Source organism: Podarcis raffonei, chromosome 3 (genome assembly GCF_027172205.1).
Source record: "Podarcis raffonei isolate rPodRaf1 chromosome 3, rPodRaf1.pri, whole genome shotgun sequence".
NCBI lineage: Eukaryota > Metazoa > Chordata > Lepidosauria > Squamata > Lacertidae > Podarcis > Podarcis raffonei.
Window position 1 is genome coordinate 84,795,086 of NC_070604.1, and position 126,980 is coordinate 84,922,065.

A 126,980-nucleotide genomic window follows, 5' to 3' on the forward strand; every position below is an offset into this window, starting at 1 on the left:
ACACCTTGAACTCATACGCCTTTTAGTGAGAAAAACTCATGCAAGCACCTACAACTCGTGATGTCGCTATGGAGGAAGCCTCGCTTGCAGGGCTTCCTATACAATAAGCGGGTTTAGGGCTCTGGTCGAGTTGCCGCGCCAAAATCCCTCGCGCGCGTCTACACGCAGCTTGGGAGTCGCCCCGCGCAACCGACACGTGCCAGCTGGAGCCGCACAGGGCTCCGCGTTCCTTTCCACGTGCGGCGTGCGCGCGCAACCTCTCCCTCCCACCCATATCTCCCAGCCCGGGAAGAGGTTTTCCGCCAGCACCTGACGCCGAACGGCGTCGTTGCGCATGCGTTTCTGCCCTCTCTCCCACCGACCGCCCCGCCCACCTCTCCCAGGTTGCTTCGCGCGACTGGCATGGCGGCTCCCTAAGGCCGCTTAGTGCACATGGGTTAGACTGGCCACGCGTCAAAAAAAAAAAAAAAAAAAAAAAAAAAGGCAAGGCAAGGAAGCGGCTTCTCCTCCGTCTCGTCTGTAGAGCAGGAGCGCGCTGAGAAAATGCGGGCGTTGGAGCGTGTGTTGCTGAGGGGCTTCCCCAGCGCAGCGGAGTCGCCGCGGTGGAAGCAGAACGAGGCGGCTTCGGCTGAAGGTAAGGCGTCGGCGAGCCAGAGGCAGCCTTCGTCGCTCATCCTCAGGCGCGCCTTGCCTCTCGCCCTGGCAGCCGGGTGGGAGCCCTGTCAAAGCGGCGCTTCAATTGCCGGCAGGGCTCCCTTTCCTTCATCCTGCCTCCCCTTGCCCTGGTACCTCCTTGAGTGGGAAGTGGGAACAGCGGGCGGCGTGTCCGCGTGTGTCTCCCAAAGGGAGTAGTCGCTGGAGTTATTTCTTCGCGGGGCTGCTGCAACCCTGGCAGTCGTTGGAGGTGCGAAGGGTATAGTGCTGGGTGAGAGCCGGCTGAACCTAAGACATCAAGCTTAACCCATCTAAGAGGCAATTGTCAGTGCTGCCTGCTTGTGTTCCGGGATGGATAGGAGACAAGGAGTCATGGGGGCGTGGAGAGGCAGTGAGTCTGACCCCCAACAATCAGTAGATCTCATTGTCACTTTTTCCCCTCTCCCCCGAAAAATAAAATGGAGGTTTCACGTATTTGAGCTTCAGTAGTGGGTACCAATGTCGCTCGTTATGATATAGACTGCCCCTGGGATGCTGGGGCACTGCGTTGCTTTGCAAATGATTGATCTGCCAAGTTTTTGCTAACCTTTATTATAACTTAAGTATGTCATGCTATTTCATGCTTACTGTCTGACTGTTACAGATAGGCTCCGTGAAGCCTCAAAAGCCTTTAGTGATCCTCCTCTCCATACCGTTGTTGCCACAGAGACTATTTCCAGTTCAGAATTTTCCTGAACATGGAATGCAATAGCCACATATTAACAGTGCAATATTTTGTAAACCTCCTCATGAGATGCGCTTGCATGACAAGTTGCTTTTAACTGGTGTTTTGAGCAGTGCTGGCGAACTCTGCATAGGAGCCAACTCCTAAGGGCCAAGGTCCCTTTGCCCCCCCCCAAAATAAAATATTTGAGGGGGCCAGGGGCCCCCAAAGTTGATGAACATTGCCATCCAAATGTTGTGAGTGCACAGTATATTGTGATCAATTATGTGAGTAGGGCTTACCTACCCCCCCTACCAAATATTCTATTAAAGTTGGCATCCTGGGCCTAAGTATGTGAAGGAGTGCCTTTGAGCACGATGCACCCCCCCCTTGGGCTATGGTACTCCCTCTTAACTAAGATTCATTTGTCACCCATATAGTTAGATGCCAACATAAAACATATTTATTTTTCCAGGATTTTGGTAGCTAGCTGCATGTTTTAACAGAGAGGGGTTTTTTGCCCACCACTTTGTGTCTTAAAGGTTGTTCCTAATCAGTCAATGTTTTAAATGACTGTTCTGTGATGCTGTGTGTGTGTGTGTGTTGTCAACCACCCCGGGGTCTTCAGGGAAGGACAGCATATAGTAACGATATTTAGATATAATACACATTGCTGTCTGAAAGAGGGCCTTGTAGGACCATCAAGTCCAGAATCTAAAATTACCTAGCCGCACCACTGCTTGCAAAGAATGTGTGAGGGTTAGGAGCAAATGATTAGAAGCCTAATGTCTGGACAGCTGGTTCTTGTTTACAAATTTCAGTCTCTTTAAAATCTTTGTTGTAAGCACACCATAAGAGTTCAGCATGAATGCTGTTTTAATTTAGTAAATGCCAATGGGTATTTTTCTAAAGCATCCCAACTTCTTTTCCTCTGATATGAGATGTCTTAGAATGCAACACTATAATTGTATAGGATTAATTCTCTTTGAAGTTACGCTTGCATCGAGTATACATTAAACAAGATAGGATTCCTAAGACTTTCATTGTGTTTTATTTTAGAGAGTGGGTCCTTGTTGCAGTTGTTGTTGGAAGGGAATTATGAGGCCGTTTTACTAAGTAAAGCAGTTCAGGATATTTTCACAACACCTGAAGTAACAGAAGAGGATACCATTGCCAGCTACTTAGAAAAGCAGATTCAAGATTATCTGGACTGTTCTTCTGCAGATACGGATCCTATGGAAAGGTAAAAATAATTATTTGAAGAAGAAATTTATTTTTCATACTTGATGGTATAAAAATAACAATCTCAAAATAAAACAGCTATTCTGAACACATCCTAGTGTACTATCTCAGAAATTATGGGTTGTTAAGTCTTTTGAATATTTAGTGTTCAGATTTTTCAGTTTCTCAGGCATACCAGTGAGGCAGAACTGACCCCCAAACCTGTAAGAACAAAAAGCATTGTCCCCCCCCACTAAATTAATGGGGAGGGGTTAACACATCACAAGGCAATGTACAATTATTGTTGAGGCCTGCCTTGAACATGGAATTATGGAGTTAATTATAAAACAAAAGTTTTATTATTCTTTTCAGAGCTGTCATGCTTTAACCTCTCATGTTTCACCTTACCTGTAGACAGAGGGTTAAAAAGAAAAAGCAACATGAATTATGAAAATAATTTGTAGGATCAATGCAAATCTGCAAATCCTGCAACATGTTTTCAGTAACCCTAGTAACTGTAGACATCTGTCGTAAGAAAACTGCAAGGATTTACTATGACTACGAGACTTACATATGAGGCACTTTGTACCATTTTCCTATGTGTGCCTCTTGAGCCTTTTGTGTTTATATCATGGTTTTTTGGCCATATATTGGGGCTGATTTTTTCTGATTTCCTAGTTCTTGGTGGGCAACCACATGGGAGAACACATTGAAATATTCTGAATCAAAACTGTACAGCTCTATTTGTCCTCCGTGACAACAGTCTAACAAGTATGTGTGCACATAGTTGGGTTTATTAAAAAGTTCTACTGCAATCAGTTGTATTCATGAAAAACCAAGCTGCTGCTTAATTCAAATCTTAAGTATGCTTCTTGCGTTGTTGCTGCTGTTTGCATTGCAATTGCTAAGAACTTTAATGTTGAGATTTCAAAGTGGGTTGTTTTTTTAAGGCTTCCCTGGTATTTAAGGGAGACATAAACAAAGGCAGAGAACAGAAGCAGAAAAACAGAAATGAAGAGCTGTGAAGATAAATAAGAGACAGATGGAAGCATAATGAGTGAGATCCAATGTATTCTGAGTGGACATCCACTTGCACAACTTGGCTTCTCCTTCCTCTTCTCCCCACTCGCAGCTCCCCAAGCACCCCCAGAATCTGCACAGGAGGGTTGGGGACCCCACAGAGCAGATTTTAAAGCTGTGCATGCGGGAGGAGAGAAACTACAAGTTCTATTGCACAAGCAGATTTCCATTGTGTAAGCAGGCTGCCACAGTTGGGTCTCACCCAGGTGGAGTCATGTGCACTAGCCCCATCTGAGGAATAAATATGCGACTGGTTATTGGGATCAAACTCATTATTTTTACGCCTTGGTCTTGATTGTTATAATTGGCAACTGTTGTGATTCACAGATTGCTTTTCCATGGCATATCTAAACTGACAACCTGTGCAGATGGGGCAGGACTGTGCTTCTCATTGATGGCATTCCTATTTTAAGAGGTTAGGTGCATAATAAGATTTGTTTGGTGCATTGGGTGAATGAACATAGCTGACTCTGTGCTGCCCTACATGTTTTAGAATGTGTACAGGCAATTTCGGCCTTTTATGTTCCATCGCCTTATGCCATGCAACAACCTCTGATAAATCCAGAGATAATTTTATTTTCTCAATTTGAGGGAGATTTCCTGCCCTCCTTCTGGTTTGGGAGAAGGGTAGAGGATTCCTCCATTACTTATGCTAAGTTTGGAAACCATTTTTATCTGTCAGCAAAAAAATATAATTGATAAGTCAGTTCAGTTCTCGAAGCACGTCAGGAAAATAAAATCTTACAGCCTTCCTTGAACAATTGAGTTAAATGTTCTTCAGATGGATATTTTTTCATGCAGATTTGTAACTGTTCCATTTTTTTTGGTGCATCTTCCATCTTTTAAACTAAAGACTTGCATAGAAGGAACAGGACAATTTCTACCTACTATTTATTTATTTATTTATTTATTTATGTATGACCGTATCAATAAAAATGGAATTGTTTATTGTCTTGCAGGCAAAGTGTGGTGTTTCTACTTGGTGTGGGGAGCCTGCAGTTGTTTGTACAGAGCAACTGGACTGGGCCTCCTGTTGAATTGCAACCTCAGGACTTTTTGCAAACTGTATTACTAGAACAATACAACGAGGTACTGTTCTCTTCTCTCTCCACCACCACCACCCCACTCCCCAGGACAATAGTATAGTCACTGTCTTTTAGTGGAAAAATATTGATATGTACATCATGCTGATCTTATCTTGCTGGGTGTAAAAATTAAAATTGGAGAGAATTGTTGCAGGTGATCTTTTATTTTCCTCATGCTGAAACTGCTCCTCAGAAATGGTTCAGCATCGTCACAGAAGTTAAAGATGCATAGAGATGGTGCTCAGCTTAGGTGTACATTAGAGAGAAACCTTAAACCTGCAGTGGAAGAAACCATTTTGCTTTGATTTTAATGGGCAATTTGCATACAGCATGCCATGTATAAGTTCAGGAATTATTGACAATGAGAGGTGAGAGGAAGGATTCATGGTTTCAAAGCACCATTTGCAATGTGAACTTTCACCTTTGTTTGAATTTCTGTATTGTATAAAAACATTTCGAGGTGAATGGGCTAAAGTAAATTGGTGTGTGCGGCACGCAAATTTTGCTTCCTCTTGAAGAGTAATTTGAAGTTGCTTAAAGTGAGTTTCTTGTTTTCTCCTTCCAGCCCAGTACATTGTCTACAGCTGTGCTGAGTCTGCTGGTTCTAGATGGTGAATCAATCTATAGCCTGACTTCCCATTGTGTCTTGCTGATGCTAGCTAGAGCAGTGCTTGTGAATTCAAAGCATAAACTAGAAGCCATACAGGTAAGGGGGGAAAAACACGAAGAAATACTTATGCTTGTTTCCAGCTATCAGTGGGCTTATATTATTCATATTGTTCCTTGTACCATATGCGTTTCTTGAGTAACTGGGGGAGACAGGACTAAGGCTTGGAGGTTCAAAGCCACAGCGTAGTGAAAAGGTATGGCATGCAGGGTCAAATTAGTGAGAAGGTACTGAGTTGTAACCTGGGAGCAAGTTGGGAGAAAGCAGAAAGGCAAGCAAATCCTCAGTACAGTGGTACCTCTGGTTACATACTTAATTCGTTCCAGAGGTCTGTTCTTAACTGAAACTGTTCTTAACCTGAAGCACCACTTTAGCTAATGGGGCCTCCTGCTGCCACTGCGCCGCTGCCGCGCGATTTCTGTTCTCATCCTGAAGCGAAGTTCTTAACCCGAGGTACTATTTCTGGGTTAGCGGAGTCTGTAATCTGAAGCGTATGTAACCCGAAGTACCACTGTAGTAGCTTCTGTGGTAGCTGCAGGAACAAGGCTTCCTTGCTTGTTGTTCCTGAGGCAGCCACTCATATTTACTGTCTGGCTCTCTCACCCCACTTGGTGTGCTTTCTCAGAGTGACTCTAAACCTCATTAGTTTGTACCTGGCTTCTTCCCCCAAGTTTGGCTACACAGTGGTTGATGATTATTTACATGATGCTGTTCCTGGTGTCCGGTCACAGGCTCTGAACCCTATTTTATTCATTTAAAAGTTTTTCTAATCTGCTTAATGTTTTTTTTTTTAATTCTGTAATTTTTAATACAGTACTACTTTTTAAATATATACTAAAAATGTATAATTTTGTACAACTTGTAAAAAGAAAAAGAAAACCAGTTAACAAAAATGCAACCTAAAACTAATAAAGCAGTATAATGTCCCAGGGAGCTTTGGCATTTTGAGTAGGCAGTAGGCATTTTGAGTAGGCCATTCTGCAGTACTTTTACCTTGTGAACAATCAACCTGGAGATGGTTGGATCTGTGCTCCTTAGTGCCTGAAGGAGGCTCTGTCTTACATTCCTGTGCTGGGCTAGTTCTGTGGGCTGTGACAGAGCACTTGTGAGTTGTGGCAAAGTACTGTGAAGGATCCCTGATGCACAATATTAAAACCTATTTTTCCCCCTTCACTGGTAACACATTGCTGTTCCACTCATTGTGCATTTATGAACATTCATTTCTTGCCTTGGGCCTCTAAACAGTCACACCAAATAGTATAAAGGAAATAAATGCCTCCATGGAATAGGTGAAATGTTTTAAATGCAATTCTATTACTGTATTTCTTTCAACCAAGTCATAACAAAACTTTCCAGTCTGTGCTCAGAAAAGGGAAATACTTCTGCAAATACAGTAGCAAACCAATATCACCCTTATGGTAATTGCAGGACATTATGTCTTTAGACAAAATCAGCCATTCAGCTGTGAATATTCTTTGCCTTTTCAGTGTATTGTTTGATTCTGTTTAAGCATAATTTTTACAGTAGTCAGTGCATTTTTTCTGTGCTGTACTTTAATGATATATATTCCTGCTCTAAGACCATTTGGTGAAGTGCAGATTATAAATTATGTGACAAATTTCTTCTGATTGGACAGCATGGAGCATATCTTTTCAGTCTGTAAATCCCAGCAGCCTGCAATAGAGTCCTGACTGAAAATAATCTCTAGGGGGGTTTACATGGTAGGAAGTATAAGATGGAGTTCATTATGTCCTCAACTGCAGTTTGGCAGCATATGCACAGTCATTGTTTGTTCTTACGGTGGTATATCTGTTGTTTCAGTTTCTTATGCACAACTTCAATGTCTTATGCTCAACTTCAATTTCTTATGCACAACTTAAAAAAAAAATCAGTCTCAAGTGGATCCTAATATTGTATTTTATATTCAGTGACAAAGGGCACTTTCTGAAAGCATGATCTCGTGAATGATTCCCACAGAGAAGGAAGTGGAAGCCCCTGGAAATATTTTTGCTACTTATCAGCAGTCAGGACTCTGACACAGAGGATCATGAAGACCAGCAGGGCAAACAGCAAAGGTGCTGAACCCAGGCTCTAGCACTAACATGGGCAGAGCCAGACGCATACCCACACCCCATGAGATGGCATCAGCTGTGTCATATTCCACTGAGGAACTGATCCCTGTTACACCAAGGGGCTTGCATTTTCTGCCTGATCACCGACACAGGCATCACAGAAGGCAGGAGCTGAACTAGACATATTCAAGGAGATGACTGTCAATGGCTGCTAGCCAAAATGGCTGCCTACATGATTGGAGGCAGTAACGCTTGCAAATGCGAGTTGCTGGAGACCACAGGAGTGGAGAGTGCTGTTGTACTTAGGTCCTCCTTTCAAATTTCCCACAGGCATCTGGTTAGCTACTGTGAGAGCAGGATGCTGGACTAGGTGGACCGGGAAGGCTCTTATTACATTCTTAAGTTCAGGATTCCCACCCCCCTTTTCCTAACAGCCACTTCTTTTTACTTGCCTTGCCAACCAAAGCCAGAGTAAATCTACAGCCTTAATACAGACGATGCTAAAACATGGTGTAGTGTTATGAGGAAGAGCAGGAATGAGTTTGTACACTCCTCTGCAGATGAGAAAAGGAAGTTTAAACCTTCCATTTGTGGTTTCCTATTTTTCAAACTGTGGTTTGAATAATTCAGTCCAAGTGAATTGAACCACCAAACCTTGTTGTACATTGTGTGGTTTGAAGAAACCAGAATGGCCAAATGGTCAGGGATGATGGGAGTTCTAATCCAATGACTCCTGGCACCACATTGCTTTAAGGCCTGTCCATAATAAACTGGTTTTGTGACCTTGTTGTTCTGGGTGTTGGGAGTTGTTTAACTATCAGTCACAATCTTAAAAAAATTCCATATCGGGCAGCAATACATAGTCGTTTGTTTTTATTGTGTTCACATAGTTGATGCTTGATAAATGAAAAGCCGAAATATTAGTGAACATCCAAAAGAGGCCAAAAGGTACTTTTAAAAAACAAGTGTTTTTTATCTGGGTTGTGTGTACAATTTTCCTCAAGGCATATTTTTTGTATTGCAAGCTTTGGCTAACAAAATACTACTTTTTGAATCCCTGTGGAAAACTGTCTGTAGCATTAACTGCAGGCTGGCAAACAGCATTTACAGTCTAACAAACTGCCTTGTAGGTTCCTGAACAAAGTGTCAAAATGTAAGAGCTGACCTCTCTAACAGTGTCTCCTGAATAAGTACCTTATTTTATTCAGCTTGATAGCATAAGTCATATTTCATTGTGTCCTGTGTGAGACAATACAATATCCATCCTGACAGGCGTTTCTAGAACAGTTTTAATAAACAGCATGTGACTGTTCCTTGAGATATTTTTGCCCTCATATCATGCAGTCCTTATGATGTCGATTGCAGACGTGTTATATCATAATTGCTTTGCACTGAGCAGAAGTGGCAAAATCAAGACTTGATGGCTGACTAAATTTCCCATTAGATGCTCTAAAAATGGTATTCTGTTACTCCATAAGAACCTCTGTTGTCTTATTTCAGTGACATTAACAGTTTTCTGAATATTCCAAGGTTTGCAATTTTTCAGTCGTTCCTCTGGGCCTCCGTTTTCCTATACTAGCTATATTGTTGTTTCTTTCTCTACAGTTTCCATTCTTGAACTAGATTCTCATAGGAAACCGCCTTAGATCGATTCAGATTATTAGTTTTTCTACGTCTGTGCTGACTGGCATTGGCTTCCTGAGGTTTCAGACAGGAATCATTCATAGCTTTCCTTAGGTCCTTTTGTATATCATCTACCACTGAATTGCACCCTTTCCTTCCCATCCCACTGTACAAGTTCCCTTTCTAGGAATATGAACCCCGTGATCTTTGTAGAATATATTTTTCCAGGTCAGATGATCTCACTGTTACGATGAATTGGCTGTGTGATAAGGTACAATTGACATGTGAATGCGCTCTTAATAAAATAGAAACGTGGGGATTTGAAACCAAGTGGATTTAATGTTTACAATATTCTTCGTTGCCGTTTTTAGACATTGCCTTGGTGGACTCTACGGTGTGTGAATATCCATCAGCAGTTGTTAGAAGAAAGATCACCTGAACTCTTTGATATTGCCCAGGCCTGTATACAACAAGGTATACTTAAAATTGGCATTGGATATTAGTGGGAGAATCACACGTTGCATTCTATTTGGATGACCATTCTTTTCTTATATTTGGGATTATTTGTGTGTGTGTTTGTTTGATTGCTTAGTCCAGAAAGCCAATCATAAAAAGTTTCATGTGAACTATTTTTTAGAACTTCTCTCATAACCTGAGAGAACTATGAAAACAAATGAATTTCAATGCACCCTGCTATTGATTTGTAAGACATTTGCTCACTGGCTGTAGTTTGATGTCACACTATACTTTAGGATTATATTCAACACTGCATGTGGAAAGATCTGCCAAGGGGAATTCCCCTCCTCCTCCTCCTCCTCCTCCTCCTCCTCCTCCTTCCCTCCCCATGCATAATCTCCTCTGGAGGATCTGACGATCCCTGCTCTAAACACATGTAAAAATGGCATTAAAAAAAAAAGTCAGGTTGAGCGTTACTAGGATCTATGCACCTTCTGTAGTCAATTAAATTTGCATTTGAAATGGCGTGATTTTAATGGATGCAATTAATCCCCTAAACATCAGTGTATAACTAATTGGAAAGTTGTTTTCAGTGAGCAATATAAAGCAATGTTCTCCTTCATCCTGAAGCAGCCTGACAAGGAAGGCTATTATTAACATAGTACCAGTAATTGTAGGAATAGAAAGAAGATTCTTTAAAGAAAAGATTAATTACATGTTCATCCAATGGCATTTAACCTCACTGCAGGCAGTGCTGCACAGTGGTTACCACACAGTTTTTATGGATATTGGTCCATTTCGATTTGTAAGTAAGTCACACCTTGTTCAAGTATATGTATATGTAAGTATATGCAGGATGAAGAAATAAAAACAAAATGATCTCTAGCAACCTTAACTGTTTTCAAAAAAGGGGGGATGGTAGTGTTATTGATTAATTAGAATAAAATCCCATTGAACACAAGAACCCTGCTTGATGAAACCAAAGATTTGTATATTTCAGCATACTATTTCCCACAGTAACCAGCTGGAACAGAGGCATATCTAGGCTCCCTTGCGTCCTTGGCAAGGAGCCATATTGGTGCCTAAACCCATCCTTTGCGCTCTTGGCAAGGAGATGTTGGCCGCCCAGAGCAGTAAAGGATGTTGGCCGCCCTGGGAGCAGGTGTGCAGGTTCCTAGCCATTCCAAGCCAAGAGTAGAGATGCTGTAATGATTGTAATGATGTAGATGATTCTGTCATCCCAAGCCAGTAAGTGTTGCAGTCTTTGTGACCTCCTTGTGTGGTTGGGTATATTTTATCCTTCTGTTCTTCCTGGACGGATGTTTTGTAACCCTTGAAAGCTTGAAATACTTTTCAAATACAAGCTCAAATTCCCCATAAATGTGCTGAGTTACCTATTCTTCTTAAAAAGGTTGTCTTTAAATAGCAGCCAGCTTACAGCAATATTAGGAATTAATTTAAAAGATGTGTACAGTCTTGTAATCTGACAGGTACTTATTCAATCAGCTGTAAATGATTTCTAGAAATGTTCTTAGCTTTGTAAGTTTCTTTATCATTTGTGTAGGAAGCAAGATAAAACTTGACTGGAGCAGATTATGGGGGCATGCAGGGAGATGCAATGGGAGGAGAGCATGGGAAAGTCCCATTGTGAGAGTGCAGGTCTGTTCTGCTGGCAGATAGATAAACTTGGGTGTTTTCTCTTTCTGTTTAATGTACCCGTCTCAGCTTTGTGGATAACAGCAAAGTATTATGATCTCAGTTGCTGATATCAGTGGGGCAGATAAAGATACGGCTTCATGTTTTTCGGCTTTAACAACAACCTCTGTTTGAAATAGGATGTGGTTAGTGATGACTGTGAAGATTAATTGGAAGATAAAACAAATTAGCTTTATATGACAACATATTCTGGTTTGATACCAAGATTTTTCATACTTGAAAGCAGTATGTTGAAATAAATTATACTTGGCAGGTACGCTAAGCATCTTTTTATAAAAAATTACATCATTCAGCTATTACTAATATCTTGTAACTTTTTCTTTTAAAAAAATGTACCATGGAGCTCAGCCAGTTTCTTAAATAGAAAATCTTTACTAGAGCTATCATTCAATTCATAAGTGCAGAGCAGTAATTTTTTACTTAAACACACACACACACACACACACACACACACACACCCCAGTCCAGCTTCTTGATGCCAAATCTATAAATATCCAGGATATAAAGGCAAAGCATTATTGCATACTTACTATTCTGTTACTGTGGTAGGATTATATTACTGCTCTGTCTGGTCTACAACCTTGACCAGCTTCTAAGACTGTAAACCTTTATAAAGTGCTTTCATTATGGGAAAATGGGGCTGTTTGGGATGTATATATGCATGAGATCGATCCATTCTTGTAAATAGTTTGGCAGCTTATTTAATAAACTGCACTAGAAAAATCCAGTATTTTCAGAAATTGATATTTGGATGAAATGCTTGGTACCATTTAAGGACGGAAGGAATAAAAGCAATTTACTCACAACAAAGTGCTAAATTAATTATTAACAATAACTTAACAGAACCCTTTGAAATTTCGAAGGGTACAAGACAAGGGTGCCCTCTGTCACCTCTTCTGTTTATTATGATGTTAGAAATAATCACAAATAAGATAAGGAAAACTTCAGAGATACGCGGAATAAAAATTGGAGTGAAAGAATATAAATTGAAAGCATATGCCGACGATCTTATGTTGTCATTGGAGGATCCAAAAGAGAGTGTCGGTAAGGTGTTGGATTTGCTAGAAGAATTTGGAAAACTATCCGGCTTTAAATTAAATAGAACAAAAACTAAAATGATGACTAAAAATGTGAAAGAAGAGGTAAAAAACCATCTTGAATCTCAGACTGGAATTAAAGTAACTAAAAAAGTAAAATACCTTGGAATCTGGTTAACGATGAAGAATATAAATCTGATGGAAGATAATTACACAACCACATGGAAAGAAATAAGGAAGGACCTGGATACTTGGAACAGAATAAAACTTTCTTGGTCGGGAAGAATGGCGGCAATTAAGATGAGTTTACTACCGAAATTGCTATTCTTATTCCAAAATATACTGATAATCAGGGGAACCTCAATATTCAAAGATTGGCAGAAAGTACTCTCTAAATTTATTTGGCAAGGAAAAAGGCCAAGAATTAGATTCAAATTACTTACAGGTCAAAGAGATAGGGGAGGATTTGCGGTTCCAAATTTAAAGTTGTATTATGAAGCCTCGTGCCTTTGTTGGGTTAAGGATTGGATTGTTATTAAAAATAAAGACCTGTTAGATCTAGAAGGATTTAATATAAGATTTGGTTGGCACGCTTACCTATGGCATAATAAGGGAAAGGTCCACAAAGGATTTTCTAACCACATTTTTAGAGGGCCACTACTAGAAGTGTGGGAAAGAAACAAAAAATTACTGGAACAAAATACCCCTAGGTGGTTATCACCAATTGATATTTTAACAATAAAAAAAACAAACATCGAAGGAGAAAGATGGACCTACGAAGACTTGCTAGTAAAAACAGAGATCGGTTGGAGGATTAGGCCATATGAGGAAATAAAGAACAAATTGACAGGTTGGATCCAATTTCACCAAATTAATTCTATTTGGACTGAAGATAAAAAGAATGGGATGAGTGAGAAAAAATCTAGATTCCAGATTGAAATATTAGAAAGTAAAACAAAACTCCTATCGAAAATGTACAGCCAGTTGCTTGAATGGGACAACAAAGATGAAGAAGTAAAGGAGGTAATGGTGAGATGGGCAATGGACTTTGGATATAACATAGAGTTTGATAAATGGAAGGCATTATGGAATAAAGGTATGAGATTCTCGGCATGTACAACACTCAGGGAGAATATGTATAAAATGATGTACAGGTGGTACATCACGCCTGTAAAATTGGAAAAAATATACAAAACTGGTGATAAATTATGCTGGAAATGTAAGATCAAGGAGGGCGATTTTTATCATATGTGGTGGTCGTGTGAGGTAATTAGGAAATTCTGGGAATCTATTTACAATGAACTAAAAAAAAATTTTCAAATATACCTTCACAAAAGAACCAGAGGCCTTCCTTCTGGGGATAATTGGTGAGGAAATCAAAAAGGAAGATCAAACACTTTTTCAATACGCAACAGTGGCTGCCAGAACTCTAATAGCGCAAAATTGGAAGACATCAAAAATCCCAACTATAAACGAGTGGCAATCCAAACTATTTGACTATTTAGAATTGGCAAAAATGACACAGAAAATAAGAAACCAAAAAGGCATAAAGTTTAATAACGAATGGAATAAATTTATGGCATACATTGAAACAGAGGTAAAAAATCTAAAAATCACAGTAGGCGCGATATAACGCTTGTGACGCAAAGAGTTTTTCGAGGAAATGAAACTGCAGATAGAAAAATTTTATAACACATTCTGAAACCGAGCTGAAGGGAAGTAAATTATTGTTGTGTGATTCAGTTATTTAGTTAATGTAAGTTAATTTGTTGATGTCTTATGTTAGGTAATGCTTTTTTTCTTTTTTCTTTTTTGTCTTATATATCATTATTTTCCTTTTTTATGTATTTTTCTTTTGAGTGTGTTTTGTATGTTTCTTTTGTTTGTTTTAATGTATGATGTGGTATAAGGAATCAAAATCAATAAAAAATAATTTAAAAAAGGACTATAACCTTGCATGTGGTCCCTGACTTCTAATAATCCTAGACTTGTTTTTCAAGGCTGGCACTGTTTTCCCCATTGCAGGCATGATTCCCAGTCATTTTGATCATGGTTGAGATGGGAATGGCCCATGAACTCAGGTTTACCTTTGCCCTCCCTTTCTTTCTTGCATATCCCCCACCCCTGCTTTTCTAAATTTTATTACGGTGGAGTACTATTACTGCTGCAACTTATTATATTGCTATCCAAAGTTTGTGAAAACCCAGAGGACAAAGGAGCCACTTTAAATTTAAACAACTGATGTTGGTGTTGTCTTGTATTGAGTGGCAAGTCCAAGGTGTTTTTCCTCTGCTTCTCATTTTTTGTTTCCTTCCCAGTCCCATTTCCTAGTCGCCTCAACACCCTTTTTTTGTTTTGCAGTGTCTGAAATTGAAACTTTATTTACTGATGACGAATGCTGGCATCTTGCTGTTCAGTTCCACCTGGAGTGCGCTTACACGTTTTTGCATTACTATGAGTATAAAAAAGCCAAAGAACACTTTATTGCAGCCAAAGACATAACCAAGCTACAGATTAATTTAACAGGTATGTTTCTTTTCCTACTTCTTGAACATTAATATTTAACACTAACTAGGTTTTCTGTTACTTGAAAGTTGGAAAAGGAAGATAATAGAGAAAGTGTTCAAGAGTGCTAACCTGTTTCTGTGGTGCTTTATTTGGGAATTACCTTCGATGAAATCATAGAACCACAGAATAAAATTACAGAATAGTAGAGTTGCAAGAGACCCCGAGGATCATCTAATCCGACCTTCCTTCAATGCAGGAATCTCAACTAAAATTTTTGGTTTCGTTCTACAAGTATAATTTCTAACATAAGAAGTATGTTTAGGGAAGCTTTTAATGTTTGATGCATTACGGTATTTTAATATTTTGTTGGAAGCCGCCCAGAGTGGCTGGGGAAGCCCAGCCAGATGGGTGGGGGTATAAATAATAAATTGTTGTTGTTGTTGTTGTTGTTGTTGTTGTTATAATACCTGCTGGATCAGGCCAGTGGCCCATCTAGTCTAACACATTGGCCTATTCTCACAATGGCTAACCAGATGTCTGTGGGAAACCTACAAGGCAGTATGCAGGATCAGGGCTCAAGAACACTCCCTCTTCCTGTGATTTCTGGCAACTGGAATACAGGTGCATACTGCCTCTAACAGCTGAGGTGGTCATTGTGGCTAGTAGCCACTGGTAGCCATATCCTCCATGAATTTGCCTAATCTTTTAAAACCTTCCAAGTTGGTGGTCATCACTGCCTCCCATGGAAGCAAGTTTCATAGTCTAAATGTGTCCTGTGTGGAAAGAAAGTATGTCCTTTCATCTACCCTATCATCTTCATTGATATCCCCAAGTTCTAGTGTTGTGAATGAGAGAGAGAAACTTTTTGTCTACTTTCTCGTGCCATGTGTGATTTTACAAACTTCCATCATATGACCTCTTCTTCACCTTTTCTCTCAAGTAACAGTCCCAAATGCTGCAACCTTACGTCATGGAGGAGTAGCTCCAACCCCTTGATCGTTTTGATTGCCCTTTTCTGAACTTTGTGCTTCTTTTACTTTTCTGCGTAGGATGCCTGTTCATTAGATTGCATATGTTTCCTTGAATACTGGTTGCTGGCACAGAGGGAAGTGGGAAATGGACAGAAATCCCCTCTTCAGTTCACAAATGTGGTCAGTCTTTAGGAACTTGGTGCATGAACTATCTCACCATTCATTGCCTCTAAAAATAAACCCGTGTCTCAGTTGGTAGAGCATCAGGCTCTTAATCTGAGGGTCGTGGATTTGAGACCCACATTGGGCAAAAGATTCCTGCATTGCAGGGGGTTGGACTAGATGACCTGTGGGGTCCCTTCCAATTCTACAATTCTAGGATTCTTCCATGATAATTGACTATTTGATGGTTCTCTGTCTTTCTCAGCTAATTGTTTTGGTGCTGGCTCTGCTCTGCCTTATTTCTCTCCCCACTGCCTTCTCTTGTTTTATCTTTTAACTGGCATGTTCTGTAAAAAGCTGTATGATCTGGAGGAATTGCCAATATTGTGGGATGGGTTTACGACTTGCAGCTGGTAAGCTTTGGGTGAAGAAGGAATACTGGAGTGGGAGCATTTAGAGTAAGTATTAGCACATCGAAATACAGCTGTGGTTCGTATAAACATGACTCAGTTGGGAGTCTGCTTGCTTTGATCTCTGCCTTGCTCTTTTAATGTCACTGAGCCTAAGTAAGTTGCGAAGTGTGAGGATGCCATGTACAATCCTTGAAGAGAACAGAGATCTTTGTTTGCAAGTGACAGGCACGCACTTTAATAATGGTGAATGAAATTACTCGTTTATCAGTTGCAAGGTACAGCAATACAATAAAAAAACATAAGGGTGCTTTTTGCAACAAGAAAGTGTTGGCTTCTCATTCCTTTAGGAGTGTAAGCTTGACCAAGAGGCAATGCTGAGTTACTGATTTTACCTGTTATACCTGTACAAAGCTAATAGTGATCTGCTGACCTGACACATCTTGTTGAGGAAGCACCTATCACACACAGCATCAGGAGCACCAGCATTATATACCATTGGGGAGAAGAGTCATAGCTCAGCAAGAGAGCACATATTTTTCCATTTAGGTTCAATTTCCAGCTTCTTCTATTAAGAAAATTTCAGAGGTAGGGCTGGGAAAGGACCTTGTGTGCAAGACTTTGGAGAACCATGTCAGTAAGGATAAACTGAACTGGCCTAGATGGACCAATTGCCTGACTTTGCTTAAGAGAGCTGTCACCTCTTTATATTCTCAGAAATGCATCAGAGAGCACCTACCAAGTATGTTATGACAGGAGTAGCTGTGATTCTAGGGGCATAAAATTCTCAAGATTAATTACAATAAATACTTAAATCAGGATTGAGACATAGTTGGTTCATGAGCCATTCTTCTGTTCTGTTTGTTGCGCCTAATCTTTGCTCTTATTTGGGCTAGTTCTGCCTATCTGCACACAACTCATGAATTTATTTGCATCTATGGATAAACTTGTAAGTATTCATGATTGTCTTAGGGAGCTAGAGTCCAGGTTCTGTTTGACTACATGCTCAGGTTAGCATAGGTTTTATGCTGCAAGATAATGCCTTAGAAGTAAATGCCTATTTTTCAGTTGAATTTAAAATAATCAAGGTTTCAAACTATACTTGGCCCTTATCCATGCCTTAATGAGGAGTCCAAGTGGAACTCGTAACAGGGTGAAAAAATCAACAAATAATCAACTCTGATTGATTTAAACTTGCCGAGTTTTCAACTACAAGGACATTTGTCTTAATATAATTGTCCTCACGGAAGTTTCCTGTGAATTCGTGCCAGAAAAGAGTGGAAGAAGAATTGTACAGTTTAATTTTAAAGAGCTTGTAGCACCTGCTGTACTTTAAATTATTTAGTGTGTTGATGTCAATTGGCAAGTTAAGCACAACTTCCCAAGGGTGCCATAAGCTAAGTTAACACGGTACAGCTCTTGCACAGTCCAAAGCTGATTTATTCTGTGTCAGTTTAGAGCCTAATAAACATACATTGAAAACCAACAGTTGTTATATTTTTGGATACTTCTAAAGTTTGGAACTGGTTCAGGTTGGTCAAGAGCCATTGAAAGTTGGGGCCAAACTGGATGTGGCACCAAATGCATCTTGGCATTTGAGGTATACATTTTTTTTGTAATGTAAATTAGTGACTGATGGTGTTAATGGGGAATTTTCTCCCAATGAAGGAGCAGCTTCAGAGGACCATTGGGGGGGGGGAGGTTAAATTGCCATTCCACACATGATCTCAATAATTAAGTCTTCCCAGATCATATTTACATTAACATGCTTGTTTTTTTTAAATGCAAATATGCATTTTATGTCACCTCTAGTTGGCCTTCCGTTGGATAATCATGAGTAACATTTCAGTAGTACTGCTCCTTTATGCACCGTGAAGGCAACATTGGGTGTTCTTGGCTAGAAAGAAGCCTGCTCAGTGGAAGCTCCTGTTAACACATTTTTTAGGACATTTCACATTGTTATTGTGGTCCAAAAATATATCATGACAGTCTGCCCTTAAATGCAATACACTCTGTTTAAATCAGTAGCATAAAAATTATTTATGCATTTATTTATGGTCAGAGTGAAGGAATAGGTTATTTGGGTGTCAGTACCCAGATTAGTGAGGTTAAGTGGGACTTGCCAGTGTCAAAGCGAAGATCTGTTGCTGTGGCCTCTGTGAGCTAATGAAGGTCTCTCGTAAGTGCTTTAGTGCTGAGGGTGAAGGGGAAAGGCTGTATTTTATCACAGTGGCGTCATGTCAGTAAAAAGCAAAACTAAGTCCAGGCAAGTCTGAATGGATTTCTTTCAGCTGAGTTTGGACCCATCCGTAGGGAGAGTGGTGGCATCCAAATTCGTAACAGTAGAATATGTTAATGCAATATGTTAAGAGCTGATAGATTTTGTTTTGACCCAGTTTACATGCTGATTTACTAGAGAGGTAAACAGCTGCTTTTGAGGCTTTGTGGTCTGACTTGCTGTGACTTGAATGAACACAAATTTAGTGTTTTTCAAAAGCATATTTTTCTGCCAATGGAAAGGAGAAAAAGTATTTTCTGTTTCCATTCTGTTTGGGTTTTAAATGAGCATTGTCAGACTGAATATTTTATGAGTTAGCTATAAATCTGTACTCAACGGGGCTCAAGCTGGAGTAGCGATGATCCATAATTTAGTGGTGCCACCGTGCTATAATTAGAGAAGCTTGCCTTATAAAGTGGCCAAAACTATAGCATCTCTTTGAAACTGCATGGTAAAAATAGCCCCCCAAGTGCTTTGCTTAGTTTCTCTAGTATGATTAAATATTATAAACGACTTATTAATTTTGTACTTAGCTATGTTTGTGAAATTGTAATTCCAGTTTGAATACATTTTGGTGGAATAATTATTCCTAATTGTTTTATTATAATTTAATTCTAATTACTATATATGTTACAGCTCCACATACATAATTCTGTATTTTATTTAAAATCTGAACTGTCAAGGCTCTGATTCTATCTGGCCACTATCAGAATCTCTGGAAACTGTTGCTGCAGTCAATATATTATCCAAGACTGCTGCTTATAAGTCCTTAAGGCAGTATAATTGAGGAGAGCACATTCCAGTTGCCTGACAATCTCTCCCAGTGGTTTCATGTAGTGCTAAATGGGGTAGAAGAGAAAATGATACCATATTGGACCCCATAAGGTAGGGATGGAACCTATGGCCTTGCAGATGTTGTAGGACTCCAAATCCCATCAACCCCAGCCAGCATGGCCAGTGGACAGGATCAATGGGAACACCTGGAAGGCTGCAGGTTTCCTGAGTACTGCTTCCTGGAACCTGCCTCTAGGAAGTCTGTAACTACCACAGATTAGTGCCTCCTCTTTCCCCAGATATCCTGAAAGATCATGCTAAACGAGAGACACCCTCAGTGTAGCAGTGTGTCCTTCTAATTGTAATCAGCTTTAATTGTGAAATATACTTATCAAGTGTGTTCAGTTATTTATTTAGCTAATTAACAGTACAGCTTATATTGGAAAAAAGCCACTCTTTATTAATACGTATTTGTGCTTTGTTGTAAATTTTATTTATCTACTATAACATTTATACCCGTCCTTTGCTCTGTAGGGAACTCAGGATGGCATACATGCTGTTTCTAGTCCATTTCCCTTCCAGACTTAGACCTGCATAATCTGTCGGCAAGGATATCATATCTTGTGCCTTGGGAACATATCCTCATACGCCGTGAAATATGTATATGTGTCTCTTAAAGTGTAACTTTGATCTATGTAACTAGAATTTCTGTTTCCTCTTGATGTCTAACTTTCTGCAGGTGCCCTGGGAAAAAGGACAAGATTTCAGGAAAAATATGTAGCACAGCTCATATTAGATGTTCAAAGGGAAGATGGCATCCTCCTTCCTCACCGTGAGCTTAGTCCAGCACCTTCCCCCCTTGAAGATTTAACAAAGGTATAGGAATTTTTCTTTTGAAATGTAATGTGTTGTTCAACATAAGTAGATTGCCATGCTTGCCTGTATATGTCTTATAAAAAAAAGAATAAGGGGGATTTTGAAGGCTGATAGAAATTAAGACTGCATAATGTGTATGAAAGGTACAGTTATAGTAGCATTTCTTTTATAATGTATAAATCTTATCTCAATGTGTGCTGTAAAATGGTAATGACAGATTTTCTATATACAGTATGTATGTATGTATGTATGTATGTATGTATGTACTTAGTGTGGTGGATAAATCCACAAAGCTGTGGCCATTTTAGCAAGAACTTTCCTGGAGCCTAATGATACACACACACAAAAATGCTTTCATCTTCTGTGTGGTTTCAAATATATATTTGGCGCAACATTCTTAGAAACTGGTGCCACCTTAAATCAGAGAGGAGTATGAGAGAGTGCCAACATGCATGTGTGCTCACTTGTTTGTTTACAGAGGCAGTTTCCTGTTCAAGAGGGTTGTGTTTGGGCTGGTGCACTACTGATAAGCATTGCCTGTATGGTTGTTTGCCTTTCACTAGCAGCGACTCAAACTAGATTCAGACTACTGAATCATTCAGATGTGGAAACAGTATCCTGTGTTACCATGGATTTGTTGTTCACAGCAGCAGTTTTCAATGAACAGCCGTTGCTATTCTAGGGCAGTATTCAATGAAATAGTTGCATGCATGTAAGCAGGGGGTGTTCTGGGGTGGGGGTGAGGCGGCCACCCCGGGTGCCATTCCAAAGGGGGAGTGACAAAATGCCGACCCCCAATCGGCGGCACCTCCTAGGGTGCTTGCTGTGCCCCCCCAACACACGCCATGCCCCCCACAGACGGCACACCATGCCTCCCGGGATGTGCGCCGCTCCCGGTGTCGAAGCAGGTTGCTCCGTCTCTGCATGCAAGCATTGCCACTAGTGCAGTGATATTCTTATGCTGTTGCACCATCCTCAACCTGCTTTGGAGGGTGCGGGGAAACCCAGAACAAATTTAGGGGTACATGCAGGAAGGAGAGGGAGAGAACATTTCATTGTACAGGAATAAATCATTGTGCTGGTAGAATGTTTGCCTTAGCGCTATCTCCAATAACTTCTGTGTAGGCCATACAGAGTACAGGGAAAGTTCACAGCAGCTTGTATTGCAACCTGGAGCAGCATGCTGAGGTAGACATGCAGCTCTCTGCTCTATGGTCCATGTGTTCCTCCACCCTTCCGCATGTCTTAGCATTAAGTCCGAACAAGGGATACTGGTTTGTTTTGCTCCAGATGTGATCTGTCTCTTAAGGTTTGTTCATAGTTTTCTGATTAGATGATAAACTGGGGGCTGTTGTTTCCTTCACATCCTTGCAAAGAGGAGCAAAGCAGCCCAGATTGCCACATTCACAGCAAGCCATTAACTAGGGTCCAGTGTGACATGTTTAAAAAATGCCACTTGGTGTACATGTACATTTAAAAGCAAAGTCATTAGATATCAATAATATTAATCAGTCTAGCACAGTGGTTTTCTAACTTTATATTTTCATGGATAATTTTCCACATCGGCTTTACTGAAAAACCCTTTAGCAACCATTGCAGAACCTGTGTGTGTTAATTCTGTTTTCCATTCATGGTTCTACAGCTCCGTCAGTTGTCCTGCATTATTAAAAAAAATCATCTTCAATACAGTTGTTTTTCTACTAAGAAAGAGAATACTTTTCTTTTTACTGATAAGTCAATATGAGAATTTATATTTTTGGCAGAGTTCAACACCAATGCTGCTGTTAAGGGTTTTTTTATTGTAACTTTCAAATAGCTGAGCAATTTTAATGTGAATGATCACTTGTGTGATTTTTTCCCCTCCCAACAGAATTATGATTTAAATGATGACACAGTGTTAAATGAAATAAAGTTTGCAGAATCTCATCAGAACCAGATGCCTGACTTATGTGCAGAAGAGCTTGCTGTTATCCTTGGAATTTGGTAAGATGATATCTGTTGGTTCCACTTCGTCACTCTCTCAAGTGTATGGCTGCAGGAAAATGATTATTCCATAAAAACTTGTTGGTGAAGTACTTTTGGGGATGAGGTTAGATCCACACATGCACTCCCCTGTAGGGCTGGTTGAAGGTTCCTTCTATTTGTACCTTCTTCACACAAAGCAGGAGACTAGGGGCCAGGTTAAACTCAGTTGTGGAGCTATTGGAAGTCAATGCAATGAGTCCCATAGTGCAATGGAACTTCTCCCCCAAATCTGCTTGGGAGAAGAGAAGGAAGATTATACCATCTAGAAAGCAGAAATGTTTGTGCTGATGAAATGTTCTGCTTAGAGTGACATTGAATTTCATGTGATTTGACTGCTCTTTCGCTTTAACAACTTGGTGTATTATAAAATATATCTGATCTGATAATCTGAAAGTTTTGTACGTGATATTTATAGCTGCCTCACAAGTTTTGAAAATGAATTTCAGAGTGTTTATATTTAACAGACAGTAAAATTTGACTGATTGGCAGGTGTTGGATTAATTTCATTAATCCCTCTTTGGAGGTTATTCTCTAGGCATCTCTCCTTTTTCTTCAGCTGGACATCTTAATTATATGTTAAATCCAGCTGAAAATGTTGTTGACTATTGTGTATTGTATTTTTAATATTGTATTGTAATTGTCAGACAACTTAATGTATTTAATTGATTAGCAATAATTTTATTTTAGCTGATTTGTACCCAAAATCCTCATCCAAAGTTGCCTGATGTGATTAACGATATAAAATGCAAAAACCAGTAAGGCTCAGAATGTGATTTTTCCCCCTTCTATGCAGCATAGACTTTCAGAAGAACAACCCGGTTCATAAGCTCACAGAAGAGGAGCTGCTTGCTTTTTCATCAGTAAGAAACTTACCTATCTCCACTTGCATTGTGTTTAAAGATTGTTTAATCGCTTCTCCCTCTGCACATAGTAGAAGGAGCAGCCAGATTGGGCCTTGGTGGTCCCGCCTCCGTCAGTCTCCTCTTGTTCATGGGATGGTCTGAAAATGCCTTCTGTGCCCATATTGTTGAACATACACAGGCCCTTGTGCACAGCTGGAAATCCTGGGTGATTAAGTTTCACAGTTGTGTGGAGGGATCTGTATAAATTATGCAAAAGTATTTCTTAAATCACTTTTCATTTGCATCGCAAACTGTTCATGGCCCTCTATCAGGTGTTGGGAACCTCAGTCCTGTGTGTGAAATTGTGGCGCTCCAAGCAAGCCCCTCTGTCTGGTTCTTTGAACTCTTCCCCAGGCAGCCCCTTCCCTGACCCTGCTTCGCACCTCAATGTTTTTGCCTGGCTGGAATGTGCCCTTGAGCACTGACAATGCCTCTTGCTTGTCGGGATGGAGGAGGACAATCATCATTTATTACTGATCCCCTGCCCATTTGGCCGGGCCTCCCCAGCCACTCTGGGCGGCTTCCAACAGAATATTAAAAACACAATAAAACATCAAACATTAAAAACTTTCCTAAACAGGGCTGCCTTCAGATGTTTTCTAAAAGTCAGATAGTTGTTTATTTCCTTGACATCTGATGGGAGGGCATTCCACATGGCGGGTGCCACTACTGAGAAGGCCCTCTGCCTGATTCCCTGTAACCTCACTTCTCGCAGGGAGAGAACCACCAGAAGGTGTCTGGGCAGAACGATGGGGGTAGAGACACTCTTGCAGGTATACTGGGCCGAGGCCGTTTAGGGCTTTAAAGGTCAGCAGCAGCACTGAGGGGTGTGCAAGTTTTTTAAAACTAGCCTGCTGTACAAAAGTAAAATGCACATATGTTGCTCCAACCATCGCTAGCAAGCGGCCAGAAGAGAATGTGGCCCTGAGGAGATACTACCTTAATGAGCACATTTATCAAAGAAGTATTCTCATCCATGCACTATGCTGTTTGTCTAAAGTGCCATCTTCAGTTTGTGTGTGGCATGTAGTCACATTCCTAACAGTTGTATGGGAAAGCAATCTATCTAGCAAGTTAAGTGTTACACTTGGAGTAATTGCCTGACAAAATTGTCTTGGACAAATTGCTTTACATGCTCAATCCCCACTGACCAGGAGTGGTGTTCGGCGACAGAGATTACTTGGTATTTTGACAAGTTCAAATACATGTCCAAAAGCTGTTCAGAGTTCAAAGTTGTTTCTGGGATCAGTTCGACAGGCTTTGGGGGCTGATGGTGGGTGACTTGGGGGAAGCTGGAAATGTGGCTAGCTTCCCAGCTTTTGATATGATACCACCTTAATGAGCACATTTATCAAAGAAGTATTCTTCTCATGATTGAAATAGAGAAAAATGTTACAGTATTTAGAAGCTTCTTTATATCCATAAGAATTCCCATCTATCTTTGTATTTTGCTTTGTGCACCATTTCATGACTGGAGAAAATACAGCAATTCTCCCCCAAGTGAACTGAATGAGTGCATTCTGGTTTCCTTGATTTCTATTCTAGCTGTTTTAAAATTATGAAACCAGAAAGCCTCAATTAAGAGGCTGGCTTTATGAATTACTTTGTTCCTACGCCTACTAAAGCTTTTACTGAATACTGCATTTGAGATAATACTGGGGAGGAAATGGACAATAATAGCCACTTGTAGCAGAAGTGTAGGCTTGTATATATGGTATTTTTCATACCCAGTTTTATTTGTGTGTCTTGAAGTAATGAAGCTCTTATTTTGGGCAAATTCTTCATGTAGGGAACATGTATACTGAAACAAGTCTAGAGAAGCTTATTCCAAAATACATTGTGTAGACTTTAAGGTGCCACTATACTCGTTTTGTCTGCAAATGGCTAGCATGGCTGCCCCTCTGAAAGTTACTACTACTGTGCCATCTAGTGGCTGATTATTTGAATACAAGTGCATCAGTGCACCTTCTGTCGCACAGTGAAGGAATTTTCAAGGAAACTTTTGCTGCCCTTGAGTGATGTATTGCCTGTCATCAGCCATTATACTTATTGCTAGTGTTAATACTGATCATATTATTTGTCAATTCGTTGATGCAGAAATTGGCCATGGGGGAAGAACCTTCTCAAAGCATCTTACTTTTTGTACTAAGTCTCTAACCTTCACTGTACTTCAGGAAGTTGTGGAAAAATAAAAGGCAAGTTTCTAGTCCTCAGGTGCTTTTGGTTAGAAGCCTCCAATTATATTTGCCAACACCGTAAGCATCTTCTTGGTTTATGCAAAAAAAAAAATTAATTACAGAAAGAGAGTTTTTCAGTAAAGCCAAGATTGATGTTTGATCCTAGCTCCTCTAACATCATATACACTGTTGTGTGTATGTGTGAGCAGGCATCTTCTCAGCCTACATGTGGATTCCTAAATCTGCAGGCTGGTTAGATGGTTGTCATACATTCATCTGATATCTACTTAAATATGAGACGTTTCAAGATACCTTGAAGCATCAGCATCCATACAGCTCTTTTTAAAGTGAGTCGTGAGTCACCACTTCATTGTGGGCATTGTAGCTCAGATTCCCAGTAACCATGTTGATTTGTCAGCACACAAAAATCCAGATCAAGGTTGGTGATGTTTTGATGAACCCAATGACTTTTTTTGTATGTATTGAACACCTGCATTTGAACAAAAGGCTAGGGGAAACAGTGAAGGATGGGTAATTATTATTATTATTGTTGTTGTTGCTGCTTCAAGAGAGGTCCAACTTAACTTTCAGCAGCCTACGTTCCTTCCATACCCCTAGTCTTTCTCAGGGTTTTTGAGTTGAGCTGGCTGTTATCACTAGAGGAAGTCCCAGTCTTTTCTCATCAGGAATCTTATATTGGTTGGCCACTTCATTCAATATACACTTGATTTCTCTTCTTCTCTCCCTCCTCGCACTCTATCAGAGCTGTGGCAATCCATAACTCACAGTCTCCTCCATTACTCAGAGTCTGGAATACTTATCTCTTTCATTTAGCTTTCCTTCCCCAATAATTGGTAACAGTTCCCAACTGTATGGCTGTTGCTTCGCCTTTTGCTGTTCACCTGAGTCTCCTGATAAGGGTTGGAGAGGCCTATATTTCCATCCCCATCCTTTCAGCCAACTTCCAGCCTGGCCATGTTTCTTCTTGCCCACAAGGCCCAAATGGGTTGAAGATGGGAGGCATTCACAGACAGTTCCTTAGAGGCAGCATATCTGGTACTTTATTTATTTCAAACATTTGTACCTCCTGTTCCAGGTGACTTCTAAGTACAAAAAGGTGAATAATATTGCAACATTCAGAAGCAAAGGTTTTTTTAAAAAAATAATGGAATAGAAGCATACATAATCATATTTTTTTTATCCATTATGTGGTTCTGTTGCATGTGAACTGCCTCACGGTCCCTGCTGAAAACAAAATATATAATTGCAGTTCTTGCTGTACATCAGTAGTGGAGAACTTCTCTAGTCCAGCAAACTAGACTGTGGTGACCTCAGGCCAGGTTTGAAAGGTGGGTGCTGCTGCCCACCTGTCAATCACTTGACACTGCAATAACATCAAGTGGCCTTTTCTTTTGCCATCGGGAGTCTTCCGAAGCCCTTTTCATAGCTCTTAGAAGAGGAACTTCTGAAGATCTGACAGAAGCCCTGCTCAAAGCGGAGGGCTAGATAGCACTTTTGAGTGGAGCTTCTGAAGAAGTCACCCATTGGCACTGCCTTCCAACACCCTTTCAGTCAAGTCTGGCTCTTATCATCCGTTTGCTGTGACATCAGGTGTAGGGCAGGTGGGTGTGGCTTTGTCCTCAGGGGCAAAGTGGGGAGACCTGTTGAAGCCTTCATGTCAGAAAATTTCCACTCCATACTCTAGAGACAGTATTGATAGGGACCCACACCTAGGTAAATAGATTTTTCATACTTCATCCACAATCCAATGAGCTGTTGTTGTACTGTAGGCAGGAGTTGCTTTGATCTACAGCAGAATCTCTGCCACAAATTGCTCTTGAAATTCCTTGAGCTTCAAAAGCAACTTTATCTGTGATGTGGAAGGGCTTGTATGGATTCTTGTTTCGCGGATAGTTGCTCATTACAGACTCCCCCCCGCCCCCGCCCCCGCCCCCCCCCCTTGGCTGCCACTCAGCGCTGCCTAAAAATCTGCTGTGAGGGATTGGAAAGACCTTTTCAAAACAGCATGCCGGGTTGTATGGGGTAAATTGGAACAAGCATTTTCCTTCACAGCACAAAGAGCTCTGCTGGTCCATAGGATCTTCCTCAAGTGTGTTTGTTTAATTATTTTTTGTTTAGAGTTCTTGTAAACCTCTCAACATTTAAAAATTCCAAAGTATTATCTAAAGGGTAAAATGTGCAATAGAAAATGGCATATAAAGGACACAGGATGCAGTTTAGTACTTTTCACAATGACCGATACAAACGTCTTTAGCATATGCTGAAAGCAGAACATTGTGAGGGCAATTGAGGAACAAAGCCAGAGTCAAAATTGGTTTTTAATGAAAAATCAAATTACATACAGTTTCTAAAACAGTCTGAAATTTTCCATATAATTGTGTTTTTAAAGATAAATCTGCCCTACTGAGCTTTTATCAATTCTTTTGAGATTGAAACTGGCGCCTTAATATGAATGGATTAATGCTCTTGGAAACCATTAAGAGCAGTTTTTAAGGAAATAATTTTTAATACAATTGAAGCATAAATACAATTGTAATGCTGATCTTGTATCTATTTTTATATTGTCAACTTAAATAGAAATAAACTTAAATCAGTTTGTCCTTCTCATTTTATTACATTTGGCCATGCTTGAGGACCCAGGGATGAAAACAATTGTGCTTTTGATAAACTCAATTTTAATATCTTAAAAGTATATAAAGCAAGTCACTGTTTTTCTTCATAGCATATAAATTTGGGCTAGAACACTAGCCCGTGTTCTTTGTTCAAATATTTCTAATTTATACGGGAGACTTTTAATAGTATATTACAGTTTAAACTTTTGTCTTTATGTTCTGTTTCTGCTGCTTGCCTCCACTTGCTTGGTGAAACATAGGAAAACATTTTAAAAATCAGATAACGGTATTAAAAGGGGTAAGATCAAGGGGACGAGAGAGCTGTCAAAACTGATAGACTATTGTCTGGTTCAAAGGTGAACCAGATGGTGAAAATAGCTCTGCATTCCACTTCGTTGATCCTTATTTTTCATAAGTGTTCAAATCCTGTTGACATATGGGAAGGAAAAAGATCCATACATACTTTTTCTCACCTCTGCACCTCCTCTAGTCTGGATACATTTCATAATTTCCCCAGAGACTCCATTTTTAAAGAAGCTCTCTTAGCAACTATTGTATTATATAGGGTGAATTAACAGGGGTGTGTTGTTAATTTTTTTAAAAAGTGGGTTGGCTCCAAAGAAACATGAAAAGAAGGAAAATATCAGCTAATAGTTCTTGCAAAACCTTTCCTAAGAGTTCACTTAGTTGTATATTATGTGGTCCCTGTAGTAGTTTCCATGCTTCTGTTTGGTGGGGAGGTTTTGCAAATAGAACATATTTTCTTACAAAAGGCTCTAGCATAAGATATGAAACAGCCTTTTAGTGAGTAAGACATCTTTTGTATATAGACAGGCACCTTTGTATCCTTTGTATAAATACAAAATGAATAAATTCAAATGCAGGTAAATCTAATTTCTATGGGCACAAAATCTCTTCTTTTTAAGTAACACTGTGCATACCGTCTTGGTTCCCATCCAGGAACACACTGATAATTTTTTGAACTTGCAGCACTGACAGGTGTAGAACAGAACTGTCATCTCTCATCAGTGCTATTTAAACAGAGGCCACTGAGTTGTATGCTTGGTTTTGCCCCTGATGTTGCTGGGATTCCACTTCCCTCTTCATGTGTGTTTAAGGTGAATGTTTACAGCAGAGACACCCTGATTTCCCAGGGGTTTCTAATTGTGGGGGTAGCATCCTCGGGTATCAAACACAAGAGGATCTGGGAAGAACTGGGTGATAATTTGGGCAGGCTAAATAAAAGCATAGCCTTGAAGCTCTGCTTGTAGCCATGGTGAGTAATGCCAGAATAGGGCTGTGGTGTTTGCCAATCGGCTGTAATGTAAGGCAGGAGGAAGGAAGCCCATCTTGTGTCCTAGCGGCACATCAGAACAAACAGCACAAGCCACATCTCTGGTTCTAATGGGAGTTTAGCAGAGAACTGCCTAGCTGAGCCCAGTGTCCTTTCTTGCTTCCTGCCTTACCTCTTCAGTGTTATGAATTGCTCCAGACTGAAGCCTTTCAAAGAGCTGATTTGCTCCTGTGAGGTGGAGTCCCAAACTCGCCAACCGCCAGTGGCTGTGACATGAGTACTACTGATTGCTGTTACTGAATGTGCCTTCCCCAATGCAGTTCACTTTTTGTACACCTGCTAAGAATAACCTATATGTTCAAACCCATTTGTCTTGACTAGAAGATTGTGAAAGCACCACTACAGAGGTTATAGGTTAGGCAACATTATTTGGAGAAGTGTTCTGTCCCCTCTCTACAGGTGTTATAATACAAATAATTCTAATGAAATGAGCTTGCTGAAGATCTCACATGAAAACATTGGCTGTCCTTTCTCCCTTCTGTTAAACTTTTTCTCTCTCCATTCTATCTTTGTGCTTTTATGTCACGCCAGTTAATTTGTGGCGGTCTTCTATTCCCGAAACCTTAGCAATGTAAAATGCTGGTACTGTGTGTGAAATTAGGCTTCCCCTGACAAAGCTCTCTTGTTTCTTCACGCTTTCTTTCCCTATGTCACTATTTTCTCTGGCAGCCTGGTAGACAACTGGCCTGGTGTGTACCTAAAGATCTTCTCCCTCTCGTTTGTCTTTGGCCAGCTGTATCTTCTGTGAGTCATTTGGTCAGGAAAGACTTTGACTTCTTTATAGCATGAAAACAGGATTACAACAGAGTGCTGTTTGATCTGGCATAGTGTTTTAGAATGCTGAAACAGTTCGTTCTTTAAAATGTCTCACTTTTCCAACCTTTCATCCTGGTTTACCCCAGTCTCTGGTGTAACCATAAGAGGTGCTTTTATGTTCTGTCTTAAAACTGAAGTTTCAAATGACATCTTAGGAATTTTTCTTAAGATAATTCTTTTTTCCACTTGATTATTGGTGGCTCATGTATACTGGAGAGGCCTGAGGAAACACTTTTAAAGAACTTTTACATATGTAGTCTATCAACTTCCCTTTTTATTAAGTTTTGTTGGGCAAATGATTTTGGTGTACTGGGAGAATGGATTTGTTCATACATGGGGGATCCACAGTTTTGCTCACCATGGTGAGTACCAAGAGAGCCTCTGGCCAGCATGATTCCTAGGCCGCCTCCTAACTCTGAAGTTGCAGGAACACCCCCAGGGCAAGTATTTGACACAAGTCTCAATTTGTGTTGGCTCTGACTTGTTTGGTGTTCTGGGTGCCTGGCAATGGCAGACCAGCTAGTGGGGAAGGGGGGTGGAGTAATTTTTTAAAATTTAAAAAGGAGAAATGGCTTGCACTGAAATATTGCAAGTACTGATTAAATCTGAAGCATGGCTGACCTTTTTGAAATAATACATGCTTTGTTCCAGTTCACTGTCTAAAACAAATAACATTAGAACAGTCTATTTAATATTAGAGAAATGTTAAAACTGTTTTTAAAAGGTGTAAGACAGAAATTAATTCACACATTTTCTTTCTAAATGACTCGCTCGAAGACCTCTTCATTTCCAACTCCGTATTCCCCAGAGATTAAGTACAATATTAGCATGCACTGCATTCATTTAGGAATTCCTGTTGTACTGTTAGCTATTGTCTATGAAAATCCTTGAACTCCGGCATTGAAAAGTTAAACCCTTTTCATAGAAATCCAAATTCCTGATTTATTGCTGTTGAGATTGGGCCTTTAGAAATACATACTGATGCACTATGATGTGGTATGGAAGGCTGCGCTTGCTTGGTTTCAGGAGCTGGTCCAATCTAAACATCTAGTTGGGGTGGGAAGACAGTGTTGCAGTCAAACATGGCAAAGTGGCTTTCAGCCTAACACAGAATAAATGATATGTTTGGAGTAAGGTACATGTTGGTAAAATGGCTCAGCTCCACTTGAAGTGCAAATGGAATCCACGCCTTGTGTAGCTTTAGCCTTCACTCATTATTGAAAACCAATTCTTTAAACAAAATAGTGAACGGACTCATTTTCCTCGCATGAAAAAAAGTCTCTTCTGATGAAAAACATATTCCAGAACTGAAATGTGTATTGAAACCCTGTCAAAAATGAATTAAGATTCCCAATAAGAGCTGTAGGAGTTTGAAGAAATTTCCCTGGTCTTGGCTGTAAAACTTTGGCACTGCTTTGCAGCAAATTAAAACCAAGAATAGTTGATGCCAGCTATACCACAATAGCTTGTTCATCTCCTAACGCTGCCCATGAACAGGATGTAAGTCTCTGTTATAAAAGGTATTGCAAGAAAAATCCTAGAGGCTATTGAAACTATCAAGAATAATCTGCACTAAAAGATGTAGGCAGAAGCAAAAACGTTGGCATTACTAAGTATGAATTTTATATATGAAATGAGGATAGCCAACAAGGTGCCCCCCCGGTGTAGTTAGGCTACATGTCCCATTATAGCTCACCATTCTGGAGGGCACCACAGTGGCTACCCTGATGTAGAATATTACACTCCAAGGCACTTGAATGTTTTAAAACACTTAGATGCCTTTCTTCTAAATGATTGGCCAATGAATCAGCTGAAATGCTATCTAAAGCTACCTGTTCTAAAGTAAATTATCAAATGCAGCTTTGGAAGCTAAGATACTGGGCACAGTTAAGTATGTCAGCTTGGATCAAAGCAGCTACATAAACCAATTTCTCGGATGTGTTTCTGAAACAGCAGTTTCCCATCACATGTGCAACCCATCTTTTAAAACTGAGGGCAGTTTCAAAACAAACGTGTGGCATGGTTTGTAAGACTGCCACTAGAATGTGAGGAAGTCGATAATCCCACTGGACACACACTGGCCACTCCTTTCTTGTTACTTGGCTTTTCCCACTGCATAAGCAGCAATGCATTGCAGAAACAGGATCCAACAGTTAACCATGGCTTCCCATTCTACAAATTCAAAAACTGGTTAATTGTTTCCAAACAAGCCAAGATAGGAAGCCATCAAACAATGGTTTCACATTTTGGCTTCTTTTGAATCCTAGCTTGTTTTGCCATTCACATGACACAAGGAGCAAAGTAGCCGGAAAGAGGCTGCCCATAGGTGCCAAATCAGTCAAAAGATGTCAGCTGTAGTGCATTGTGTATGTTGCTGCGACATCCATCTGGGTCCAGCATATGCATTTTGGTTGATTGCAAGGGGTTACCACGCAAGTGTCTGTCAGGCTTTGGACACTACATTACTCCTCAGTGGATTTTAATACAGTTTTGATAAGACATCGAGAACCATTTGGACAAATATGACTGGGACCCTGTATTATTGTTTTCCTGGACTACATTTTGTGATCCATTTTGCGATGCTTTGCCGGACTGATGGGATGTGAACAATCTGAATACAGCAATAATGGATTTGCATTTCATTATTTGGAGAAACATAGGCTGATCGCCTAAGAATTGATACTTTTGAATTATGGTGCTGGAGGAGACTCTTGAGAGTCCCATGGACTGCAAGAAGATCAAACCTCTCCATTCTGAAGGAAATCAGCCCTGAGTGCTCACTGGAAGGACAGATTGTGAAGCTGAGGCTCCAGTACTTTGGCCACCTCATGGGAAGAGAAGACTCCCTGGAGAAGACCCTGATGTTGGGAAAGATGGAGGGCACAAGGAGAAGGGGGCGACAGAGGACGAGATGGTTGGATAGTGTTTTCGAGGTTACCAGCATGAGTTTGACCAAACTGCGGGAGGCAGTGGAGGACAGAGGTGCCTGGCGTTCTCTGGTCCATGGGGTCACGAAGAGTCGGACACGACTAAACAACAACAACAAAGCAGTATCTATAAGTGATTCCTGTGTTGGGACGGAATGTACTTGGAAATGGGACAGGTGACCCTTTCTGCTTCTCAGTGTTTCCAGAAGCCCCACTTTATATGGGACTATAGGCAGTGCTTGAATTATGGTAGGGGAAAGGTAGCCCCATCCCCCAAACTACCCCAAACTAGCCAAATCATAGCTCGGCTGCAGCATTCTATAAAAGGGTACTAAGGTGGCTGTTGGAAAAGGGTAAGCAGGTAGGGCCCCTCTAATCTCTCCACTCATGCAATTTGACTTCCCCCCCATCTCTCTCCTTGTGTGTCCCTGCATTCTGCCAGATCTGCTTTGGGTTCTCTACAACCCTCCAGAGAAGATTGGGGAGGTGTGAGCAGTGCACAAGGGAACAGAGGGAGGGAAAGTTCCATTGTACTGTATACTTTAGAAATGTGTGTTTGTTTTTTTAAAAACCTAACAAAAAACAAAGAGTATTGTGTTTGGCTCTGGCTACCATATTCTAAAATTGTTGTCGGCAAAAGCTTAGATACTAAAAGTTTGAGAATGCAATAGAAAAGAGACTTACAGGACAAAACTAAGAACCAGAGTTGCCCAGTAGTTAAAAAGATTGCATTATAGACAGTAACTAAGATGTAATAGAAAGATATATAAAAAGAAAAATCTTTTAGGCTGTAAGAACAGTCGAGGAGCAGAGCGTGTTGATGATTGCAGAATGGTCTTCTCATGTTTGGTGGATTTAGCTTTGGGATTCTATCTACAATATAGGTGCTTGGTACTTGCTCATGGAGATGTCTTCTTCATCAAGTGCCATAATGACTCATAGCCCGTTCTTCAGGTTGTTTGGCTTTTAGTAGCTGTGCTTGTGCTCCTGCCATTTACACATTCACTCATGTTGTCATTCTATTACTAAAGTCAATCCATTTTGCTGCTATCCTCTTCCCTTCCTTCTGTGTCGTGTCTAGCAAAGATCATTAGATACAGTAACCAATTTCAAAGTCTGACCAGATATTCTCCCCCTTTGAAAAGTTTCCTGGTTGAAATAATTGTTCAAGGCCTTCCTATCCAGTACATCAAGATATTGGAGGCAAGGCAATAAAGCATCATGCTCCATAACTCTTAAAAACGCCTCTTAACTGTAAAATTAGCAGAATAAAACCAACAGTGTGTAAAAAATCTTGAGCTGCTTTAGGTAACTGCAGTCCATTAAATACTGGGTCTGGGACAATCATACAATAGTCATGCTAGTACTGCCGTGATTGCAAGGATTATTCAATAGCATTTCAAATTTTCATCGTCCGGCAACTCTCATTTATGATGGTCGCTTCACCACATTGTCAAGATAGCAGCCAGTGAAAGAAATGCTTCCACGTAACTGGGCCATTGAAACAATCTCTTATTAGCTTTTGAAGTCAAGAATTGTGTGGACACAGAAGTCTCGAATAATTGGCTTGGATCCTGAGACGTGCAAGCTGAACTGCAGTTCCACAGTAAAGTTTTCCTCCCTTTCCTCATCAGTGCAGCCCCTGAATACTGTAGGCCAGAGCTTTCCAAGCTTCATGTTGGTGACACGCTTTTTAGACATGCATCATTTCACAACACAGTAATTCAGTTTTACTAGCAAACCGGAGGTTAAACTAACCCCTTTCCAGTTCCGACAGGCGCACACGAGAGCCAGTGTGGTGTAGTGGTTAAGAGCGGTGGACTCGTAATCTGGTGAACCAGGTTCGCTTCCCTGCTCCTCCACTTGCAGCTGCTGGGTGACCTTGGGCTAGTCACACTTCTCTGAAGTCTCTCAGCACCACTCACCTCACAGAGTGTTTGTTGTGGGGGAGGAAGGGAAAGGAGAATGTGAGCCGCTTTGAGACTCCTTCGGGTAGTGATAAAGTGGGATATCAAATCCAAACTCTTCTTTCTTCTTCTTCACAGTGAGCGTTTGTGCAACACACCTATATACTGTAGCCAACACACTAACGTGTCACGACACACAGTTTGGAAAGCTCTGGTGTAGGGTATGGCAAGTGGGGAACCTCTGGAAGGGGGTACCTTATATGAGTGGAAGTACATTTATGCTTGCACATAGTGCTGTTAGATCCAAACCATTCAAATTTGATACAGCCTTTTGTTTAGCATTTGATGGTTTCCTTCAGTGGCAAATGGAAATGTTACCTCTTTTTTGCTATTTTTTTTCTACCTGCAATTTAAGCAATTAGCCTTACTCAGCTAAAATGGCAAATTATCTTCTACTAAGAAAGAGTACAGTCATTTAATGGTTCCTTTTGTGCCACATAAATGCATGAAATGCTATTTTGAAATGCATTGATACCAGCGACATAATACACAACAAATAATCTCCAGTATGTAGTTACAATGCTACAATAAATTAATGCTGACTTTGTTGTATTGGTACAGATCTTTGAATCACTAGTTAGATATCAAGAGTCATATTAATTGTCAGATATTGGTTATAGTTGACTACCTACTGTAACTCAAGTGTCCTGGGGTACCCCGCAGTAAGATTTCTCATCTTCCACTCAGTAAAAATAAATGCTTTGTCCTTTTTCTTTCCTTTTTCCCAGTATCTGCTTTCACAACCAAAATTCTGGGCAATTCAAACTTCTGCTCTGCTTCTCCGAACGAAGCTTGAGAGGGGAAGCATTCGTCGAGTAGAACGGGCTATGAAACAGACTCAGGTAAGAGGGTTTTTTGGTATATAGTTAAATCTCTCTTCCAATTTTCTACTCTTGCTATTTGAAGTGCTTTCTTCTTTTTTTAAATAAAGAAGCAATATAAATATTCAGGGCTTTTCATAACACTTGAATTACTTGCATACTTTAGTTATTTCTAAATGCAGCGAACAAACATTTTCTGTAGGCTATTTAGAGCTGCAGCTTTTTTGCAGTCTTGGTGAAGGATACCCAGGGATAGAAACCTGTTTCTGCTTGGATCACCATTATTAGATTGTGGCAGATGATGTTCTGCCTCTGTACAGTATTGGCCAAATAGCTACTGGTAGCAAGCACAAGGACAAAATGTTCAGGAAGATCAAAAGATATTAGAAGTGTAGAGAACAAACTGAAATGTCAAAAATATCTTTTGAAAGACTGCTGAAGTATTTTTACTGATTACAGCTGCAGGCCTATGGACATTTACTTAGGAAAAAAGTTCCATCAAGCTCTGTGGAATTTCTGGGTGAACATACAGGATTGAGCAATAGTTGATATCGCTAGTAAGGTTTCTGCAATGTTTAATGCAAAATCCAAAAAATGCTGACAGATTAATATTTTTATGAAAATATATTTCCTTTATTTTGGTGTACACATGCTATTTTCTTGAACCGGGCTAAGGATTTTAAGGCAAGTTTTGTTTTTTTTTAATATTGAAGTCTCATTCTAAGCCATGTTAAGGAATTTGTTGATTTGTTACTTTTCAGGCTGCCTAAAGTGATAAAGCTGTAGTTTTAGTTACCTGTCAGAAATCTGTCATTGCCTATCTTCGTGGGAATTACAAGCAGATACAAGTTTTGATCTGTATGATTATTACACAAGAATCTCATGCAGCCAACACTGTTCCCACCTAATCATATCTTTGCTTTTATAATGCAGTTATTGTGCCTGTTAGCATTCAATAGTTTCATATTTTCTTTGCTGCTGAATCATGGAAATTTTCCTATTTAGGATTTCTTGTATGTGTTTCATTCACAGCTAAACAATTTTCCTATTAAGGAGGCAAGTGGTGTGTCATACTAAAGGTGCCTTTAAAAATTGCTTAGCAAGCAAACTGGTATTCTAATGGGTAGGGCTGTCTTTAAGACTGAAAGGTCACCCAAGACTATTTCCCCCCCTTAATGAAACACAGATGTGGTTGTGGTAGCTTGTGTCATATGGCAACTCATTACTAAAAATGGTCTCTTTAAGTGTCATTTTCTACAATAATTATCACTTTTGTACAGGGGGCAAAAAGGGGAGCAACGATTTGCCGCTTATTTGGTTAAGAATAAGTGTGGCTGTCCAGTCACTATCGTAGTGAATCTGGACAAAATTCTTCCCGAGAAGCATTTCTTGAACATCTGATTCAATTGAATTAATTGGTTGTTAGTGATGTGTTTGTATCTTAATTTTAAGTGGAAATTGTTCGGTTTGGTTACGTAGTTTTTAATGTGTTTTATTTGTATGACTACTTTGCTATATTTGTAATTATGTAAAGCTTTTCATATTGTAAGCCGCCTTGAGCATTGTTTTAACTGTGGAAAGGTGGCATACAAATAAATGATGATGTTGATGGTGATGTTTGTAGCAGGATGCCTGCTGCTGGAGTGCTGTCTCCCACCCATTGCTGCTCTCTCAGGATCAGAAAGAAGACTTGCAGCCCTCTCGCCTGTCGCAAACCCCACCATTAGAAAAGCCATTCCTGAAAACTGGGGGTTCCTATTATTATTATTATTATTATTATTATTATTATTATTATTATCATTTGTACCCCGCTCATTTGGCTGGGTCTCCCCAGCCACTCTGGGCAGCTTCCAACAGAGATTTAAAATACATTAAAATGTCACACATTAAAAACTTCCCTAAACAGGGCTGCCTTCAGATGTCTTCTAAAAGTCTGGTAGTTGTTGTTCTCTTTGACATCTGGTGGGAGGGTGTTCCACAGGGCGGGTGCCACTACCGAGAAGGCCCTCTGCCTGGTTCCCTGTAACTTAGCCTCTCGCAGTGAGGGAACCACCAGAAGGTCCTCAGTGCTGGACCTCAGTGTCCGGGCAGAACGATGGGGGTGGAGACGCTCCTTCAGGTATACTGGGCCGAGGTCGTTTAGGGCTTTTTAAAGGTCAACACCAACACATTGAATTTTGCTCGTAAACGTACTGGGAGCCAATGTAGATCTTTCAAGACCAGTGTTATGTGGTCTCCAGCCCCCCCAAAGCATGCTTCCCTTGCATATCCTCAAATAAATGAAAACTAGAAATTCAGAAGTTCTTCCTTGACAGATAGTTTTGCTGTCTTCTGGCTCCTATAAAATTCTGGATAGTTCTAAGAGAATTCCAGTAGCTTAAGATTTTGCAACGTTAGACTAGCAAGTTTGGGGGTTTTTTTTAATCAGCTGCAGCTGTTACTTTTTTGTGGTTTCTTCAAAAGAGAAGCAATGTTGGCAATTAAAACAAGTTACGGTATAATTTATCATCACTGAATAGTTCAAAAGATTCATTGGAAGTGTGTGTTCAGCAGAATGAAACTTTGAGCTCTTTGTTTTTATGTTGACTGTATTCCTAATATAAAAAGTGGTCTTATTTCAGCAGAGGGGCCTAAAATCCTGTGAGTGTCATAAACCCTTTTCACTTTATGTGGTAATCACATCCTCATATGGGTAAACAAGAATGGAATGTTATATTTTAAAATACAGTGATCTTAATTTAAAACGCTTTTTTAGCAATCGCTAAATTGGTTCCCTCTGCATTCTATAGAGGTAACCAATAAATATTATTTTTGTACACAGAATCTTTTATCTCATAGTTTGCACTGGAAATTGATGAAAACAAGATAAAAGCACATGAATATTTTTTAGTGGAGGGCTTCGTAAATGTTTCTAGGCTTACAATATTCATAAAATCATAGAGTTGGAATCGTGAGTATCATTTCCTCCAACACCCTGCAAAGCAAGAGTCTTTCACCCAAGCCCATTTCTTTAACTCCTTCAGCAGACCCTAGGAATGGCAGGGGCTTCAAAATGTAAGCTGTTGGAAGTGTCCCCTAAAGCACGGGTGTTCAACAGGTTCACCACGATCTACTGGTAGATCCCCAGGAGGTTTTTGTAGATTGCGGTCGATCGCTGAGTCCCTTTCCATAGCGTTGGTAAAATCAAATCCGGCCCCACCTCCTCAGTGAGGCTGTTTGCTTTTCCCCAGCGATTTGTTGGTGAGTGGCTGTTCCTCTCCCCCCTCCCAACCCTTAAAAACGGGGCTTTCCTCCTCCCTAAAAAAAGGTCAACAACTGAACTCCCAAAAAAATGGGGGTAGATCACTGCCAGTTTTTAATTCTGTAAGTAGATCACAGTCTCTTGGGAGTTGGCCATCCCTGCCCTAAAGTACAGTGGTACCTCCGGTTAAGAACTTAATTCGTTCCGGAGGTCCATTCTTAACCTGAAACTGTTCTTAACCTGAAGCACCACTTTAGCTAATGGGGCCTCCCGCTGCCGCTGCGCTGCCAGAGCACAATTTCAGTTCTCATCGTGAAGCAAAGTTCTTAACCTGAGGTACTATTTCTGGGTTAGCCGAGTCTGTAAACTGAAGTGTCTGTAAACTGAAGCGTATGTAACCTGAGGTACCACTATATCTAAATGCAAGGATCACGGAGGGAGGGAAATCTGTGACTTCTGTGGTTAAGCACTCCAAAACATTCACAGTGCAATCCTATCCATTTAATAGAGCTTATTCCCAAGTAAATATAGATAAGATTGCAGCTGTCAAGGCCGGCATGTCCCCTTGAGCCTCTTGAGGTGAAACAGGAAGTGCCGCCCTGCTGCTGCCCTGCTGGTGGAGAAGCAATGCCAGCATCAACACTGATTTCTGGCAAGGTTGAGTGGGCAGGGTGCTCCCTGGGGTACAGCCACAAGGGCTTCTGCCAACCAAGGTGGTTGCTTTACCCCCCCTCATGGTGGGCCTGGCCTGGCAAGCCTTTGTCTTGTACTTTGCTAAACTGAGCTTCATTACAATTATCCTTGGAGCCCATATAAATGAACTTCTACTTTGTGTTATCTAATTAAAGGTAAAGGTACCCCTGCCCGTATGGGCCAGTCTTGCCAGACTCTAGGGTTGTGCGCTCATCTCACTCTATAGGCCGGGAGCCAGCGCTGTCCGCAGACACTTCCGGGTCACGTGGCCAGCGTGACAAGCTGCATCTGGCGAGCCAGCGCAGCACACGGAACGCCGTTTACCTTCCCGCTGGTAAGCGGTCCCTATTTATCTACTTGCACCCGGGGGTGCTTTCGAACTGCTAGGTTGGCAGGCGCTGGGACCAAACGACGGGAGCGCACCCCGCCGCGGGGATTCGAACCGCCGACCATACAATCGGCAAGTCCTAGGCGCTGAGGATTTACCCACAGCACCCCCCGCGTCCCCGTTATCTAATTAAGACATTGTTATTAATTTATTACATTTCTTAACTGCCCTTCACCTTAAGTTCCCAGAGTTACATCTTAAAAAAAAAGAAAAGACCATGACAGGACAATAAAAAACCATCTCAAAATACTACACCATGGAACTACTCTGTTACATTGGATAGTGGGGTCATGGGTTCAAGCCCCACATTGGGTAAAAGATTCCTGCATTGCAAGGATTGGACTAGATGACTCTTCCAACTCTACTGTTCTACGATTCTATGATTTAAGAAACACTGTCTTGCCCATTAACTATCAGTCATTGCTTCTGAAAAGGTCTGGACATTTGTTTACAGTCTGATCCTATGCATTTTTAATTGGAGGCAATCCCCATTTTGCTTAATAGGACTTGCATCCAAATAAGTGTTCACAGGATCCAGAAATCTGTCTCTGTTCTCTCAGAAGATAGAATTCTGCAGTGCTAATAAATGTTGATTGTATGGCCAGAGTTTTGTAATTTTGCTTTATATAAATTCCAGATAGTGGTAAACAATTACATTTCCCTGGTTAATAGCACCAAACAACATTCATGATATTGTTCTTTCAGGTAATATATGCATTTCAGAATTATTTAAATTGAGTTTCCCAATTGAAATCAGTTGCCTCAGTGATTTATACATTGCCATGATTTAAACCATTCCAGCCTGATCTTCTCTTGCACTCAGCAAATTGCAGTTCCTGACACCATAAAAAGGTTGAGTTTAGACTTCCAGTACATGTTGTTTTGCCTGTCTTGTTTAAAATAAACAGGTAGGCTTTTTGTTTTTGCTTAATTCTCTTTGTTTAAGCCAAAAGCTGCATACTGGTGCACATTTCCATTTTGTTTTCAAAAGTATTTTATCATTGGCCATGAGCATATTTTGCATGTCTCTCTGTTATTGAGTTCAAAGTTGGTTGAGGTTAATACACCTCCTTAGGAAAGCTCACCTAACCACTGCACCCAGACAGTCTCCCCACCCCCACAGCTTAACATGCAGTGTTTAAAATGTTTTCTGGCTTCATCTCATACCTATTACCATTTTCCTAGTAGGTGGTCCGTGCAATTCAGCTCTGTAGCTTAATGGATTTCAGCAATGCTCTTTTCATAAAACATCACTGTGAAAGCAGCAGATAGCATTAGCTCATCTGATTTATGGAATACCATGTGGTGACCTTTTGGAGGAAGGTCCCAGTTAAATTTAGTTTGCATACTAAATGCCACAGCTGTATGGAAGAATGAATGGTGAGGATGCAACCAGGTGACCTCCCCCCCCCCCCAAATTCAAAGATCAGGAAGCAAGTCAGTCATGCTCATAGGAAGAACAGAGGTGTTCCTTAATTAACTCCAATTGTAGTCTCTTATGCAGGCAGTATGCATAACCTTTGCTGGTTTGGAAAGCCTGTGTTTTGTTCACCTTGCCATACCTGCGGAATGTTAGGGTCTCTTAATGTTGGATGACATTGGCGTTGTGTGTGAGTCACCCTGTCTGTAATAATAGTTGTCAACAGCACACAGTGTCTTACATCCTCCCCTGTTAATTAGAGAAAGGTGGTTCTCCCTGCCTAACCCCAGATGTAGGAATACCAATTGTGCTTGAAGCTTTGTACTTGCTTTGTTGCAGAATTTTATCACTTAAGTATTAAAGCACTGCATTAAAATGCAGAGATTTAACTGGGAAAGGAAGGAGCAGATGGTGAGGTTTGGCTTTCTTTAAATGTTTGTAAGAAAATGATTAATTTTAATACTAATCAAAAGAAGTTATTTGGAGATTTTAGAGATTTTTCATTCTAATAGATGCATGCGCTGGTAAGAGAATGAGATACATTTTTTAACTTTCATAAAGCGATTGTGTGATCTATTCTATGCAGTTTTCATCATCTTTTCTATTGTATCCACATGTTATCAGCCAGGAATTAGATCCCACCCATTAACAAAATAGCACTGTGCGGTCGTATCCTCCCTCTTATCATATTGTTATTCCATTTCATTGGGGGAGAGCCAGAAAAATTCAATATTTTGGCCTCCAGTGAATTTTTAAGTCTGGTTATGTCTTTTCTTCCCCCTGACTGCCTTGATTAGAGGACCTCTGGGGTCGGCCAGTTATGCTAAATGTTTCCTTGTGACCTCAGGAATCCATTGCTTTTTTTTAAAGTGAAGAGCTTTAAGTAATGTTTCAAAATAGGAGCAGTGTAACATCAACAGACAAGATCCCAAATAATGTACCATATGCAACTTGCCTGTGATTTAATACAGAGGCATGCAGGAGAGGTTTGAATTGGAAAGCTGAATTATTATATTCTGTGCTCCATCAAGATTTCCTCAAAATGTCACTACAACTTCCTGTATGGGGATGTAAGTACTGATATGCACTCATATATTTCTTGATGCCTTATCTATATTTAGCAGGTCATTATTGGCCCAAATTTTTCACTCTGTGCATTGTTAGCTGGATCCAGTGTAGCCATTTCCACTACAGGCATGGCATGCTGTCACAACCCAGTTTGAGGTAGAACTGGAAAGTGAACTTGAAACAACCTTGCGCTCTCTCTCTCTCTCTCTCTCTCTCTCTGTGTGTGTGTGTGTGTGTGTGTGACAAGCTGATCAGGCTTGAGATGCACCCGGCCAGGTTTCTTTCTTTGCAAAGGGGACCACAAGGGCCGCTCACAGTGAGAAGTGAAACTACAGGGAACCAGACAGAAGACCTTTTCGGTAGTCGCCTCTACCCTGTGGACTGCCCACCTGGCAGATGTCAAAGAGTTAGACAGCTATATAGTTTTTCGTAGGCATCTGAAGGCACCCCTGTTTCAGGAAGCTTTCAGTGTTTGATGATGTTGCTGCTGCTGCTTGTTTTTCCTGTAATTTTGCTGGAAGCGGCCCAAAGTGGCCAGAGCAACCCAGTCAGATGGGCAGAGTATAATAAATTTATCATAATACTGCTGCTGCTACTAATAATAATAATACCAAGATAAACAAGCAAATCAGAAAAGTCAAAGCTTTATTTCCTAACCAAATGTGTGTTTTCTCTTGTGGAGAGGGAAAAGGGAGCCTAGAAGATGGAGTGAAGGAATTACCCTATCTAGCACACTAACCTTAATCCGTGTACATACCAAGGATTGGCGGGGTGTGTGTGAGATGCTCCCACAAATGAAAGACCTGGGCTAGGGAGCCATGTTAGAAGCAAAATAAAAGAATCCTGTGGGATTGTAAAAACAGAATTTTCTTTTGCCAATGTATTGTCTCAATACTTTCCCTTTGACAAGCACAGGAACATATGTTCTGAATGCCCAGAGTCTCCACACATTAAAATCCAGCTTGCCAGCTTGCTTGTTTGCTAGCCCAAACCTGTTGCTTCTCTTCCTAGCCCCACTGTAGTGTCCTGTGTTCAACACTACAAGTTGGTGGTTGGGGAGGCCAGTGTGGTGTAGTGGTTAAGAGCGGTAGTCTCATAATCTGGGGAACCGGGTTCGTGTCTCCGCTCCTCCACATGCAGCTGCTGGGTGACCTTGGGCCAGTCACACTTCTCTGAAGTCTCTCAGCCCCACTCACCTCACAGAGTGTTTGTTATGGGGGAGGAAGGGAAAGGAGAATGTTAGCCGCTTTGAGACTCCTGAAGGGGAGTGAAAGGCGGGATATCAAATCCAAACTCCTCTTCCTCCTCCTCTTCTTCTTCTTCTTCTTCTTCTTCTTCTTCCTCCTCCTCTCAAGCACTCCAGTTCATTTTGCATCTTTGAGAGCCTCTTCTTCTTTTAGTGACCACAGAGATTAAATTTGTGGCAGCTCAGAGATGTACCCACTGGAATAGAATTACGTACCTTATTAATGGTTATGGAAAGAAGATCGTTCTGCACCTACTTGTATGTAAAATTCTATACTGTTAAACTCTGTATGCCCTGGATAGTATTTGCACTAAATTCAAATCAGAAGCTTTGAAGCAATCAGTGAAATGAAGCTACATTTCTCTGGATGCATACAAAATTACAGTCTTTTTAAAATTCAGTTGCATTATTAGGAATTCATGGTCCAGCTATCTACAAGGGATTATTATTCTCAGCTTGCCGACATACTTATCTGTAAGAGATCTGTAGCTCCCACAACACCCTTGAAAGTACTTCATCTGTATGTTGCAGTGACACCTCTGGTCTGTTAAATTCATTTTTAGCAAGGGAGCCTTTAATCTCCATTTGCTTGCATGTGTCGCAATGTAGAAGAGGCAAAATACAGTTGCTACTTGGTTTTGCAAACAGCATTGTTAGTTTTTTAATAGTCCATCCATTTTTCCAGTGTTATTTTCCTAAAGCTGTTTTTAGTTACCCAGACCAAAATTTCATCTGAGGAGCCAGATGATGTGGCTTTTAAGCTGGCTAAATCTAAGTAAATTCCTTGTGTAGCTAAATAGCATCACAGTATTGAAACTTAATATAAATTGATTAGACAGCACATAATTCATGGCACTGTTTTCCCTAACTACTTGCTTTACAGTGTTAAAAGCAGAATCTGTTCCTTACCGTTTACATTTTTGTGACCACAGAGAGGTAGGAAAGAAACCAAATCTTATGCAAGATATAGGGTGCAAATATTGAATTTAACATATATCGTGCCTGGGTGAGGATTGAACAGGTTTATGCATTACAAGAAAACAGCCTAAAACTAATACTCAGTTTAAACCCAGGAAGGCTGAAGCAGGACTACTCCAAATGAGGAACCAGGACTTACCCAGTAGCCATTCCATGAGGTCATAGCACCCATTCTATCATACTTCCCTTATACATGTGATACCCCAGTTTGCCTTATTTTCATCCTGAAAGTTTATTCAGCACATGTTGTTGATACTTCCATATATTTTTCTGGTGCATAGGCTTGATGCTCTAGTTCTTGGCAACTTCACCAATTTCCTGCATCGTTTTGGTTTTGGATTGTGTTTTATATGCATGCTTCTTTCTGGCAACTTCTGCAGCCAAGCTGGCACAAAATGTATTGCTTTCCTTTCCATGGACCACATCAATGAGGCTGAGGGGGAGGTCTTTTCTGGGCAGCCCAGGACCTCGATACTCACTGCCCACACTTCCACCTCAGAGAGGTCACTTCAGTGCTGCAGAGATCCTTGGTTCCCAACAATGCAAGAGGGAGGAATTTTGTCATGAGGGAAGAATTGAAGCCAGCTTTCAGCACTTCTCTTGGGATTCCGTCCTGTCCTGGGGCTTTACCACATGCCTGAGAGTTGATGGCGTTCTTCAGCTTATCAAGGAGGGGGGGACATCCAGCTCTTCCAAGGCAGGCAGACTCTGGATTCTGTTGATTGCTGTGTCAAGGACCATGTTTCCCTGCAAGTACAGTTCTTGATAGTGCTCTGCACATTGCTTCATCTGCTTGCTGTGGTCTGTGATTATCCCTCCCAACAAGCTTTTCAGCAATGCAGTTTTCCTGACTGTTGATCCTTGGTCCATTTTGCGAGTGTTGCCAGTGTCAGCAGCAAGTTGAATGCTCTGACATAGCTTTAGCTAGTAGTCATGGACACATCAGTCTGGCAATCAGTGGGGTATCAGTCCTTACCTTTCTCAGTGTAGCAAGTGTCTTCTTGGGAGTCTAGAGTGTCAAGTGCTCAAAGTAGCCTTCCTTCACTCATGTCCTCCTCCATGGGGGTCCCTATTTTGAAATTGTAGGTGTTAGATATAAGCCAGCAACTGATGTTTGTGGAGTTTTCTGATGTACGTAAAGGGCCTACCTACTAAGTTACCTATTTCCGTGAGTGGCACTCTGATCCAAACAATTAAATCACTGTTTTCTCTATAAAAACAGTGAATCCTCAATTTCTGAAATATGGCAAAGAAGATCCTTTAAAGTATTGTTTAAAATGACCCTGTTATATAGGTGGATTGGTCTGTTTTGAGGCTGGGAATCAAAATAAGGCTTATCCACACTCTGCAGTTGAGCTGTAACCATAGATACGGTACAGTATACTGGTGTCGGATGAATGAATATAATCAATCTGCTGCTATAATTTATTAGCTATCTTCTCTGATCAGATAGCTGATTAATGACTAGCAAAAATGTGTGATTGCCTTCATGAGGTGGATGTTTGTTTATGGCAATGAAGATATTTAAAGTTACACAGCATGCACAAGAATGTTTCAGCTGAATCTGTTGAGGCTATATATATATATTGAGAATTGTGGTCCATGCATTCCTTTTAAAAGTGTTTAGGCCTGAATTATAATCTTGTAATAGTGTTGGTGATATCTGCTGTGTGTGTTTTTTTACTTCTGAAAGTCACCTTGCTATCTTTAGACATATATATTTGAAAGCCAGTTGATGGTGTACTCAAAATACATAACGCTGGTACAGCAAATCTTAGGCCAGGATCCATGCAACCATGATCTGTATTGGGACCTGTGCTTTTCGACTTGCTCATAAATTACGTAGAGCTAGAGGTGAGCAGTGAGGTGGTCAAGTTTGCTGATGACACCAAATTGTTTAGGGTGGTTAAAACAAAAATGCAATGCATAGCAGCTCCTAAAGGATCTCTCTAAACACTGCAAATGGGCATTAAAATGGCAGGTGCAAGTGAATGCAAACAAATGTAAATTAATGCACATTAGGGCAAAATGCTCATTTATACACATGGGGTTTGAACTGGTAGTGAATGGCTTGTATTCAAAGCAGCACTAAGGATTTCCACTTGGACAATGGAACTTTCCCCCCTCTCCTCCTCCCGTGGATGTGCCCCTAAATATGAGGGTCTGTAGGGAATGAGTTGCCTTTCACATATTTGGGGCCTAAGTTGTTTAGGGCTTTAAACACTAATGTAAGCACCTTGAATTGTGCCTGGAAACAAACTGGCAGCCACTGCAGCTGTTTTAACATGGTATTATATGATTTCTGAATAGAAGCCCAGCCAGTAATCTGGCTGTTGAATTTGGACAAGTTGAAGCATTGCAGTATTTTAATCTAGGTGCTAACAGAGTACAGTGGCCAAGTCTAAAAGTGGCCGGCCTGAATTGGAAATATGTGCTCCTGGCCACTAAGGCCACCTGATCCTTCAGTGACAACTCCCAAGGTACAGACCTGTTTTTTCCAGAAAAATGCAGCCCTGTGTGGAACAGGCTATCTTCCCACCTCCTGGAACTTGGAACTCATGACACCTCTTGCCTTTCTTCAATTCACCTTCGATTTACACACTTGAACACTAAGCAGCCCTATTCAGAAGTAAAGTTTGTGTGTTTCAATACATTATCAGGGAGTGGAGCAGAGCCTCACCAACTAGCCCGACTTTCAGTCATGTATGCTGCTTTGACCCACTCCTGGCACCAACATTAGTGGGTGATAATGCCTTTGTGTATACTTCTGAATAGGGCTTCACAGTGAGTGAAGTGAGAAATGCTGACAGAATCAAAAAGGCGTTTTCAGGTAATAAATGGGAACAATCTCCTTGTCCCCTCATGGATGAACATAGGCATCAAGTCTCAGCTTGAAGTTGGGATCTTGATCCTCAGCACCTCTATAAATACACTTCATGTATTCATGAAGCCTCCCTCGCTGCAAACGTTTATACCGAACACATAGGCATTCGACAGTGGGCAAGTCAGTGTGCGTAAAGTCAGAGGTGGGGCTCGTTGGCGCAGCCCCACTCACACCTTGAATCAGTGTATGAGAATTACTTCTGAATGGGACTAGTGTGTCCATAGCAAAAACCGCATTCTCTAAAACTGTAAAATCGAAACACTCCTGTCTTTATTAGCTAGTGCAGCAGCCAACTTTGAGTAGGAGCATGAGATAGCATCGCCAAGTAGAACTAGTATGATTATAAAGTTGAGGATATGTTTCGCCTCAAATGTGAAACATGGGGATCTAAAAAAATGAGAGAGGTGTGCTTTGTTAAGTGAAATTTTAATGTGGAGTCCATCAGTGGTTTATGTGATAGGCTGTGGTAGCTGTGTTGCTCTTCTGTTATCTCCTGTTGCTATTGCCTCCTTTGCTGACCACTGAGACTACAAGCTCTTCAGCTTTGGCTGTCTCCCTGTGTAAGAAGTGGTTTATTTCATAAATTTTATGGCATGTTGACATTTACAATACCATCCCATTCATTTTCCCAGTGTACTGTGTCCAATGGGACTTACTTCCTTGTTTGAGTGCTTAGAATAGCAGCCTTAAGAGCTGTGCTGTTGTAGTTTTGTTTCAGTCCTAGACAGAATCGTAAACACTGTTAAACTTCCATTTATATACATAGTGTTTTGTATTCTCAGGCTCTTGCAGACCAATTTGAAGACAAGAAAACATCAATTTGTGAACGTATGAAACTATTTTACAGTTGCCAAGTTCCTCCACATTGGGCTATCCAGGTACAGAATAACTGGTGCATAATGTTTTAGTTAGAATTCACATTACATTTGATTTTTAAGCATTTCATTTTTGAAATGTCCCAGCTGAGATATTGCACTGGGGAAATGATTGCTTGTTTTGTTAACATGAAGAATGTTACAGATTTCTCTCCGTTTTAAATATATTTCCCCCAGCTTTTGATTTCTCCTCCAGTATTAAATTGTTTGTTAACCGTCTCTTCTCCCTCCCCAAACAAACATAATGATTTAGCTTAAAGAATAATACTTTCACAAATGTTCAATAAGTCATGATCCAGGAAAGAAATTAAGCTGTGTCCCCACCCCACTTTTAAACTGTCTTAACATATTATCAGTGGGGACACACATAACCACAAATTTAGAGCTTTAAAATCCAGCTTAATAGTTAAGATACTGTGGTCAAGAGACTTCTTTCAACTTCTAACTTAGATTTGCAATCTGTTTGTATTTCTCTGACACAGCAGAAACCATTTTAACATTTTCCCCTAGGATTTTCCCCCTTTTAAATTTTTTTTAACCTTCCAGTTCACAAAAAACCCAGTGTGGTTTTAATTTCTAGCTTTTCTGGCCAAACCAATATTCCGAGTCCTACTGAGAGGTATATTGGTGATTTATTATTTACAGTGGTTGCAATATTTTCCTAAGTAGCACTGCCCATTTCATACATTTCTCCCATACTTAACCTAAGAACTATTGCATTTAAATCATACATATGTCAGGAATCGTAATTCCTCCAGCCTGGCCTTCTGTAGAATGCAAGGTCACCTGAGGCCACAAGCTGCTTTCCTCTCTTTCACTCCCAGAAACCCGTGTAAAAGGAAACGGGAAGAGACTTGTGATGCATTTGTCATCAGTTCACTCTTAGGGGCTCTTTGGCTGCATTCCAACATCTCACCCATTCTTTTGTTTGTTTCTATCTCCCTGAATCCTATCTTGTCAGCCTGCCTGTTTCCTATGCCTCCCATCATCCCTGACAGTTGGCCATGCTGGCTGCAGCAGATGGGAGTTGTAGCCCACATCTGGTAGCTCCATCATCCCTGACCACTGGTCCTGCTAGCTAGGGATGATGGGCGTTGTAGTCCAAAAACAGCTGGAGACCAAAGTTTGGGAAACCCAGGTCTAGAGAAATACTGTAGAGGGGAGGGAGTGCTGGCTGTGTTTATTTAGTTCTTAGTGAATTAAGATTGTAAAACCTATGCCTAATCTCTGCTTGTGTTGATTTTAAAAGATTATCAGTGCTAACTCAGTAGATTTTTAAGCTTGATTTCTTTAGCTATCATATATTAAAGACTTATTTTTTAGAATTCCCATGCCCTTCTAAGCTCAACTTGAAACACTTTAAATTGTTTTCCACCTTATATATATTCTGCTAAATGGTTTTCTAGGGGGAAATTCTGGATTTGAATTTTTCAATATCTTCCTTTGCAGCGGCAGCTTGCAAGCTTACTATTTGACCTTGGATGTACCAGTTCAGCTCTGCAGATCTTTGAAAAGCTTGAAATGTGGGAGGATGTAGTTATCTGCTATGAAAGAGCAGGACAGCATGGAAAGGTAGAGTACATCTACTTATTTTCACTGTGTTTATACATAATGTACCCCAGAGTTGCATACATGCACAAGTACATGTACACCAGCGCCCTGCAGGAAGCAACTTCCTTTCACTGGAACATATGGTAAGGGTCATTATGAGAAGGAAAACTGCTTCCCATAAATTTTTATAAAATTATTCAGAACAGTATTTATGTACTACTACAAAGACTAATGTGATGGACTTGCATGAAAGGTCTTCCCTAGAATCCCAGAATTGAAAAGTACCAGAAGATCATGGAGTGCAACTACTAAGTTGAGCCAAGATCTGTACCACAGTGTTCTTGTAAACAGAGAGCAGGAGTGAATGAGTGGGAGGCAGTTCCAGATAGCTGAAGCAAATGAGCCAGGTCGGATGATATTTGTCATTGCGAAAACTCATTGTAAAAACTCTACAAAATGACAGAGAGGCGAAGGACTTCCTTCTGGTCTCTCTGATTAGAGGTTTGGGGGCGCCTGACTTTCTTGCCTGTGACCTTCTTTCTCTCATGCTTTCCTCTCCTCTTCCTTCCTCCCATGGTCCCAGGGCTACCGTTAAGATCCTCCTTAGAAATTGAAAGAGTGCTTAGTACCAAAGAGTGCTTAGTACATCCATGTCTTCCCACTTCTGCAAGTATCCCCTTCCCACAGGGTCAGGTCTGGCATACAAAAGGAACTGGCTGAGGCGGCAAGGCTAATCTAACCTCCAACAACACAAGAATTGCCTATGAAAACAACAGAATGAGGTGGCAGAGAACTGAGGTGAAGAACTGAACAGGCTGTTCCATTTCAGACCACCACTGGTAGAGAGTAAAAAAAAAAAAAAAATCCATGCCAGTAATAAATTAGCACAAAGGGAGGGGGCTGTATTGCAATATGTCCCCTTCATGTATTTGTTGGCACCTTACATAGAAGAGCGTTTTTAAAAATGGCACCCCCAAGGGCTAGTTCATTCTTCCACCTCAGAATTCTGCAACCTCAATCTTGATGTCTACATCAGCCGTTTGTTCATAGAAAAAGACAAATGGGGAAATGCTGAAGGGAAAGAGAGGGGGGAAGATTGGCGATAAGAGTGGAAATGAAGTAGAGATCTTGCGCCTACAGGAATCTGCAGGGTTGGCGCAGGTTTGAAGCGTGCCTTGAAGCAGTCTCCTGGGCAGAAGGCTGAACGAAGTGGGAACTGAAAGGTGCCCTGTTATAGGAACGGGATTGCCTAATGGTTGTGACAGGACTGGGGTGCAAGGGTCATTGCATGGCAAAGAATACCAGTAGTATGATGTCATTAAACATCACAGTATGAATTCCCCACCAATTTGGGTCTGGGAGATCACAAAGGATCTCTGACCAATCAGAACTTGCAGCCAGATGAATGAGGTGTGGGGAAAGGAAAAGGCATTTCCCAGGCGATTTAGGAATGATCCACTTACCCCACTGGAAGATGCTTGCTAAAGGGATACCTTACCATCATTGCCTTAGTGCTTAATTAGTGCTAAATAAGGGCATCTGTCTGCACTAGATATGACAGAGGGACTAATTAAGCTTGGACATATCGTCATTATGCACAGGTGTTATGGTGCGGAAATTTTCCTGCACATCAACTACTATGGAGAGGTTATTTGGTAGGAATCACTAGAACTTCTCCTGATAGAAATATACTTAGCTTGAACGGCCACAGCTTCCTCTAATTGATTTGCAGTGGTGTTTCACTTGTTGTTCGCAACAGAGCCAAAACAGACAAATAATTCTGGGATGCATGCAGAGTTCCGATTGAACCAAGCTTTCCTGTAACAAAGTTGTCTCTAATGCAGGAATTCCACAAACCTTGAGTATGCACAGTGGCCCGCTAGCTTCTTAAGCACAATGTTTCTCTCACTGCCACTTTCCAACCAGCTAGTCTATACTGTGTTGAGTGGCACTTAGGGAATCTTGGAAACCCACTATGTTGCATTCTTAGTCTCTGGATTTTCTGTATGGGGGCAAAGAAGTCTGGGGAAACATAACCTTAAAATTTATAGTTACAGGTAGGTAGCTGTGTTGGTCTGCTGTAGTCGAAACAAAATAAAAAAAATCCTTCCAGTAGCACCTTAGAGACCAACTACCTGACATTCAGAAGACATCTTAAGGCAGCCCTGTTCAGGGAAGTTTTAAATGTGTGATATTTTAGTGTATTTTTGGTTTCTATGGAAGCCGCCCAGAGTGGCTGGGGAAACCCAGCCAGATGGGCGGGGTACAAATAAATTATTATTATTATTATTATTATTATTATTATTATTATTATTATTATTGGTATGAGTTTTCGTGTGCATGCACACTTCTTCAGATACACACAGAAGCTCATACCAATAACAAACTTAGTTGGTCTCTAAGGTGCTACTGGAAGGATTTGTTTTATTTTGCTTAAAATTTATGTTGATGTTGTTGCATGGATTTTAGCTCATCTCTCTCTCTCTCTCTCTACACACACACACACACACCACATATGAGGAGGGGGTTGTCCATGAATTTTGGCCCAGAAATAGCAATCCTGCTCTGTAAAACATCACAGAAAAGCGTTTCTTAGTGTGAATTCCAAAAAAAGGCATGAGCTTGGAAACCAGACAGGATGTTCTGGGGAAACCATCCAGTGTCTACATTTATTAATTGCCATCTGTATCCACATATTTGCTTCCCTAACAGCTGGATATGTAGACTGACTAGTGTGTATTTTAATTTTTCAGACATTGGGTTTCTCAGACATCTTGTTGGTTCTGTGTCTTGACAAATGTCCAGTATACCCAGCATACTGTGTCTAGTGTTTGCAATTTCTGATGCTCTAGAGAGCTGGGGTGTGTGGGTGTGTGGAGGGTCATTCTTTTATAAGCTAATACAGTAATTACATATTTTCATGAATTTCCTTACATCTTGTGTCACAAAGGCAATAGCAGTTCTTCAACAAAACTATTTAAAAAGAAGTTATACTTGCAGAGACTAGAACATTAGACACTGTTGTGATTTTCATTTTTCAGAAATACATATTCCACTATCTTCACTTCAACTTCCCCTGGCCATAGATATTTAGTTGCATAGGTGCAGAGGCTGCAGTTAAACAATAGATTGAAGGATTTTGGATGGAAATCTCTAACAGTGCAATCCTAACCCTATATACTCAGAAATACCCTACTGGATTCAATGGGGCTTACTCCCAGGTAAATGGTATTAGGATTGCAGCCCAAACTGCAAAAATATAAATAATGACTAATATAAATAATGTGGAACTTCTCCCATGCTTTGCATACTATTCTGAGTAATTATCTAAATCTGGTAATTACAAAATGAACAAGTATGTGTCTTGGTACCAAATTCTGTTGGGCTCCTTGCTTGTGCCAGAACAATATGAGAATCCTATCAAGAATAAAAGTTTAGGCCAATATTTTCCATTTGTGTCAAGAGATAGGAAAACAGTATTTAGAGAGTGGATAAGGAAGGCATCTGGATTAAAGTATTTCATAATTGGCAATTGCGTAATTTTTGAAAATACTTTCAACTAATTCTGGGATAAGACTTTAGAATACTGGAAACAAGGCTTCAAGTTCTGTGTGAAACACAACTGGGAGCTCTTAATCTGTAAGCTTTAATTTGTGCTTAGAGGGACACGGGTGGAGCTGTGGTCTAAACCACAGAGACTAGGGCTTGCCGATCAGAAGGTCGGTGGTTCGAATCCCCACAACGGGGTGAGCTCCCGTTGCTTGGTCCCAGCTCCTGCCCACCTAGCAGTTCAAAAGCACGTCAAAGTGCAAGTAGATAAGCTGTACACTGGCTTCCTCGGCCAATAAAGCAAGATGAGCGCCGCAACCCCAGAGTCGTCCGCGACGGGACCTAATGGTCAGGGGTCCTTTTACCTTTAATTTGTAAATCAGAAGAACTTTTTGAAATGAAGAGCTTCTGTTAAAGTTCATTATTTTCCTTTTAAAAATCAAACAGATAGCTATCACCATTACGTAAAGTTGTGATTCTTCTATAAATTGTTTTTTCAGTGGTCAGAGTAGTATTTTATTTTGTTTTTATTTGTTTTATTTATTAGTCACTTCTTTCAAAAAATGAACTCAAACCAACTTATAAAAACAACTTTCTATAAAAAGCAGCATGTCACTAAGCAGAAAAAAACAAGAGGGAAATATTTGGATATGATCAGTACATGACCAGGGGAGGATTCCAGCATTGTTTCCTTGGAATAATTTGGTGGCCAGGAGATTACAAAAAGTCAGGAATGTAGACCTAGTAGGCAACTTGCATTTATTACTGATACTGTATGGTAGTGAGAAGGTACTTTGGGATCTGCTGGTGGACCTCTGGGTGATTTGCAGTAGATCAGCAAGGGTTTCTGACTTCCAATGATTTAATAATAGCAACAGCAAAATTACTTTTTCCAAGTAAATTAGTCTGCTGAAATGAAGAAAGCTAAGCAGGAGTGGGCTTTTGTGTGAGAGGTCTCTGAGTTCAGCTCAGATCTGGTAACTGAAAACAATGGTGTCTGGAGCTGCACAGCAACCATCCAGTTAACATTCCTCAAAAGTAGATATTTATGATCAACCATGACATGGGTGTTAAAATCTTTTAGGAGCTGTCTCCTAATTGCTTCTCACAAGGAGGCATTAATTATTTCCTGGACTCTGCTTGTCATTCTAGTGCTGCTGAATATTAGAAGACAAAAAGGGCAAGGGTTATGCAAATGAGTGATAGCCTCACCCCACCAAGAGCTCGTCCACATCACCAGGCCTCCACGAGTGGAACTTGTTAAATAAAACAGGGCAAAACAACAGCAGAATTAGTGGCATACGAGTTTAGGTGGATATGAGCAACTTTATCCCCCAAATGCCTAGGAAATAAGTTGCAACAGACTACTGGGAGACTTCTTTACATCACTCTGCAGACCAAGCTAGAGAAGACCTTGAATAGTTTGGGGGGGGGGACTCCATTGGACACCACTGAGTAGATACAATGGTGGCAAAGTAGTATTGTCACCTTGAGGTCATCACTACCACAGAGTAGGCTTGAAAATTAGGTCTTGTGTTTGCTTGGCTTACCTCAGTCTTGCACCATCTTTTGCTTGGAGTTGCCAGGGTTTGAAGCATATCACTGAACTGTACCCCTCCACTTCAGATAGGAAAAAGAATTCACTACAGATTTAGTCCAGGCCTGCTCAGAGGTACAATTTTGTGAACTAGAATGTTTAATATTACTGAATGGCTGGCCTGCATATCTAGCATACAGTACTAGGCACTACCACTCAGTGACCTGGATTTGAGAGAGTCTTATGCAAGGATGAGGAAAAGGAGCAGGTCGCTGTGCACTTTTCACCTCAGAGATGTTTATTCACACTGTAGACTGTTGCTCCAAAGAGAGGGGGGAAGAAAGAATTGCCTGGGTCTTTAACTGCCTCACCATGGCTGCTCTCTTAACTCAAGCTGTTTCTTGTTCCTTTAGAAAACTTATTGTGCAGCCTTAATAATTCTCGACAAGCAGGTTTTGCAGCAATCATGCCATTTTCACCTTTGATTTGATTCAGTCTTGTATTTTTCTTGCAAACGTAACAAGTCTTCTCCCCCCCCCATGTGCATTGCTCTTGGTTGCAAAATATGTTTCAGAATGGACACAGTTCTAAAACCAACTCCCTAATGACAACAAATATTGCTTGAATTCAGTAGAACTTATAGGGAAGCAGGATATAGGCCCAGGTGCCAAATTGTATAGCAGAGATTTTCAACCTTTTTGAGTCCGCTGCTCCCTTCAACATTTACATTCTTTCTGCGGCACCCCTGTGGGGCTCAGGAGCCCAGTTGTGTCACCCCTTGCCTGCAAAGCTGGCAACCCCTCACCCCTTTTCGAAAACCCTCCCTTGTGGAATATCCCCTCAGCCTCCTCTACCCTCTTCTTGGGAGGCCTCTGGGAAGCAGCTGCTACTGCTTCAGTCTCTGAGCTTCCCCCCTCACCCTCCGCCCTAAAGAGAGCTGCCTCCAAGAGGCACCATTCGCCTGTGGAGCTTATAGCCAGGGCTGCAGCACTAAATGGCTGTGCAAACCTTGGGGAGGCAGAGACGCAAGAGGGCAGCAGAGGAGGAAGGGAAGGGAAGAGGGCCAGAGGCCAGTGTTGCCCGCAACACCCCTGAACATCATTCAAGGCACCCCAGGGTGCCATGGCACATTGGTTGACAACCCCTGTTGTACAGCATTCTGGATCAGAGGCGTGAGGAGTGGTCAGTGCCTTGGGGAACCCAAGTCAGCCTGCCCAGGGGCCCTCAAAATCTGAAGCCAGAAAGAGTATTGTGCATGCTGACATTTCTGGCTTGTAGAAAATGAAAACAAAACATGCACCTGTCCAATATAATTACAGCCATTTCTGGACTTCTGAAAGACTACTTTCTACCTCACACATCTGGCAGCTAACCAAGGCGAACCAACTGATCCTCTCTCTGAAAGCGGTGCTAAAAATGGTGCTTTCTTTCCATAGGCAGAAGAAATTTTGAGGCGGGAGGTAGAGAAGAAAGAAACACCAAGTTTATATTGCTTGCTTGGGGATGTCCTTAAAGACCATTCTTACTATGACAAAGCTTGGGAATTGTCAAAGCACCGCAGTGCCCGGGCTCAGCGCTCCAAAGGCCTTCTCCACCTTCGCAACAGGAACTTCAAGGAATGTATAGAGTGCTTTGAGCAATCCGTGAAGATTAACCCCATGCAGGTAAGACAATAAGAACTTTTTACAATATATTTGTGTGCTGGCTTCTGAAGAATTACACAACTTTTAGAAGACATCTGAAGGCAGCCCTCTTCTCAACGCTTTGTTTTTAGATATGCTGTAAGGCGCCCAGTGTGGCTGGGGAAACCCAACCAGATGGCGGGGTAATAATAATAATAATGGTGTGTGTCTTAAGTGTCACATCTCCTGCCATATATATCCTTTTAAAGTCCTAAAAGCCTTAGGACATGGTTACCTAAAAGACTTCCTTCTCCAATATGTACTTACCTAAACCTTAAAATCCTCTTCAGATACCCTGTTCTAGTTGGGCCCACCAAATGAAGCGAGGTGGGCATCCACCAGGGATAGGACCTTTTCAGTAGTAGCACCCTGGATATGGAATAGCCTTCCCAGGGAGGATTGTCTGTCACCGTATTTGTGGCTTTCTTTAGATGACTTTGGTAACCTGGCACTCTGTTTTTAACGCTCTGTTGTGTTTGAATAAGTTTCTTTCTTTCTTTCTTTCTTTCTCTATTTATTTAACAAAATTTATATATCACTTGATTGTCAGAACACCTTTAAGTGGCTTACAAAAATATAAAAAGAAACATTAAAATTGTCAATAAAAAGCAGTTAAAAACAGGTATTTAAAATTTTCAGAAGATTATTAAAATCACCAGTAGCTAAAAAGATTAATGGTTCTATGGTTTGCTTTGTATTTTGGTTATTTTGGACTTCTTTATTTAAACCACCCACAGAACTTCATGGCAGAAGTCATAAAATATAGTTTGTTGGAGCAAAGCAAACCGCAGTCTCTGGTCTGGATGTAATGCTGAGCTATGGATCCTGATTTGTTTCCTCCACATGCTAGTGGGGAGGAGACAGACAGCCCAGCTTGGCACTTCATAGTAAACCATTAACTGTGGTTTACTGTGACGTGTGAGCTGGGCCCGTTATGTAAGCTGATTCATTCAAAGCTACGTAAAGAGCAGTTGGTAACTAATAAAAATATTTTCCATGACTTTGAAGAAGTAGTGGTCTAATCATGAATTTATTTTTTTCAAGTACAGTATAGGCAAAACGTTTCATTCAGATATTCTCATTTGTGCAGCTGCCACCACCTAGTTTTCAGAGATCCCTGCCCCTTTTCATAGCAGCTTCCCATACCCACATCAGAGGCCTTCCCTGTTACTGGGTTATCTCAGTCGGTAGAGAGTGAGACTCTTAATCTCAGGGTCATGGGTATGAGCCACATATTTGACAAAAGATTCCTGCATTGCAGGGGGTTGGAGTAGATGACCCTTGTAGGTCCTTCTATCTCTATGATTCAGTCCTCTGGGAGAGGCTTCTTAGGCAGCTATATTAGGAAGGATTGGGTAGGAAATCCATGCTGTGCAAACAGCCTTACATAATATTTTCATGCAACCCATGTTTGCACGTTTCTGCTGTTGGGGAAACCACTATTATGATGCATTGAAGGTCAGCAACTGAAAATTTGAGTTTGAAATCTACTTAATTAGACCCTAAACTAAAGGTTGAGGTGAAAAGGAGTGGCTGGGTTAAATGAGACATCTATCATCACATTTGGGCCAATTCACTGCAAGTAGGCCGCTATCAAGTATTATGTTGCTGCTGTTTTGATGTTTGACTGTGCAATTGTTGCATTTTAAAGTGACTTTTTTTGTATTAATGCACCATTCACTGCTATGGGTCACTCTTTGATCAAAAAGTGGTATATAAATAAGCTATAATATAAAACAATTAATATTTCCACTTCCTTTGGGCATTTGTAATAAATGTGCTTAGTCTAGGCTCCATCATTATTTATTACATCCATTCATCATTTATTTTACATGAAAATGTGTCAAAGTGACTTAACAATGTAATAATAAAAACAACAAGCTATATTAAAACCAAACACAAGAACAAGAATAAAACCACAAACTGCCTTTGTAAGGCTCCTTTTTTTTTTAACGTGAGATGCATGTGCCAACATTTGCTTTGTTCTTGAGTGTAGTTCCAAAGTTAACACTTCAATCAAAGCAGCAGTTTCAAAAGCAGAATTAATTCTGACCTTTTTTTTCACACATCTGCATGTTGTAAGCTTGAATTATTTCACTTACATGATAAAGAGTTATTTGAAGAACTAGTGACATTAACCCATTTAAGAGGTGTGATTCTAGTTTGTGTTAGCAAACTGCTTAGGCAGTGAAGAAGCAATATACTCTTGAACCATACATAGAATATGGTATCTTAAACATGAAATCCAAATAGAAATTCATAGTGTCCGTACCAATGTGGCAAGTAGTGGCCACAAGGATGCAAGGCATACCAAAACCAATCAAGAGATTGACAAAACGAGGCTACTAATTAGTACTTTTTCTCTGCAATCAGTAGTGCAAATATATAAGCCACTTTGGGGGGGTGTTTAAGGTAGGAAGCTTGTTCCAGGTGAAAATTTCCCTTGAAATGTTTCTCATGCTGTATTCCCTCTTGTTTGCAACTGCGGTTCAGGGAAATAGTTTGCTACCAGAAACATCCCCCTGCATTTAGTGATTATTCAGAGCCTCAGGGTTTGGGGGGTTTTTTTTGCAGTTGTGAGTGATTTGCCAGATCCCATTCCAACCAACATAATTGCCTACGGAAGTCATGGTTTCTCTCACTCCAGCTTTTCTTTGCAATTATTTCACTGTTGGGCCCTCTAAAGGCCTCCATCTCCTACAAAGATGACTTAAACATACTTCCTGCAATTCAGTGGCAGTACCCTTTCTTCCTCGGAAAAATGTGTCTCTATAGAATCATTCCAGTGCTGCCTCTAATTAGACAGAGGCACACACAAACACACAGGCCTCCTTTTGGCAGGAAAAAACCCAAATACTGCTTTATCTGGACTTTCAAATTTTAACAGCCTGATTCATTCAAAGCTACGTAAAGAGCTTCTGTATTTCATCATTGATACCGTTGAAAAATAGCTCTCTTCTGGCCTATGCAAAGATGCAGGCGCAGCCTAGCATATGACGCTGTAGGCCCAGCTTACGAGTGGCACTGTTTTAGAGAGAAGCTGGGAAACTATAATTTAAGAAACCGAGAGAGGCTGGTGCAGGAGGGGAAGAGGGACTAGGAACTTGTAACCCAGCACACAAAATTTGGTTTGTTGGACCAGGTGAGCTGTGTCAGAAAGAGACTCTTTTGAAAGCAGAATGTGAGTTTTAGTAATTATTTCCCCTCAGGGACACCTGCTCTTCTTTTAAAAATCAATTTAATATAGTTTTATTATCTCTATGTGACAAAGTATTAATAATGAAACGATGCAGGGCATTATGGTGGGCTGGCAGTGGCAAAATGCTATTTCCGCACTGAACAATTAATGAATTTACAGAGTTAGTCAATGAATTTTACATAAATATGTCATTTACAAGATTTTTGTTGGAACTTATTCTTGGTTAGTTTTGCCACTACATCCTGCTCCTTCAGTTTCCACAACAATCACATTTACAAGAAGAATGTATTATACAAATTGGTGTCTCTGTGGATACATCTGCTTCTTCTCAGGGGCTATTTGCATCATCACAGCTGCATCCCCTTATTGCCCATTCTGATGGTGGCATCACAGCCAAGAAGTGGCTGCTGTATCTTTGTCGAGTGCCCAACCTGCAGATTGACTCTTGAAGCTCCATCAGACCTATGGCTTTACTTAGATAACATACCTTGGGGTAACTCCAAGAAAAGTGATGTGGCCTTTTGCACAATAAAACATAACCAGTTTTCCAGGCAAACACTGCAATTGTTGTTTTGTTTTTGTATGACCTTTCAGTTAGGTGTGTGGTTTTCCTTGGGCTGTGCCTACTTAGCTTTGGAAGATTATGAAGGTGCTGCCAGAGCATTTCAGCGCTGTGTGATATTGGAACCTGACGTAAGTACAATAGGTTTAAAACATTGGTGTTGCTTTGATTCTGTTTAACAGTATTTTTTTAATCACTTTTCTGGGCAAGCCCATCCAATGTAAGTTGAATAATAAACAGACTGATCAATAAGCAAGCCAGTAAAAACAAAATAAAACTATATAATCTAGCCTGTAAAACAATATCACACCTGGAAGGCTAATATAAAAATATACATTTTCAGTGCCTTCTGAAATCCATGCATCATGTTTACCCTAATACAGATCTGATGGGAAAGAATTGCAAAGCCATGGAGCCACCACAGAAAAAGACCATTCCCTTTCGGCTTTCTGTCACGGGAGGAGGATACTTAAGGAAGGAGTTAGTGCTCTTAGAGTGTGGGCCAGCAGTCCAACAAATTGCTTTAACCCAGGAAAGCATTTGATTAAAAAGATATTGGTTATCATTGTCATGCTTTCGTAGACTACGTTTTAAGCTTGTTTATTTAAAAATATTTTTATCTATGAGACGGCAACTACAACAATCCATTGCTGAGTTGGGTGTAGCTGCCACAACATGCAGGGATTGTCAGAGCAGCACAGAGCCCTGTTTCATTCCTCCTCTTCTCTTCCCCTGACTGTAACCATAGTTTAGTGTTACAAGAACAAGACAAAGCAAGCCTCTGCTCAATTCTTCTCACCCAGTGCAGCTGTGAAGAGGAGTTCCAAAGTCTTTCCTTGTGTTTTAGATTAACTATAGCTTGCCAAGCTGTGATTCATTTTAACTATGTCTTCTTGAAATGAGACAAGGGCAATTGCTGGAAACTACAAGAGGGGAGTGCGCTCTTGGTCGCCTGTTCTGCTTGCTGGTTTCTCACAGGCACCTGGTTGGCCACACTGAGAACAGGTTGCTGGACTAGATGGGCCATTGACGTGACCCAACAGGCTATTCTTATGTTCTTATGGTTCAGGTATAACACTAAACTGGTTAATCTAAAATAGAAGTTAAGGTTTCCAGCCTCCTCACAGCTGGTGGGTTGGTGGAGGGAGGACACAAAACCCATGGCTTGCTGTGGTTTCTCCTCATTAATGTTAAACTGGGCAAAATCAGTAATTCAACATTGGAGCATTACCCCTAATGAAATTATAATCATTCTCAGTCTGAGAAAGTGTGTCAGGTCTAGGGCTGGGCGATATCAGCTTTTCAACGTTGCAGTGTATCACCAGCTAAACATCGCAGTTTAGCGATATACTGCGATGTTGAAAAAACAAGATGCATTGGCCTCTGCCTGGGAGATACTGGGTGAAACTGCTCCAGCTCTCACCTCAAGAGCTGAGGCGGTTTCACCCAGGCTTACAGGCTGGGACAATGCAGCTTGTTTGCCCCGCTCAGCTGGGGGAAGGGAACACTCCCCCCACCCCCAGTGGAGCAGTGGGGCTCCTTTAACTGCTTGCTGCGAGGAGGGGCAACACTCCTCAGTTGAGCAGTTTAAAGATGCAGAGAGAGGAACAAGCTGTATCAGCAAGGCACTTTTTTCTCCCTCTCCATCGTATGAGGGCAGAGTGGGATGGCGATTTCACTCAGTGATATATCTGTCCCTCTGCCAGCAGCACCCACTGGAGGAAGGAACTACTGACTTCCTCCAGCGGGTGCTGCTAGTGGAGGGACTCAGGAGCGGTGGCGGTTTCGCCAGTGATATACCACTGAGTGAAACTAACATCACATTCTGCTCCTCATATCAGTCCTGGGTGATACATAGATATATCGCCCAGGCCTAGTCAGGTCTGTGCTCTTCTATTATCTCCCAAATTCTCAGACTATTTTTATGGTTATTGTTCAATGTCCTGTCAAAATAATACCGCCTGGTATGCCACTGTTTCTACTGTTACACTAATTTTATACTGCAACAACCTAAAAAAAATTATTAAATATGGGCACTATCCTAAATCTTGCCATACTCCTAATGGCTATGAATCAAGCAAAGGTAAGCCCTTGAGTGGCATATGCTTTAAAATTCTCTCAAAATTAGCAGGTCTTTAAAATGTCTAACTCCGGCTCGATTATGCCTATTGATTGGTGCTATAATTTAACAGTCAAATTTATGAATGTCAAATACGTTGAGACACAAATCAGTGTTTTCTGATAACACAAATTCAGTGTGCTCAGTGTTTAAATAGGTATCCTTACTCCTGTATGTTTGCTCTCTACTTCAAGCATTTGTTTTCCCCACAGAATGCCGAGGCTTGGAACAATTTATCAACTGCATATATCAGATTAAAACAGAAGTAAGTACATCAAAGGGATTAGTAACTGCTGCTTCCAAAGTAAACAGTGCTGGTTTCCTCCCTCTCCAGCTTTCCCCCCAATTCCTCCCAGCTCCTGGGCATGCTTCCCTCGTGATCTACTTTATGATCACCTTAGGACAAGTCTCCCACCACGAGGTAGAGATATCATTGAAAAGCCTTTGAAAAGGAAAAGCAACTGTTTAGATTCCTCCCCAAACTGGGTGTCGCAATGTAGAATTTATTGCACAGGATACTGTTAATTACAAGTGCTGTACTGACTTCATCGTGCAAGGGAGGCCCTGCTCTGCATCCTGACCCTTTATACAAAAGAGCCCTGCGGAATCAAATGCCCACGCTTTTCTGTATTGTGGACCCCCACGCTACAGAGTGTTGTATCTATGGGGTGCATATCCCCTCCCACCGACCCACCTGGCTTTTCCAAAAAGCATTTCAGTATTCTTAATAACTGTAATGTCATTAACTGTGGAATTTTTAGCTGGCTGTTTTTATTACTTGTTAGTTGCAGTGTTTATTGTGAATTCTGCTTTTGGTCAGTTTCAGGTGGCGTGCAAATGGCAGAGAATGGGGCATATAAATATTTATGTACATAACTGCATTCTTACTTTAAAAAAAAAGCAAGCTGGCATCTAAATCTGATTTCAGTCCCTTTGGAAAAAATATATAGCTAAGGATGCCTATTGTAGTCACATAATCAAGGGGGAAGTTGGCAGTTTTAGTACTAGCCTCATGGTAGCAGATGGTATCAACGTGCATAATAAGCCACTTGTTTTCTGCTCCCTAGAAGAAGCCATTAATAAATCTTGTGAAGGGACCCGATTTCTTAGTTCTGTATGCTTGCTCAGTTTATGTAATGATGTCTGGAGTAGATACCTTTTTGATAATGCAGTTCTTTCAGAAGTTTGGTATCATAAGTAAGTTGTCAAGATAATTTTTTGGTTGCTCAGGCTGTGTCCCATTAATCATCTACCAAAAAGAATGCAACTTAAAAAGGCAAGGGAGAAAAATGAGAGTTAAAAAAAATAATGCTTGATTCCTCTCCCACCTCACCCCCCTTGCATCACTGTGAACAATTTATCTGCTTTCTGGAAGCAAACTGAAAATGAGAAAATGAACAGGGAGTTCACAAAGTTGTGGACACAGGAAACAAATTGCCAAGAAAGTGCATTGAACCAAAAGCCATAAATAAGTTCAAGAGGCGCTTAGACATATTTATGGAACATACAGACTGAAAGATGCAGTTGCTACGGAGACTGCAAGGAACCAAAAAAATAGATGTAAAGAGATACAAATGTTTGTTCAAGTGTCCTTTTCAGACAAATGTCCTTTTCAGCAACTTTCAGAGTATGTAGAAGTATCCCCGAGAAACTTTATAGCCAATTACCTAAATGAAGAAAATCAGACTAGAACATTTATCAGACTAGAACTTCTTAATCTCTCTGTGGAGGCTACATAGGTTTCTAAGGTGGCTCATTTTTAAGTCAGCAAGTAAATGTTATTTTCTCCAGAGAGTGATTAATCTGATCCCTTTGTTTTCCCATTCACATGTCATGGTGCAATTTCTGGACTCTTTATGTACCTGTATTGTTCCCTTAACTGGAATGACATCCCCATCTTGTTTCTCTTATCTCTTTTCATAAATTAGCTCACAGAGCAAGAGCTGTGGTGAAATTTCACCTGGCAGAGATTTGCACAAAAAATGGTGTTCCATATTTAACGCTTGATCAGTTTCTGTCATTGAAAGCTACTATTTAATTTATCATCCCCTCAACAAAATCAAGATGACTTGCCATTTAATCAAGACTTACAAAATACAGTGTAAGAAGTAAGAGGGGAACTGTCTAGGCCAGGGGTAGGCAACCTAAGGCCCGGGGCCTGGATCCGGCCCAATCGCCTTCTCAGTCCAGCCCACGGACAGTCCTGGAATCAGCGTGTTTTTACACAAGTAGAATGTGTCCTTTTATTTAAAATGCATCTCTGGGTTGTTTGTGGGGCCTGCCTGGTGTTTTTACACAAGTAGAATGTGTGCTTTTATTTAAAATGCATCTCTGGGTTATTTGTGGGGCATAGGAATTCGTTCATATTTTTTTTCAAAATATAGTCCGGCCCACCACATGGTCTGAGGGATGGTGGACCAGCCCATGGCTGGAAAAGGTTGCTGACCCCTGGTCTATGCCAATTGGATTAAAATAACATGGATAATTTTTAACATTCTAACAGCGCAGTTAAGAATAGTAGGTGGCAAATAGCAAATCTGTGAGTACTATAGTTTAACAATGTCAAAAGCTTTTGTTTTTCATCCTGGCTGAGAGAAGCACACATATTCATCTTTAAACAAGCAGCATTCTCTGCTTGTTTATCTGCTTTAGCCTATTTGTAAAAGAGAAGTGTAGTAATCTTCCGTAATCTTCCATAAATTCTAGACTAGCAGGTATTTCACAGAAAAATAACAAAAGGGATTGCCTTATATGTGTATGGTTTACCCCCTGGTATAATAGATTTCAAGGTGGGGGGAATACAGCAAAAGAATTGTCAGAAAGCCATTTTTACTACATTCAAATGGTGTCACTGGAAAATCTAGAACCCCTTCACATATAGCCCAGCATTGTGAGAGTTCTTGCCCTGTGGAGCAGTCTCTCTCCTGCAATGTCGTGCCCTGAATACAAATGATACAATGATGTGGATTGTTCCTGTGCAATTGGCAGCCTCTTTTGCAGACTGGTGCTGCACTCAGCTGTATGGGATCACACAACAGGGAAGCATCTCTCATGTCACTGTGATTATGTGTGATGGGGAGCCCTGCCAACAGATAACAGCAATAAAGGTTATGGCATGAAGCATGCTGGTATAAAGGGAAGGGAATCATCCATCTCTTGTCAAATCAGAAAAACAACTCTTAGGATTGTGGTCTTCTTTGTATATACAATTTTTAAAAGGATAAACCTTCTAAAGAAGTGAATAAGGCTGGGGGGTGGGGATCGAATGGCAAAGCAAAAATCCTTGTGTGTTTTAACTTATTTAATTTTGAACCAGAATTAAAGCATTCCGGACCCTTCAGGAAGCTCTCAAGTGTAATTATGAGCACTGGCAGATTTGGGAAAATTACATTCTCACCAGTACAGACGTTGGAGAGTTTTCAGAAGCTATTAAAGCTTATCACAGGCTTATGGACTTACAAGAAAAGTATAAAGATGTCCAGGTGGGTTGTGTCTCTTTTTATTCAAGTGTCCAGTTTTAATGATTTCAAACATGGTTCATGAAAACAGGTCATACTCAGGACAGCGATTAAAGAGCCTCCCATCTTATAGCGAAGTTGTAGGGCACCTCTGTTTCTTCTATAAAAATGTCAAGCCAAATCAAGACTTAAACGGAAGTTGCACATTCAGTCCATCCCCGACCATGATGGCATTCAGTGAGAATTCCTTCTACTATGAGCCCAGCAGCTGTTGCAATTCTTTGCAGTAGAACAGGGGTAGAAGAAGAGGAGTTTGGATTTGATATCCCGCTTTATCACTACCCTAAGGAGTCTCAAAGCGGCTAACATTCTCCTTTCCCTTCCTCCCCCACAACAAACACTCTGTGAGGTGAGTGGGGCTGAGAGACTTCAAAGAAGTGTGACTAGCCCAAGGTCACCCAGCAGCTGCATGTGGAGGAGCGGAGATGCTAACCCGGTTCACCAGATTATGAGACTACCGCTCTTAACCACTATACCACACTGACTCCCAGTAGCCAACTTTGTGCCCTCCAGATGCTAGAGTACAGCTCATATTAGCTCCAACCAGCATAGCCAGTTGTTGGTGATTATGGGAGTTTTAGTTCATGGAAACACGAGAGCTTAAGGAGAAAATTCTGTCCTTGTGGAGGAAACCATGGCAATTTAGCCTTTACAGTGTCCTTCTCTGTACACTGAACCTAGTAGGAAATCGGGGGTAGACTGTTTGTGGGACAGGGGACAATATTATGTTGGAACATGATAATGCCAGTGGACATTCCCTGCCTTAGAAAAATGTTTTCGTCCTACTGCTCAGCCTGAATGCCTGGGCAGTGTCAGTGGATGTTTTAGCCTTTAGCATGCATTTAGGAATGTTACCTAAATGAATACAAACTAGGATTTTCCTTTTTAAAAAAATCATTCAGGAGCAGTGAAACTTCAAAATCAGTGGGAGTGATATAAATCTGCTGTTGGATTTTCAGAAGTTCAGGCTTGTGGGCACAGTCTAATGGCCTTTTCCCACAAAATAAATTAGATGTGGATTGTTTCCTTCCTCAACAGATTCCTTGCTGCTGTATTCACTAGTTGCTCTTTCAGATGGTAGCTGCATGTAGCTATCTCAGTTGTCCGAAAATAAGGGGTTTTCCCTGGAAATATTAGGTGCCAGTACTCACCACGAAGTTGTTACAATAAGTGTCACACTGTTTACATAGTAACGGTACCTTTATCGTTGTTATTCTCGAGTACCCCTTGATAAAAACACATTTTTTAAAGCATCTCCTTGTGGCTGGCTCTTATTTGTGTAAAAAGTGCTACAGCAAAATGTATACAACAAAGCAAAATCACAGTAGGGGCAGGCAGGCATGGATGCCCACAGGATTTCCTGGGCCTGGTACATTGCATATGGATAGCCCCCCCCCCCTCAAGCAATCTACTGGCAATAACTGCTGAGGATGTAAATATGTTAGTTTAGCCTAGCCTACCACACCAGGCTGCCACTGTTATGATTATTTATTGGCTTTCTTACCCATGCTTCCCTGTAGGGTCCCAGGGTGGGTTGCAAAAATTTAAAAATTATCAAAAACAGTTTTAAAACAAATAACAATTACAGGAATAGAGTGGATTCTATTGCAATGATAAAAGGGGGCGGGGATAATGTGTGCAACCTTGAGCTCCTGGGTGGAGAAGCAAGAAACAAATATTTAATATCATTCGCAGCAACCCATAGTCCTGATACTTACAGCAGTGTTGTTGCCTGCCGAGTGCTGAAGCCTTTGTGTTTTGTGCTCTTTCTGTAGAAATGTCTAATTGAATTTTTCTTTTTCAAAAAAGGAGGAGGAAAAGAAAGCTAAGAATCGGGGGGGGGGCTGCTGGCTCATGGTTCAGTACCTGTTGGCAGCCCTGGGTGCAGGTTTTACTACTGCAGATAGCTACTGCCCTGCATCTGTGGCGTGGGATTTTATCTGGTGCAATTTGCTACTTCTGTCAACTTCAGGATTTACACCATATATGCCAAACATTTTTTGGCAAGAGCTAAGTCACAGTTCACAACAATCACCTTTGACCATGAGAGTAAAGAGGATCAGACACTACTTTAGCAATGCTAATTGTCCTCTTGTCTCACCGTTGAAGCTTAGCTGTTGCTGTTGCTCTAATGCTGGCTTGCTAAGAATGACAGAAGCATCAAATGTGTTGCGGCTTTTTTAAGCAGTCTGCTTCACTCTACAGTGCACAGCTCAATTTTATTTGTTTCTTGAGCAGGATATACATATGTGTTCAAAACAGGACAGACACCAGCAGAGAAAACGCCACTATGTCATCTTTTGTCAGCACATAAACTCAGAGATAAGCAGTAAGGTTATTCAGAGAGAAAAAACTAAGAGAGAACTCCATAGACAGGACTACCCCAAGGAGGCAGTCGCCAGAACTAAGGATCTGAGCCTTCCCAGCAGTCGTGAACTCCTTCAAGGAGGGGCTCTCTGTGCCTTTTGTCCTGCTACATGTAGCACCCCCTAGGCAGTCAAAATCTTGGGGCACCTCTCGTGCACATGCTGTAGTGGGATTACATTGAACTAAGAAAGCTAGACTGCAATTTTCTTTCAAGATCCAATCAATGTTACTTTGATCCATTTTCGCAGGGCCCCTAAAAGTCGTGGGGCCCACAGACTGCTGCCTATTCGGTAATCCAGCACTGTTTCCCCAGCTGCAGACTCCCACCATTCCTCCTCATCTAGCCAGATCTTTGCTTATGTGGTTCCTGTCCAGAATCCTTTCTACTGGAAAGGCAAAAGCAAATCTTTTTCTGTCCCTTCAATTTCAGAAATAGATTTCAGAGCTTGAGGAGGAAGCAGAATTAATAGGTTCAAGGAGACACCTGTACCTGCTAATGGCCATTTCCTTGTTTCTAAGCCGTAACATCGGGAGCCATTTACAGCGTGGTACTCTGTAGACTGATGGCTTATCATGTGAGAACTGATCTCTAAAACCATTTCCCCCTCGTGAAGCCTGTCAGCTTTGCTGAGCATCAAGGTAGCCTGGGAAACATGTTTTGACAGGCTGAAATTTTATATCAAAGGGGCTTTGTAACTGTACAGTGATAACTAGTAACAGCTCAGATGTTTGGAAATACGGGGTTTAGGTTTCGACAAAGTCATCGTGGGCACAAAAACATCTAGGAAGGTTATGGGGGAAGAACAGCAAACCGGCTTCACTGGTGTGTTGTTTGATCCTCTGTAATGATCCTATGACATCAAAGAGACATGCATAAAAATTGAATGTACTTGCATGAATGCATAACTTTATTTGATGCACTCGATGATTAAGTTATGTGGAAAAATGTAATATAACTTACAACATTGATTTTGTAACCTACTGATAATAAATTTGACAACTAAGAACAAGTTTCTTAGCTGCTGGATATAGCACCAGTAAATGGCAAAGGCATTTAGGAGTGTTTAAATTCTATTAGTTTTTCAGGAACTCATTATATTCCAAGAAAATAAGTTGCTAGCATTCTTAAACAAGTGTGGTGTCTCTGCATCTATGGTACATAGCAAAGCTACATTACATTTTAATAGATTAATTCCATAAAATAATCCTATACATTGGCATGGGAATAAACCCTATTAAGAACAATGGGACTTAACAACTTCTGGTTAGATTATAGTTTTAAATGGTGCCCAATTATGTAATATAGAACCCTTATTCAAATTTTGGAGAAGAAGCTTTCATAGAATTGCTATTACCACTGGGGAACATTGTTTTTCTTTTCCCTTGCTATATTTATCTCTTTTTCTCTTGTTTGTGGAATGTTCTCCCCTGGGAGGTTTGGCTGCTGCCTTCATTATACACCTTTAGGCACCAGGAGAAAAGGGAAGCAGGATTATTGGTTCTGTGAGTTTGGGATTTTTTATGCATCTTGTTTTTTTACCTTGTGTTTTTTATGTTGTGAACCACCCTGAGATCTATGGATGAAGGGTGGCATACAAATTTAATAAATAAATAACATAAAAATAATTAAGACTACTACAAATTATGTTAATGTATAAGATTTGTATACTGTTTGATTGTAAAAAAACCAAACCAAAATCAAAGCGGCTGTTGAACTCACACGTTGCACACGTTCATTCTCTAATTCGCCTTGTAGTGTTAGTCCAATTATAACCAAAATTATCTTCTCTCGAAGGTGCTAAAGATACTAGTAAAAGTAGTTATGGATGGAGTGACCGATCGTAATGGAGAAACTGCAACAGGGTTAAAGGGGAAACTGCAGGGACTCTTTGGCAGAGTGACTTCTAGAGTGACAAGCGATGGAGAAATCTGGAGACTATATGCAAGACTCTATGGGAATGGGCAGAGTGATAACCATGAAGATACAGAGAAGGTAAGTGCTAATGGTAAGAGTGTGGTTTTAAATTAGTAATGATATAGGAAATTTACTCTCTACCCAAATTTTGGTATTAGGATCATGATGCTTGGTTTGTGACTGTTTGGTTTCCCCAGCCCACAAAATAAAATAAAAATATTGTAAAGGAATCAGTTTAAGCTAATTTCACTTATCGTCGGTACTTCTGTCTTTGACAAGCTGATCAGCAAATCAAGCTTAACTTGATAAAGAAGAAAAAGAACAAAGCAGGCCATTAAAGGGAGGAAGTATAATGTAGAATGTTCAGGTTGCAGCACTGGAATAAGAAAGATTAACACCCAAGACAGGTGAAATGTTGTTTTTCATCATTCTTATTGTGAGAATGCACTTAAGAAATAGGTCAAGTTTAAGGATACAATCCACAGAAGGTTACGTCTGTTCAATTCAGTCTTAAGCATATGTATCTGTCTCAGAATTGTGTTCTGTATATTTAATGTGCATAATCCAGAGCGGGGCACTAAAAGGTTATTTTAAGCAATATGACTTTTCTAAATGGATTTGCACCTTTCAGTTTTTCTACGGAATTCAGGTGGCTAAAGCATTATCTGAAGGCAGCAGCACGCAGGGGAAAAGAATGTTCTCAGTCATCAAACTATTACAACCTAGTGCCATGTAACTGTGTACTGCAGCCCTGGGATCACCTATTAAGCTGTTCTGCAAGGTCAGCCTGCTCCTTCAACACCACCTGCTGACAGATAAATATTGCTCTTCAGGTGGGAGTAAGTGTGGCATCTCCCTTGCAAACATATGGAGAAGCTGGATTCAAACATATAGATGAACTGTGAAGTGGGAGAGCGAGGAGAGAGCTAACAGGCATATAGGGGAAAGTAACAAAGATAAGGAGAGGAGAGGTTTGTGAATCTGCCAGAGAGGAGGGAGGGAAGGAGAAGCTTGGCGGAATGTAGAAGAGGAAAAGGAGAAGCAGCAAGTGAGATTAGAAAAACTAGCTGGAAAGGAAAAAGGGTGAAGGAGATTGACATAAGATTAGTCAGGAAGAATAAAAAAGACAAGATAAAGGGATTTGTGCATTTCTTACAGTGCTGCTGCTATTGGATTGCATATCAACTATGTCTTTGAACTATGTCTAACCTTCCCTTGTTTTGGCTTTTTTATTTTAGTTTTAAAAGATAGATTTTATCCCCTCTCAGAAAAAAGTTTTCATACAACAAGTCTTGTTTCCTTCACCCACTTTCTACCAGGAGATGCAAGCTCAGTTTTCTCAGCTTTGCATCCCCTGTGAGTAGATGCTGCTGGAAATTCTCATTACCCTGGTTCTTGTGCGCATTGCCTGCTCAGCGAGAGAGACAGAATTCCCCTTTGTAATGCCAGGGGTGTTACACCTTGATGTAATAGCAGAAGGTAGTAAATAGCGTTTCTGAAACGAGTCATCTAGAAATTAAGTATATTCCTGGGGGACCTTCTGTCCTGCCTACTTTAGTACCGTTTTCAGATTATAAAATTGGCATTGGACCCAGGAAATGGAGTGAGAGCATTTGTGGTCTGAAGCTAAGCAGGTTTTTGGGAGGGGGCCTGGGAAGGGGAGGCTTAACCCTTCCCAGCTTCACCTCCCCCCCCAAAAAAAAACCCAACCTCTTTCTGCAATTAGCCTTTGGGGAAAATCTATTGGCTTTTTCCAAGCTTTGTTGTTGCAGAGGGGAGGGAAGAGTGATCTTCCTTGAGATTGCAGCTAGGAAGGGAGGGTTAACTCTGTCCTCTCTATCTCTATTTTCCAGAAGATCACACACACACACACCACAAAAAGCATCAATCAATCAATCAATCAGTCAATCCCAGGTGCTTGCAAATGTGCCCACAGGCCTAAAAAGGTTGTTGAAATCTTCTAGGTATTTAGAGAATCTAAAGAAAGCTTTGAAATCTGCCACATAGTCACAAAGCTTCTAAACCACATGTAGACTCTGGGGGGGAACTAACAATGAAGTGGGTATTAGAAATAACAGAAAACAGCACGTGGGCACAATAAAAAAGATAGGAACTCCATAGAATTCTAATCATAAGACAATAAAATACAAAATAAATTAAAAAACAGTAAAAATAAATTAAAAATTGCATATCATCAAGCACAGTGCATTCCAGTCTACAACAGACAGAAAAATCACTCCGGTCCACAAAGATCCTTAACCATTTACAGATGGCCAATGTGAAAAATGGTTTAGGAACCACTGCTCCAGAATGTCTTAATAACCGAGAACCATGTTTGTAGGCCCATAGTAATAGAGCCAGTTTTTGGGGTAAGAGAATATAGAGAAGTCATCAGGACTTACATCTTTTGTCCCCTGTGCCTACACATTATAATACAAAAGAAACATTTTCCAGTAGCAGTGCTTGCTGTTTTCATTTTGCTGTAGAAAACTGGAAGAACTACAAGCAAGCATTTCATCTTTGTGCTGTAGCCAAGGTTATGAGATGTGTGCTTCAGCTATTAAATCAAAGCAAACTCCCGGTGGCAATTTTTCAAGGAGCCACATAGTGTGAAAGAAGCATCAGACTCTGAATATAAAATGAATACTTCCAGCTTTCAAAACATGGTAGAATATTGTGACGGAAAGATCTTGCTAAATTATCCTGACCCATTTTCCTGTAAGAGCTTGCTCCCTTGAGAGTGTTACCAGAAATTTCTTCATTTAGGTTAGGTGTGTCTGTGTTAAATGTTAGCAACGTGCCCTATACAGCCTCTCTTTTTCTATGAAGCAGCATAGCATGCAACCTAAACTGTGTAACCATAATAAAGATTTCCTGGTATTTGCCTTAGTTTCCTTTGTTGGTTTTGTCCAGGAGCAGATCCATTTGGGTGCCAAAAAGCAAATAGCCACCAACACTCTGTTTCTCCCTCCTTTATCTTTTTTTTCATATTGCCCAAATCTAATGCTGGTTGGCAGGGACATTATTAGCATTATATATTTTTTAAACAGTTAATGCGTTTTTAAGTAACACAATTCTGTACCTTCTGATTACTTATTCTGCCCTTAACTCGTTGTATTCCATACTGCTATTTAACATACCCCCAGTTCAGTAATCTTCACAGCACTCAAGCATGCCAACTAATTATCTCTCCACCACCACATGGAATCCTCCATGGTGCTTTGCAAAGGCAGGAATCTACCTGGGATAGTTGGTAGAGCAGGAGACTCTTAATAATAATAATAATAATAAATTTTTATTTATATCCCGCCCTCCCCAGCCGAAGCCGGGCTCAGGGCGGCTAACAACAATAAAACAATACAAAAGTACAACACAAACAACACTCTAAAATCATTCATTATAAAATTAATTAAATTCAAGCCACTGGCCAGCATTGGGCCAGAGCTCCGCGAAGATTGCCGAGGGAGGGAGTCAGGCTGTGCCCTGGCCAAAGGCCTGGCGGAACAGCTCTGTCTTGCAGGCCCTGCGGAAAGATGTCAAGTCCCGCAGGGCCCTAGTCTCTTGTGACAGAGTGTTCCACCAGGTCGGAGCCACAGTCGAAAAAGCCCTGGCTCTAGTTGAGGCCAGCCTAACTTCTCTGTGGCCTGGGACCTTCAAGATGTTTTTATTTGAAGACCGTAAGTTTCTCTGTGGGGCATACCAGGAGAGGCGGTCCCGTAGGTACGAGGGTCCTAGGCCGTATAGGGCTTTAAAGGTTAAAACCAGCACCTTAAACCTGATCCTGTACTCCACCGGGAGCCAGTGCAGCTGATATAGCACCGGATGAATGTGATCTCGCAGCGAAGACCCCGTAAGGAGTCTCGCCGCAGCATTCTGCACCCGTTGGAGTTTCTGGGTCAGTCTTAAGGGCAGCCCCACGTAGAGCGAGTTACAATAATCCAGTCTGGAGGTGACCGTCGCGTGGATCACAGTGGCTAGGTCAGAGCGAGAGAGGTAAGGAGCCAACTGCTTAGCTTGGCGGAGATGGAAAAATGCCGCCTTTGTTATAGCTGCAATCTGCGCCTCCATGGAAAGGGAGGTGTCGAAGATTACACCCAAACTCTTAACGGACGGTGCTGGCACTAACTGCGCCCCCGCAAGAGATGGGAGTTGCCCCCCCAATCCCATATCGCCCCGTCCCAGCCACAGGACCTCTGTCTTCGAAGGATTTAGCTTCAACCGGCTCCCACGTAACCATCCAGCCACAGCTTCCAGACATCTGGTCAGTGTGTCTGGGGCCGAGTCAGGATGGCCATCCATCAACAGATAGAGTTGGGTGTCATCGGCATACTGATGGCAACCCAGCCCAAAACTCCGGACAAGCTGGGCGAGGGGGCGCATAAAGATGTTGAAAAGCATTGGGGAGAGTATCGCACCCTGAGGTACTCCACACACCAAGGAGTGGCGCGATGACAATTCCCCCCCAAGCGCCACCCTCTGTCCCCGACCAGAGAGAAACGAGCGCAGCCATTGAAGGACTGCGCCCTGGATCCCCACGTCGGCAAGGCGGTGGTCCAGAAGTTCGTGATCGACCATGTCGAAAGCTGCTGACAGATCTAGAAGAATCAGCAGCCCCGACCCGCCTCGATCCAGCTGTCTACGAAGATCATCTGTTAGGGCAACCAGAGCTGTCTCGGTCCCATGACCAGCGCAGAAGCCAGACTGGAATGGATCCAGAGCCGATGTTTCATCCAGAAACCCACCAAGCTGTTCAGCAACCGCTCTTAATATTAGGGTGGTGGGTTCAAGCCAAACATTGGGCAAAAAGATTCATGCATTGCAGGGGATTTGACTAGATGACCCTCATGGTCCCTTCCAACTCTACAATTCTATGATCCCATACTGTCCATTCCAATTAACATTTCCCAAGAGTCAAAACCACTTTGCTTCGCTTTGTATTCTGCAGCCCAGGAAACACCTGTAACCATTCTATCCCTTTAAAGTTCTAGTTTAGCTCTATGACCCAGTAATTTGCTTGACATTTGAATGCCACAGTATGCTTCTTTGTTTTAATATTTGATCAAAGGTGAAATAATGTAAAATGCTGGTATGAATCATTCTCAGTTGTGTTATTTTGTGTAATTTATGTGCAATTATAGCTCCATTCAAATAGTGATTCCCCACCCGCCCCCCAAAGTGCCAGCCTCAAATATTGATGGCACTGAGATCAGCAGGTAATAAACTTAAGTCAACAGAGGAAGACTATTAAGAAAAGCTAGAGAGAGACTGAAGTAGAGAGAGACTGAAGAGGCAAGGTTCTGGCAAAAGAAAAAGAAAACTGCCATTGTTTGTGATTTTCTGTCCCTAGCATCTCAGAGGTGGAAAACTACACTTTCAAATGTAAGTTCTGATTACAAAACTAGTTTTAGGAGATGTGGCTGTATATGGTCATCTCCCCCACCCACATTTCCACCTCCCCTTTGTCAGAGAGAAGTGATGAGGACAAGAGTGGTATCACACTCTATTTCATATCAAAAATTGAACTGGTGTTGCACTCTATGAAGGGTTTTCACCATAGAAAGCATTGTCTCTCCAATGTTTCGTATGTTTCAAGGCCCACATGAATCTCTTGGTGCATCAACAGAGATGTGAGCTTAACTCAGTTTTCCTGCCAAAAAGTACCCAAAGCAAATGATATAAAACCGTAGCGGCATTAACATATTCAAAATGTCTGATATAGCAACTTGCTAAAATTGAAAAGGAGAGTTGGCTCTTCACACAAAAAGTGATTCCATAAATGCAGCACTCTATCACAAAGAGAGCAAGTAATTTCACATCATGCACAAAAAAACATGAGACAGATATTTGTTGTGTATCCTAATTATAAAACTATATCAATAATTAACTGTATCAAGAAATCCATGTGAATGGGGGGGAGGCGAGTGTGAAGGTGGAAGTTGTCTTGCAATTTTGTGTTCCATAGATTTATAAATGAACTCCCAGCATTAAATAAATATATTTGGTGCCCTTTCTTCCTTATTTCGTTTATGATATTCACATTGAGTTAGAAATGCTATATCACAAGTCTGTTTTTCTATCGCATTAGTCGTATCTTGGATCCCGAACACCTTGGTACTCAGACATTTTGGCTCCCGAACGCTGCAAACCCAGAAGTGAGTGTTCTGGTTTGCGAACATTCTTTGGAACCCAATGTCCAACAGGGCTTCCGACTGGCTACAGGAGCTTTCTGCAGCCAATCAGAAGCCACGCTTTGGTTTCCAAACGTTTTGGAAGTCAAACAGACTTCTGGAACAGATTCTGTTTGACTTCCAAGGTACGACTGTACAATACATCAACAAACTTCAAAGATTTCCTGTTGCTAGCAATGACTTGCCTGGCTCCTTCACACTTAGCCAAGAGAAAGGCATTCTCTGTTATCGCAAAATAGGGTTCCTTAAAAGATGGCAAGCACAACAGAATCCCCTTTGCAGATCTTAATTAGTGGGACGGGGAATTCATGTGGATTAGGTGTGCTTGACTTGGCTTGTTTTGAAGAAAGAAAATAAAAAATAGCATATGGAAGCAAGTCTTGGTACATAGCAATTGTGTGGTCTCTCTAACTAGCCCCAGGTGAGAATCAAACAGCCACCTTTTGGGTCACCTCACAAAGCAAAGATCTCTCATTGGTGTTTGTTGGAGAATTAAGCCAATTCTTTCAACTCTTCCATTAAGACCAATGGGACTTAAGTGCTCAGGGTTTTTTGCTTTAAAAAAGGGTAAGTAAACATTTGGATTTAGTGGGGGGGGGGACTTTCCTAACACTTGTTTTTGCTTTGGCTCATTTGCTTCTGCTTCGGTTTGGGCAATTGCTTTTTATTTTCTCCGTTTTGCAGAATCCATGTCTTCTTGCTTTTTTCCACATTGGGGAACCAATACAGAATAAAACTGGCATCTTAATCTTTGTATATATTTGAGCAATTTATTGCATTCCTTAGATGCATAATGGCTTAAAATATTAAAATACAAGTGTTTTCCTGCTTTCATGTGCATTTAGTCATTGTGACCTAGCAAAATATGGGTCACATCCATCAGTCTAGACAGATTTTTTTTTAAAGGTAAAAAATTATCTTTTAAACACGTGTTACTTATATGTCTGTCATACTTGAAAGGCAATAACAGCGAAAAACATCTGTGCTACAGCTGCAGAATACAGTTGCAGGGGAGGAAGACTGAAAAACTAATACTGAGAAACTAACATATTACCAATCAGACCTATTTTTTTAGAGTGACTTTGGCTTTACGTATTAACATAAAGCCAAACTAAGGTTGTTTTCTAATTTCACTCTTCTGTCTTTACAGGTGCTACAGTATCTCAGCAAAGCACACAAATGTGAAATGCAGTCAAAGGACTGGGACAAAGATATTTTCTCTTTTAAGAACGTAGTAAAAGGAGCTTTAGAGCTTGCACATGGTATGTCCCGTATGAATTTTTTGGCAGAAATCATTATTGGTGGGTTACTTTAAAAGGTTCATTTGGCTGTAACATGCCACGCTTGCTAACACTTAAAAACAAAAACCCAGAAAAACAGAGCTGCCTTAGTTCTAAAGTAGGGAAAAGGATGTTCAGGAGAGATTGCGTTAAATGACCAAGTCACTTTCTGTTTCCAGAGATCAATGTGAAGTCTCAGCAGGACCACCAGTCATACATGCAGAAAATTCCCTCAGAAATCCATCTGGATCCGCAAGGATCAGAGGCAGATCATTTTAATCAGTCCCTCACTGTACAGAGGCTCTTTCAAACACACAAGCGGGACTGGAAGGTGGTGTGAGTGTGCCTGCCAAGGGCACAGCAAAGCACAGCCCTGCTTGGCACTGGGGGTGGGGCAGTGCGGGCTCCGTTCACGCTCTGCCCCTGGAGTGGCATTCATGTGGCTGAAAAGCAGGGTATAAATCCCTTAAATCAGTATATCGCTGACATTCAGCACTTGTATCAGCCAATATTTTCATTCCAATTCATTTGTCCAAAATGGACAAGTTATAGGGCAACTTTAGATAAGCCCAAGACTAAGCACAACAAATAATTAGGGGGAGAACCCTCAAAGGGAGGGATCGTTCCCCTCACCACCAAAAAAAAGTCAGTGAGGGCCCAGTGTCCATGGAATACTGTGACTGTGAGGCTGGAGAAAAACACAGAGATAGTATAATGACACACATTCAGTCATGGGCAGTCTCCCTCCACCCCACACCATTTTGCCTCAAGACCTCACTTACTCATTTCTGAAGTTCAGAAGGGTGTCGCCAAAACAGAGCCCTCTGCGTGCAAGGGGGAGAAGATATCAGAAGGCTTGAGGGAACCCCAAATTCTGCAAAAGTACAGAAAAGCTTTAGGGAAAATCCTAAGAGGAAGAACTAACGGGTTGAAGAGGTGGAGTGGAATGAAGTAGCGGGAAAGAGGGTGGGATTTCAGCAGCACTCCACACAGCAATATTTTGTTACGGTATTTTATTCTCGTTTTACAGAAACAATGCTGTGTTGTTTCAGTGATTCATGTTGCAGTTCAGAATACCTGCCCCCTTACCATTTGTATGGATGCTCCTTTTAATGAGCTTCCTCATGAAGAGAACTGGCTGAAAGCTTTAGTAGTAATTTATGTCTGCCGTGTTATCACAGTAATCACCAGACTTTTGTTTTGCCTTTTTAAAATTCATCTTGCAGTGGCAATGAGGTGCAGCAAAACCAAGTCTAATCACCAAGAGGCACTGCAAATTCTCTCTTCGGCTCGACTCAACTTACGTAGCTTGGCAGCCAGAGCAAAGGTGAGACTGAGATGGGCATCAAAATAGTCTTTTAACAGAGAGGCAGGGCCAGCAAAGGGCTCCCTGTCTCATGGCTTATGTTCTCAAGTACTGCTACAGGCACTTTACTTTTAACTCTTCCATTCTAACCAGAAAAATACTGTAATGGAAAGGAGGAGAAATCTGTGAAATATCCGACAGTTGTCTCTGTGCAAGGAACAGGGCACAGTCTACTTTTGGAGAAAGTGTGTAGGTGTGTGTGTGTGTGTGTGAGAGAGAGAGAGAGAGAGAGAGAGAGAGAGAGAGAGAGAGAGAGAGTGAGAGATGGGGAAACTGGTATTGCTCCCTCAGGACATCTCTAAGCATGACTTTCCCTGATTTGAAAAGCTGGAATCGGTATACAGAAGGAAGGTAGCTCAACAGTGTTCTTCCGTCAAAGCCAGGAGGGCAGATGACACCCATTTGTCTGGCTGTACAGATTCTCACACAATTGTCCATAATCCCCAGAGAGCTGTGTAGCTTCAGCAAGGCTTGTTTTGGACTTCAGCTCAATGAATGCCAAATAAGAGAGAGAAAGCTGAGCCAGACCCCATCCTTCCTCCCCAGCTTCTTCACATTGGGTAGCCAGAAACAACTTTTTAAAAAAAAGCATGATGGACAGCTGTCACAAAGGATCCTTCGTGAAAGCTTCCATCTCTCAGAAAAAAGGCTTCTGGCTCTGCTTCACCTGCCAAAAATTGGGCTGTGAGCTGGCAATTGCGTGGAGTAACACTGTCTCCCCAAAGAGGACAGGAGGGCAACTTTATTATATTTCTTTATTGTGTTTTCCCACGAATGAATGAAAATTGTCCATTCAATAGAACCCACCCGTTGTGACGTTTAATACTGCAATGTGTACATATCAGCCAACAGGCGCAAGTGACCTGAAGTGTCATGGTGTAGCACTAAGGAAATTGCATTGCAATGACTTGGAGCAGGGTCTAGTTTTTCCTGCCACACCTACCCCTCCTCACCCAGTCAATCAAAAGAGGTGGTGATTGAGAGGGTCTGATCTTCAGAACCTGCTCCAAAACTAGAATGGGTTTTTAGTTTATGAGGAAATGATTCACCTCAAGGCATGTTCAGTAGTATCCCAGGCCCCAAATCAGACTGCAGCCTATATAGGGTTAGGCCACTCCTGCTGCTTTTACAAGTAATCAAAGGTGAGGGAAAGCCTAATGTTCACTGTTTGGCCAATTGGGTTTATAGGTGCAGATGAGTACCAGTGACACACAAGTAGGTCCAAGCATTGACTTTGTGGAATTCCTGCAAAATTGGGTTGTATACTTGCACAAATCAGTAATTCTAGGTCTTGTCCAAAAAGGATTAAGTGGACAGAGCTGTCATTAATTTGTCCACAGGGTGACACTGGTGTGTTTTAACAATGTTGCAGTACTTTTTATTTTTAATATGCATTTAGGATGATTTTATTGTCTTTGGTTAAGAAGAAACTTTCTGTTACAAATCTTTTTCTTTCTTTCTTCTGCAGCAACTTTTTGCAGACACAGTGAGTGGAGAAGTTTCCAGTGACCTAGCTGAAGAAGTGGCAGCTATGGAGAACTTGATAGTGGAATTGCAGGAACTTAGCAACCAGCTAAGAAATCAGACCTGAGAAAAAGAAGATCCAGTTTCCTGGAAGGAAGGGCAAAGTTGGCAAACTTCGTTGGCTACAGTTTGCGCTAATGAGTTTGCAGTAAATCAGACACCCCAAGCCACTCTCTAATAAATATTTTTCCATATAACGTAGCTTCTAATTGCAGCCAGCATTGCTAGGACTGTAAAGTGTTTTCAAGGTCAGGCCTGTTCATTGTCATTTTCGGTGTTTGTGTGATTTCTGTTGGCCTGGGTTTTATAGAACAAAACTAACTGGTTTTTATTTAGAAGGCCCTTTTATTTAGGATTAGTTCTGCTCGAGTGCACCACGTAATTGGCTTCTGTCCACTGATGTGCACTTTGCAGATAGGAGAGATTAAGTCCTGTTGATGTTAGAAGGGAAAAGGGATGGGGGCATTTTGCTCTTGTTTCTAATTGAGATTGGGGGAAGGTCGGAAAGATTGAGAAAACCAAACAAAAAACGAAATGGCTCTCTTCTGTGGAATTTAAAACAAATGTAATTGTGAAGGATGTGTCAGTTGTGTTATCCTTTGGTATTGTGGTTTTCAAAGCTTAAGCATTTGCAGAAAATGGGCAGCACTTTCCCAATAAAGCTACACAACAAAGGCAGTGCAAACAATAGCTTGCATCCTAATCCCCACCATTTCCTTTTCTTTCTGGAAAATGGTGTGTAGTTTTTCTGGTTTTCTAGCAGACTTTGAGGTTCAAATGTAACGGGGCAATCCATAGTCCCACTTTCCTAAGTTTGACCAATAGCAGCTACTGGACTTGATCTGGAAATGGGTTCCAGCTTTCCTTCCTCATTAACCTAAATATGGGTGCCTACAAGAGCCACCTTTTCTAAACCCGACCAAGGCTATTTATTCTGTCTCTAGTATTGACAAGTCAGGTGCCCCTGCCAACTATCCCTCTTGTTTATCACCAGGATGATAGTATGACGTATATTGCTTTTTAAAATGGAGGTGTCAGTCTTAGAGTCATGGTTTAATTGCCTTTAGCCTATACTCTATGAATTTATCAAATCCTTTGTGAAAGTTTCTAGAGTCTGTTTGAAGGATCTGGTTCTCACAATCCTATCCTTACTTCATAAAGTAGGATATGCATGAGGGTGGGTGGGTGTTGATGCACATAGCTCCCAATGGTGTCTTGAGAGAATACAACATTCAGAGAGCAAAACACAAAAATATTCTGTTCTTTCTTTTCCTCTCCTCCCCCATCAAATCAAGTCAGCTGACTCTTACATTTTACTTTGTCATAAACATTTTTACAGGGCACTTTCCCTTCTCCACATCCTCCCCCACCATTGTTCCCTCTGCTTTCTGCTCACCCTGGAAAAGTTAGTAGAATTGGGAGAGAAAAGAGGGAAAGAGACACTTCCCACTTCCTTCCTCACCCCTATGTACGTTTCAAGGCTGAGATAGCTCCCTTCCCACTTTCGAAAAGGGCGCAGTAGTAGAATACAGAGCCTTTGCAGACGCTGCCACATTGGGGACGGAGTAGCCTTTGAGTGAACACATAGTTGCCTAACTCAAGAACTACCCACTTGGCCTGGTATAGTCTCTGCAAGGCCTCAATCATTTCACTGAAACACCACAGATTGAGCCTGGGACTATTTGCATGCAAAGCACAACCTCCACCACTAAGTTTTCGTCTTTCCGCTTTTGTTTTTCATGTTCACACTTAATGTTTTTAGGTGGAAATACAGTACATTTTGTCTACTTTCAAAAAAAACCCAAGCCTGGATTGTGAGCCACGTTTGGAATTTGGAAAGCCTTGTTTCCTTTTCCTGTTGCACTATTTCCACGTCCCAGAGGAGCCATGATAGGGCATCCTGTTGTTTCCTTTTCTGCTTACAGATGAAGTGGGAGGGGATATTCACACTGCAGAAGCCGGCTGTAGAGCGTCCAGCTGCAGTATAGCAGCAGATGACCTTTCTCGTGCAACAGTTCTATAATAAGGCCTGGGTTGCAAGCATCCTTGGAATGGTGCTTTCTCTAGGAATGATAATTAACGTTCACGAATGGTGAAGTCACTCCAAGGAGAGTTCAGTGAGTCCTCTGTCATCAGTTTGTGCATTCCCCCCCCCCCACTCCCGCCATAACTTAGTGTAAAAAGTTGCAGGATTCACACACACAAAAATCAGTAACATTGTTAAAAACTTTCTAGGCTGGGTCGTTTTGTACTTAAAGGGCTGTGCTGAGAAGGCTGAGAAGGGGGACCAACTCCAGTAGTATACCTCACTCCAGCGACTAATGTATGGTTTCTGATCCACTTCTTCCCCTTTCCGTTCTCAGTCTCAAAGAACTCAACCTCATAAGTCCAACAGCTCCTATAAAGGGTCCCAAGTGGAAATAATGTAGATGGGCAGCAGGGACTGGGGCTGGTGGAAGGACATAGACCTAGGGTCAGTACACATAACCTTCCCAAGGGGATAAGACACGTATATGAACATAGAAATTTGCCTTGTAGTGAATCTGACCATGGTCTGCCTAGCTCAGTATTGCCTCCACTGACTGACAATAGCGCTTCAGTGTTGGAGACATGGAATCTCCTCAATCTGATTTATATCCTATGCCCTTTTAAAGTGTGTTTTGGGGAGAGGGCTTTGTTGTTGTTTTTATTATGTATTTTGTGATTTTATATCTTGATTCTATTCTGTAAACCACCCTGAGACCCCCAGGTATAGGGCGGTATATAAATTCAATAAATCATCATCAATGCTACATGGGGATTCCCAGGACTGAACCTGGCGTTTACTTCCTGGAAACATCTGCTGTACCACTGAACAACACTTTCTGCCAGTTTCTTGCATCTTTCTATCTGTAAAACCAAGCAGCATTAACATTTAGTTCTAGGATTTTTATTATTCAGGTTTCTTTATACTCACCATCCATAAAATGGCATACTGTTTGAAGAGGAGAAGTAAAAATGTGATAATTGTAAATTCTAGGCATTTGGATCATTTCCCTACAAAAGAATTGATATTATCAAGATTTAATGGTTTCATCAGGGTATCTTCCAAACATTTTAAATAAAGCCACCTTTTTCAAAGTTTTGGTTTCCAATATATGTGGTTCTGTGATACTGGGAAATTAACAAATCTCTGCTTTGCTGAGTAATTATAAATATCAGTGATATTTCCGTCTTCAATTGCCAAGATCCAAATAGCGTTAAAGGAACAAATGAGAGAACAAAAAATAGGGATTAGTGGCACACACTTTGGATTCTTAGTACTTAAATAAACTGGAGTGTGTCTAGGAAAAAATTAAACTGGGGACAGGCCTAACTAATCTGGAATTCTTGTCAGTAAGATTACTCAGATTCGCTGCTGCCTGTTCCAAAGATCATTTTTAAATGCCTATGGTGATTGGAAAATATTATTTTAAAATACTGTGCTTGTGTGTTTGTAACAAAGGAAGGGCTAGTACAAAGAGGATACACTTAAACTTTTAAAGCAGTAAATCTGTTTATCCATTAGGTATAGCGTTTGGATGCTATCGTCCTGTTACAAGAGCATAGCACAACATTTAATTTATTAGGAATACATATGTCTTTCTGACCCACTTTTCTAGTAAGGTGATCTGCATGGTTCGTAATGCGAGTGATTGTATCTTGGTAAGATGATCATAAGGTCCTTGAAACATACTTTGGGTTTTGGCCCATCTTTTGAGAACCTGTGTCATGGCATTTATACCTTTTGTTGAATGATTCGCCAGTAACACCTATCACAAAACCTGCAGTTAATGTGCCAAGGTATACGTTAAATATCAGCTACTGCAAGAGCTTTGTTATCAGTCCTAAATCCTTAGGGACCATTTCCCCACCCTCCTTGGCTTAGAAGGCTACTTTTGCCATAACTGCTAAGACTTTTGATGCTTTATTTTCTGATAAGGCAGGAGTGAGGGGAACACATGGCCCTCCAGGTGTTGCTAGGTCATAACTCTGGCCATTTATCCCATGCCTGTGTTTTAAGGCAATTAAATGTATTGGGCATACAGATAATTTAATGTGTGATAGGACTCAAGTGATACATATGGATGAATTCATACAACACTATCCATGTACAGTCCTTGCCCAAAGTTCTCACAATCTGAAGTTTGAAAGTGAGCAAGAAAGGTTCAGGATGGGGAGTCAGCAAGGGAACAGGAATGTATGAGAGCAAATGCAGTTACATGTACTTTTTGTGGCTGGACATTGAGACAGAGCAGGGGGTTGTGAGGGCTTCATGAAACAGTAGGTTTTGAGGAGAGCTGTGAAGGAAAACAGGTGACAGTGGCACTACACAGGTGTTCTCAAACCTGGAATTGCATCCCGGGAGTGGTAAAGAATAATACAGGCCAAGCCACCTTAAGAAAGCAGGAGGAAACGAGTGTGCTTGCTATTTAAGGTAAAGGTAAAGGTACCCCTGCCCGTACGGGCCAGTCTTGCCAGACTCTAGGGTTGTGCGCTCATCTCACTCTATAGGCCGGGAGCCAGCGCTGTCCGCAGACACTTCCGGGTCACGTGGCCAGCGTGACAAAGCTGCATCTGGCGAGCCAGCGCAGCACACGGAACGCCGTTTACCTTCCCGCTGGTAAGCGGTCCCTATTTATCTACTTGCACCCGGAGGTGCTTTCGAACTGCTAGGTTGGCAGGCGCTGGGACCGAACGACGGGAGCGCACCCCGCCGCGGGGATTCGAACCGCCGACCTTTCGATCGGCAAGTCCTAGGCGCTGAGGCTTTAACCCACAGCGCCACCCATGTCCCTGCTTGCTATTTACCAAGTGGTAATATTCCACAGTGCACATCCAAATACTTGGTAAGCCCAGTGGCTGTAACATCCTGCCAATTGGTGAAAACTGCCACTCCTCTGTTTCACAAATTCTGCAAATGTGGATATGTGGTAAATTTTCTCTGTGATTACCTATAATTTGGCACACAGATAGTTCAACAATGTGTAAAACCTCCTAAAAGGACATCTGTCACAAATGGAAAAACAATGAACTCCTAACGGTCCAAGCAACAGTGCTGTGCGACACAGGAAGGTTTTTCTTAAATGTTTAGAAGTGCTTATAAATAGATAGGTTTCAATCAACAAGAAGCTCATTCAGGCATGCACTCAAATATAGTAGCAGCATTCATTAGACAAACATTTCTGCTAATCCCTCGGCTATGCTAATAAAAGAGTGATCCTTCCAGACTGCAGATAGTTCAACTCCTATTATTTAAGCCTAATAACAATTGTATTAAGTTTGAGCAAGGGGTTCCGTTCAGCTTAAACTAACTTGAGATCTCATTAAAATGGTTGTGGAATAGACATTTCTCTAGTTGAGAATAATTAAAATGCATGTGAGATTAATGTGGATTTTTTAAAAGCAGTAGAACTTTTTCTCCCCAATACCTAGTTATTCAGAATATGCTATTTGACCCCCAAAAATGTTGTAGTAAATAAATTGTATTTGTAGCAACATAATTACCATTGCCACTGGCTCCAGGCAGGACTTGGTGTCATACTTAGCACAAAGCCCCTGGTGAGTGCAGCACAACCACATAATACCAATCCTGAAAGAACTTCATTTCTGGGCTGAAATTAAGGTGCAGGTGTTGATCTACAAAACCCTAAGCAACTTGAGAATTAGGTAGCTAATGGAACACCCAAGCCTGTTATCAGCCTGTCTGTGTCCTTAGTTCATAGGAGAGAAGCCCATCTCATTCTACTGTCAGGGGAAGTATAATAAGTGGTGACACAAGAGGGCCTTCTTCATGGTGATAGCCCAACTCTTGAATGCCATCATCCCAAAGTCAACTTACTTTACATTCCAGCACCAGGCTAAGCCCCACCTGCTTACCCAAACATTTTGAGTGGTTACTCAGTCATGACTGGATTTACTGCAGAATATCTGTTCTTGCTGCTCATTGTTTTGGGTTTATTATTTTTATGGTTTATTATTTTAATATTACTATTAGAAATTTAACTAAGTAACCAAATGTCAAGTCTCCCCACAAACAGGTAGGGGTCACTCACATTACGTGTTTCCTCCACCCTTGCCAGCAGCAGCCAATTATCTGGGGATGGCAGGTTATGAGGGTGGGGGCATTGAAGCTGCAGATGAGCAGCTGAATATAAATGATCTTGCACATTTCAAAGGAGAGTGAGGAAAACTTGCCACAAGATGCTGGCTTCCATGGCAGGTCCTTGTTGCGTATAATATGTGGGTCTGCTCCAGTACCATTAATGTGGCTTAGAGCTGCCTTTGAAGTTGATAACCTTCAGATGTTTGGGACTACAGCTCCCATCAGCCCCAGCCAGCATGGACAACAGGCAGACAGGATGGAAGTTGTAGTCCAAAGCATCTGGAAGACACAAGGTTAGGAAAGGCTAGACCACTGGAGACTCGCGCAGAGATAAATGAATCCTGTGGAGTACTTGCATTATTACACGTCTACGCATAAGATTGCTCTCTGGCCTAGTTCTAAATATGGATATTATCTCTGACTTGAATTCATGTTTGCTTGTTTCTAAAGAAACTTTATTAAGAAATTGAATAATTTCTCATGAAAACTGCTTTGTATAAATGTCTCTTTAAGCTTGCTCTCGTATTTAAAAAAGACCCTTTGTGGTTTTTTAGTTTCTCGTTACCTGAATGCAATTTTCCTTGCCTGCATCATCGCAAAAGATTTTCCTCGTGGCTGCTATCAGCCTCCCCTTCTCCCCCTTCTTCCTGCCTTACTGTAAACTCTAGTGACCTGCAAGTCTTAGTCATCTACACCAGGCATATCCAACTCCCAAGAGACTGTGATCTACTCCCAGTATAAAAACACTGGGAGTGATCTACCAATTGTCATTGGAGGGAGGAGGAGCGTGCGTGGGGTAGGTAGATTGCCCAGAATTGTTGAGCTTTTTGGAGGAGGACTGCACAGAATTTTTTAGCTTTCCCCCCCACCATAACTTTTCGTACATGATAAGGATCCTGTGATCTACCAGGATCAGCTGGGGATCTACCGGCAGAACACGATCTACTGGTTGGACACCCCTGATCTACACCATCCCTTGGCCCAAAACAAATGCAATGATCTCTGCAAAAGAATAGCAGCCAAGTTTTCTGACAGCCAGTACAGTATTAATGGTGCTAAAGTGCTTGCTTATATAAAAGGGAGTTGGAATATTTAGAGGCATCACAACTAAAACAAACAATTTAATATCATTAGCAGGGGAAATCAGAGAATTAACCCTAGGATGGCTGGCATTTTCCAGATCTGCTCAAATACTATGTTTTTTCAGCCTTAATGACAGGGATGAACCCAAATGTGTTTCCTTTTGCTGCTTCACTGTTTTTGGAGGGCTGCCTGCTTTTGACACTCCCTTACTTTCTACTCAGGTCAGTCTGACTTACCTCTCCACACATATTTTTCACCTTATTTTCCTTTAAGATAAGGGTCAAACTGTTGGCAGCTTTGTCTGCGATGGAAGGCAGCAGCTGGAAGAGCGGGAGGGGTGGTGGTTCTTCTTCTTCTTTTACTTGGCTTGGATTTTGCTTTTATTGCCCATCCCACAAATGAATCCACTTCAGTGACGGTGGTCAGAAATCTCTGTAGGACAAAAAAAATGTAATTATTAAAGCTGGCCAAAACAAAATTCATAGAAAGGGAAAAGAACAAAATCAGCAAAACCTGTGGCAAACAAAAGCTGCCGTCTGTAAACTCTTTGCAATCACTGGCTGAGCTACTGCTATGTTGCAGAAGCCTGGGAAGGAAATGTGAACGGTATTCTCATGTTTTGCACCTGGACACACCGTGTGAGAATATATGTGATCCAAGTAAATGCAAATATAGGAATACTAGGCACAGTTTTGTTAGAACTTCTTACTATATTAATTAGAGGATCAGGGCTTTTGAATGACAAGGCAGTGAAAATGACAGTGTGGATGACTTGGACAATAAGGCTTTTTATGTTCCAATTACTGTAACATGAAAAAACCTGCAGAGATGCTACATTACAGCAATTTTGAAACATCAGCACATACAACGCAAACTAGTGTATTGTAGTGGCTATAGTATGAATCCGGAAGTCCTGCCTCTCAGGCGCCTATAGGCAACATGTGTTTTTCCCTTTCACAGGCAATAAGATGATAAGACTGGTCTATAATACAGGATAGAGTAAGTACCTATTAAAGCACTTAATGAACTCCTTTGCTAGTTTTGTGCAACAATACTACCTGCTCCTTTGGCTCGTGGATATTCAGATCAATGCGCATTTACAGTTTTTACCAGGAAGACTTCTGTGAAACCGATATATAAACCAATAAAAATAGCCCAGCTACGAAGCTTTACGAACTTCAGGAGCACGGCTATGACTTTCTTATACCAGCAAGCATTTTAAGGTATTTGGAGAGATTTAATTAAGTTGTTGCATGCATGGAACGAGCTCCACTCACACAACAGGACCCCCCCTGTCTCTTCCCCCATGCCCCCTAAAATCTGCTCTGGAGGGTTGGGGGGAACCCAGAAAAAGGGGGAAGTCTCACTGCATGAGCAAACCTTGTTCCATGCACACATACCCCAATTCCTTGCACACTACATTGAATTTCACCCAGAGTTTGCTTTTATGATAAATCTTTATTATTCCACTTTCTCTGGATTATTTGTACGCTGATTAGAAATGCAAATAAGTAAGTGGTCTAGAAATGTCTTAAATAAATGAATAGTATGCACCAAGAAAAGATTAGCTAAAATGCTTGAGGCCCAAGAGAATGGCAGCTCTTTTAAGTATTTTTAGCTCTTAAGTTAGGCAGGTGAGGGCCTGGTAAGTGTCTGAATGTGACACTGCTGTACAGCCCTATATAAGCAACGCTTTGATCTGTTGATTTTGAACGAAATCCCAAAAAGAGTGTAATATATTTTCATTTCTGAGACTATTAATAGTGTAGAACTCTTCTAACTGTTATCATTTACCAGAGTTAAAGTGTATGTGGGGGGTTGAGAGGGAGGAAGGGGGGAGAGAGAGGGGGGGCAGCATAATAGAAAATGAAAGGGGTGTCTCCACCAATTTCACCCTTTCCATTTGGTAAACCATGTCCTTGACAAGAGCATTGCTTTTTAATTTCCTGCCTTGCTGGTTTGTGCTCATTGCCCTCCCCAATGATCTCAGTTCAGCTCTGAGAGTTGTGCTTTACTGCTGAAGAGCAAGGATTGGGATGTTGTATATAAGTCTCTGCTAAATGTTGACCTCAGGCAACACCCCCCCAGCTATGAAGTCGCAGTTTGCATAGATGGCCTGGAAAACCTGTCAGCATCTGCCAGTGCTTCTGCCAGAAAAAAACCCCAAAACATTGCCAGATCAGCCCTCTCACCCAATTTTTTTTCCATTCTCTTTTTTCCCAGAACAAAAATAAAAATAAAAATTGGTACTTTGTGGTTTGCTTTAGAATGGTCTTCCTCTGAGTATACTTGTGGGATGTGAGTGGATGGAAAGGATAATTGGGAAATGGGCACATTCTCTTTTCCTTCTTATATGGCAGCAGAGAATAGATGAAAAGGCCAACTCTCCTCCTTCCAAACCATGCAGGAGACAACAACAGAGCAAAACAGTTTTTCCTGCATTAGAATGCAATGTTACATCACAAAAGTTGTTAGGATCCTTTTTCCTAACTCTGTCATGGCTGGCGTAGAGAGGGAGGCATCACCTGGTTCCGAATCTTAGCGTCTCCCCACTTCATGTATCCGGTACCCACAAGGGTGGCCCCACCCTATAGTGGGGAAAACATTACTTTGTGCAATGTGAATGTAATATTTTTTTGTGTGCCAGCTGGGGATTTGAATGGTTCTTCAAGTAAGTGTTACAGGATACCAAAAAACAGAAGAAGCACTCTTTGGTTATCTCCTCTTCCTCTTCTGTGCATGGTCTTCAAAAAGTTTTCTTCCCAGCTTCATTAACCTACGCTTTTTTACTTTCTGCATCCAGAACCCTATCCACCGATCCTAAATTTACTTCCTCAACAGTAAGCCCATTCAGAGGGCCTTAACTCCATACAAGCGTGTCCAGGATTGCAGCCTTAAAATTAATTAATTTTTCTTGACAGTCCTTTATCTCAAGTTATTCATAAAAAATTGGCCAGTTACAGTCCCTTTCCAGAGAGCCCTTAAAATGGATCTATCACACCCAGCAAGCATCAGCTTGACACCTAAGTTACAGCAATATAATTTTACTCCAAGGCATCTATCCCATATTTTAAAATGTCATACCTTGACTTCAGCAGGGAAAGATTTATAGTAGCTGTTCCCAAAGGCAAACAGAAGATCCTCCCTAAGCTTCTGTTTGAAGTCTGGTGTAAACACCAAGAGTGCAATGCGAAGGGACTTGTGAAATGTATACCCCCGTCCTCCCTTCAGCTGCTAACTGAGCTCGACACTTTCAAGGCAAGAACATTTGGAATGGTTTCACTTTAACTGACCTTCATACTCATATGCTGAATATTTTCTAAGATGAAACCTGAGTATTTTTTTATGATGACACTTAGGGCACTCACAATTATTTTGTGGGGGCAATTGGAGGAAACAACCAGTGATGAGGTAGGTGCCTGCAAAGTGCTAGATAGCAGCTTCTTGCAGTAGTTTCAGGTCTCCACACTACCAAGCTTCTCAGAGGGCGTGGTACGTACAATACATCTACCAAGTCAAGCTGAGTCCCTGCATTGACGCCTCTAAAGGTAGAGATCCTGTCACTTTCCAGATGCTGTTACACTCCAGCTCCCATCAGATGCTCCAGCCACCATGGGCAAAGGCAAGGGATTATGAGAGTTGTAATCCAGCCACTGATGTTGGGAAAGATGGAGGGCACAAGGAGAAGAGGACGACAGAGGATGAGATGGTTGGATAGTGTTCTCGAAACTAGCAGCATGAGTTTGACCAAACTGCGGGAGGCAGTGGAAGACAGGAGTGCCTGGCGTGCTCTGGTCCATGGGGTCAGACATGACTAAACAACAACAGCAACAATCCAGCCACATCTGGAGAGTCACAGGTTTCCCATCTGCTCTAAAAAAGTTACAAGATCATCATGGCACTGCAATCTAGCTCCGGTCTTTAGAGAGGGCATATTCTCAAAACAGGAGAGGGCTCCCACACAGTCCAAAGTAAGGCCCCCTCCATATTGTTAGTTCAGGTTTAGGAATCACATTACTGTATTACAATTTGCTACAAAAAAGCTTGTTTCAGAATCAAAATACTGTATACATTAATCCTTTTTTTCTACAGTTCATTACTTCATAAGCTGTTATTTACTATATTAGCAGCATTTGTCCATTGAATTTGGTAAATTAAATGATAAGAGTATTTATCTCACTTTGTGACCAGTATTGGTTTTTCTATTACTGGTCTCCATTTTTCTAATAAAAAAAATTGTAACTTACCTGTTATTTTTTGGGCACATGGTTAGGTTTGAGTTTCAGCTATTTTTTATTAGTTAGTTAGTTACTAATTTAAATATTTGTATACCACACTTCATTGCCGAATTTCAGGGCAGTTTACAAAATACAATAAAACACAGTACGATGAAACAGGGATACAAGTCAGGGATTCTCACATCCAGATACAACCCAAGCCACTAGTGTTGGTAATGTAGGATTGATATGTCTGGATTTGTCTGTGTTTTCTGCCTCAACCTCAGCATCAAAATGTAAAAAGAGCCTTGCTGGATCCGGCCAATGGCGCACCAAGTCCAGCATTCTGTTCTCAAAGTGGCCATCCAGGTGCCTGTCAGAAATATGCAAGCAGCACTTGAGCACGATGGCATTCTGCTCACTTGTGACTCCCAGCATTCAGCATTCAGAGGCATACTACCTCTGAAAGTGCAAGTAAAACACAGCCATTGCAGCTAGTAGCCTTTGATTGACTTGTCCTCCAGTAATTTGCCTCGCCATCTTTTAATAACAACATGTAAATACTAAAATATTAGGTATCAAAAATATTTACACCATGGGGAAATATTGAAACTGCGTTAAGTCTCAATGATTTGCATATGCAAGAATAGGAGTGGCTGGCATGTTAATAGGTCTGGCTGCACAGTGTTCATCTCCAGTCAACTATATGTTCAAGTGTATGTTTGGGTATAGAAAACAACTGGCTTAGTTAAATATAAGGTGTGCTATATCTGCTGTATTTATCGTTAATCACGAACTGTTAAAAATACTTGCACCCAACTGGGAGGATGATCAGCCTGACATAAACAGTCTCTAGCCAGGTGTAGCATGTTCAAATTAAGACATTTTATTTACATACTACTGGGAGGAAGGGATGTGTGGAATGAAGGTTAATCAGAGGCCTCTGTATCAAATAACTGCTTATTAAAGCTATACTTTAACCTCCTTTCGTCTGTGTTACTGGGATTATTTGACCTGACTGCCTTCCTTTTTAGTTGATCAATTGCTGATCAGGACAGCAACTACTTGAATCTCAGTAATTTAATTTTGTTTATTACTCTATAGAGTAATTTACTGCAGAACATACTTTCCAGATTTCCATAATATACCTGCTACAATGTTTTTGGACAATCTGAGTGATTATTAATTCAGTCTGCTTCATGAGTCTTGACTGGCTAGCTGGTTGCTGAATACAGAGGAGATGGGTGTTGGCTTGTTTGAAAGCAACATTTCTGACAAGAATTAAGAAGGCATGAAAAATGAAGTGTGAATTAAATCAGCTGAGAAAAGAAGCCCAAGTGTGTTCTCTTCTGTGTGAAAGCAGCTCATGACTGCAATGGCTGGTGACTCCTTACGAAAGGTTGATTCAAGTAGTAATTTGGAGAGATTTATTTAATGTAGGAAAATGTGTTATCCCTTACAGGCTGGTTGTCTTCATGAGGAACATGCAGTACGACTTGACCCTATGACTAAATTACCACAAAAACTGTATGCTGGCCAACCATGGGTTTTTCTCACACAACTTGATATTTGAGCAAGTCACATGAAATGCTTCACCATCCCCTTTGCAACGCATACATTCAATCTGTGCACTGGGGAAAAAATCAATACTTTTTCAGATTAAAATCACCCCCAAAATCTTTAAGACCCAACAGTCAGAGGAGAATATAGCAGCCCTTTCTCAAGTTGTCCTCCCTCTCATCCACAATGATCTAAAACAGCTACTTCCTAGCCACAGAAAGCCAGATAATACAGACACAAACACAGGGTCCAGGCCCAGCAGCAAACCAGGATGCCAACTTTGCCCCCATATCGATATTGGGCAACACTCTTACCAAAGCTAATAATGTCAGACACCACACCATTCACTTGCTCATTTTCCAGTGGTGCATACAATCATATGCCAACAATGCCCATCTGCACTGTGCGTAGAACAAGCCAGCCTCCGCAAAAACAGTGAATGGACATCAGAAATAGCAATATCCAGAGAACATTTTAACATACTTGGGCACTCTGTAACTGACCTTAAAATGGCCCTACAAGAACACAGAGACTTCAACAGAAAACTCCAGTGGGAAACTGTTAATTACAATTTATCAGGCAATTCAGTTATGTCACCTGTGGCTTGAATCAATATTGTTTTGTTTTTAATCACATTGCATGTGATTATTGGCTTACCAATCCCAGGTTATTTGTTTTATCACCAACGCTGCCTCACTATCTGGTCACCGCACTGTTGTGTTAATTGGTCAGGGTAACTTTGACTTTCAGGTAAATGTTGTCATTTAATTTCCCTCTAAATTTGCTCCTCCACGTGCCACACCCTGCATATGTATTTCTGCTTGCCAGTTCAGGACTCCACAACATGCATCAGATAAAGTGGAGTATAGACCACAAAACTTATGCCATTAAAAAAAAGTTGGTCTTGAAGAAGAAGAAGAAGAAGAAGAAGAAGAAGAAGAAGAAGAAGAGGAGGAGTTTGGATTTGATATCCCGCCTTTCACTCCCTTTAAGGAGTCTCAAAGCGGCTAACATTCTCCTTTCCCTTCCTCGCCCACAACAAACACTCTGTGAGGTGAGTGGGGCTGAGAGACTTCAGAGAAGTGTGACTAGCCCAAGGTCACCCAGCAGCTGCATGTGGAGGAGCGGAGACGCGAACCCAGTTCCCCAGATTACGAGACTACCGCTCTTAACCACTACACCACACTGGCTCAAGACTCTCTTACTTTTAAGTTGCCACAAGTTGCCACAAGACTCTCTCTTACTTTTTTATAACATTGGAGCACATTCACCTATGTTTTGCACGAGACATCATCATTTTATGTGCTAACCTTGTCTCTAAAATTATTCCTTTGTGTTATTAATCATTCTGTTTGTTAGTTCAGCTCTCTCTTTTTTTTGCTTTATTTTTTTCACGAGTTTGGTGGAACAATTTACGGTGTGTTAAAGAAGGACTCCATAGTGACCAAACATAGAAAACTGAGCTCACACTTGGATACACTGTGGTATAATAAAATACTCCAATAAGATTGGCATAGATGTTAGGTAAAATAAAAATGCAAATACTCAGAAGATCAATAACATTCCATTCTTCCTGACCCATAATTTACAAGACACTTGGGACTCACTTACTGATGAAGATAATATACACTGTTTGGTTATTTTCATTGAAAGCTGGCATTGGTTACACAGATAGTCTAAGACATCTTGATTACTAAAAAAAAGTCTGAACACAGAAAATGTTTACAGTAACAAAATGGTTTGTATATCATGCTAAGTCATAGTTTGATTTAAACCATAATTTCACCATGATTATGCCTCCCACCCATTATGATGTTTCCCCCTGCCCTCATGGGTACAAGACTTATCAACTATTCAGTGGTACCTCGGTTTTCGAGTGTCTCAGCAGCCGAACGTTTTGGTTTTCAAATGCTGAAAACCCAGAAGTAATTCCTTCCATTTTTGAACGTGTTTCGGAAGTGGAACAGCTTCTGCTGTGTGTTTAATTTTTCCAACTGAACTTGCAGCCAGCCCTTTGCGCCTCGGTTTTCAAATGTTTCAGAAGTAGAACGGTCTTCAGGAACGGATTCTGTTCAAGAACCGAGGTACCACTGTATTATTATTATCATCATCACCATCATTTATATTTGTCGGTTGTTTTATACAAATAAGTCTCAAAGGAATTTATCATGATAAAATCCAAACAAATATAATTAATTTTAAGCCAGAAAGTTTAAAAACAATGTACAATACATTTATAAAATGATCATCCAACCAGTCTTACCTCACTACCACTAAAATATCAGCACCACTTAACTATCAAAGGACTTGGTAAATAAAAAAGGCGTAGCTTGGTGTCTAAAAACAAACAATGATGTCGCCAGATGTATTTCTCTGGGGATAGCATTCCACAAATGGAGAGCAGGGCCACCACTGAAAATATCTGCTGTTGTGTGGTCACCCTTTCCAACTCCCTAAAACTGAGCACATGAAGGAGGACCTCTGATTAAGACTACAAAATCCAGACTGGTTCATATGAGGAGAGATGGCCCAGGAGTTACTGGGGTCTTGAACCATAAAATGTTTTATAGGTCAAAAACTGCTCTTAAACTGTGCTGAGAAACTAACAGTCAACCCCAAATTGGTATAATATTGTTATGAGTCTTGGGGGCGGGGCGGGTTGCCATACCCCCCCCCAATATCTTGGGCCAGCCCTAAAGCTGGCTACTGAATAGCTGTAGTTTCCAAAGGCAGCCCCATGTACAACACATTACAGTAATCTAACCTAATATGTCATAATGTTAGGTTCAATATCCCGGTATCTGGTTCAATAGATCTGTTAAGATCTTTGCACATTTGTCCTATTTAAAATTATTTCTCAAGGTGAATCTAGTTTGTTCTCTAAATCAAGCACTAAAGCTTCCACTATCTTTAAAGCAATGATTTTCTTTTACGAACAAAATGGACAATAGCATCTCACTATATATTTTATGCTGATTTCACTACAAAAGGGGGTATTTCTTAGAATATTTGAATGCTAAGCAGCAGTTCTACTAAGAATCAGAGCTTGGCTGTATTGACCAATAATTCCAATAGTCACCACACCCATGTCATCTAAGTTAATTAAAAACAGAAGTGTTTTAAAAAGTAGTATCACTGGATTTTGTGGGTTTCTGATTTAGCCTCTGCAAAAGTGAACAAAGTGATTTATTTCATACTGGCTGTGTATAGTTGTTTGATTGATGGGTAGCCCAATTCACAACCCAGTTCACCTGAAGCATTTGGATTCCAGCCAATTCAGTCCCATTGGCTTCAACAGATCGTTTTAAATGAAAAGCCTTTGGGTTAGTCAGGTTGTGGATTTGTCCGTAAAAAAATAATAATGATGATGATGTATACTGTACTTGTCTTGTCAAGCAATTTATTTACAAAAGTGCTGCCCAGCATATATATTTGGTATCAGTATTTATTTTAAAATTTTGAAATGCACCTTTTGTGGTGCAGGTTTTAACAAACTTCAGAAATCTTTCCAAGAATTTAATGAAAGTGTTGAGAGGTCTAGGTTTCTGTCTTGCTAGCTTAATGCCACAAGCCTCATTTCTGATATTTTGCACCCTGGTTCTCCAGCCAGGGATATGACATTAAGCTGGAACAATACTGATGGGTTGCAAAACCACATCTACCTGTTACTCCTAGAGGATTAATGAAAACATGCAAGTAAACAACAAAATAGAAACATTGAAATTGTTATGGCTGTTAAAGCTCTGCACAATTTGGGACCATGATACCTTCTCTAATATGAGCCGGCCTGACCAAAGTTAATCAACAGGTGCTTTCCTGTGTGACCCTAATTCACATCTGACTGGAATGAAGGATGGAGACATTTTGGCACCTGAAGTGAAATGGTGCCCACCCCCTGAGTCAGGAAAGAAGGGGTGAGTGAAGATCTACATCATAAACAAGTGGGGAAGAATCAAATCAATCTTACCCAATAGTTGAAGTGGGAATCAATGGCCATTGGGGGGAAGAAGGGGCCCGCTCTGTATCATACTAGGTCGGGGGTCAGCAAGGCTGGGCTCTGAGGTGTAGAGAGCAGCAGGAGTGGCACTCTAGGAGGCTGAGACAGGCAAGGGCCCACAGCCCAGCTTCCTAGTTGGCCAGGTGGGGCTCACTAGCTCTGGGAGGAGGGATGTGATTGCTCAGCTGGAGTAGGCTTGGAGCAGGTGAGGGTCACCTGCCTCATCAAGCCCAGATGCTGCAATCAGCAAAGTACAAAAGGGAAGCAGAACTGAGGGGCTGTGTTTGCTCACTGTCGCCGGAACTTGGTTTGGATGCTCCTGGATCTCTATGGGACTGTGCTTTGGGTTTGACTCTGGACGGTATCCTGACTGCAGGACTTCAGACCTAGCTACCTGGATTCACCCTGGATTGTGTTTCCTTGACCTTTGGACTTTGCTTGTGTGGCTTGACCCCTGGACTTTGGACTTGACATACCGACTTGCTGCCAGGTAGGCCAGGGGTTCAGGACACCAAATCAGCGGAGCTGTCTCATTTGGAAGCAGATTTGCAAATGGAACTAGAGAATGAAGATTGGCTAAAATAAAATAATCAGACTATCCAAGCCTTTTATTGTATATCATATAGAAGAATTACCCTATAAAATGATTCTGTATTTTTATATATTCTTTCCCCTTCCCTTGAGGTGGTTATTTTTGGCAGAGAAAATAGCAGGAAGGGGAAGGGTTAAGTATCCCCTTTCTCACACCATTCTTCCACTTAAACTGGGAGTCTCCAAGGGCTGCATTTCATTTTAAAAATACTGTCTGGTTTGACCCTGATTTTTTTAAGGTTCTGGTGTGCATTTTACTGTTGTTATTTTATGTTTTGCATTATTTTCTTCATGTCATGGTCTGCATTTCATTGACCTTTGTAAAACATTCTGCATTTTAATTCATAAATATAAAAGCTAAGTATAGAGTCTTAGCTTACTAAGCTTATGGAGTTTAATTTAGAGTCGTCTGCTTCTTTGTGACCATCAAAAGACATTTCCTTGCTTGAAATAATTTAAATTGTGCTAACTGCGTTCCTAAACTTTGTGCTTAACGGTAATTTATTGCCATTTGATTTAGCTTTATGGTAGACTTCTGGCAGAAGCAGTGATAGCAGCTGGAAGACTGGTCTCCCCCTTCCCCCATAAACTGGCATTTGACAATAATGAGATTTATTTTAAAAAACTGCATTGTGCATTTTGATCTAACAATGTTAAGCTTCCTTTTCCTTTTAGAAAGCCTTTTGAATCTGACTGACCAAGAGAATCTCTAAATACAAACCAAAAGTTCTGACATCTTTTTGTTATGCAACTAGAGCACAGAAATAACTGAGGTATAAATAAAGATGTTTTGACAGGGATTATTGATCTAAAGAGAGACTAAACTGGAAAATGTGTTTATTAAGCCGTTATTTTTTGCCATATTGATATATGACACTGTCAAAGCCTAGGTCAGATAGAATGGCCTCTCAAGTTAATCCAACCATGGCACCACATTTTGTGTAATCCACATACTCTGTAGCCATAAGGGAAGAGTTGATTACAACTTAATTTTTTGCTTTTTTGTCTTTCTTTATTGCTATTAAATCATAAATCCCAAAGTAACAGTGGGTGTGTCAATAATGATCATTTGCTATACACCTGCCGTAGCTCTGTGTTGTTTCTTCAACTATATTTCTGCCAAAATACAGGCATGATAATATGGTTTTGATTAAAAGTCTATTCAGCTCAACTGTTGAATCGGTAACTTCCCCTTACTGCTCTTCCTCTTCTTAACATTCAGCTCTGGATGTTTTGTTTACTTTCGTTTAAAATGATAACGAAAATGTATTCACAATCAATGTTCTTCAACCTTGGGTCCTTAGATGTTACTGCACTACAACTCCCATTATCCCAACGGCATTTGGGAACCCAAGGTTGATGAACATTGTTAAATTACCACAGTGATCTCTCGAAATCTTCAATTTCAGTCAATTCTTCCTTCCAGAGAAAAAGCCTGTCTCTGGCTACTATCCTTTGTTCTTACATAACTGTAGGAAACTAGGTTCATATGCTGTAACGAAGAGACTGTGCTCTCTGACAAGGAATAATGACATCTGCTAGAAATAAAATAGAGTGCATTGGATGCTATTCAGTTCTGAAACTCTGTCTGGAGAGCTGCTGAAATCCATAGCTTAGCTGCATGTGCTTCACATGCTTATTTACTCCATTTCTCTACCATTCTTCCTCCAGTGAGATCAGAGTGGCAAGGTTGATCTCCCCTTCCAGTTTTATCCTCACAACAACCCTGTGAATAGGCTTGGCTTTGACAGGTCAGGCCCACAGGAGGCAAGGGGCCTGTGGAGGATTGGAGCGGGGGGGAGGCAGAAGGGAATGGGCAAGGCCTGGCTTGGAGGGGGCAGCTGGGAACGACCACGCAGCATCGGAAAAAAGTGCAGGGGGAAAAATCATGAGGGGTCAAATAATGAACGCTGTTACGCCCAATCAGAAACAGCCACTGCCGCAGCCAATTGAAAAACAGACCAATCGCTGAAAACAATCGCCAGCTACCAGCAAGGGGAAAAAAAGTTCCGGGTTTAAGCAGTGGATGCACGCAGTAGCATGGGGAGGAGTGGGAGAACAAATGGAAACAACAACAAAACAACAGTTGGATGGGCTGATGGCGCATGTGCCACCAGTGAGGGCTCCGCGTGCCCTAGGTTCGCCACTGTTGTCCTATGTTTTACCCAGGTTGGCACCCCTGGCACTTGACCAGTCTTTTATCACTGTACATGCTGGCTCATTTACTTAAGCATGATTTCCATGTTTACTCTTAGCTATACCCTGCTTTTCTGTAAACTGCTTAAGGAGCTTTAAAGAGCATTTAAAACTATAAAATAAAAACAATGAAATGAAATTTTAACATTAGCAAAATTTCAACAGCTGTTGAAAATAAATTCCTTAAGCTGCTGCTCTAAGACAGCAGAATTTTTTTTGAAGAAAAGTCTGGTTCTGGTTGCATGCTGAAAACTCAGTGAAGGATCTCTTTGGGGGAGGTATTTAACAATCTAAGTGCAATAGATGAACAGTCCTGTCATAAATCCCCACCCCCTGTAATGAGACAGGACAGTTCTTAGGCCCTTGCCTGTTAAAGAAAGCAAGTTGGTATGTGATACTTAAATATTCTTAAAAAATTATTTGAATTATTGTTCCCCAGTTTTATTCTACAGGGTAGAATGGGTAAATGTTTGTTTTGTTTTAACCGCCCATTATTGACTTCTTCTTTTCGTATTTGCTGGTAGAAAAAGTCATCACCCAAAGCCCGTGCAAAATCTATCAGCTTGGTGCTGTTATTTTTAACGTCCATTGACAAAAGGTCACATAATCCTCCTTGAAGCTAAGATGGTCAGAGCAGATGTTCAAAACTTTAAAAAGGAAAAAGGTGGGTGGGTTGGGAGGCAACTATAAGGACAATTTTGGGCAGCATGCTTTTCTAGAATTAGCAATGTGTCCTTTAGAATCTTCCATAACCTGGAATAGCTGTGAGTGTTTTTCTTTGGATGCCAAGTGACAGCCAGTGATGGGTAAATCAGCCACGCCTCTCACTTTGATTTCTAGCATTTTATAGCATATTCTTACACGCCATCCTAATCTCCGAGTGGTGCGAGTTTCCAGGGGTTTAGGCACTTACCAAGGGTTCATATTTCCTTTGGAAATGAGGCACAGCAGAGACTGTGGTGTCTTTATGATGTATGTGCAATAGACAACATTGCATACAAAAATGTATTTATTAGGTGAAACTCTCCATGAAAATGCTGATGAATTTTCAGGGAGCCTTCTAGACGTCTTTTAAAAAATAATACAAACAAAAATCATTAATTACTCTGCATTAATTTATTTGGTACATTTAAATCCCACCTTTCTTCCCTCATAGATACTGTCTGGTTCCCAGGCAGTTTCTCATCCAAGCCTTGACCAGACCCCAAACATGACTGTATCAGGTCCTCTCAGACCACGCCGTAGGGCCATTAATATGAATTTTACTTTGCAATTATGATCAATTATTATTTATTTACTTACTTATATCCCAACTTTTCCCTGACAGGGACTGAATGCCCCTTACACCTAAAATGGAACCAGCTAAAAACATAGGGAAAGAAGTGCAATTATTTTTTAGAAAACAATTAAATATTATGTTTTACAGATCTATGCTTTAATTACAGATACTGATAAATCAATAATACAAATCCTGTAACAAAAATATTATAACCTAAGAGTTGCTTTGAGGATCAGGCAAAGATCCATGTAGCCCAAGTGTCTTTGAGAACCTAATAAGCATTCCATGAAGGTTGAGTGATTATGAGAACAAGACCTCACAGTGGGACAAGACCTCACTGTGGTTCCTTACAAATATTAATTTTTGGGAAGGGTAAATGGGTGAAGTCATTCTCCATCAAGGACTCACCATCATTGCTGTTCTCTCCTCTCCTTCCCCCTCCCCCTTGTACTCATACTAATCTTCAAGGTTGTTGCTTAAATCTGATTTTCCATCTGGGTAAGGTGACTATGAAACATCATGGCCAGTGATCTGTGACTGTAACATCCGTAAAAAGAGACATATTTCCACACCCCAGCTTGAACCCCTTTTTATTTTTAAGGAGGGGTTCTGCCTTTTTTAAATTTCTCACAAGGCAATAACTAACTAAATATATTTTGCCTTCCTAGGACTAAGCGTATGGGAAAAGGCTGCTCACAAAGTAAAGAATAATATATATGTATTATCACAAATTTAAAGTACAATAATTTACAATAAAACAGCAGACCAACATAAATAAATGCAGAAATAAAACTGCATAAAAAAAGACTTTTCAGCGAACAGATTATAAATACATAATTGCAAGCTCTAAGTGGAAAATGTCAACAGGAACAAAATGGTCTTAAGAACCAATTTAAAAATAGGCAAATAGGAGGCTGGCTAGCTGAACCTCTCGTGAGAGACTTTTCTGTAATTCAGGCATCACAACAGAGAAGGTTGTTGCTCCTTTCCATACTAACTCCACTTCTCAAGGCTAGTCAGACATTTCACAAGATGGTGACCTTTCAATTCCACAGACTAGAGTCACCTGGACTAGAAGTCACCTTTTTCTTCAACACTGGTGTGACAGACATCAATCAACCTCTTGTCAGTGCACTATGCCAATCATTTGGGGTTCCTTTTTCAGTCGGCCTAAAGTCTTCCCAAATCTTCTTTCTCAGTTCAGCTCATCTGTTGGCGATTTCCCATGTGGGAATAAACACCTCACCCATTTCAGTTCTGCTTTGAAGTATTTATTGAAGAATTAACACTATAGCTTGTATAACTACTGGCCTAAGGAAAATAAAACAGAGCTATATACAGTAGAGAGAATCATTCTTCCTCTCTGCTCTTCAACCATCCGGACAGAGTGACCAGCACACTCTTTCAGAGGTTTTCTCATACAGAAGTCTGTCACTGAGGAGAAAATTTGTTGCTAGGATCAAACTTGCTAGCGGCAAAACTATTCAACGATAATTTCAAGTCTGTTTTTAGACTACACTAACACCTCTATCACACTTGAGGCCACAGGACTATCTTGGAGGGCATGGCAGAGACAGATTTAGGGGAGTGGGACTGGTTCAGAGCTTGGCTTAGGACAGTCTGAATGACACACGTTTAGCCCTCCACCATTTCCTCTCCCCCTGCCGCCTGACTAACATAGGACCATTAATTTCAATGGGTCTATTCAGAACATGGCTATAACCCTAAATGTTATTTCCAACCTTGCATGCAAATTAGAAATATTCTTGTTTTACGGGTGTTAGGATGGAAACAGGTGGCAGGCAGTCTTTCACCTGCTAAATAAATCCCACAAGGTGGTCATAAATACCTGTACTTCTGTTGTGTCTGCCAACGACACACCTGTACTTCTGTTGTGTCAGCCACTAAGCTTGAGGGAGGGAGGGTTTGGCAAGTAAGATTGTACTTAATTGCACCCTGTGTGTATACAACTACACAAAAACATATGTAGAAGGTGGTGGTTTAGAAGCAACTACAACAGTATGTTCGTGCAGACAGGTGTTTGTGTTAAAGGAACATTTATTGCTCAAGTTAACAGTGCAGTTCTGTTGCACCCAACGTTAACAAATGTTACATTGAATGCGGAGAATGAAGGGTTGTGAGTTGACAGGATGACCCTGCTGTTTTATGCTTCCTTCCATGTGCAAAGCTCCCCCAATAAATTTGGGTTTCCAATATTGAATAGCCAAAGCAACTCATGCCCCCAAGTGTTGTAACCATTTATCCCCTCCCCTATGCAAATATGGAAAAGGCAGAAGGCTGATGAGAGCAGCCTTTTGGATTATAAACTTCCACCATCTGAGACTTCTATACTAAATAGCAGGTCTATGTTTGCATAACCGAAAACAAGGGCTGAGGAAATTTTATTTCAGCAGGGAAAATATTCCAATCCATTAATTTTTGTCTGGTTTTAGGAACTAATAGAATACCAGGCAAGCTAGTGGTTGCTCCAAGCTCACACTGCATGCCCCCCCTTTTTTACAAAGCCATCCTTATGTTCCTATACAAATAATTTTGGAACTTTCACCACTTTGGAACTAACCTAAGTTTTGCTGCCTGTTTTTTTTTTTTTTTACTGCTCTATGGAAAATCACATGAATCTGACCTTTGAAGAAGTGTAAGTAAACGATTTTTAACTTATCAAACATGTGATCTTTTTCTATGCTGGGGGAAGTGGAGAACTTTGGAAGGTATATTTTAAAGGTCTAATAGGCTATATTCCTATGCTTTACTGTGCTTCATATTTTGTGATTTTAAATCTCTGCTGGCGTTCTCTTACCAAAGAGTACTTGCACCAAGCCTGGTTCTTGGCACCCAGGGAATTCTCTTTCTCTTTATGCATTTGTTTTTAAATTTCCCAGCCAATAATAGCAAATATGCTTCACTGTTCCCCTGAAGTGACAAAATGGCTGAAGCAAGCTATGATTTGAGGCTGGCACTCAGGAAACATAGGCAAACATGCCAAGTGATTTCATCATTCTCCAGTAGTGTGAATGATTATTTTAGAAATCTCCTTCCTCTATACTTTTGTTGTTTTTTTTACTATTTCACACTGTGGCTGATATTTCCGAGGGAAAATTCTGTCTTGCCTTTTTCTCAAAACACGTGTGTGTGTTTAATGTTCTCCTTTCTGCTTCAATGACTGCACAAAGTGCTATTATCTGTTTTCTCCCTGAGCATTAAAGCAATTCTTTAAGTGATAGACCTGCCCAGAATGTTTATCTGATCATTATGAGACTGCCAATCGCAATTGTTTTTGTAGCAATTTTATGATCGCCTAGCCATGTGGACTAAAAAACTTGTTTTATTTAAAAGGAACGCGCTTTTGTATGGCGTAATGAGACTGGGATACAAATACCTCTCAGTAGGACACATTCTTGTGAAATGATTTAGTGTCCCAGCTGGGATTTGGCTCCTAGAGAGATTTCCAGATTTGTTGCTTACTGACGTTGGTTCGTGTTTAGGGAAGAGAGAGCAATGTTACCTTGTGAGAAAAGCCAGTTGAGGGTGAGGGGTGGAATGGGGGGATGCAGTGGCGAGAAAAATAGTCTTGATTTTCCCAACACTGGCTTGATGTATCACAATTGACATATTAGGGAATAATATTGCTTTCCTCTCTGCTGCTCATTCGCTAACAAGGTTTCCCAAATGTAGGTCTCCAGTTGTTTTTGGACTACAATTCCCATCATCCCTGACCATTGATCTCTCTAGTTAGGGATGATGGGAATTGTAGTCCAAAAACAGCTGGAGAACCAAGTTTGGGAAACCCTGCTCTATAAGAACTAAGGAGACAGTTTGCTGGATCCATGAAAAGTAAGGGACTTCAAGTGGACTTCATACAATGACCACCCAAAAAGGGGAAATGCATCTCTCACACCCAAAGGAGGCCACAGATTAACAACGGGGGAAATGCATGTGCTAATTTATATGAATTTTTAATGTAACCACTATTCACCAATGGTAGCCAAACTCTGTCCCATATGGAAAATGGACCTCCAACCCATGGTGGCACCAGCCTATCAAATGAATAAAATGCAAGCCATAAATAATTTATAAACTAAACATAAAGGTAAAGGGACCCCTGACCATTAGGTCCAGTCGTGGCCAACTCTGGGGTTGCGGCGCTCATCTCACTTTATTGGCTGAGGGAGCCGGCGTACAGCTTCCGGGTCATGTGGCCAGCATGACTAAGCCGCTTCTGGAGAACCAGAGCAGCTCACGGAAACGCCGTTTACCTTCCCGCCGGAGCAGTACCTATTTATCTACTTGCACTTTGACGGGCTTTTAAACTGCTGGTTGGCAGGATCAGGGACCGAGCAATGGAGGCTCATCCCGTCGTGGGGATTCAAACCGCCAACCTTCTGATCGGCAAGTCCTAGGCTCTGTGGTTTAACGTATAGCGCCACCCGCGTCCCTAAACTAAACATATACTTACTTATATCTGTAAATATGCCATTATGGCTCACTGAATGTATACCATGCAGGATTGTATCATATCTTCAGCAGTAGGGACATGGGTAGCGTTCTGTCTAAACCACTGAGCCTCTTGGGCTTGCAGATCGGAAGGTCAGTGGTTTGAATCCCTATGACGGGGTGAGCTCCCATTGCTCTGCCCCAGCTCCTGCCAACCTAGCAGTTCAAAAGCACACCAGTGCAAGTAAATAAATAGGTACCACTGTGGCAGGAAGGTAAACGGCATTTCCATGCGCTCTGACTTCCATTATGGTGTTCCGTTGTGCCAGAAGTGGTTTATTCCTACTGGCCACATGACCCGGAAAGCTGTCTGTGGACAAATGCCGGCTCCCTCGGCCTGAAAGCGAGATGAGCACCGCAACCCCATAGTCGTCTTTGACAAGACATAACTGTCCAGGGGCCATTTACCTTTACCTTTTTACTGAACCAAAGAAGAACAAAGCAATTTGTAGATCCAACAATTGAAATGACCTCAGAGTTCCAAGTGCAGGTCCTAATCAGAGCAACACTTACAGTTCCTTACAGGCACTCTCTCTCCAAAAACATCTGATGGTAGAGCAGGAGCCTGGACAAATCTGCAACTCTTGAAAAAGGCAAAACATCCAGGCCTCTTCCAAGCTCTCTGGCTTCTCCTCCAAGCTGGCTTCCGGAATTTTCCTACAAGAAAAAGGTTAGTGAGCATGCTCCACTGCTGTGGAGAAAAGGGGAAGGGGTCAGATTATGGGCCCTCTGTTGGCTTTTACAATGTCTCTTCCCTGCTCCTAATAAGGATTACAGTATGGGTTACCTATAGATGCAAATTTATAAATAATTACTATACTTCACAGGCTTTTGTTTATTTGTTAAGATGTTTATATACTGCTTACCTAGTGAAGTTTCTAAGTGGTGTATATAAAAAAAATAAAAAGCTTGCAGTAGATTTATCAATTGAAATTAAACAGAAAAACAGAAAATGTCCTTAAAATTGCCTGTTGAAGTAGAAAGGTTCAATAGAAGTTCAACAAGGAGTCGTCTTGTCTAATCGCAGCGAGGAAGAAGTGCCACAGAATTCGGTCTACAATAATGAATGCACAGCTTCTGGTGCGCTGGCCCGGCCTGGCCCAGTTCAACACCCTGAGATGAAATGGTAAGGTGCCACCTTTCCCTGGTCGCTCCCTCCCCTCCCCCGAACTTCTCTCCCATCTCTAGTGTAAATTAATAGACATTTAAAGCAAAAAATCTTGATTATTATTCCTCCCTACCCATCTGTGCAAGTGATAGCCATTTGTTTGGTCCTGGAACACATACTTTCCTATGACTAATCATTATATTATATGATCTGTCTCACCTCATGGGTTTGCTCGAATAAGTTTACTCTTTCACTGGCTGAAACAGATTCCTTGCAGTTCGCAAAATAGAGTACATATGGGGCTGCATGTGACTTTGCCGTGCGACTATGTTATAGTGAATGCCAAAAGGGGAGAAACACGTGGAAACAAAGCATGATTTTCAACTTGCAGGCCCTTGAGATAAATTTAAGTGAGCACATATGGGGGTAAGTGGCAGAACTGAAATATGACTAAGGGAGAGGGTGGTATTTCAGAACTGGAAATCATGGAAATTTTGATCAGCAAGATGGAAACACTGGGGTTTCAGCTACATTCTTCTAGAAAGAACCCAAGAAATCAAACAAAAACTTGGATGTGCTTAGAATAGCCATGCACATCACCCACAGAAATATACATACATTTTGTTTGGGTCACAACACTGATGGAAAAATGTTAGGCTTTCAATTCCAGGCTCTGGAAGCACCCATGGTTCAAATGTGCATTTCTTTTCCAGGGTTGAAAATCCATCCTGCAAGTTTCAGGTAGATGCTGGCTGTTCATGGTATTGACTGGCAGGGTCCCTAAAATGTCATCAAGAAGCCTTCCTACCCCTCCTGTCCTAGACCTGCTTTGCACTTAGCAAAAAAAACCATATATAGATGTACAGATATAGTAAGAGAGAGCAACAAATGAATGCATATGTCCATTACTATTCTTGCAACACTTTGAAATGGGGGAAGGGCAAGACTGAGCTAGTATTCACTTCACTGTTGCAACTGAAATGACAGGTATATGTGTTCTGAAGATGGAAAACAGGGACAAACTGTGAGCTCTCCTTTAATATTAGGTTTGTCTTAACCCTCAAAAATTGGTTAATTTTAGATTTCTTCATTTATTGTTGCAGCAAAGATTATTATTTTCTGTCCTATTGCACCTTTATTCTGCATTAATATGCTTAGGGATGGAAAAAGAATTTGATTTAGTACACATTTAAAGGCAAATCTTTTTCCGCTTTTTGAAACAATATGTGAACTGAAACACAGCTGTCCTCTGAAATTTGCACATCTGAATTTCACAGTGCAGTTCTCCAACCAGTTTTTACACACAACAAATGCATATGTTAGGGAAAGCTGTACATAAATAGGAAAGTAAAATACAAACATGCATTATATTAGGGTAAATTACTTGCAGAAATGTGTACATTAGTCAAAACTGCATATAAAAATGTGTGTGTTCAGAAAAACATCATGCTAAAATCTGGTGAATTTTCATGGTTTTTTTTAACAAACAAAAAACTTGCAAATTGTTGCAAAATGTGAAGAACGTAATTTAAAACTGGAAAAGATAGAAACTGAGACAAGCAAAACAGACAGATCCACCCTCAATGTGCTGTTCACTGCTGTAAGGGCCTTTGGGTTAAAAAGCACCATATAACATACCTTAACATAACATTTTTTTAAAAAAGAAAAATCCTCCCTGCAAAAGACCATTAAATCAACCGTCTAAAATTATCTAACCATAACACTGCTTAAAGCACCAGCATCCTCAGTCCTTCCTCACAGGAAAGGTGCCAGGACCTGATCATTGTCCACAACCATTTTTTGCCCTTCTTTAACATGTATGCTGTAAAAGGGGGAAGAGTTTGAAGTTCATCCTCCTCCTTTCTTAAATAATTGGATCCCTTCTTTCTGTAACTGGATCCCTTCTGTGAGAGTTGAGCTTCTCGGTCATTCCCTTGTTTGTTTGAAATAAACAAACGAATTAATAAAATATTCTATATAATTTTTCAGTTGCCTGCAAGACTCTGAAAAGCTACATTTCCCCCAGAAAGAAATAAAAGACCATTGTTAAAGAGATTATTTTGTGATAGCCTTCACAGCATATGATGCAATTCCATCAACTTCAATTGCTCTTAAGGGAGACCCAAATTTTGATGGTATAATTCACTTTCAATAGCCATGCTGATAGGGCTCATTAGTTTAATTCCACACATTGTGCTTATTGAATATATAAGTAATTTGCTACTCAATGAGCTGTGAACATTTTCTGGGCACCTTCCATCTCCTTTTTATTTTCCAGCCTAGACAATTAGATCAGAAAAGAGCAGAACATATCAAAAAAATATTAGAACATGCAAGTAAGCATGACTGGATTGGCTTTTGGCCTTATTTTTATCCACCATAATGTTTCTTCAAGCTTAGACATGTGTTTGCTCCACAGTTTGTCCTATTTATATGCCAAAGTTTCAAAGTTCAACTATTTTAGACTTCTGTGCATGGAAAATAAGTGTGGCTGTTTTTGTTGTTGTTATTCTGCATTGGAAATAAGATACCCAATGATTTATTAAATGTGAAATAAAATAGAGAGACAATTTATCATCAACACTTGGAAACATCTGACTAATCCTTTCCTGTAAATAAAATTTGCAGACTAAGCATTCAAACCCAGCTGAATATATTTATGAGGAATCATAGTTGTAAAATGTATTGATGTTTCAATGTGAATATTTTATACTGAAGTTCTACAATTTCCCTTTTTAAAAACAAAAATTCAGATCGTCAACAAAAAATAACTAAAGGTAGATAATAAGTTTTGGCTACTCCAGTGCTGTTGACTTCCCGCATTGGCAAAAGGTTCCATCAACTATATTTATCCTTGTAACGGTGAAGTCGTACTGGTACGAAGGTCTACTTTTCACCAGTCTTGAAAGTAGACCTTGCACCAGAGCAATAATAGCTACCATGTAATGATAGAGCTTATAAATTAGAGTTTATAAAGCTACCCCCTTAGTGTTAATGAAATGGACTTGTCCTATAGTCACATGGCTTAGTCTAGTTTCAAAGGTGAAGTTGTTGCTCAGGTTTGTATTGGAGGTTGCTGAGCATAAAGTTATTCCAAGCCGTTCCTCATTCTTTTAGCCTGTCTGTGGACCCAGAATCAACCAGTACTGGTCCACTGTTACTGGAATAAATATACTGCAGAAGAGCATTTTTCCTCTTGGGCGAATGGTGCCTTTCTTGTGGCTTAGGGCACAAGAGCAAAAGACACAAACCAGGACCAATAACAATAATTTTATTATTTATACCCCCACCCATCTGGCTAGGTTTCCACAGCCTCTCTGGGTGGCTTCCAGCAGAATATCAAAACATAATAAATATAGAAACACGATCCACCATGTTCTTGCACTGTGCCATTAATTTCAAAGAGGCTTGAGCATTTCAGTGGACTGTGCCCTGAACTTTTAGCCCTAGCAGAGAATACGGAAGTAGGGGAATCCCAAGTGATAATCTTGTATTGGGATGCCATGGGAATTCCTCACAACACTTTCTCTGGATTGAAAACTGGGCTTCCATCTGTGTTCCCTTAGTAGCCTATAATGCTGATCAGATTTATAAAAAGCTATTTTGTGATGGTAGGTCCGCTTTCTGTGGTTAAATCCATGGCTATGCCATTTAACAACTGTTTTAAAAGCCTGCAGGAACATAAGCAGGTAACTCCAGTATCAAATGATTCCAAAAATAGCCTCTAACACAAGTTCCTAAAGCTTTTGCCTGATGTGCATAGAAAGATAATAAAACCACTGCTAATATATTTTCCACTTACATTTCAGTCAGGAATAGCAATCCTACTTGGGGCTTTTTCTGGTTTCAAGCAAATATCTCCATAGATTGTCTCCCAAATTAGTCTTACTAACATGGAAGTTGTGAAACATTTTCAACCCCTTGATTTGATAAATTCTCCCTTCTTCAAATTTTACTAATTAATTCACCCAAATTTTGACTGCTGCATTTTCCTTTCCATCTAAAGTTTCTGGCATCTCTGTTAATATCTGGAAGATCTATAGTAACTGACTTTATAATTGGATATACAGGTATCACACTGACTCAAAATGCATCTTAAAATCAGAAGGAAACCAAAATAATGAGGAAAGCATTACTCTTAAAATTTCATTTGTAGATGCTTTCAGTAACGTTAGCACTGGTTGGATATAAAAATAATACTAATAAATATGAGAAAGGGTGCTTAATGGGAACAGCCATTGACATAAAGGATTCCCTGGTGATCTACTGCAAATCAACCAGAGATCCAGTGCTTTGTTTCTGGGGGAACGCAGAAAATAAGGAGTGACTCTGATTAACAGGGGCCATTGGTACATGTGTCGTAGCCTGAATAAAAAGGAAACTACATATCTTTGAACCTACATCACTTACGATTGCCATATTTTTTCTGTGTTTCTCTTACCAAGTAGAAGACAGGTCTTCTTACTACAGCCTTTGAGTACCCAGTTCTTTCCTGAATCTCCTGTTCAATATCTCTTAGGATGATAAAGTTGAAAGCATTGAGATGTAAACCTGGTTCCATGACAAACTGTGGGTGTACTGCACAATGTAGTACTGCAGATTGGGGGAGCCAACAAGAAATGCCTGTCCAGAACTAATTGGTATTTTTTCGAGGGTGGGGGGTTGTATATGTGCTAAACTTGTAATTCCATCTATTTATTGGCTTGCAGTAGGGATAAATTTGTGATTTCACAAAAGGGACATCGCGATCATGCGCCGCACTTTGCTGGCTTTGAAAAGCTTGTGAGTAACACTGAGCAATTAAGATGCCCTTTTTATAGCTCTTTCAAGTGTAATCAAGTGAATAATTGAATAAAACCGAATGAAGGCCACAGCAGGCCACCCACAAGTATGCTGGCTTTTCATAGCTGCTACAAACTGATGAGAAACTCAGGGTGGGGGAGGGCCATCTATTTCACAATGCTCCTTGTGCTGTATGGATTATGCAGTCAATTTGAGGCTTGGCTTTACGTTTCTGGATTCTTAACCACAACAGTGGCAGCATCGTTGTTACTTATTTTATTTGCTGATGCTCAGTAGTTTCTTAGGACTGTCTGCTCTAAATTACATTTGGTGATGTACTGCTCGTTTTTAGTGGCAGAAGCCTCCCAGGGTACGCCTGCCTCTTCACTGGCAGCGCTGATTTGGGGCAAGATCATGGGAAGATCTTGCCCCAAACTGGCAACAATGGCGATACTGCTTCCCTGCCAGTAGCGGATGGGGCAGGGCATGGAGTGGTGCCAGAGAAGGCAGCGGGAGCGGAAGCAGATAGATGGTGTTAGGAGCAGTGATGGCAGCAGGGCAAAGCAGTACTTCCCATTTTGCCTCAAACTGTGAAACAGGACGCGTTCCCCCTGCCACAGCAGTGGGCCTTTGGCTTGCCAAAATTTGCTGGACCGGTGTGTTCCCACAAGGCAAAAGCACTTTGCGCTTCATGGACTGGCAAGCCAATCCAGGGAGTTGTTATTATTACTATTGATTATTTTATTTTTATTTTTTTTAATTATTGCTTATTAGTAGTATTATGAGATGTATGTGGCCATGTCAATAAATATTCCCTAAGCAGCTTACAGCAAAACAATATCAAAAATATAATACATAGCAATTAAAACAACAACGAAAAGGACAAACAGCCTGCAGCCCTGATTCCCCCACAGGTGCTTTCTAAGTATTAAAGATTAATGGAACACACCTTCAATATAACATGCATTTTGCACCTTGAACCTTTGGACTATGCATATGAACGGTGTTGTTAACTTTTGAAAACATCCTTAAACAGCAAAATGTTATGGCAAAACCTCCTCTCTAGGTTATTAATGTGCTAATATAAAAAGCATAAGAGAGCCATTTCAAAATTGTATGTCAATCCTGTCCAATGAGATTTTTAAAATTTGATTATCACTTGGAGATAATTGGAACATAAGTATTAGGATTGCAGCTGAATGGTGGAATAATGTAACTTCAATAAAGTCTTTCAGCTTCAAATTAACGTGCTTTCGAGGAGGTAATGGCTTTCTAGGAGGCAATTTATCTCTCCAATTAGTTTTAATAAGCACAATGACAAAGGTAAGATGAACTAGTTTACTGGGCCACCTGCTTTTGATGGGAGTCCACTAAAAGATTGCTTGGCCTCTATAATTCTCTGGGATCAACCCATAAACAGTGCTATAGACAATTTGATTTTAATGATGTTTAGCAGTGATTTGGGGAGGCCTCTGTAATCCAAGAATCTTTGGTTACAGCTGAAACTTGTGATTACAAGTAAACATTATTTTACTGCTTTTTCATTAGAAACCTTGGGTTGTATCCAGTGGTTGTGCAAGTGGAAGGCAGCTTACACAACTGAGACCTCTTTCCCTGCTTTCCTCTGAAACCCACTGTACCACCCCTTGAAGAAAACCTTTCCAAAAGGTCAGGTGGGGCTCCTGAATTTGTGTGTGTGTGTGTGTGTGTGTGTGTGTGTGTGTGTGTGTGTTAAACAGGGCTGCAGTGTAATCACTTGGAATCAGGTGGAGGAATATTGCATTAGTAGAGCTCTGCTCATGCAACCATGCAATGCAGCCCTTTCCCATTTGAGTTGCCTAGTAAAATAGAGTATGTCTTGTGGCTGGAACATCATAAATTTAAAATACTTTTATTTGGGTCAGCATAAACAAAGGACTAACATAAACACTTTTTTGTTACAAGCTTAAATCTTAATAACATTTTGCACAAAATCAGCACAGTACCATCAAGAATCAGCAGGAAAACTACATACAGTGGTACCTTGGGTTAAGTACTTAATTCGTTCCGGAGGTCCGTTCTTAACCTCAAACTGTTCTTAACCTGAAGCACCACTTTAGCTAATGGGGCCTCCTGCTGCCACCGCACCACTGGAGCACGATTTCTGTTCTCATCCTGAAGCAAAGTTCTTAACCTGAAGCACTATTTCTGGGTTAGTGGAGTCTGTAACCTGAAGCGTATGTAACATGAAGCATATGTAACCCGAGGTACCACTGTATGTAAGAGGTGATCCTATCCAGGTCAGATTGCAGGTGCACAACCAGTGACCATGTGAATAAATGCTGTTGCAGCCATGCGCATAGCTCCACATTAACAGTATAACTCATTTAAAACAGTGCAAGCATCAAATTACACACACACACTTGGCCAAATTAGTGGAGAATGCACAACCCACAGTACTCCATCGGCAATGTCCAGGGTCTTCAAAACAGGATTAATTTTCAACACACAAACTATATATAGGAATGGTTCTTAGTGCCTCTTCATCACCTGTGGAAGAGACAGATTTGGGCTTGATCCTGCCAGAGATAAAGAACCTATACAGTAGTACGTCGGGTTACATACGCTTCAGGTTACATATGCTTCAGTTTACAGACTCTGCTAACCCAAAAATAGTGCTTCAGGTTAAGAACTTTGCTTCAGGGTGAGAACAGAAATCGTGCTCCGGCAGCACAGCAACAGCAGGAGGCCCCATTAGCTAAAGTGGTGCTTCAGGTTAAGAACAGTTTCAGGTTAAGTACAGACCTCCGGAACGAATTAAGTACTTAACCCGAGGTACCACTGTATATTCCATTTATTTCCATGAGAGAGTAATGCTCATTTCCTCCAATTTCCTTCTTTAGGCAAGTAAATGACATTGAATAAATTGCTTAGGCCACAACTTAAAAAGTTAGGCTGGTTAATTTTAAATAAGGCTATAGATTGTTTCAACATAATTTTGGGGAAGCTGCATTTTTAGTAGTTTTCAGCTTCCCTTCCAGCCACAACCATGAAGCTTCTAGACTCCGTAATGTGGCCACAGTTTGAGTGCTTTGCATAACTGGGCAGGCTTTGATTTCAGATTAATGCTTTTATCTAAAAGTCCTCCCTAATGAGTTACAGTATACCCATAATGAATAAAACCAAACACAGGTACATAAATGCTTTTCTTTCCCTCTCCCCACCTCCTGCATTTATTTTACAGAGCTGGCTGGGGCATAAATGTCATATTGAGATACTTGCTGTGTTAAAAATTAGTTTCACTAATAGTTTCTTGCTGTGACATGTACAGCTGGAGCAGAAACACAATTGATTTTTCTCTGAACTTGTAATCGCTGAGCTAATTTAAAGCTGCATTTGCACAAAGTAGCCATGAAAGATGGGTATGCAAATTGGGCCCAGATTTTTATTTATTTATTGTAAATTCTCATTTACATAAAATCATAGAATTGTAGAGTTGGAAGGGACCCAAGGGTCATCTAGTCCAACCCCCTGCAAGACAACAATTCTGCCCACAGTCATCCCTGAGGTGGGCATCAAGTCCCTATAACTGACAACACTAAACTGATTTCATTTATTTTAATCTATGTAATACAGTATATGCAAAGTAGGATTGCCCTTAGGATTTAAAATATGTACACATCTGATCTTTTCCATTATGTATTTAATGGGCCTGCATGAGACACAAATGACTTTTGTCTGAATTCATTTAGATGCCATTGGCTTTCCAATTTTGCATGCTCAGCTGACCTTCTATACTTTTTCCATGCAATCTATATATTGAAAACAATCAGGACATATCACAGAGAGCACTCCCATGTATACAGCTTGTACACACTTGTTTGATACATAGAGGTGAGGAGTGATAATTAGTTGAAGCTTGCCTGGAAATGATTAGAAAAATATTTCGTGGTCAGGAATAAGGAGGGCTACATCAAAATGTTGCAGTATGGAGAGCTCCTTCCAGGGTTCTAATTGGGCAGCCATGTCTTTTTCCAGGACGCTCCATTCCATTCTCCCTCTTTTCCACCCGCTGACCAGTCACATTTCATGCCCACTGCATATGCTAATACATCTCTTTTGTGTTGATGGTGCTACTGTACTTGTGTTTCACAAGGATCAGCAGTCAGAAAAGTAGAGAACTTCTGAGAAAGCAAACCAGGCTGGATCTAGACACATCAAAAAAAGTTTCAGGGAAACAGGTTGTAAGCCTCATAATGGGAAATCATGTTGCAGTGTTATAACGCATTTTAAAACTTTTTATTTACTAATGTAGCTGAGTCCCCATTTCTTCATGTTTCTTTTTTAATATTTCTGTCAGAGATAGGTTGGTTTTTTTTAAGATGCTCTGGTGTATGACTAGAATCTAGCTTTAAGGGTGGGAAGTTACTTGAAAATGAAAAATCTGAGGAGTTTCCCCCCCTTAAATGATACCCTTTAGGTCTTCCCCTGGCATCTCTGAAGCCTCTGAAACCCCCCTCCCCTCCCCACCCTAACTCACACACCACATTTCATTTAACTATGTGTTAAAGTGAAGTACAAACGAGGCCACTGAATGCAAGCACCTTTTTTGCTTAGTTTTCCTGTTCTGTCCAGTCACTTAATTCTTTGCATTTTTACATCTTTTTAAACAGAAATCTGCTGTTTAGTACTTAAAAAAAAAGCAAAAAAACACATATTGTTCCCAGCATTGTGAGCAGCTTTTCCAGGCAGGGGAAACCAGAAGAGGTTGTGTATATGTGTGTGTTTTTTATGACTGAGTAAAACAGAATTCCCTGTGGGCTGGTCTGCTTTTCTTCCATTGTTCCCCTTAGCATTTTCTTGAAATGTTTCACTCACTAATTTACTCTCCAGCACATTTATAGCCTTTTATATTTAGGATTGTGTGCACTGTATGTATGAGAGACCTGCTTTTTCTGCTTCCTGTCTACAGTTTCCATGTATTGACTCTGGTATATTCTCATGTGGGTTGTTTGTGATGCATGCAGCTTTAAAATGGCTGGAGAGCGAGTGTGGGGTTTCTCCCTACTGCTAGACAAGAATGAACCGGCTGCAAGATTCCAATTACCATATAGGTGCTTTCCCCCCCACAGAATAAATTTTGAAAATGTATCCTGGAGAGGCCAGGTTCACTTAATGTTCCATTTACACCCTGGTTTTGGCCAGGAGGATCACCATTCCAAGGATTAGCAGTTGCTAATTTAAAAACAAACAAACTAGACACATTAATTCCCACCACACAATTCAGATAATGTCTAGTTTGGCCCAAGAGTCCCAGCGTAAATGAATATAATAGCTGAGAGGCTTTTTCAGTTCCATGCAGTGGGGCTTCCATTCAAAATGCAGCACTTTAGCATCTGTGGGATTGTCCCTGTTCCAGTTCCTGAGACTGCACACACGATTAGATGTTGGTCTCATAGGATCATCATCTGTGCAAGTAAGATGGAGAATGAAAAGGACCGTTCTGAATTGCAGGTTCAGGCTGGTCACTTCTGTGCGGGAAGCTGTGCCAGACACCTCCCGTTCCCTAAGACTTTCCACAAGCTCCGAGTATGCGGCTGCTTCAGCAGTCCCACCAGTCAGCTTAAATAGACCTGTGGAGAAACACAAACCACAGTGTTGCAAAATGTAACAATTAACAGAATAGTTGCTCAGTGGATCAGTGCTCACTGGATAGTGTAGCTGCTGCTGAATCCACTAGCAAGATTCCCACTACAGTGGACGCTCGGATTGCGAACGTGATCCGTGTGGGATGCACGTTTGCAACCCGCAGCGTTCGCAACCCGCGTCTGCGCATGCACGGGTTGCGATTTGGCGCTTCTGCGCATGCGCAAAGCACAATTTAGCACTTGTGCACATGCGCGACCGCCGAAACCCAGAAGTAACCCGGGTACTTCCGGGTTTTGGCAGTCTATAACCTGGAAAAAATGCAACCTGAAGCGGCTGTAACCCAAGGTATGACTGTAGTATGAAAATTTTTCATTGATAATTATTTGCTGATGAAAACTTTATTCCGAAACAGTGAACTATTCCAGACACACTGTCCTCTTGAGACTTCCTTTTAACATTTCTGATAGACGTCTTCCTTTGAGAGACAGCTTGGTGTTCCTCGCCATTCATTGATTTGTTTGACTCCTCATTTGACTCTTATGTATACAACAACTTACAGTCACTTGTATATTTTGAGAGATGTACTGTATGATATATACATTATTTTGAAGTGGCATATTAGTATATTTTGAATGACATTGTAATTAATTATATATCCACTACCAGTTATTAGCCAGCATGTTGCGTTTGCATTTGTGTTGATAGCTTAAATAGACCTGGCATCAGCTGCACACGCATGGACAGACATGGTGGGGCTCTCCCCTTTTTTGCTTCCACCGTTCCCCTTTCTGAACTGCCAAGCCAGAGAAATTTAAACAGTGGTTTGTGGCTTGGCAAACGAAGCCTCTGAAGTGAAAATGGAAAGAAAACCCCCAGGTGTGTGTGTGTTCTTGTCTATTGAGAGAAGTGCTATTGATAGGTCTGGATTGCAGACATAGCCACTGCTTCAAAGCTGCATAGCATAGATACCCCAAGGCACACATGGGACTCCCGTATGGGAGAGCTTCCTCATTCCCTTAAATGGAAGAGGACATTCTGTGTCTGGAAGGGGATGAATCTCCACTGAACTGAATGAGAAAGCTCTTGAATAGACTGCTGAAGGTACATGTAACACTGCTGAATGGCTTGATATAGTCTAGTTAGGACCAAGTCACTCAGCATAGAGCTAGAAGGCTAGAAAACCTGTTCTGCTGGAGAGTTGAATAATATTTATGGGCTCTTATCACCTTATATGAAGTAAACAAATTATGCATAGGTAAAGGAAAAGGATAAAAGGACCGCTGACCATTAGTTCCAGTCGTGACCGACTCTGGGGTTGTGGCGCTCATCTCGCTTTACTGGCCGAGGGAGCCGGCATACAGCTTCCGGGTCATGTGACCAGCATGACTAAGCCACTTCTGGAGAACCAGAGCAGCGCACGGAAACGCTGTTAACCTTCCCGCCGGAGCGGTACCTATTTATCTACTTGCACTTTGACATGCTTTCAAACTGCTAGGTTGGCAGGAGCAGGGACTGAGCAACGGGAGCTCACTTGCCTTCTGATCGGCAAGTCCTCGGCTCTGTGGTTTAACCCACAGCACCACCCGCATCCCTTAAAACTAAGTTTTAAAACTTAAAACTAAATTATGCATAGGCATGGTTAATTACCAAGGGGGATGGGAAATCAGTCCACATCTTTTTCTCACAGATGTGTTTGGAGGCCCACAAAGTAGCACCCTTCAAGCTGCAAATGATAATTCTGCTGTTTGACGAGGTCTTGTTACTTTGGGACTAAAGCTATTTGCAAAGAAGCAACTCTGAGGTCTCTAGCACTTTTGTGGATTAGAGGACTGGGCCAACCACAAAGTTTGTAAGCCAGAAAGGTGTAACCTTGCCCTTTGGATTTGAGTTTCACATTGTCTATGTGTTGAACAAATTACATACACATTTAGCTCTATATGAGCAATTACTATATTGCTTTATATAATTATGGTTCCGACTAAGGGAATTTGCAAGTTTTAGTCCAGCTAAGCCCCATAGGAACCATACAGGAAGGGCCAGCACAAGGAACCACTCAGTCAGGATCAGAGCCTTTTATCAGTTGAAGGTTATTGTACAAGACCTGATAGCTGCTGCTTTTTGGCATGTATGCATGGAGAGAAACAGCTGATAGAATAACGCCTCTATGCATATCCATGGTGTGACTGCACTTGGAATGCAGTGTGCAGAAAGGGGCAGCCAAAATGATCAAAGTTTTTGGGCAACTCCCCTATGAGGAAAAGTTACAACATTGGGAGTGTTTTAGTTTGCTTGAGGCAGCTTACCAAAACATAGCTAATCAAAACTAAACTGAAAAAATCAGTATAAAATGGCTGAAATTAAAACCACATAATTAATTTTACTTCCAAATCCTAACTAGAACAAAAAGACCTTACTTTCTGGAAATGAAAAAACCAACAACCCCTCAGCAAGGGAGAACATTGTTCTACTTCTTCCAGAAGGACAATCCAAAGCTAAAACAGCCCCCCTTCTCTGCTCTCCAGAGAAGGAAGGAATCAGAGTGGCCAGGGGTCCTACTTTACCAAGGACAGGCCTATTTGAGGCACCCTCTTCTTTGGGGACTGTCGATTCCGAATCTGGATTAAAGAGAAGGAACCATAAAAAAGGGAAAGCAGCCATCTCCTCTCTACACTTAGCAGCAGCAGACTGAGCAGGTACACAAGTCAACTGGGCTTTTTTCCTTTAAAGTGAGGTATATGAATATATAGCTGTTTTAAATTTGCATTTATACATATGCATTCTATACAAATATTATGCAAATTGGTTCTCCCTTTTGCCCCTTTTTAAAGCAATGCATACCTGGTCACCCGAGAAGGAATGGCAAATAAGCCTTGCCAGAATAACTTAATTGCCAGGGAAGTACCTTGAATTGACACAGCCACTGACATAGGCTGTGTACGCATTACTGTCTACTCCAGCTCCAGTATGCCCCCACTGTCGGTTTTTTAAGCCAATTACACACGACATTAGCTACAATCCATGTATGTAGCCTGTTGTTTCTTGAGAAATACTGGTGTTTGGTGCAATTTCCCTCAAATGGGCTTCCATCCAATTTGAAAATGGAAGCTGTGGCCCTTCTGAGGTGTGTACATTTGAGACAGCTGTTGTGCAGGCACAGATGCCAGCACATGTGCAGAAGATACCTTTTACTGAACAGGAGTTATGGGGAGTTGCAGGCGTGGTGAGAAAAATCAGGTACAGTGGTACCTCTGGTTGCGAACAGGATCAGTTCTGGAGGCCCATTCGCAACATGAAAAGAACGCAACCCGCAGCGGCACCGCTTCTGCGCATGCGTGTGACAGCATTTTGTGTGTCTGTGCATGTGCGAGCAGCGAAACCCGGAAGCAACCCTTTCCGGTACTTCCGGGTCACTTTGGGACTCAACCTGAAAAAAACGTAACATGAAGCAAATGTAACATGAGGTATGACTGTAATGCGCATCATGTGATGACTTCCCAAACCTTCTCTGGTGTGTACAGTAACATAAAAATGTGGCTTGAAACACAGCAGGGGAAACGACTTCACTGGGTTTTAAGCTACTAATGTGTAAATGGCCATGTGTATGTTGGCCTCTTGACCTTGCTTGTTGGTCTTATTTTGGTGAGGTTAGTCTTCTGTTATCACAGGGAGGGGTTAATTATGCTTCATTTCTTTTTCTTTTTTTAAGCAAACTGTTTTCTGTCACTGCTAGGACCAATTACCTAATGACATAATACACTCAGCAATTTTTCTTAAACTTACATACACGTAGAACCGTATCACTAAATCTGGCCCGGTCTTCGTTAAATGTTTTGGAGAGAAAAAGGAGACTGCACGTATTGTGTTCCAGACATTACAGCAATTGTTTAATATATATTTGGTGTAGACAAAGTTTTTTAGCCTTGATTATATTCCTAACAGTAGTGCCAACATTCAACCACTTTTGAACTATGAGACTGTGGGCATGCATGGATTTAAACAAGTAGTTTCCTATCTTCAGGTTCTCCCACTTCATATTTAGATATAATTGCCCATGGTTTTAAGTGCCAGACATACACTGAAATGTGAACTTAAAACATATGCTTATTTTGCACATTACACAGTAGGGTGGTGGTTTTTTTTAGAACATTTGAATCAAGGAACTCCTTTGAAACTCTCTCCACAGGCTTTCTAATTTAGATTCTATTGTATTCGTATAACAGCTTTTTAGTGAGTATAATGGGAACCTGAGTATCCAAATTTAGTTGTCCAAATCTTTTCCAAATTAATTGAACCCCCCTTTATAGTTTTCAGTGCCTGTAAAATTCCATGTAAATAGCACTTTATCCAGATGTCCAACTCTGGGCTCTGCACTCCAAATTACAAATGATGCAAATCAAGCATTTTTGTATAATTAGCTATTAATAATTATACAAAAATGGGGCAGGTAACTAGGCAGGACACTGAAGTCACACTTTTGCCCCAGGTTTATCAATGAGCAAATGCTTTTAAGGCACCAACAAATAACCATGCAGAGGCTTCATATACATCTGCCTGCTAACATGAGGTATTGTTTTTAATGCATATCATTATATCAAATTTAGCTGCTGGGTAATGCTGTCTTATGGGAATGAGATGTGGGGAGAATGCTTTTGTCAGCACCCCAATAAAACTGTTATAACTGATGCAGATAAACAATCGAGTTACTGAACCTTTCTCCAGAACGCTCACAAGTATATAACTGTACAAATCTTCAAAATCACAACCCAGGCAGTTGAAATATGAAAATGCAACTCTACCAAGATCCCTCAGGGTACTTTTTGTCTTATCACACTCCACTAAAGGTCAGCTTGGTATTATTCGTCTGCCACAAGTGGCTAGACTTCACAACTCACACTCTTTGAGATGTCCTGGAAAATCAAACTATGAAAACATTCCAAGAGCTTCCCTGGGATTATACAGTCTATTGAAATCTGGTTTTGGACACAGCATAGGGCTTAGCATATGAATAATCAAGTGTGCCCCATAAATGTCAAAGCTCCAGTCTGGGGGCCGTCTACCCAAGCTACAGTGTTTCACATAAAAATCTGTCCCATGCAGCTTCTTATTCCATAAATATGTAAATAATTGTTAGCCAGGTCCTAAATGTCATCTCCCAGGGTTATTAGTGCTCTAAGAGTCACAGCCAACCTCAGTCTAGATGCTCTTTGCTCACAGAGGCTGGAGACTAGCTTTAGGCAACCCGGTGCTCAACAGATGGTTTGGATTATGACTCCCATCAGCCTCAGTCAGCACTGCAAGGCTGGAAAAAGGCTTGACTAGATCTACCCATTCCAGAGGAGGGCTAGTAGTGGTGCATGCATGCCTCTCTATTGAAACCAGTGGTGCAGATAGATAATTCTGAGCTTAGTGGCCCCCCTCTGGATGGTAATGTGCAGTGACACCAGGTAACCACTGGAGCTTGTGGGACAGTGGACAAAGCAGTTGGGACAGGTAGAGCCACTAGATAAAGAAATAAGTTCTCTGTCTTTCCTAGTAGGAGCTCCTGTGTATCTCTGTATAGCATTTTTTAAAAATGAATGCAGATTTATGCACAAAATAATATCTAGCCTACTCCCAATCACTGCTCTCTGGTTCATTATAAAAAAAGTAAAACTAATATATAGTTTACTATTTGCATTCATTCCAATCATATTTCTAATCACAAACTCAAGGATTCGGTGTCGTTAGTGAATTTCAGCCTAATGTTCTGATTCAAAACTAATTTTGATTATGGCATCCCCCATTCATCCTGTTCTTAAAAGGCCTTGCAAGACTTACTTGAAATACCTGAGCTAACAACCATCTCATGTTTAGAGAACAAAACCTTACACTGAAAACAAGCAGTTCAGGTTTTGTAAGGCTTATTGAAACTAGATTACAGAAAAGCTGTCTGGATAAGTTTACTTTGATCTATCAAGTTCAGATTTTTCAAGTACCAGTAAAATTGTTTTAGCAACCTAGCCTGAAGAGAAACTGACCTTCAGATCCAGAAATTGACAAAAGACAAAGGCAACAATGCAAGATCAGATTTGAAAGTGAGAGAGTGATCAGTTTTACAATTAAGAGCTTCCTTTCTAATTTGCTTGTGTTGTTAGCTTCTTTTGAAAATATATGCACCACTTTCCTACAAAATATAATACTCCAAGTAGTTTTATAGCAAAATATGGATTCACTTAGCAGGTCAGTAGAGGTGGTAAGGTGCTTTGGGTTCCCCTGAGCAAGATAAAGTAAGTAACAAATGTAATTATTAATACTTTGTTTCTGCTTTCACATTGAGTATTGAGGGAATCAGCATGGAAAACAAACAGTTCACCCCTCCCCTATGCCAGTGCACCACTCCAAATCCCCACGCCTCTCTGACTGCTATTAGAAAAATAAAAACAAAACTTGGCAGCTTCAGTCATGGAACTGCCAAGCTAGAAATCTAGGTTGGCTCTTATGGTCAGAAATTGCTGGCATTAATACTTAAGGCCCAAAACAGTTCAGGGCCACATTGGTTGTACCTGCATGACCCTGCCCATCATCTTAGGTTCTGTTTGTGTGTGCACAGGGTGACATCAGTTAGGCTGGCAACTTCCTGAGATACAGCCTTCTCTGTGGTGATCCTACACCTGTGGAATTCTCTTGTAGTTGACATTCACTTGGCTCCTTCAGTTCTAGCATTCTAGAAGGCCATAAAATTGTATCTTACTATTTACAATAAGAGAATTTTGGCAATCTAGCTCAGTAGCTCCCAAGGGTCTATTTGTCCGCATCCACCCAGTTCTTCATACTCTGCCTGTGGTTCTGTTGTTTTCATTTCTGTCTATAGATTGCTTTGTGATGGATTGGTCTTGAAAAGTGACTAATAAGTAACTGGAATAAGTAAATAAATAAATCCACAAGCCCTACATAAAGGAGAGTGAAACCTGCCCGAGTGTGGCAGGTTTGGGGCAAATGATAACATTTGTTCTCTTCGATGATCACTGCCAGTAATTGGAAGCTGAACACAATGAGGGATACGTCAGATAACGATCATGTTAATACATAGTACTTTTTGGTGCCGTGTCAGTATTAATAATGACATGTATAATTGCATGCCCCAGATAATAATGGGCAAATTAATTTTAGTGCCGTGTGCTATTTAAGTTAAAGTAATATGTTTGAAAGCATTGCCTCTAAATTTCAAGTTCATAATATTATTGTTCTAGCTAAAGGCCATGACAAACTTGTATTAGGCAACAGTATTAATAAACTAAGAGCATAGGAAAAGCCCGCCAGGTTAGGACAATGGCCCCAAAAGGCCCACCCATTCTCCCACTGCCCCCCAAAAATACTTTCCCCGGGGCCACACAAGATCTTGCCCTGAAAAAAGTGCTTTTTCGGAGTGAGAGTGAGGCATGGGTCATGTGACTTGCCCGGGTGCGTGTCCCGGAAGATGCGCATCCCAGTTTTGAGTCTGAAATAGTTGGATGGTATGTATACTGCCTTGATATTTTCCAGAAAGGCAGTGCAATACTATTTAAACTAGCAAACAAATAACTGATCTACTTTGAAGACCAAATCTAGTCCTCTTGGAAAGCTGCACTAATAGCAGTTTCTGTTTTATTGCACATTTCCCAGAGCACAGTCTTTTCTTTGTCCCATCTCAGTGGCCTGACAGTAGCATATCCCAAGCACTTCAAGCCCTGCTCTGCTGCGCTTCGGACACTCTGTGATATGCATTTCTACTTGGCATCTTTTGTAGCTGAAAGCGACACGCTAACTCTCATGCTTTTTAGAAGGCTTAATGTGCATGCTGTTATAAAAGGAAAGTCAGAAATGGGTCCAGCCGCTAGTCGTGGGTCCACAGACACTGCATTTTTGGACAGATGACAATACATTTGTGGTTAGGAGGTACTGTTTCTGCTAATTTATGGCTTTAAAAAGGCTAGACGTGTGAATGTAAGCTCCAGAAACAGCGACAGTATCGCATATACTGCTATTTGTCTCAAATTATCCTCCTGAAATAGATGTAGTGAGAGACTTTTGTGGTATCCTGCTTTGTATGTATGAATCAGAAAAGAGCACAAATATCTTGGGGGATAGACTGTAGTGGGAGACATGAATGAATCAATGGATGGTCATGGTCACCACAGGTGGTCTCTCCTTGTGGTTTGGATTCACAAGGGGAGGAATGAGTCATTGGCTGGTGGTGGGAGGAATGTGAGAGTGCAGGAAGACATTGTGGCCATGCCCATACCACAAGTGGCATAGTGTTTGGGTCTGTTTGCTGTTGGCTTAGGTAACCACAGTAAATTACTATGATGATTTTTTTAAAAACCTATATCTGGCAGCTGCAGATATTTAATTTAGAGAATACTGTTTAGGGTAAAATGGAAATGCAGAAAGCATATTTTATTCTCTTAGACATTAAACCTCACAATAAGAAAATGTCTATTATTATCAGTATTTTAATCCTTTGTAGCACTACCCACTTACATAGCATAAAAGACCACAGGACTCTGCAGAGCATACATACATACATGCAAATGAGACATAGACACACTCACTCAATATTTTAATGCATAGATCCTTCATCCACCAGGTGGTAATTCCAATTTCAACAGGGAATCTGAATAGATAAAAATCATGGCTATTTGAATATATGGATTTTCAGCTCAGTCAGATCACAGTTAATTTATTCTTATTTAAAACATTTATGCTGATTTTGGTGCTGTTTCAGGTACAATGTAAATGCACAAAATGCTTATTTTGCTGCGACGATATGGCAGCATTTCAAAAGGAAGCCAAATCCAGCTGGCCCGAAGCAAATAGTTT

The 126,980-nt window shown here is 41.0% G+C and overlaps 1 protein-coding gene and 1 long non-coding RNA gene across 2 annotated transcripts; one reads left to right on the forward strand and one right to left on the reverse strand.

The window, feature by feature from the left end:
• Window positions 1-387: 387 nt before the first annotated feature.
• TTC27 (tetratricopeptide repeat domain 27) lies at window positions 388-84,185 on the forward strand. Its single transcript, XM_053382819.1, has 20 exons — window positions 388-634; window positions 2,417-2,600; window positions 4,618-4,747; window positions 5,309-5,449; window positions 9,477-9,579; window positions 14,676-14,840; window positions 20,157-20,293; window positions 22,164-22,276; window positions 23,112-23,178; window positions 35,823-35,936; window positions 48,616-48,711; window positions 50,158-50,280; window positions 56,782-57,009; window positions 60,821-60,919; window positions 63,120-63,172; window positions 66,224-66,389; window positions 70,588-70,785; window positions 78,046-78,157; window positions 79,402-79,502; window positions 81,010-84,185. Exons 1-20 carry the CDS (start codon window positions 544-546, stop codon window positions 81,130-81,132), a joined length of 2,544 nt encoding a protein of 847 aa, XP_053238794.1. The 5' UTR covers window positions 388-543; the 3' UTR covers window positions 81,133-84,185.
• Window positions 84,020-107,282, reverse strand: LOC128410943 (uncharacterized). The gene is made up of 3 exons (XR_008329641.1): window positions 107,138-107,282; window positions 88,509-88,704; window positions 84,020-84,101 (listed from the first exon to the last, which is right to left on the reverse strand). It is a non-coding gene; the product is annotated as an uncharacterized LOC128410943 (long non-coding RNA).
• Window positions 107,283-126,980: the final 19,698 nt, after the last annotated feature.

Excerpts from the sequence above, each read along its gene's own strand:
- TTC27 (XM_053382819.1), top strand. The coding sequence starts at position 544 with ATGCGGGCGTTGGAGCGTGTGTTGCTGAGGGGCTTCCCCAGCGCAGCG. Across the intron at positions 22,277-23,111 it reads GCTGTTATCCTTGGAATTTG|CATAGACTTTCAGAAGAACA; the intron begins GTAAGATGATAT and ends CCTTCTATGCAG. Across the intron at positions 78,158-79,401 it reads AGCTTTAGAGCTTGCACATG|TGGCAATGAGGTGCAGCAAA; the intron begins GTATGTCCCGTA and ends TTCATCTTGCAG.